Source organism: Scyliorhinus torazame, chromosome 15, assembly GCF_047496885.1.
Source record: "Scyliorhinus torazame isolate Kashiwa2021f chromosome 15, sScyTor2.1, whole genome shotgun sequence".
NCBI classification, from domain to species: Eukaryota; Metazoa; Chordata; class Chondrichthyes; order Carcharhiniformes; family Scyliorhinidae; genus Scyliorhinus; species Scyliorhinus torazame.
In genome coordinates, this window is record NC_092721.1 from 3,073,818 (window position 1) to 3,209,227 (window position 135,410).

The window sequence follows — 135,410 nt, forward strand, 5'->3', positions numbered from 1 at the left end:
CTCGTTTCGCTCTCTTTCACCCTCCTTCGTCTCGTTTCGGTCTCTTTCACCCTCCTTCGTCTCGTTTCGGTCTCTTTCACCCTCCTTCATCTCGTTTCGGTCTCTTTCACCCTCCTTCGCCTCGTTCCGCTCTCTTTCACCCTCCTTCGACTCCTTTCGCTCGCTTTCACCCTCCTTCGTCTCGTTTCGCTGTCTTTCACCCTCCTTCGTCTCGTTTCGCTCTCTTTCACCCTCCTTCGTCTCGTTTCGCTCTCTTTCACCCTCCTTCGTCTCGTTTCGCACTCTTTCACCCTCCTTCGTCTCGTTTCGCTCTCTTTCACCCACCTTCGTCTCGTTTCGCTCTCTTTCGCCCTCCTTCGCCTCGTTTCGCTCTCTTTCACCCTCCTTCATCTCGTTTCGCTCTCTTTGACCCTCCTTCGTCTGCTTTCACTCTCTTTCACCCTCCTTCCTCTCGTTTCGATCTCTTTCACCCACCTTCATCTCGTTTCGCTCTCTTTCAACCTCCTTCGCCTCGTTTCGCTCTCTTTCATCCTCGTTTGTCTCGTCCAGCTCTCTTTCACCCTCCTTCGATTCGTTTCACTCTCTTTCAACCTCCTTCGTCTCGTTCGCTCTCTTTCACCCTCCTTCGTCTCGTTTCGCTCTCTTTCACCCTCCTTCGTCTCGTTTCGGTCTCTTTCACCCTCCTTCGTCTCGTTTCGGTCTCTTTCACCCTCCTTCGCCTCGTTCCGCTCTCTTTCACCCTCCTTCGACTCCTTTCGCTCTCTTTCACCATCCTTCGTCTCGTTTCGCTCTCTTTCACCCTCCTTCGTCTCGTTTCGCTCTCTTTCACCCTCCATCGTCTCGTTTCGCTCTCTTTCACCCTCCTTCGTCTCGTTTCGCTCTCTTTCACCCTCCTTCGTCTCGTTTCGCTCTCTTTCACCCTCCTTCGTCTCGTTCCGTTCTCTTTCACCCTCCTTCGACTCGTTTCGCTCTCTTTCACCCTCCTTCGTCTCGTTTCGCTCTCTTTCACCCTCCTTCGTCTTGTTTCGCTCTCTTTCACCCTCCTTCGTCTCGTTTCGCTCTTTTTCACCCACCTTCATCTCGTTTCGCTCTCTTTCACCCTCCTTCATCTCGTTTCGCTCTCTTTCACCCTCCTTCATCTCGTTTCGCTCTCTTTCACCCTCCTTCGTCTCGTTTCGCTCTCTTTCACCCTCCTTCGTCTCGTTCCGTTCTCTTTCACCCTCCTTCGACTCGTTTCGCTCTCTTTCACCCTCCTTCGTCTCGTTTCGCTGTCTTTCACCCTCCTTCGTCTCGTTTCGCTCTCTTTCACCCTCCTTCGTCTCGTTTCGCTCTCTTTCACCCTCCTTCGTCTCGTTTCGCTCTTTTTCACCCACCTTCATCTCGTTTCGCTCTCTTTCACCCTCCTTCATCTCGTTTCGCTCTCTTTCACCCTCCTTCGTCTCGTTTCGCTCTTTTTCACCCACCTTCATCTCGTTTCGCTCTCTTTCACCCTCCTTCATCTCGTTTCGCTCTCTTTCACCCTCCTTCGTCTCGTTTCGCTCTCTTTCAGCCTCCTTCATCTCGTTTCGCTCTCTTTGACCCTCCTTCGTCTCGTTTCACTCTCTTTCACCCTCCTTCCTCTCGTTTCGATCTCTTTCACCCACCTTCATCTCGTTTCGTTCTCTTTCAACCTCCTTTGCCTCGTTTCGCACTCTTTCATCCTCGTTTGTCTCGTCCAGCTCTCTTTCACCCTCCTTCGACTCGTTTCACTCTCTTACACCCTCCTTCGTCTCGTTTCGCTCTCTTTCACCCTCCTTCGTCTCGTTTCGGTCTCTTTCACCCTCCTTCGTCTCGTTTCGGTCTCTTTCACCCTCCTTCATCTCGTTTCGGTCTCTTTCACCCTCCTTCGCCTCGTTCCGCTCTCTTTCACCCTCCTTCGACTCCTTTCGCTCGCTTTCACCCTCCTTCGTCTCGTTTCGCTGTCTTTCACCCTCCTTCGTCTCGTTTCGCTCTCTTTCACCCTCCTTCGTCTCGTTTCGCTCTCTTTCACCCTCCTTCGTCTCGTTTCGCACTCTTTCACCCTCCTTCGTCTCGTTTCGCTCTCTTTCACCCACCTTCGTCTCGTTTCGCTCTCTTTCGCCCTCCTTCGCCTCGTTTCGCTCTCTTTCACCCTCCTTCATCTCGTTTCGCTCTCTTTGACCCTCCTTCGTCTGCTTTCACTCTCTTTCACCCTCCTTCCTCTCGTTTCGATCTCTTTCACCCACCTTCATCTCGTTTCGCTCTCTTTCAACCTCCTTCGCCTCGTTTCGCTCTCTTTCATCCTCGTTTGTCTCGTCCAGCTCTCTTTCACCCTCCTTCGATTCGTTTCACTCTCTTTCAACCTCCTTCGTCTCGTTTCGCTCTCTTTCACCCTCCTTCGTCTCGTTTCGCTCTCTTTCACCCTCCTTCGTCTCGTTTCGGTCTCTTTCACCCTCCTTCGTCTCGTTTCGGTCTCTTTCACCCTCCTTCGCCTCGTTCCGCTCTCTTTCACCCTCCTTCGACTCCTTTTGCTCTCTTTCACCCTCCTTCGTCTTGTTTCGCTCTCTTTCACCCTCCTTCGTCTCGTTTCGCTCTCTTCCACCCTCCTTCCTCTCGTTTCGATCTCTTTCACCCACCTTCATCTCGTTTCGCTCTCTTTCAACCTCCTTCGCCTCGTTTCGCTCTCTTTCATCCTCGTTTGTCTCGTCCAGCTCTCTTTCACCCTCCTTCGACTCGTTTCACTCTCTTTCAACCTCCTTCGTCTCGTTTCGCTCTCTTTCACCCTCCTTCGTCTCGTTTCGCTCTCTTTCACCCTCCTTCGTCTCGTTTCGGTCTCTTTCACCCTCCTTCGTCTCGTTTCGGTCTCTTTCACCCTCCTTCGTCTCGTTTCGCTCTCTTTCACCCTCCTTCGTCTCGTTTCGCTCTCTTCCACCCTCCTTCGTCTCGTTTCGCTCTCTTTCACCCTCCTTCCTCTCGTTTCGCTCTCTTTCACCCTCCTTCGTCTCGTTTCGCTCTCTTTCACCCTCCTTCGTCTCGTTTCGCTCTCTTCCACCCTCCTTCGTCTCGTTTCGCTCTCTTTCACCCTCCTTCGTCTCGTTTCGCTCTCTTCCACCCTCCTTCGTCTCGTTTCGCTCTCTTTCACCCTCCTTCGTCTCGTTTCGCTCTCTTTCACCCTCCTTCGTCTCGTTTCGCTCTCTTTCACCCTCCTTCGTCTCGTTTCGCTCTCTTTCACCCTCCTTCGTCTCGTTTCGCTCTCTTTCACCATCCTTCGTCTCGTTTCGCTCTCTTTCACCCTCCTTCGTCTCGTTTCGCTCTCTTTCACCCTCCATCGTCTCGTTTCGCTCTCTTTCACCCTCCTTCGTCTCGTTTCGCTCTCTTTCACCCTCCTTCGTCTCGTTTCGCTCTCTTTCACCCTCCTTCGTCTCGTTCCGTTCTCTTTCACCCTCCTTCGACTCGTTTCGCTCTCTTTCACCCTCCTTCGTCTCGTTTCGCTCTCTTTCACCCTCCTTCGTCTCGTTTCGCTCTCTTTCACCCTCCTTCGTCTCGTTTCGCTCTTTTTCACCCACCTTCATCTCGTTTCGCTCTCTTTCACCCTCCTTCATCTCGTTTCGCTCTCTTTCACCCTCCTTCATCTCGTTTCGCTCTCTTTCACCCTCCTTCGTCTCGTTTCGCTCTCTTTCACCCTCCTTCGTCTCGTTCCGTTCTCTTTCACCCTCCTTCGACTCGTTTCGCTCTCTTTCACCCTCCTTCGTCTCGTTTCGCTGTCTTTCACCCTCCTTCGTCTCGTTTCGCTCTCTTTCACCCTCCTTCGTCTCGTTTCGCTCTCTTTCACCCTCCTTCGTCTCGTTTCGCTCTTTTTCACCCACCTTCATCTCGTTTCGCTCTCTTTCACCCTCCTTCATCTCGTTTCGCTCTCTTTCACCCTCCTTCGTCTCGTTTCGCTCTTTTTCACCCACCTTCATCTCGTTTCGCTCTCTTTCACCCTCCTTCATCTCGTTTCGCTCTCTTTCACCCTCCTTCGTCTCGTTTCGCTCTCTTTCAGCCTCCTTCATCTCGTTTCGCTCTCTTTGACCCTCCTTCGTCTCGTTTCACTCTCTTTCACCCTCCTTCCTCTCGTTTCGATCTCTTTCACCCACCTTCATCTCGTTTCGTTCTCTTTCAACCTCCTTTGCCTCGTTTCGCACTCTTTCATCCTCGTTTGTCTCGTCCAGCTCTCTTTCACCCTCCTTCGACTCGTTTCACTCTCTTACACCCTCCTTCGTCTCGTTTCGCTCTCTTTCACCCTCCTTCGTCTCGTTTCGGTCTCTTTCACCCTCCTTCGTCTCGTTTCGGTCTCTTTCACCCTCCTTCATCTCGTTTCGGTCTCTTTCACCCTCCTTCGCCTCGTTCCGCTCTCTTTCACCCTCCTTCGACTCCTTTCGCTCGCTTTCACCCTCCTTCGTCTCGTTTCGCTGTCTTTCACCCTCCTTCGTCTCGTTTCGCTCTCTTTCACCCTCCTTCGTCTCGTTTCGCTCTCTTTCACCCTCCTTCGTCTCGTTTCGCACTCTTTCACCCTCCTTCGTCTCGTTTCACTCTCTTTCACCCACCTTCGTCTCGTTTCGCTCTCTTTCGCCCTCCTTCGCCTCGTTTCGCTCTCTTTCACCCTCCTTCATCTCGTTTCGCTCTCTTTGACCCTCCTTCGTCTGCTTTCACTCTCTTTCACCCTCCTTCCTCTCGTTTCGATCTCTTTCACCCACCTTCATCTCGTTTCGCTCTCTTTCAACCTCCTTCGCCTCGTTTCGCTCTCTTTCATCCTCGTTTGTCTCGTCCAGCTCTCTTTCACCCTCCTTCGACTCGTTTCACTCTCTTTCAACCTCCTTTGTCTCGTTTCGCTCTCTTTCACCCTCCTTCGTCTCGTTTCGCTCTTTTTCACCCACCTTCATCTCGTTTCGCTCTCTTTCACCCTCCTTCATCTCGTTTCGCTCTCTTTCACCCTCCTTCGTCTCGTTTCGCTCTTTTTCACCCACCTTCATCTCGTTTCGCTCTCTTTCACCCTCCTTCATCTCGTTTCGCTCTCTTTCACCCTCCTTCGTCTCGTTTCGCTCTCTTTCAGCCTCCTTCATCTCGTTTCGCTCTCTTTGACCCTCCTTCGTCTCGTTTCACTCTCTTTCACCCTCCTTCCTCTCGTTTCGATCTCTTTCACCCACCTTCATCTCGTTTCGTTCTCTTTCAACCTCCTTTGCCTCGTTTCGCACTCTTTCATCCTCGTTTGTCTCGTCCAGCTCTCTTTCACCCTCCTTCGACTCGTTTCACTCTCTTACACCCTCCTTCGTCTCGTTTCGCTCTCTTTCACCCTCCTTCGTCTCGTTTCGGTCTCTTTCACCCTCCTTCGTCTCGTTTCGGTCTCTTTCACCCTCCTTCATCTCGTTTCGGTCTCTTTCACCCTCCTTCGCCTCGTTCCGCTCTCTTTCACCCTCCTTCGACTCCTTTCGCTCGCTTTCACCCTCCTTCGTCTCGTTTCGCTGTCTTTCACCCTCCTTCGTCTCGTTTCGCTCTCTTTCACCCTCCTTCGTCTCGTTTCGCTCTCTTTCACCCTCCTTCGTCTCGTTTCGCACTCTTTCACCCTCCTTCGTCTCGTTTCGCTCTCTTTCACCCACCTTCGTCTCGTTTCGCTCTCTTTCGCCCTCCTTCGCCTCGTTTCGCTCTCTTTCACCCTCCTTCATCTCGTTTCGCTCTCTTTGACCCTCCTTCGTCTGCTTTCACTCTCTTTCACCCTCCTTCCTCTCGTTTCGATCTCTTTCACCCACCTTCATCTCGTTTCGCTCTCTTTCAACCTCCTTCGCCTCGTTTCGCTCTCTTTCATCCTCGTTTGTCTCGTCCAGCTCTCTTTCACCCTCCTTCGACTCGTTTCACTCTCTTTCAACCTCCTTTGTCTCGTTTCGCTCTCTTTCACCCTCCTTCGTCTCGTTTCGCTCTCTTTCACCCTCCTTCGTCTCGTTTCGGTCTCTTTCACCCTCCTTCGTCTCGTTTCGGTCTCTTTCACCCTCCTTCGCCTCGTTCCGCTCTCTTTCACCCTCCTTCGACTCCTTTCGCTCTCTTTCACCCTCCTTCGTCTTGTTTCGCTCTCTTTCACCCTCCTTCGTCTCGTTTCGCTCTCTTCCACCCTCCTTCGTCTCGTTTCGCTCTCTTTCACCCTCCTTCCTCTCGTTTCGCTCTCTTTCACCCTCCATCGTCTCGTTTCGCTCTCTTTCACCCTCCTTCGTCTCGTTTCACTCTCTTCCACCCTCCTTCGTCTCGTTTCGCTCTCTTTCACCCTCCTTCGTCTCGTTTCGCTCTCTTCCACCCTCCTTCGTCTCGTTTCGCTCTCTTTCACCCTCCTTCGTCTCGTTTCGCTCTCTTTCACCCTCCTTCGTCTCGTTTCGCTCTCTTTCACCCTCCTTCGTCTCGTTTCGCTCTCTTTCACCCTCCTTCATCTCGTTTCGCTCTCTTTCACCATCCTTCGTCTCGTTTCGCTCTCTTTCACCCTCCTTCGTCTCGTTTCGCTCTCTTTCACCCTCCTTCGTCTCGTTTCGCTCTCTTTCACCCTCCTTCGTCTCGTTTCGCTCTCTTTCACACTCCTTCGTCTCGTTTCTCTCTCTTTCACCCTCCTTCGTCTCGTTCCGTTCTCTTTCACCATCCTTCGACTCGTTTCGCTCTCTTTCACCCTCCTTCGTCTCGTTTCGCTGTCTTTCACCCTCCTTCGTCTCGTTTCGCTCTCTTTCACCCTCCTTCGTCTCGTTTCGCTCTCTTTCACCCTCCTTCGTCTCGTTTCGCTCTTTTTCACCCACCTTCGTCTCGTTTCGCTCTCTTTCACCCTCCTTCATCTCGTTTCGCTCTCTTTCACCCTTCTTCGTCTCGTTTCGCTCTCTTTCACCCTCCTTCGTCTCGTTTCGCTCTCTTTCACCCTCCTTCGTCTCGTTCCGTTCTCTTTCACCCTCCTTCGACTCCTTTCGCTCTCTTTCACCCTCCTTCGACTCCTTTCGCTCTCTTTCACCCTCCTTCGTCTCGTTTCGCTCTCTTTCACCCTCCTTCGTCTCGTTTCGGTCTCTTTCACCCTCCTTCATCTCGTTTCGGTCTCTTTCACCCTCCTTCGCCTCGTTCCGCTCTCTTTCACCCTCCTTCGACTCCTTTCGCTCGCTTTCACCCTCCTTCGTCTCGTTTCGCTGTCTTTCACCCTCCTTCGTCTCGTTTCGCTCTCTTTCACCCTCCTTCGTCTCGTTTCGCTCTCTTTCACCCTCCTTCGTCTCGTTTCGCACTCTTTCACCCTCCTTCGTCTCGTTTCGCTCTCTTTCACCCACCTTCGTCTCGTTTCGCTCTCTTTCGCCCTCCTTCGCCTCGTTTCGCTCTCTTTCACCCTCCTTCATCTCGTTTCGCTCTCTTTGACCCTCCTTCGTCTGCTTTCACTCTCTTTCACCCTCCTTCCTCTCGTTTCGATCTCTTTCACCCACCTTCATCTCGTTTCGCTCTCTTTCAACCTCCTTCGCCTCGTTTCGCTCTCTTTCATCCTCGTTTGTCTCGTCCAGCTCTCTTTCACCCTCCTTCGACTCGTTTCACTCTCTTTCAACCTCCTTTGTCTCGTTTCGCTCTCTTTCACCCTCCTTCGTCTCGTTTCGCTCTCTTTCACCCTCCTTCGTCTCGTTTCGGTCTCTTTCACCCTCCTTCGTCTCGTTTCGGTCTCTTTCACCCTCCTTCGCCTCGTTCCGCTCTCTTTCACCCTCCTTCGACTCCTTTCGCTCTCTTTCACCCTCCTTCGTCTTGTTTCGCTCTCTTTCACCCTCCTTCGTCTCGTTTCGCTCTCTTCCACCCTCCTTCGTCTCGTTTCGCTCTCTTTCACCCTCCTTCCTCTCGTTTCGCTCTCTTTCACCCTCCATCGTCTCGTTTCGCTCTCTTTCACCCTCCTTCGTCTCGTTTCACTCTCTTCCACCCTCCTTCGTCTCGTTTCGCTCTCTTTCACCCTCCTTCGTCTCGTTTCGCTCTCTTCCACCCTCCTTCGTCTCGTTTCGCTCTCTTTCACCCTCCTTCGTCTCGTTTCGCTCTCTTTCACCCTCCTTCGTCTCGTTTCGCTCTCTTTCACCCTCCTTCGTCTCGTTTCGCTCTCTTTCACCCTCCTTCGTCTCGTTTCGCTCTCTTTCACCATCCTTCGTCTCGTTTCGCTCTCTTTCACCCTCCTTCGTCTCGTTTCGCTCTCTTTCACCCTCCTTCGTCTCGTTTCGCTCTCTTTCACCCTCCTTCGTCTCGTTTCGCTCTCTTTCACACTCCTTCGTCTCGTTTCTCTCTCTTTCACCCTCCTTCGTCTCGTTCCGTTCTCTTTCACCATCCTTCGACTCGTTTCGCTCTCTTTCACCCTCCTTCGTCTCGTTTCGCTGTCTTTCACCCTCCTTCGTCTCGTTTCGCTCTCTTTCACCCTCCTTCGTCTCGTTTCGCTCTCTTTCACCCTCCTTCGTCTCGTTTCGCTCTTTTTCACCCACCTTCATCTCGTTTCGCTCTCTTTCACCCTCCTTCATCTCGTTTCGCTCTCTTTCACCCTTCTTCGTCTCGTTTCGCTCTCTTTCACCCTCCTTCGTCTCGTTTCGCTCTCTTTCACCCTCCTTCGTCTCGTTCCGTTCTCTTTCACCCTCCTTCGACTCCTTTCGCTCTCTTTCACCCTCCTTCGACTCCTTTCGCTCTCTTTCACCCTCCTTCGTCTCGTTTCGCTCTCTTTCACCCTACTTCTTCTCGTTTCGCTCTCTTTCACCCTCCTTCATCTCGTTCCGCTCTCTTTCACCCTCCATGTCTCGCTACGCACTTTTTCACCCTCCTTCGTCTCGTTTCGCTCTCTTTGACCCTCCTTCATTTCGTTTCGCTCTCTTTGACCCTCCTTCGTCTCCTTTCACTCTCTTTCACCCTCCTTCCTCTCGTTTCGATCTCTTTCACCCACCTTCATCTCGTTTCGCTCTCTTTCAACCTCCTTCGCCTCGTTTCGCTCTCTTTCATCCTCGTTTGTCTCGTTCAGCTCTCTTTCACCCTCCTTCGACTCGTTTCACTCTCTTTCAATTTCCTTTGTCTCGTTTCGCTCTCTTTCAACTTCCTTTGTCTCGTTTCGCTCTCTTTCACCCTCCTTCGTCTCGTTTCGGTCTCTTTCACCCTCCTTCGTCTCGTTTCGGTCTCTTTCACCCTCCTTCGTCTCGTTTTGGTCTCTTGCACCCTCCTTCGCCTCGTTCTGCTCTCTTTCACCCTCCTTCGACTCCTTTCGCTCTCTTTCACCCTCCTTCATCTCGTTTCGCTCTCTTTCACCCTCCTTCGTCTCGTTTCGCTCTCTTCCACCCTCCTTCGTCTCGTTTCGCTCTCTTTCACCCTCCTTCGTCTCGTTTCGCTCTCTTTCACCCTCCTTCGTCTCGTTTCGCTCTCTTTCACCATCCTTCGTCTCGTTTCGCTCTCTTTCACCCTCCTTCATCTCGTTTCGCTCTCTTTCACCATCCTTCGTCTCGTTTCGCTCTCTTTCACCCTCCTTCGTCTCGTTTCGCTCTCTTTCACCCTCCTTCGTCTCGTTTCGCTCTCTTTCACCCTCCTTCGTCTCGTTTCGCTCTCTTTCACCCTCCTTCGTCTCGTTTCGCTCTCTTTCACCCTCCTTCGTCTCGTTCCGTTCTCTTTCACCCTCCTTCGACTCGTTTCGCTCTCTTTCACCCTCCTTCGTCTCGTTTCACTCTCTTTCACCCTCCTTCCTCTCGTTTCGATCTCTTTCACCCACCTTCTTCTCGTTTCGTTCTCTTTCAACCTCCTTTGCCTCGTTTCGCACTCTTTCATCCTCGTTTGTCTCGTCCAGCTCTCTTTCACCCTCCTTCGACTCGTTTCATTCTCTTACACCCTCCTTCGTCTCGTTTCACTCTCTTTCACCCTCCTTCGTCTCGTTTCGGTCTCTTTCACCCTCCTTCGTCTCGTTTCGGTCTCTTTCACCCTCCTTCATCTCGTTTCGGTCTCTTTCACCCTCCTTCGCCTCGTTCCTCTCTCTTTCACCCTCCTTCAACTCCTTTCGCTCGCTTTCACCCTCCTTCGTCTCGTTTCGCTCTCTTTCACCCTCCTTCGTCTCGTTTCGCTCTCTTTCACCCTCCTTCGTCTCGTTTCGCTCTCTTTCACCCTCCTTCCTCTCGTTTTGCTCTCTTTCACCGTCCTTCGTCTCGTTTCGCTCTCTTTCACCCTCCTTCGTCTCGTTTCGCTCTCTTTCACCCTCCTTCGTCTCGTTTCGCTCTCTTTCACCCTCCTTCGTCTCGTTTCGCTCTCTTTCACCCTCCTTCGTCTCGTTTCGCTCTCTTTCACCCTCCTTCGTCTCGTTTCGCTCTCTTTCACCCTCCTTCGTCTCATTTCGCTCTCTTTCACCCACCTTCGTCTCGTTTCGCTCTCTTTCGCCCTCCTTCGCCTCGTTTCGCTCTCTTTCACCCTCCTTCATCTCGTTTCGCTCTCTTTGACCCTCCTTCGTCTGCTTTCACTCTCTTTCACCCTCCTTCCTCTCGTTTCGATCTCTTTCACCCACCTTCATCTCGTTTCGCTCTCTTTCAACCTCCTTCGCCTCGTTTCGCTCTCTTTCATCCTCGTTTGTCTCGTCCAGCTCTCTTTCACCCTCCTTCGACTCGTTTCACTCTCTTTCAACCTCCTTCGTCTCGTTTCGCTCTCTTTCACCCTCCTTCGTCTCGTTTCGCTCTCTTTCACCCTCCTTCGTCTCGTTTCGGTCTCTTTCACCCTCCTTCGTCTCGTTTCGGTCTCTTTCACCCTCCTTCGCCTCGTTCCGCTCTCTTTCACCCTCCTTCGACTCCTTTCGCTCTCTTTCACCCTCCTTCGTCTCGTTTCGCTCTCTTTCACCCTCCTTCGTCTCGTTTCGCTCTCTTCCACCCTCCTTCGTCTCGTTTCGCTCTCTTTCACCCTCCTTCCTCTCGTTTCGCTCTCTTTCACCCTCCTTCGTCTCGTTTCGCTCTCTTTCACCCTCCTTCGTCTCGTTTCGTTCTCTTCCACCCTCCTTCGTCTCGTTTCGCTCTCTTTCACCCTCCTTCGTCTCGTTTCACTCTCTTCCACCCTCCTTCGTCTCGTTTCGCTCTCTTTCACCCTCCTTCGTCTCGTTTCGCTCTCTTTCACCCTCCTTCGTCTCGTTTCGCTCTCTTTCACCCTCCTTCGTCTCGTTTCGCTCTCTTTCACCCTCCTTCGTCTCGTTTCGCTCTCTTTCACCATCCTTCGTCTCGTTTCGCTCTCTTTCACCCTCCTTCGTCTCGTTTCGCTCTCTTTCACCCTCCTTCGTCTCGTTTCGCTCTCTTTCACCCTCCTTCGTCTCGTTTCGCTCTCTTTCACCCTCCTTCGTCTCGTTTCGCTCTCTTTCACCCTCCTTCGTCTCGTTCCGTTCTCTTTCACCCTCCTTCGACTCGTTTCGCTCTCTTTCACCCTCCTTCGTCTCGTTTCGCTGTCTTTCACCCTCCTTCGTCTCGTTTCGCTCTCTTTCACCCTCCTTCGTCTCGTTTCGCTCTCTTTCACCCTTCTTCATCTCGTTTCGCTCTTTTTCACCCACCTTCATCTCGTTTCGCTCTCTTTCACCCTCCTTCATCTCGTTTCGCTCTCTTTCACCCTCCTTCGTCTCGTTTCGCTCTCTTTCACCCTCCTTCGTCTCGTTTCGCTCTCTTTCACCCTCCTTCGTCTCGTTCCGTTCTCTTTCACCCTCCTTCGACTCGTTTCGCTCTCTTTCACCCTCCTTCGTCTAGTTTCGCTGTCTTTCACCCTCCTTCGTCTCGTTTCGCTCTCTTTCACCCTCCTTCGTCTCGTTTCGCTCTCTTTCACCCTCCTTCGTCTCGTTTCGCTCTTTTTCACCCACCTTCATCTCGTTTCGCTCTCTTTCACACTCCTTCATCTCGTTTCGCTCTCTTTCACCCTCCTTCGTCTCGTTTCGCTCTTTTTCACCCACCTTCATCTCGTTTCGCTCTATTTCACCCTCCTTCATCTCGTTTCGCTCTCTTTCACCCTCCTTCGTCTCGTTTCGCTCTCTTTCAGCCTCCTTCATCTCGTTTCGCTCTCTTTGACCCTCCTTCGTCTCGTTTCACTCTCTTTCACCCTCCTTCCTCTCGTTTCGTTCTCTTTCAACCTCCTTTGCCTCGTTTCGCACTCTTTCATCCTCGTTTGTCTCGTCCAGCTCTCTTTCACCCTCCTTCGACTCGTTTCACTCTCTTACACCCTCCTTTGTCTCGTTTCGCTCTCTTTCACCCTCCTTCGTCTCGTTTCGGTCTCCTTCACCCTCCTTCGTCTCGTTTCAGTCTCTTTCACCCTCCTTCATCTCGTTTCGGTCTCTTTCACCCTCCTTCGCCTCGTTCCGCTCTCTTTCACCCTCCTTCGACTCCTTTCGCTCTCTTTCACCCTCCTTCGTCTCGTTTCGCTCTCTTTCACCCTCCTTCGTCTCGTTTCGGTCTCTTTCACCCTCCTTCGTCTCGTTTCGGTCTCTTTCACCCTCCTTCATCTCGTTTCGGTCTCTTTCACCCTCCTTCGCCTCGCTCCGCTCTCTTTCACCCTCCTTCGACTCCTTTCGCTCGCTTTCACCCTCCTTCGTCTCGTTTCGCTCTCTTTCACCCTCCTTCGTCTCGTTTCGCTCTCTTTCACCCTCCTTCGTCTCGTTTCGCTCTCTTTCACCCTCCTTCCTCTCGTTTTGCTCTCTTTCACCGTCCTTCGTCTCGTTTCGCTCTCTTTCACCCTCCTTCGTCTCGTTTCGCTCTCTTTCACCCTCCTTCGTCTCGTTTCGCTGTCTTTCACCCTCCTTCGTCTCGTTTCGCTCTCTTTCACCCTCCTTCGTCTCGTTTCGCTCTCTTTCACCCTCCTTCGTCTCGTTTCGCTCTCTTTCACCCTCCTTCGTCTCGTTTCGCTCTCTTTCACCCACCTTCGTCTCGTTTCGCTCTCTTTCGCCCTCCTTCGCCTCGTTTCGCTCTCTTTCACCCTCCTTCATCTCGTTTCGCTCTCTTTGACCCTCCTTCGTCTGCTTTCACTCTCTTTCACCCTCCTTCCTCTCGTTTAGATCTCTTTCACCCACCTTCATCTCGTTTCGCTCTCTTTCAACCTCCTTCGCCTCGTTTCGCTCTCTTTCATCCTCGTTTGTCTCGTCCAGCTCTCTTTCACCCTCCTTCGACTCGTTTCACTCTCTTTCAACCTCCTTCGTCTCGTTTCGCTCTCTTTCACCCTGCTTCGTCTCGTTTCGCTCTCTTTCACCCTCCTTCGTCTCGTTTCGGTCTCTTTCACCCTCCTTCGTCTCGTTTCGGTCTCTTTCACCCTCCTTCGCCTCGTTCCGCTCTCTTTCACCCTCCTTCGACTCCTTTCGCTCTCTTTCACCCTCCTTCGTCTCGTTTCGCTCTCTTTCACCCTCCTTCGTCTCGTTTCGCTCTCTTCCACCCTCCTTCGTCTCGTTTCGCTCTCTTTCACCCTCCTTCCTCTCGTTTCGCTCACTTTCACCCTCCTTCGTCTCGTTTCGCTCTCTTTCACCCTCCTTCGTCTCGTTTCACTCTCTTCCACCCTCCTTCGTCTCGTTTCGCTCTCTTTCACCCTCCTTCGTCTCGTTTCGCTCTCTTCCACCCTCCTTCGTCTCGTTTCGCTCTCTTTCACCCTCCTTCGTCTCGTTTCGCTCTCTTTCACCCTCCTTCGTCTCGTTTCGCTCTCTTTCACCCTCCTTCGTCTCGTTTCGCTCTCTTTCACCCTCCTTCGTCTCGTTTCGCTCTCTTTCCCCATCCTTCGTCTCGTTTCGCTCTCTTTCACCCTCCTTCGTCTCGTTTCGCTCTCTTTCACCCTCCTTCGTCTCGTTTCGCTCTCTTTCACCCTCCTTCGACTCGTTTCGCTCTCTTTCACCCTCCTTCGTCTCGTTTCGCTCTCTTTCACCCTCCTTCGTCTCGTTCCGTTCTCTTTCACCATCCTTCGACTCGTTTCGCTCTCTTTCACCCTCCTTCGTCTCGTTTCGCTGTCTTTCACCCTCCTTCGTCTCGTTTCGCTCTCTTTCACCCTCCTTCGTCTCGTTTCGCTCTCTTTCACCCTCCTTCGTCTCGTTTCGCTCTTTTTCACCCACCTTCATCTCGTTTCGCTCTCTTTCACCCTCCTTCATCTCGTTTCGCTCTCTTTCACCCTCCTTCGTCTCGTTTCGCTCTCTTTCACCCTCCTTCGTCTCGTTCCGTTCTCTTTCACCCTCCTTCGACTCCTTTCGGTCTCTTTCACCCTCCTTCGACTCCTTTCGCTCTCTTTCACCCTCCTTCGTCTCGTTTCGCTCTCTTTCACCCTACTTCTTCTCGTTTCGCTCACTTTCACCCTCCTTCATCTCGTTCCGCTCTCTTTCACCCTCCATGTCTCGCTACACACTTTTTCACCCTCCTTCGTCTCGTTTCGCTCTCTTTGACCCTCCTTCATTTCGTTTCGCTCTCTTTGACCCTCCTTCGTCTCCTTTCACTCTCTTTCACCCTCCTTCCTGTCGTTTCGATCTCTTTCACCCACCTTCATCTCGTTTCGCTCTCTTTCAACCTCCTTCGCCTCGTTTCGCTCTCTTTCATCCTCGTTTGTCTCGTTCAGCTCTCTTTCACCCTCCTTCGACTCGTTTCACTCTCTTTCAATTTCCTTTGTCTCGTTTCGCTCTCTTTCAACTTCCTTTGTCTCGTTTCGCTCTCTTTCACCCTCCTTCGTCTCGTTTCGGTCTCTTTCACCCTCCTTCGTCTCGTTTCGGTCTCTTTCACCCTCCTTCGTCTCGTTTTGGTCTCTTTCACCCTCCTTCGCCTCGTTCTGCTCTCTTTCACCCTCCTTCGACTCCTTTCGCTCTCTTTCACCCTCCTTCATCTCGTTTCGCTCTCTTTCACCCTCCTTCGTCTCGTTTCGCTCTCTTCCACCCTCCTTCGTCTCGTTTCGCTCTCTTTCACCCTCCTTCCTCTCGTTTCGCTCCCTTTCACCCTCCTTCGTCTCGCTTCGCTCTCTTTCACCCTCCTTCGTCTCGTTTCGCTCTCTTCCACCCTCCTTCGTCTCGCTTCGCTCTCTTTCACCCTCCTTCGTCTCGTTTCGCTCTCTTTCACCCTCCTTCGTCTCGTTTCGCTCTCTTTCACCCTCCTTCGTCTCGTTTCGCTCTCTTTCACCCTCCTTCGTCTCGTTTCGCTCTCTTTCACCCTCCTTCGTCTCGTTTCGCTCTCTTTCACCCTCCTTCGTCTCGTTTCGCTCTCTTTCACCCTCCTTCGTCTCGTTTCGCTCCCTTTCACCCTCCTTCGTCTCGTTCCGCTCTCTTTCACCCTCCTTCGTCTCGTTTCGCTCTCTTTCACCATCCTTCGTCTCGTTTCGCTCTTTTTCACCCACCTTCATCTCGTTTCGCTCTCTTTCACCCTCCTTCATCTCGTTTCGCTCTCTTTCACCCTCCTTCGTCTCGTTTCGCTCTCTTTCACCCTCCTTCGTCTCGTTTCGCTCTCTTTCAACTTCCTTTGTCTCGTTTCGCTCTCTTTCAACTTCCTTTGTCTCGTTTCGCTCTCTTTCACCCTCCTTCGTCTCGTTTCGGTCTCTTTCACCCTCCTTCGTCTCGTTTCGGTCTCTTTCACCCTCCTTCGTCTCGTTTTGGTCTCTTTCACCCTCCTTCGCCTCGTTCTGCTCTCTTTCACCCTCCTTCGACTCCTTTCGCTCTCTTTCACCCTCCTTCATCTCGTTTCGCTCTCTTTCACCCTCCTTCGTCTCGTTTCCCTCTCTTCCACCCTCCTTCGTCTCGTTTCGCTCTCTTTCACCCTCCTTCCTCTCGTTTCGCTCTCTTTCACCCTCCTTCGTCTCGTTTCGCTCTCTTTCACCCTCCTTCGTCTCGTTTCGCTCTCTTCCACCCTCCTTCGTCTCGTTTCGCTCTCTTTCACCCTCCTTCGTCTCGTTTCGCTCTCTTTCACCCTCCTTCGTCTCGTTTCGCTCTCTTTCACCCTCCTTCGTCTCGTTTCGCTCTCTTTCACCCTCCTTCGTCTCGTTTCGCTCTCTTTCACCCTCCTTCGTCTCGTTTCGCTCTCTTTCACCCTCCTTCGTCTCGTTTCGCTCTCTTTCACCCTCCTTCGTCTCGTTTCGCTCCCTTTCACCCTCCTTCGTCTCGTTCCGCTCTCTTTCACCCTCCTTCGTCTCGTTTCGCTCTCTTTCACCCTCCTTCGTCTCGTTTCGCTCCCTTTCACCCACCTTCATCTCGTTTCGCTCTCTTTCACCCTCCTTCATCTCGTTTCGCTCTCTTTCACCCTCCTTCGTCTCGTTTCGCTCTCTTTCACCCTCCTTCGTCTCGTTTCGCTCTCTTTCACCCTCCTTCGTCTCGTTCCGTTCTCTTTCACCCTCCTTCGACTCGTTTCGCTCTCTTTCACCCTCCTTCGTCTCGTTTCGCTGTCTTTCACCCTCCTTCGTCTCGTTTCGCTCTCTTTCACCCTCCTTCGTCTCGTTTCGCTCTCTTTCACCCTCCTTCGTCTCGTTTTGCTCTTTTTCACCCACCTTCATCTCGTTTCGCTCTCTTTCACCCTCCTTCATCTCGTTTCGCTCTCTTTCACCCTCCTTCGTCTCGTTTCGCTCTTTTTCACCCACCTTCATCTCGTTTCGCTCTCTTTCACCCTCCTTCATCTCGTTTCGCTCTCTTTCACCCTCCTTCGTCTCGTTTCGCTCTCTTTCAGCCTCCTTCATCTCCTTTCGCTCTCTTTGACCCTCCTTCGTCTCGTTTCGCTCTCTTTCACCCTCCTTCCTCTCGTTTCGATCTCTTTCACCCACCTTCATCTCGTTTCGTTCTCTTTCAACCTCCTTTGCCTCGTTTCGCACTCTTTCATCCTCGTTTGTCTCGTCCAGCTCTCTTTCACCCTCCTTCGACTCGTTTCACTCTCTTACACCCTCCTTCGTCTCGTTTCGCTCTCTTTCACCCTCCTTCATCTCGTTTCGGTCTCTTTCACCCTCCTTCATCTCGTTTCGTTCTCTTTCACCCTCCTTCATCTCGTTTCGGTCTCTTTCACCCTCCTTCGCCTCGTTCCGCTCTCTTTCACCCTCCTTCGACTCCTTTCGCTCACTTTCACCCTCCTTCGTCTCGTTTCGCTCTCTTTCACCCTCCTTCGTCTCGTTTCGCTCTCTTTCACCCTCCTTCGTCTCGTTTCGCTCTCCTTCACCCTCCTTCCTCTCGTTTTGCTCTCTTTCACCGTCCTTCGTCTCGTTTCGCTCTCTTTCACCCTCCTTCGTCTCGTTTCGCTCTCTTTCACCCTCCTTCGTCTCGTTTCGCTGTCTTTCACCCTCCTTCGTCTCGTTTCGCTCTCTTTCACCCTCCTTCGTCTCGTTTCGCTCTCTTTCACCCTCCTTCGTCTCGATTCGCTCTCTTTCACCCACCTTCGTCTCGTTTCGCTCTCTTTCGCCCTCCTTCGCCTCGTTTCGCTCTCTTTCACCCTCCTTCATCTCGTTTCGCTCTCTTTGACCCTCCTTCGTCTGCTTTCACTCTCTTTCACCCTCCTTCCTCTCGTTTCGATCTCTTTCACCCACCTTCATCTCGTTTCGCTCTCTTTCAACCTCCTTCGCCTCGTTTCGCTCTCTTTCATCCTCGTTTGTCTCGTCCAGCTCTCTTTCACCCTCCTTCGACTCGTTTCACTCTCTTTCAACCTCCTTCGTCTCGTTTCGCTCTCTTTCACCCTCCTTCGTCTCGTTTCGCTCTCTTTCAACTTCCTTTGTCTCGTTTCGCTCTCTTTCAACTTCCTTTGTCTCGTTTCGCTCTCTTTCACCCTCCTTCGTCTCGTTTCGGTCTCTTTCACCCTCCTTCGTCTCGTTTCGGTCTCTTTCACCCTCCTTCGCCTCGTTCCGCTCTCTTTCACCCTCCTTCGACTCCTTTCGCTCTCTTTCACCCTCCTTCGTCTCGTTTCGCTCTCTTTCACCCTCCTTCGTCTCGTTTCGCTCTCTTCCACTCTCCTTCGTCTCGTTTCGCTCTCTTTCACCCTCCTTCCTCTCGTTTCGCTCACTTTCACCCTCCTTCGTCTCGTTTCGCTCTCTTTCACCCTCCTTCGTCTCGTTTCACTCTCTTCCACCCTCCTTCGTCTCGTTTCGCTCTCTTTCACCCTCCTTCGTCTCGTTTCGCTCTCTTCCACCCTCCTTCGTCTCGTTTCGCTCTCTTTCACCCTCCTTCGTCTCGTTTCGCTCTCTTTCACCCTCCTTCGTCTCGTTTCGCTCTCTTTCACCCTCCTTCGTCTCGTTTCGCTCTCTTTCACCCTCCTTCGTCTCGTTTCGCTCTCTTTCACCATCCTTCGTCTCGTTTCGCTCTCTTTCACCCTCCTTCGTCTCGTTTCGCTCTCTTTCACCCTCCTTCGTCTCGTTTCGCTCTCTTTCACCCTCCTTCGACTCGTTTCGCTCTCTTTCACCCTCCTTCGTCTCGTTTCGCTCTCTTTCACCCTCCTTCGTCTCGTTCCGTTCTCTTTCACCATCCTTCGACTCGTTTCGCTCTCTTTCACCCTCCTTCGTCTCGTTTCGCTGTCTTTCACCCTCCTTCGTCTCGTTTCGCTCTCTTTCACCCTCCTTCGTCTCGTTTCGCTCTCTTTCACCCTCCTTCGTCTCGTTTCGCTCTTTTTCACCCACCTTCATCTCGTTTCGCTCTCTTTCACCCTCCTTCATCTCGTTTCGCTCTCTTTCACCCTCCTTCGTCTCGTTTCGCTCTCTTTCACCCTCCTTCGTCTCGTTTCGCTCTCTTTCACCCTCCTTCGTCTCGTTCCGTTCTCTTTCACCCTCCTTCGACTCCTTTCGCTCTCTTTCACCCTCCTTCGACTCCTTTCGCTCTCTTTCACCCTCCTTCGTCTCGTTTCGCTCTCTTTCACCCTACTTCTTCTCGTTTCGCTCTCTTTCACCCTCCTTCATCTCGTTCCGCTCTCTTTCACCCTCCATGTCTCGCTACACACTTTTTCACCCTCCTTCGTCTCGTTTCGCTCTCTTTGACCCTCCTTCATTTCGTTTCGCTCTCTTTGACCCTCCTTCGTCTCCTTTCACTCTCTTTCACCCTCCTTCCTCTCGTTTCGATCTCTTTCACCCACCTTCATCTCGTTTCGCTCTCTTTCAACCTCCTTCGCCTCGTTTCGCTCTCTTTCATCCTCGTTTGTCTCGTTCAGCTCTCTTTCACCCTCCTTCGACTCGTTTCACTCTCTTTCAATTTCCTTTGTCTCGTTTCGCTCTCTTTCAACTTCCTTTGTCTCGTTTCGCTCTCTTTCACCCTCCTTCGTCTCGTTTCGGTCTCTTTCACCCTCCTTCGTCTCGTTTCGGTCTCTTTCACCCTCCTTCGTCTCGTTTTGGTCTCTTTCACCCTCCTTCGCCTCGTTCTGCTCTCTTTCACCCTCCTTCGACCCCTTTCGCTCTCTTTCACCCTCCTTCATCTCGTTTCGCTCTCTTTCACCCTCCTTCGTCTCGTTTCGCTCTCTTCCACCCTCCTTCGTCTCGTTTCGCTCTCTTTCACCCTCCTTCCTCTCGTTTCGCTCTCTTTCACCCTCCTTCGTCTCGTTTCGCTCTCTTTCACCCTCCTTCGTCTCGTTTCGCTCTCTTCCACCCTCCTTCGTCTCGTTTCGCTCTCTTTCACCCTCCTTCGTCTCGTTTCGCTCTCTTTCACCCTCCTTCGTCTCGTTTCGCTCTCTTTCACCCTCCTTCGTCTCGTTTCGCTCTCTTTCACCCTCCTTCGTCTCGTTTCGCTCTCTTTCACCATCCTTCGTCTCGTTTCGCTCTCTTTCACCCTCCTTCGTCTCGTTTCGCTCTCTTTCACCCTCCTTCGTCTCGTTTCGCTCTCTTTCACCCTCCTTCGTCTCGTTTCGCTCTCTTTCACCCTCCTTCGTCTCGTTTCGCTCCCTTTCACCCTCCTTCGTCTCGTTCCGCTCTCTTTCACCCTCCTTCGTCTCGTTTCGCTCTCTTTCACCATCCTTCGTCTCGTTTCGCTCTTTTTCACCCACCTTCATCTCGTTTCGCTCTCTTTCACCCTCCTTCATCTCGTTTCGCTCTCTTTCACCCTCCTTCGTCTCGTTTCGCTCTCTTTCACCCTCCTTCGTCTCGTTTCGCTCTCTTTCAACTTCCTTTGTCTCGTTTCGCTCTCTTTCAACTTCCTTTGTCTCGTTTCGCTCTCTTTCACCCTCCTTCGTCTCGTTTCGGTCTCTTTCACCCTCCTTCGTCTCGTTTCGGTCTCTTTCACCCTCCTTCGTCTCGTTTTGGTCTCTTTCACCCTCCTTCGCCTCGTTCTGCTCTCTTTCACCCTCCTTCGACTCCTTTCGCTCTCTTTCACCCTCCTTCATCTCGTTTCGCTCTCTTTCACCCTCCTTCGTCTCGTTTCCCTCTCTTCCACCCTCCTTCGTCTCGTTTCGCTCTCTTTCACCCTCCTTCCTCTCGTTTCGCTCTCTTTCACCCTCCTTCGTCTCGTTTCGCTCTCTTTCACCCTCCTTCGTCTCGTTTCGCTCTCTTCCACCCTCCTTCGTCTTGTTTCGCTCTCTTTCACCCTCCTTCGTCTCGTTTCGCTCTCTTTCACCCTCCTTCGTCTCGTTTCGCTCTCTTTCACCCTCCTTCGTCTCGTTTCGCTCTCTTTCACCCTCCTTCGTCTCGTTTCGCTCTCTTTCACCCTCCTTCGTCTCGTTTCGCTCTCTTTCACCCTCCTTCGTCTCGTTTCGCTCTCTTTCACCCTCCTTCGTCTCGTTTCGCTCTCTTTCACCCTCCTTCGTCTCGTTTCGCTCCCTTTCACCCTCCTTCGTCTCGTTCCGCTCTCTTTCACCCTCCTTCGTCTCGTTTCGCTCTCTTTCACCCTCCTTCGTCTCGTTTCGCTCCCTTTCACCCACCTTCATCTCGTTTCGCTCTCTTTCACCCTCCTTCATCTCGTTTCGCTCTCTTTCACCCTCCTTCGTCTCGTTTCGCTCTCTTTCACCCTCCTTCGTCTCGTTTCGCTCTCTTTCACCCTCCTTCGTCTCGTTCCGTTCTCTTTCACCCTCCTTCGACTCGTTTCGCTCTCTTTCACCCTCCTTCGTCTCGTTTCGCTGTCTTTCACCCTCCTTCGTCTCGTTTCGCTCTCTTTCACCCTCCTTCGTCTCGTTTCGCTCTCTTTCACCCTCCTTCGTCTCGTTTTGCTCTTTTTCACCCACCTTCATCTCGTTTCGCTCTCTTTCACCCTCCTTCATCTCGTTTCGCTCTCTTTCACCCTCCTTCGTCTCGTTTCGCTCTTTTTCACCCACCTTCATCTCGTTTCGCTCTCTTTCACCCTCCTTCATCTCGTTTCGCTCTCTTTCACCCTCCTTCGTCTCGTTTCGCTCTCTTTCAGCCTCCTTCATCTCCTTTCGCTCTCTTTGACCCTCCTTCGTCTCGTTTCGCTCTCTTTCACCCTCCTTCCTCTCGTTTCGATCTCTTTCACCCACCTTCATCTCGTTTCGTTCTCTTTCAACCTCCTTTGCCTCGTTTCGCACTCTTTCATCCTCGTTTGTCTCGTCCAGCTCTCTTTCACCCTCCTTCGACTCGTTTCACTCTCTTACACCCTCCTTCGTCTCGTTTCGCTCTCTTTCACCCTCCTTCATCTCGTTTCGGTCTCTTTCACCCTCCTTCGTCTCGTTTCGTTCTCTTTCACCCTCCTTCATCTCGTTTCGGTCTCTTTCACCCTCCTTCGCCTCGTTCCGCTCTCTTTCACCCTCCTTCGACTCCTTTCGCTCACTTTCACCCTCCTTCGTCTCGTTTCGCTCTCTTTCACCCTCCTTCGTCTCGTTTCACTCTCTTTCACCCTCCTTCGTCTCGTTTCGCTCTCCTTCACCCTCCTTCCTCTCGTTTTGCTCTCTTTCACCGTCCTTCGTCTCGTTTCGCTCTCTTTCACCCTCCTTCGTCTCGTTTCGCTCTCTTTCACCCTCCTTCGTCTCGTTTCGCTGTCTTTCACCCTCCTTCGTCTCGTTTCGCTCTCTTTCACCCTCCTTCGTCTCGTTTCGCTCTCTTTCACCCTCCTTCGTCTCGTTTCGCTCTCTTTCACCCACCTTCGTCTCGTTTCGCTCTCTTTCGCCCTCCTTCGCCTCGTTTCGCTCTCTTTCACCCTCCTTCATCTCGTTTCGCTCTCTTTGACCCTCCTTCGTCTGCTTTCACTCTCTTTCACCCTCCTTCCTCTCGTTTCGATCTCTTTCACCCACCTTCATCTCGTTTCGCTCTCTTTCAACCTCCTTCGCCTCGTTTCGCTCTCTTTCATCCTCGTTTGTCTCGTCCAGCTCTCTTTCACCCTCCTTCGACTCGTTTCACTCTCTTTCAACCTCCTTCGTCTCGTTTCGCTCTCTTTCACCCTCCTTCGTCTCGTTTCGCTCTCTTTCAACTTCCTTTGTCTCGTTTCGCTCTCTTTCAACTTCCTTTGTCTCGTTTCGCTCTCTTTCACCCTCCTTCGTCTCGTTTCGGTCTCTTTCACCCTCCTTCGTCTCGTTTCGGTCTCTTTCACCCTCCTTCGCCTCGTTCCGCTCTCTTTCACCCTCCTTCGACTCCTTTCGCTCTCTTTCACCCTCCTTCGTCTCGTTTCGCTCTCTTTCACCCTCCTTCGTCTCGTTTCGCTCTCTTCCACCCTCCTTCGTCTCGTTTCGCTCTCTTTCACCCTCCTTCCTCTCGTTTCGCTCACTTTCACCCTCCTTCGTCTCGTTTCGCTCTCTTTCACCCTCCTTCGTCTCGTTTCACTCTCTTCCACCCTCCTTCGTCTCGTTTCGCTCTCTTTCACCCTCCTTCGTCTCGTTTCGCTCTCTTCCACCCTCCTTCGTCTCGTTTCGCTCTCTTTCACCCTCCTTCGTCTCGTTTCGCTCTCTTTCACCCTCCTTCGTCTCGTTTCGCTCTCTTTCACCCTCCTTCGTCTCGTTTCGCTCTCTTTCACCCTCCTTCGTCTCGTTTCGCTCTCTTTCACCATCCTTCGTCTCGTTTCGCTCTCTTTCACCCTCCTTCGTCTCGTTTCGCTCTCTTTCACCCTCCTTCGTCTCGTTTCGCTCTCTTTCACCCTCCTTCGACTCGTTTCGCTCTCTTTCACCCTCCTTCGTCTCGTTTCGCTCTCTTTCACCCTCCTTCGTCTCGTTCCGTTCTCTTTCACCATCCTTCGACTCGTTTCGCTCTCTTTCACCCTCCTTCGTCTCGTTTCGCTGTCTTTCACCCTCCTTCGTCTCGTTTCGCTCTCTTTCACCCTCCTTCGTCTCGTTTCGCTCTCTTTCACCCTCCTTCGTCTCGTTTCGCTCTTTTTCACCCACCTTCATCTCGTTTCGCTCTCTTTCACCCTCCTTCATCTCGTTTCGCTCTCTTTCACCCTCCTTCGTCTCGTTTCGCTCTCTTTCACCCTCCTTCGTCTCGTTTCGCTCTCTTTCACCCTCCTTCGTCTCGTTCCGTTCTCTTTCACCCTCCTTCGACTCCTTTCGCTCTCTTTCACCCTCCTTCGACTCCTTTCGCTCTCTTTCACCCTCCTTCGTCTCGTTTCGCTCTCTTTCACCCTACTTCTTCTCGTTTCGCTCTCTTTCACCCTCCTTCATCTCGTTCCGCTCTCTTTCACCCTCCATGTCTCGCTACACACTTTTTCACCCTCCTTCGTCTCGTTTCGCTCTCTTTGACCCTCCTTCATTTCGTTTCGCTCTCTTTGACCCTCCTTCGTCTCCTTTCACTCTCTTTCACCCTCCTTCCTCTCGTTTCGATCTCTTTCACCCACCTTCATCTCGTTTCGCTCTCTTTCAACCTCCTTCGCCTCGTTTCGCTCTCTTTCATCCTCGTTTGTCTCGTTCAGCTCTCTTTCACCCTCCTTCGACTCGTTTCACTCTCTTTCAATTTCCTTTGTCTCGTTTCGCTCTCTTCCAACTTCCTTTGTCTCGTTTCGCTCTCTTTCACCCTCCTTCGTCTCGTTTCGGTCTCTTTCACCCTCCTTCGTCTCGTTTCGGTCTCTTTCACCCTCCTTCGTCTCGTTTTGGTCTCTTTCACCCTCCTTCGCCTCGTTCTGCTCTCTTTCACCCTCCTTCGACCCCTTTCGCTCTCTTTCACCCTCCTTCATCTCGTTTCGCTCTCTTTCACCCTCCTTCGTCTCGTTTCGCTCTCTTCCACCCTCCTTCGTCTCGTTTCGCTCTCTTTCACCCTCCTTCCTCTCGTTTCGCTCTCTTTCACCCTCCTTCGTCTCGTTTCGCTCTCTTTCACCCTCCTTCGTCTCGTTTCGCTCTCTTCCACCCTCCTTCGTCTCGTTTCGCTCTCTTTCACCCTCCTTCGTCTCGTTTCGCTCTCTTTCACCCTCCTTCGTCTCGTTTCGCTCTCTTTCACCCTCCTTCGTCTCGTTTCGCTCTCTTTCACCCTCCTTCGTCTCGTTTCGCTCTCTTTCACCATCCTTCGTCTCGTTTCGCTCTCTTTCACCCTCCTTCGTCTCGTTTCGCTCTCTTTCACCCTCCTTCGTCTCGTTTCGCTCTCTTTCACCCTCCTTCGTCTCGTTTCGCTCTCTTTCACCCTCCTTCGTCTCGTTTCGCTCCCTTTCACCCTCCTTCGTCTCGTTCCGCTCTCTTTCACCCTCCTTCGTCTCGTTTCGCTCTCTTTCACCATCCTTCGTCTCGTTTCGCTCTTTTTCACCCACCTTCATCTCGTTTCGCTCTCTTTCACCCTCCTTCGTCTCGTTTCGCTCTCTTTCACCCTCCTTCGTCTCGTTTCGCTCTCTTTCACCCTCCTTCGTCTCGTTTCGCTCTCTTTCAACTTCCTTTGTCTCGTTTCGCTCTCTTTCAACTTCCTTTGTCTCGTTTCGCTCTCTTTCACCCTCCTTCGTCTCGTTTCGGTCTCTTTCACCCTCCTTCGTCTCGTTTCGGTCTCTTTCACCCTCCTTCGTCTCGTTTTGGTCTCTTTCACCCTCCTTCGCCTCGTTCTGCTCTCTTTCACCCTCCTTCGACTCCTTTCGCTCTCTTTCACCCTCCTTCATCTCGTTTCGCTCTCTTTCACCCTCCTTCGTCTCGTTTCCCTCTCTTCCACCCTCCTTCGTCTCGTTTCGCTCTCTTTCACCCTCCTTCCTCTCGTTTCGCTCTCTTTCACCCTCCTTCGTCTCGTTTCGCTCTCTTTCACCCTCCTTCGTCTCGTTTCGCTCTCTTCCACCCTCCTTCGTCTTGTTTCGCTCTCTTTCACCCTCCTTCGTCTCGTTTCGCTCTCTTTCACCCTCCTTCGTCTCGTTTCGCTCTCTTTCACCCTCCTTCGTCTCGTTTCGCTCTCTTTCACCCTCCTTCGTCTCGTTTCGCTCTCTTTCACCCTCCTTCGTCTCGTTTCGCTCTCTTTCACCCTCCTTCGTCTCGTTTCGCTCTCTTTCACCCTCCTTCGTCTCGTTTCGCTCCCTTTCACCCTCCTTCGTCTCGTTCCGCTCTCTTTCACCCTCCTTCGTCTCGTTTCGCTCTCTTTCACCCTCCTTCGTCTCGTTTCGCTCCCTTTCACCCACCTTCATCTCGTTTCGCTCTCTTTCACCCTCCTTCATCTCGTTTCGCTCTCTTTCACCCTCCTTCGTCTCGTTTCGCTCTCTTTCACCCTCCTTCGTCTCGTTTCGCTCTCTTTCACCCTCCTTCGTCTCGTTCCGTTCTCTTTCACCCTCCTTTGACTCGTTTCGCTCTCTTTCACCCTCATTCGTCTCGTTTCGCTGTCTTTCACCCTCCTTCGTCTCGTTTCGCTCTCTTTCACCCTCCTTCGTCTCGTTTCGCTCTCTTTCACCCTCCTTCGTCTCGTTTCGCTCTTTTTCACCCACCTTCATCTCGTTTCGCTCTCTTTCACCCTCCTTCATCTCGTTTCGCTCTCTTTCACCCTCCTTCGTCTCGTTTCGCTCTTTTTCACCCACCTTCATCTCGTTTCGCTCTCTTTCACCCTCCTTCATCTCGTTTCGCTCTCTTTCACCCTCCTTCGTCTCGTTTCGCTCTCTTTCAGCCTCCTTCATCTCCTTTCGCTCTCTTTGACCCTCCTTCGTCTCGTTTCGCTCTCTTTCACCCTCCTTCCTCTCGTTTCGATCTCTTTCACCCACCTTCATCTCGTTTCGTTCTCTTTCAACCTCCTTTGCCTCGTTTCGCACTCTTTCATCCTCGTTTGTCTCGTCCAGCTCTCTTTCACCCTCCTTCGACTCGTTTCACTCTCTTACACCCTCCTTCGTCTCGTTTCGCTCTCTTTCACCCTCCTTCATCTCGTTTCGGTCTCTTTCACCCTCCTTCGTCTCGTTTCGGTCTCTTTCACCCTCCTTCATCTCGTTTCGGTCTCTTTCACCCTCCTTCGCCTCGTTCCGCTCTCTTTCACCCTCCTTCGACTCCTTTCGCTCACTTTCACCCTCCTTCGTCTCGTTTCGCTCTCTTTCACCCTCCTTCGTCTCGTTTCGCTCTCTTTCACCCTCCTTCGTCTCGTTTCGCTCTCCTTCACCCTCCTTCCTCTCGTTTTGCTCTCTTTCACCGTCCTTCGTCTCGTTTCGCTCTCTTTCACCCTCCTTCGTCTCGTTTCGCTCTCTTTCACCCTCCTTCGTCTCGTTTCGCTGTCTTTCACCCTCCTTCGTCTCGTTTCGCTCTCTTTCACCCTCCTTCGTCTCCTTTCACTCTCTTTCACCCTCCTTCCTCTCGTTTCGATCTCTTTCACCCACCTTCATCTCGTTTCGCTCTCTTTCAACCTCCTTCGCCTCGTTTCGCTCTCTTTCATCCTCGTTTGTCTCGTTCAGCTCTCTTTCACCCTCCTTCGACTCGTTTCACTCTCTTTCAATTTCCTTTGTCTCGTTTCGCTCTCTTTCAACTTCCTTTGTCTCGTTTCGCTCTCTTTCACCCTCCTTCGTCTCGTTTCGGTCTCTTTCACCCTCCTTCGTCTCGTTTCGGTCTCTTTCACCCTCCTTCGTCTCGTTTTGGTCTCTTTCACCCTCCTTCGCCTCGTTCTGCTCTCTTTCACCCTCCTTCGACTCCTTTCGCTCTCTTTCACCCTCCTTCATCTCGTTTCGCTCTCTTTCACCCTCCTTCGTCTCGTTTCGCTCTCTTCCACCCTCCTTCGTCTCGTTTCGCTCTCTTTCAGCCTCCTTCCTCTCGTTTCGCTCTCTTTCACCCTCCTTCGTCTCGTTTCGCTCTCTTTCACCCTCCTTCGTCTCGTTTCGCTCTCTTCCACCCTCCTTCGTCTCGTTTCGCTCTCTTTCACCCTCCTTCGTCTCGTTTCGCTCTCTTTCACCCTCCTTCGTCTCGTTTCGCTCTCTTTCACCCTCCTTCGTCTCGTTTCGCTCTCTTTCACCCTCCTTCGTCTCGTTTCGCTCTCTTTCACCCTCCTTCGTCTCGTTTCGCTCTCTTTCACCCTCCTTCGTCTCGTTTCGCTCTCTTTCACCCTCCTTCGTCTCGTTTCGCTCTCTTTCACCCTCCTTCGTCTCGTTTCGCTCTCTTTCACCCTCCTTCGTCTCGTTTCGCTCCCTTTCACCCTCCTTCGTCTCGTTCCGCTCTCTTTCACTCTCCTTCGTCTCGTTTCGCTCTCTTTCACCATCCTTCGTCTCGTTTCGCTCTTTTTCACCCACCTTCATCTCGTTTCGCTCTCTTTCACCCTCCTTCATCTCGTTTCGCTCTCTTTCACCCTCCTTCGTCTCGTTTCGCTCTCTTTCACCCTCCTTCGTCTCGTTTCGCTCTCTTTCAACTTCCTTTGTCTCGTTTCGCTCTCTTTCAACTTCCTTTGTCTCGTTTCGCTCTCTTTCACCCTCCTTCGTCTCGTTTCGGTCTCTTTCACCCTCCTTCGTCTCGTTTCGCTCTCTTTCACCCTCCTTCGTCTCGTTTCGCTCTCTTTCACCCTCCTTCGTCTCGTTTCGCTCTCTTTCACCCTCCTTCGTCTCGTTTCGCTCCCTTTCACCCTCCTTCGTCTCGTTCCGCTCTCTTTCACCCTCCTTCGTCTCGTTTCGCTCTCTTTCACCCTCCTTCGTCTCGTTTCGCTCCCTTTCACCCACCTTCATCTCGTTTCGCTCTCTTTCACCCTCCTTCATCTCGTTTCGCTCTCTTTCACCCTCCTTCGTCTCGTTTCGCTCTCTTTCACCCTCCTTCGTCTCGTTTCGCTCTCTTTCACCCTCCTTCGTCTCGTTCCGTTCTCTTTCACCCTCCTTCGACTCGTTTCGCTCTCTTTCACCCTCATTCGTCTCGTTTCGCTGTCTTTCACCCTCCTTCGTCTCGTTTCGCTCTCTTTCACCCTCCTTCGTCTCGTTTCGCTCTCTTTCACCCTCCTTCGTCTCGTTTCGCTCTTTTTCACCCACCTTCATCTCGTTTCGCTCTCTTTCACCCTCCTTCATCTCGTTTCGCTCTCTTTCACCCTCCTTCGTCTCGTTTCGCTCTTTTTCACCCACCTTCATCTCGTTTCGCTCTCTTTCACCCTCCTTCATCTCGTTTCGCTCTCTTTCACCCTCCTTCGTCTCGTTTCGCTCTCTTTCAGCCTCCTTCATCTCCTTTCGCTCTCTTTGACCCTCCTTCGTCTCGTTTCGCTCTCTTTCACCCTCCTTCCTCTCGTTTCGATCTCTTTCACCCACCTTCATCTCGTTTCGTTCTCTTTCAACCTCCTTTGCCTCGTTTCGCACTCTTTCATCCTCGTTTGTCTCGTCCAGCTCTCTTTCACCCTCCTTCGACTCGTTTCACTCTCTTACACCCTCCTTCGTCTCGTTTCGCTCTCTTTCACCCTCCTTCATCTCGTTTCGGTCTCTTTCACCCTCCTTCGTCTCGTTTCGGTCTCTTTCACCCTCCTTCATCTCGTTTCGGTCTCTTTCACCCTCCTTCGCCTCGTTCCGCTCTCTTTCACCCTCCTTCGACTCCTTTCGCTCACTTTCACCCTCCTTCGTCTCGTTTCGCTCTCTTTCACCCTCCTTCGTCTCGTTTCGCTCTCTTTCACCCTCCTTCGTCTCGTTTCGCTCTCCTTCACCCTCCTTCCTCTCGTTTTGCTCTCTTTCACCGTCCTTCGTCTCGTTTCGCTCTCTTTCACCCTCCTTCGTCTCGTTTCGCTCTCTTTCACCCTCCTTCGTCTCGTTTCGCTGTCTTTCACCCTCCTTCGTCTCGTTTCGCTCTCTTTCACCCTCCTTCGTCTCGTTTCGCTCTCTTTCACCCTCCTTCGTCTCGTTTCGCTCTCTTTCACCCTCCTTCGTCTCGTTTCGCTCTCTTTCACCCACCTTCGTCTCGTTTCGCTCTCTTTCGCCCTCCTTCGCCTCGTTTCGCTCTCTTTCACCCTCCTTCATCTCGTTTCGCTCTCTTTGACCCTCCTTCGTCTGCTTTCACTCTCTTTCATCCTCCTTCCTCTCGTTTCGATCTCTTTCACCCACCTTCATCTCGTTTCGCTCTCTTTCAACCTCCTTCGCCTCGTTTCGCTCTCTTTCATCCTCGTTTGTCTCGTCCAGCTCTCTTTCACCCTCCTTCGACTCGTTTCACTCTCTTTCAACCTCCTTCGTCTCGTTTCGCTCTCTTTCACCCTCCTTCGTCTCGTTTCGCTCTCTTTCACCCTCCTTCGTCTCGTTTCGGTCTCTTTCACCCTCCTTCGTCTCGTTTCGGTCTCTTTCACCCTCCTTCGCCTCGTTCCGCTCTCTTTCACCCTCCTTCGACTCCTTTCGCTCTCTTTCACCCTCCTTCGTCTCGTTTCGCTCTCTTTCACCCTCCTTCGTCTCGTTTCGCTCTCTTCCACCCTCCTTCGTCTCGTTTCGCTCTCTTTCACCCTCCTTCCTCTCGTTTCGCTCTCTTTCACCCTCATTCGTCTCGTTTCGCTCTCTTTCACCCAATTTCGTCTCGTTTCGCTCTCTTTCACCCTCCTTCATCTCGTTTCGCTCTCTTTCACCCTCCTTCGTTTCGTTTCGCTCTCTTTCACCGTCCTTCGTCTCGTTTCGCTCTCTTTCACCCTCCTTCGTCTCGTTCCGTTCTCTTTCACCCTCCTTCGACTCCTTTCGCTCTCTTTCACCCTCCTTCGACTCGTTTCGCTCTCTTTCACCCTCCTTCGTCTCGTTTCGCTCTCTTTCACCCTCCTTCGTCTCGTTTCGCTCTCTTTCACCCTCCTTCGTCTCGTTCCGCTCTCTTTCACCCTCCTTCGTCTCGTTTCGCTCTCTTTCACCCTCCTTCGTCTCGTTTCGCTGTCTTTCACCCTCCTTCGTCTCGTTTCGCTCTCTTTCACCCTCCTTCGTCTCGTTTCGCTCTCTTTCACCCTCATTCGTCTCGTTTCGCTCTCTTTCACCCAATTTCGTCTCGTTTCGCTCTCTTTCACACTCCTTCATCTCGTTTCGCTCTCTTTCACCCTCCTTCGTCTCGTTTCGCTGTCTTTCACCCTCCTTCGTCTCGTTTCGCTCTCTTTCACCCTCCTTCGTCTCGTTTCGCTCTCTTTCACCCTCATTCGTCTCGTTTCGCTCTCTTTCACCCAATTTCGTCTCGTTTCGCTCTCTTTCACCCTCCTTCATCTCGTTTCGCTCTCTTTCACCCTCCTTCGTTTCGTTTCGCTCTCTTTCACCCTCCTTCGACTCCTTTCGCTCTCTTTCACCCTCCTTCGTCTCGTTTCGCTCTATTTCACCCTACTTCTTCTCGTTTCGCTCTCTTTCACCCTCCTTCATCTCGTTCCGCTCTCTTTCACCCTCCATGTCTCGCTACGCACTTTTTCACCCTCTTTCGTCTCGTTTCGCTCTCTTTGACCCTCCTTCATTTCGTTTCGCTCTCTTTGACCCTCCTTCGTCTCCTTTCACTCTCTTTCACCCTCCTTCCTCTCGTTTCGATCTCTTTCACCCACCTTCATCTCGTTTCGCTCTCTTTCAACCTCCTTCGCCTCGTTTCGCTCTCTTTCATCCTCGTTTGTCTCGTTCAGCTCTCTTTCACCCTCCTTCGACTCGTTTCACTCTCTTTCAACTTCCTTTGTCTCGTTTCGCTCTCTTTCAACTTCCTTTGTCTCGTTTCGCTCTCTTTCACCCTCCTTCGTCTCGTTTCGGTCTCTTTCACCCTCCTTCGTCTCGTTTCGGTCTCTTTCACCCTCCTTCGTCTCGTTTTGGTCTCTTTCACCCTCCTTCGCCTCGTTCTGCTCTCTTTCACCCTCCTTCGACTCCTTTCGCTCTCTTTCACCCTCCTTCATCTCGTTTCGCTCTCTTTCACCCTCCTTCATCTCGTTTCGCTCTCTTCCACCCTCCTTCGTCTCGTTTCGCTCTCTTTCACCCTCCTTCCTCTCGTTTCGCTCTCTTTCACCCTCCTTCGTCTCGTTTCGCTCTCTTTCACCCTCCTTCGTCTCGTTTCGCTCTCTTCCACCCTCCTTCGTCTCGTTTCGCTCTCTTTCACCCTCCTTCGTCTCGTTTCGCTCTCTTTCACCCTCCTTCGTCTCGTTTCGCTCTCTTTCACCCTCCTTCGTCTCGTTTCGCTCTCTTTCACCCTCCTTCGTCTTGTTTCGCTCTCTTTCACCCTCCTTCGTCTCGTTTCGCTCTCTTTCAACCTCCTTCGTCTCGTTTCGCTCTCTTTCACCCTCCTTCGTCTCGTTTCGCTCTCTTTCACCCTCCTTCGTCTCGTTTCGCTCTCTTTCACCCTCCTTCGTCTCGTTTCGCTCTCTTTCACCCTCCTTCGTCTCGTTCCGCTCTCTTTCACCCTCCTTCGTCTCGTTTCGCTCTCTTTCACCCTCCTTCGTCTCGTTTCGCTGTCTTTCACCCTCCTTCGTCTCGTTTCGCTCTCTTTCACCCTCCTTCGTCTCGTTTCGCTCTCTTTCACCCTCATTCGTCTCGTTTCGCTCTCTTTCACCCAATTTCGTCTCGTTTCGCTCTCTTTCACCCTCCTTCATCTCGTTTCGCTCTCTTTCACCCTCCTTCGTTTCGTTTCGCTCTCTTTCACCCTCCTTCGTCTCGTTTCGCTCTCTTTCACCCTCCTTCGTCTCGTTCCGTTCTCTTTCACCCTCCTTCGACTCCTTTCGCTCTCTTTCACCCTCCTTCGACTCCTTTCGCTCTCTTTCACCCTCCTTCGTCTCGTTTCGCTCTCTTTCACCCTACTTCTTCTCGTTTCGCTCTCTTTCACCCTCCTTCATCTCATTCCGCTCTCTTTCACTCTCCATGTCTCGCTATGCTCTTTTTCGCCCTCCTTCGTCTCGTTTCGCTCTCTTTGACCCTCCTTCATCTCGTTTCGCTCTCTTTGACACTCCTTCGTCTCGTTTATCTCTCTTTCACCCTCGTCCCTCTCGTTTCGCTCTCTTTCACCCTCCTTCGTCTCGTTTCGCCCTATTTCAGCCTCCTTCATCTCGTTTCGCTCTCTTTGACCCTCCTTCGTCTCGTTTCACTCTCTTTCACCCTCCTTCCTCTCGTTTCGATCTCTTTCACCCACCTTCATCTCGTTTCGTTCTCTTTCAACCTCCTTTGCCTCGTTTCGCACTCTTTCATCCTCGTTTGTCTCGTCTAGCTCTCTTTCACCCTCCTTCGACTCGTTTCACTCTCTTACACCCTCCTTCGTCTCGTTTCGCTCTCTTTCACCCTCCTTCGTCTCGTTTCGCTCTCTTTCACCCTCCTTCGTCTCGTTTCGGTCTCTTTCACCCTCCTTCGTCTCGTTTCGCTCTCTTTCACCCTCCTTCCTCTCGTTTTGCTCTCTTTCACCGTCCTTCGTCTCGTTTCGCTCTCTTTCACCCTCCTTCGTCTCGTTTCGCTCTCTTTCACCCTCCTTCGTCTCGTTTCGCTCTCTTTCACCCTCCTTCGTCTCGTTTCGCTCTCTTTCACCCTCCTTCGTCTCGTTTCGCTCTCTTTCACCCTCCTTCCTCTCGTTTCGCTCTCTTTCACCCTCCTTCGTCTCGTTTCGCTCTCTTTCACCCTCCTTCGTCTCGTTTCGCTCTCTTCCACCCTCCTTCGTCTCGTTTCGCTCTCTTTTTCCCTCCTTCGTCTCGTTTCGCTCTCTTTCACCCTCCTTCGTCACGTTTCGCTCTCTTTCACCCTCCTTCGTCTCGTTTCGCTCTCTTTCACCCTCCTTCGTCTCGTTCCGCTCTCTTTCACCCTCCTTCGTCTCGTTTCGCTCTCTTTCACCCTCCTTCCTCTCGTTTCGCTCTCTTTCACCATCCTTCGTCTCGTTTCGCTCTCTTTCACCCTCCTTCGTCTCGTTTCGCTCTCTTTCACCCTCCTTCGTCTCGTTTCGCTCTCTTTCACCCTCCTTCGTCTCGTTTCGCTCTCTTTCACCCTCCTTCGTCTCGTTTCGCTCTCTTTCACCCTCCTTCGTCTCGTTCCGTTCTCTTTCACCCTCCTTCGTCTCGTTTCCCTCTCTTTCACCCTCCTTCGTCTCGTTTCACTGTCTTTCACCCTCCTTCGTCTCGTTTCGCTCTCTTTCACCCTCCTTCGTCTCGTTTCGCTCTCTTTCACCCTCCTTCGTCTCGTTTCGCTCTTTTTCACCCACCTTCATCTCGTTTCGCTCTCTTTCACCCTCCTTCATCTCGTTTCGCTCTCTTTCACCCTCCTTCGTCTCGTTTCGCTCTCTTTCACCCTCCTTCGTCTCGTTTCGCTCTCTTTCACCCTCCTTCGTCTCGTTCCGTTCTCTTTCACCCTCCTTCGACTCCTTTCGCTCTCTTTCACCCTCCTTCGACTCCTTTCGCTCTCTTTCACCCTCCTTCGTCTCGTTTCGCTCTCTTTCACCCTACTTCTTCTCGTTTCGCTCTCTTTCACCCTCCTTCATCTCGTTCCGCTCTCTTTCACCCTCCATGTCTCGCTACGCACTTTTTCACCCTCCTTCGTCTCGTTTCGCTCTCTTTGACCCTCCTTCATTTCGTTTCGCTCTCTTTCACCCTCCTTCGTCTCGTTTCGCCCTATTTCAGCCTCCTTCATCTCGTTTCGCTCTCTTTGACCATCCTTCGTCTCGTTTCACTCTCTTTCACCCTCCTTCCTCTCGTTTCGATCTCTTTCACCCACCTTCATCTCGTTTCGCTCTCTTTCACGCTCCTTCGTCTCGTTTCGCTCTCTTTCACCCTCCTTCGTCTCGTTTCGCTCTCTTTCAACCTTCTTCGTCTCGTTTCGCTCTCTTTCACCCTCCTTCATCTCGTTTCGCCCTCTTTCACCCTCCTTCGTCTCGTTTCACCCTCTTTCACCCTCCTTCGTCTCGTTTCGCTCTCTTTCACCCTCCTTCGTCTCTTTTCGCTCTCTTTCACCCTCCTTCATCTCGTTTCGCTCTCTTTCACCCTCCTTCGTCTCGTTTCGCTCTCTTTCACCCTCCTTCGTCTCGTTCCGTTCTCATTCACCCTCCTTCGACTCCTTTCGCTCTCTTTCACCCTCCTTCGACTCCTTTCGCTCTCTTTCACCCTCCTTCGTCTCGTTTCGCTCTCTTTCACCCTCCTTCATCTCGTTTCGCTCTCTTTCACCCTGCTTCGTCTCGTTTCGCTCTCTTCCACCCTCCTTCGTCTCGTTTCGCTCTCTTTCACCCTCCTTCCTCTCGTTTCGCTCTCTTTCACCCTCCTTCGTCTCGTTTCGCTCTCTTTCACCCTCCTTCGCCTCGTTCCGTTCTCTTTCACCCTCCTTCGTCTCGTTTCGCTCTCTTTCACCCTCCTTCGTCTCGTTTCGCTGTCTTTCACCCTCCTTCATCTCGTTTCGCTCTCTTCCACCCTCCTTCGTCTCGTTTCGCTCTCTTTCACCCTCCTTCGTCTCGTTTCGCTCTCTTTCACCCACCTTCGTCTCGTTTCGCTCTCTTTCACCCTCCTTCGTCTCGTTTCGCTCTCTTTCACCCTCCTTCGTCTCGTTTCGCTCTCTTTCACCCTCCTTCGTCTCGTTCCGTTCTCTTTCACCCTCCTTCGACTCCTTTCGCTCTCTTTCACCCTCCTTCGACTCCTTTCGCTCTCTTTCACCCTCCTTCATCTCGTTTCGCTCTCTTTCACCCTCCTTCGTCTCGTTTCGCTCTCTTTCGCCCTCCTTCGTCTCGTTTCGCTCTCTTTCACCCTCCTTCGTCTCGTTTCACTCTCTTTCACCCTCCTTCGCCTCGTTTCGGTCTCTTTCACCCTCCTTCATCTCGTTTCGCTCTCTTTCACCCTCCTTCGTCTCGTTCCGTTCTCTTTCACCCTCCTTCGACTCCTTTCGCTCTCTTTCACCCTCCTTCATCTCGTTTCGCTCTCTTTCACCCTCCTTCGTCTCGTTTCGCTCTCTTTCGCCCTCCTTCGTCTCGTTTCGCTCTCTTTCACCCTCCTTCGTCTCGTTTCGCTCTTTTTCACCCACCTTCATCTCGTTTCGCTCTCTTTCACCCTCCTTCATCTCGTTTCGCTCTCTTTCACCCTCCTTCGTCTCGTTTCGCTCTCTTTCACCCTCCTTCGTCTCGTTTCGCTCTCTTTCACCCTCCTTCGTCTCGTTCCGTTCTCTTTCACCCTCCTTCGACTCCTTTCGCTCTCTTTCACCCTCCTTCGACTCCTTTCGCTCTCTTTCACCCTCCTTCGTCTCGTTTCGCTCTCTTTCACCCTACTTCTTCTCGTTTCGCTCTCTTTCACCCTCCTTCATCTCGTTCCGCTCTCTTTGACCCTCCATGTCTCGCTACGCACTTTTTCACCCTCCTTCGTCTCGTTTCGCTCTCTTTGACCCTCCTTCATTTCGTTTCGCTCTCTTTCACCCTCCTTCGTCTCGTTTCGCCCTATTTCAGCCTCCTTCATCTCGTTTCGCTCTCTTTGACCATCCTTCGTCTCGTTTCACTCTCTTTCAACCTCCTTCCTCTCGTTTCGATCTCTTTCACCCACCTTCATCTCGTTTCGCTCTCTTTCAATCTCCTTCGCCTCGTTTCGCTCTCTTTCATCCTCGTTTGTCTCGTCCAGCTCTCTTTCACCCTCCTTCGACTCGTTTCACCCTCTTACACCCTCCTTCATCTCGTTTCGCTCTCTTTCACCCTCCTTCGTCTCGTTTCGCTCTCTTTCACCCTCCTTCGTCTCGTTTCGGTCTCTTTCACCCTCCTTCATCTCGTTTCGGTCTCTTTCACCCTCCTTCGCCTCGTTCCGCTCTCTTTCACCCTCCTTCGACTCCTTTCGCTCTCTTTCACCCTCCTTCATCTCGTTTCGCTCTCTTTCACCCTCCTTCGTCTCGTTTCGCTCTCTTTCACCCTCCTTCCTCTCGTTTTGCACTCTTTCACCGTCCTTCGTCTCGTTTCGCTCTCTTTCACCCTCCTTCGTCTCGTTTCGCTCTCTTTCACGCTCCTTCGTCTCGTTTCGCTGTCTTTCACCCTCCTTCGTCTCGTTTCGCTCTCTTTCACCCTCCTTCGTCTCGTTTCGCTCTCTTTCACCCTCCTTCGTCTCGTTTCGCTCTCTTTCAACCTTCTTCGTCTCGTTTCGCTCTCTTTCACCCTCCTTCATTTCGTTTCGCCCTCTTTCACCCTCCTTCGTCTCGTTTCACCCTCTTTCACCCTCCTTCGTCTCGCTTCGCTCTCTTTCACCCTCCTTCGTCTCTTTTCGCTCTCTTTCACCCTCCTTCGTCTCGTTTCGCTCTCTTTCACCCTCCTTCGTCTCGTTTCGCTCTCTTTCACCCTCCTTCGTCTCGTTCCGTTCTCATTCACCCTCCTTCGACTCCTTTCGCTCTCTTTCACCCTCCTTCGACTCCTTTCGCTCTCTTTCACCCTCCTTCGTCTCGTTTCGCTCTCTTTCACCCTCCTTCGTCTTGTTTCGCTCTCTTTCACCCTCCTTCGTCTCGTTTCGCTCTCTTCCACCCTCCTTCGTCTCGTTTCGCTCTCTTTCACCCTCCTTCCTCTTGTTTCGCTCTCTTTCAGCCTCCTTCGTCTCGTTTCGCTCTCTTTCACCCTCCTTCGCCTCGTTCCGTTCTCTTTCACCCTCCTTCGCCTCGTTCCGTTCTCTTTCACCCTCCTTCGTCTCGTTTCGCTGTCTTTCACCCTCCTTCGTCTCGTTTCGCTCTCTTTCACCCTCCTTCGTCTCGTTTCGCTCTCTTTCACCCTCCTTCGTCTCGTTTCGCTCTCTTTCACCCACCTTCGTCTCGTTTCGCTCTCTTTCACCCTCCTTCGTCTCGTTTCGCTCTCTTTCACCCTCCTTCGTCTCGTTTCGCTCTCTTTCACCCTCCTTCGTCTCGTTCCGTTCTCTTTCACCCTCCTTCGACTCCTTTCGCTCTCTTTCACCCTCCTTCATCTCGTTTCGCTCTCTTTCACCCTCCTTCGTCTCGTTTCGCTCTCTTTCGCCCTCCTTCGCCTCGTTTCGCTCTCTTTCTACCTCCTTCGTCTCGTTTCACTCTCTTTCACCCTCCTTCGCCTCGTTTCGGTCTCTTTCACGCTCCTTCGTCTCGTTTCGCTCTCTTTCACCCTCCTTCGTCTCGTTTCACTCTCTTTCACCCTCCTTCGTCTCGTTCCGTTCTCTTTCACCCTCCTTCGACTCCTATCGCTCTCTTTCACCCTCCTTCATCTCGTTTCGCTCTCTTTCACCCTCCTTCGTCTCGTTTCGCTCTCTTTCGCACTCCTTCGTCTCGTTTCGCTCTCTTTCACTCTCCTTCGTCTCGTTTCTCTGTCTTTCACCCTCCTTCGTCTCGTTTCGCTCTCTTTCACCCTCCTTCGTCTCGTTTCGCTCTCTTTCACCCTCCTTCGTCTCGTTTCGCTCTCTTTCACCCTCCTTCATCTCGTTTCGCTCTCTTTCACCCTCCTTCCTCTCGTTCCGTTCTCTTTCACCCTCCTTCGTCTCATTCCGCTCTCTTTCCCCCTCCTTCGTCTCGTTTCGCTCTCTTTCACCCTCCTTCGTCTCGTTTCGCTCTCTTTCACCCTCCTTCATCTCGTTTCGCCCTCTATCACCCTCCTTCGTCTCGTTTCACCCTCTTTCACCCTCCTTCGTCTCGTTTCGCTCTCTTTCACCCTCCTTCGTCTCGTTTCGCTCTCTTTCACCCTCCTTCGTCTCGTTTCGCTCTCTTTCACCCTCCTTCGTCTCGTTTCGCTCTCTTTCACCCTCCTTCGTCCCGTTCCGTTCTCTTTCACCCTCCTTCGACTCCTTTCGCTCTCTTTCACCCTCCTTCGACTCCTTTCGCTCTCTTTCACGCTCCTTCGTCTCGTTTCGCTCTCTTTCACCCTCCTTCGTCTCGTTTCGCTCTCTTTCGCCCTCCTTCGTCTCGTTTCGCTCTCTTTCACCCTCCATCGCCTTGTTTCGCTCTCTTTCACCCTCCTTCGTCTCGTTTCGCTCTCTTTCACCCTCATTCGTCTCGTTTCGCTCTCTTTCACCCTCCTTCGTCTCGTTCCATTCTCTTTCACCCTCCTTCGTCTCGTTTCGCTCTCTTTCACCCTCCTTCGTCTCGTTTCGCTCACTTTCACCCTCCTTCGTCTCGTTTCGCTCTCTTTCACCCTCCTTCGTCTCGTTCCGTTCTCTTTCACCCTCCTTCGACTCCTTTCACTCTCCTTCACCCTCCTTCGACTCCTTTCGCTCTCTTTCACCCTCCTTCATCTCGTTTCGCTCTCTTTCACGCTCCTTCGTCTCGTTTCGCTCTCTTTCACCCTCCTTCGTCTCGTTTCACTCTCTTTCACCCTCCTTCGTCTCGTTCCGTTCTCTTTCACCCTCCTTCGACTCCTTTCGCTCTCTTTCACCCTCCTTCGACTCCTTTCGCTCTCTTTCACCCTCCTTCATCTCGTTTCGCTCTCTTTCACCCTCCTTCGTCTCGTTTCGCTCTCTTTCGCCCTCCTTCGTCTCGTTTCGCTCTCTTTCTCTCTCCTTCGTCTCGTTTCTCTGTCTTTCACCCTCCTTCGTCTCGTTTCGCTCTCTTTCACCCTCCTTCGTCTTGTTTCGCTCTCTTTCACCCTCCTTCGTCTCATTCCGCTCTGTTTCCCCCTCCTTCGTCTCGTTTCGCTCTCTTTCACCCTCCTTCGTCTCGTTTCGCTCTCTTTCACCCTCCTTCATCTCGTTTCGCCCTCTTTCACCCTCCTTCGTCTCGTTTCACCCTCTTTCACCCTCCTTCATCTCGTTTCGCCCTCTTTCACCCTCCTTCGTCTCGTTTCGCTCTCTTTCACCCTCCTTGGTCTCGTTTCGCTCTCTTTCACCCTCCTTCGTCCCGTTCCGTTCTCTTTCACCCTCCTTCGACTCCTTTCGCTCTCTTTCACCCTCCTTCGACTCCTTTCGCTCTCTTTCACGCTCCTTCGTCTCGTTTCGCTCTCTTTCACCCTCCTTCGTCTCGTTTCGCTCTCTTTCGCCCTCCTTCGTCTCGTTTTGCTCTCTTTCACCCTCCATCGCCTCGTTTCGCTCTCTTTCACCCTCCTTCGTCTCGTTTCGCTCTCTTTCACCCTCCTTCGTCTCGTTTCGCTCTCTTTCACCCTCCTTCCTCTCGTTTCGCTCTCTTTCACCCTCCTTCGTCTCGTTCCGTTCTCTTTCACCCTCCTTCGTCTCGTTTCGCTCTCTTTCACCCTCCTTCGTCTCGTTTCGCTGTCTTTCACCCTCCTTCATCTCGTTTCGCTCTCTTTCACCCACCTTCGTCTCGTTTCGCTCTCTTTCACCCTCCTTCGTCTCGTTTCGCTGTCTTTCACCCTCCTTCGTCTCGTTTCGCTCTCTTTCACCCTCCTTCGTCTCGTTTCGCTCTCTTTCACCCTCCTTCGTCTCATTCCGTTCTCTTTCACCCTCCTTCGTCTCGTTTCGCTCTCTTTCACCCTCCTTCGTCTCGTTTCGCTGTCTTTCACCCTCCTTCATCTCGTTTCACTCTCTTTCACCCACCTTCGTCTCGTTTCGCTCTCTTTCACCCTCCTTCGTCTCGTTTCGCTCTCTTTCACCCTCCTTCGTCTCGTTTCGCTCTCTTTCACCCTCCATCGTCTCGTTTCGCTCTCTTTCACCCTCCTTCGTCTTGTTTCGCTCTCTTTCACCCTCCTACGTCTCGTTTCGCTCTCTTTCACCCTCCTTCGTCTCGTTTCGCTCTCTTCCACCCTCCTTCGTCTCGTTTCGCTCTCTTTCACCCTCCTTCCTCTCATTTCGCTCTCTTTCACCCTCCTTCGTCTCGTTTCGCTCTCTTTCACCCTCCTTCGTCTCGTTTCGCTCTCTTTCACCCTCCATCGTCTCGTTTCGCTGTCTTTCACCCTCCTTCGTCTCGTTTCGCTCTCTTTCACCCTCCTTCATCTCGTTTCGCTCTCTTTCACCCTCCTTCGTCTCGTTTCGCTCTCTTTCACCCTCCTTCGTCTCGTTTCGCTCTCTTTCACCCTCCTGCGTCTCGTTTCGCTCTCTTTCGCCCTCCTTCGTCTCGTTTCGCTCTCTTTCACCCTCCATCGCCTTGTTTCGCTCTCTTTCACCCTCCTTCGTCTCGTTTCGCTCTCTTTCACCCTCATTCGTCTCGTTTCGCTCTCTTTCACCCTCCTTCGTCTCGTTCCGTTCTCTTTCACCCTCCTTCGTCTCGTTTCGCTCTCTTTCACCCTCCTTCGTCTCGTTTCGCTCACTTTCACCCTCCTTCGTCTCGTTTCGCTCTCTTTCACCCTCCTTCGTCTCGTTCCGTTCTCTTTCACCCTCCTTCGACTCCTTTCACTCTCCTTCACCCTCCTTCGACTCCTTTCGCTCTCTTTCACCCTCCTTCATCTCGTTTCGCTCTCTTTCACGCTCCTTCGTCTCGTTTCGCTCTCTTTCACCCTCCTTCGTCTCGTTTCACTCTCTTTCACCCTCCTTCGTCTCGTTCCGTTCTCTTTCACCCTCCTTCGACTCCTTTCGCTCTCTTTCACCCTCCTTCGACTCCTTTCGCTCTCTTTCACCCTCCTTCATCTCGTTTCGCTCTCTTTCACCCTCCTTCGTCTCGTTTCGCTCTCTTTCGCCCTCCTTCGTCTCGTTTCGCTCTCTTTCTCTCTCCTTCGTCTCGTTTCTCTGTCTTTCACCCTCCTTCGTCTCGTTTCGCTCTCTTTCACCCTCCTTCGTCTTGTTTCGCTCTCTTTCACCCTCCTTCGTCTCATTCCGCTCTCTTTCCCCCTCCTTCGTCTCGTTTCGCTCTCTTTCACCCTCCTTCGTCTCGTTTCGCTCTCTTTCACCCTCCTTCATCTCGTTTCGCCCTCTTTCACCCTCCTTCGTCTCGTTTCACCCTCTTTCACCCTCCTTCATCTCGTTTCGCCCTCTTTCACCCTCCTTCGTCTCGTTTCGCTCTCTTTCACCCTCCTTGGTCTCGTTTCGCTCTCTTTCACCCTCCTTCGTCCCGTTCCGTTCTCTTTCACCCTCCTTCGACTCCTTTCGCTCTCTTTCACCCTCCTTCGACTCCTTTCGCTCTCTTTCACGCTCCTTCGTCTCGTTTCGCTCTCTTTCACCCTCCTTCGTCTCGTTTCGCTCTCTTTCGCCCTCCTTCGTCTCGTTTTGCTCTCTTTCACCCTCCATCGCCTCGTTTCGCTCTCTTTCACCCTCCTTCGTCTCGTTTCGCTCTCTTTCACCCTCCTTCGTCTCGTTTCGCTCTCTTTCACCCTCCTTCCTCTCGTTTCGCTCTCTTTCACCCTCCTTCGTCTCGTTCCGTTCTCTTTCACCCTCCTTCGTCTCGTTTCGCTCTCTTTCACCCTCCTTCGTCTCGTTTCGCTGTCTTTCACCCTCCTTCATCTCGTTTCGCTCTCTTTCACCCACCTTCGTCTCGTTTCGCTCTCTTTCACCCTCCTTCGTCTCGTTTCGCTGTCTTTCACCCTCCTTCGTCTCGTTTCGCTCTCTTTCACCCTCCTTCGTCTCGTTTCGCTCTCTTTCACCCTCCTTCGTCTCATTCCGTTCTCTTTCACCCTCCTTCGTCTCGTTTCGCTCTCTTTCACCCTCCTTCGTCTCGTTTCGCTGTCTTTCACCCTCCTTCATCTCGTTTCACTCTCTTTCACCCACCTTCGTCTCGTTTCGCTCTCTTTCACCCTCCTTCGTCTCGTTTCGCTCTCTTTCACCCTCCTTCGTCTCGTTTCGCTCTCTTTCACCCTCCATCGTCTCGTTTCGCTCTCTTTCACCCTCCTTCGTCTTGTTTCGCTCTCTTTCACCCTCCTACGTCTCGTTTCACTCTCTTTCACCCTCCTTCGTCTCGTTTCGCTCTCTTCCACCCTCCTTCGTCTCGTTTCGCTCTCTTTCACCCTCCTTCCTCTCATTTCGCTCTCTTTCACCCTCCTTCGTCTCGTTTCGCTCTCTTTCACCCTCCTTCGTCTCGTTTCGCTCTCTTTCACCCTCCATCGTCTCGTTTCGCTGTCTTTCACCCTCCTTCGTCTCGTTTCGCTCTCTTTCACCCTCCTTCATCTCGTTTCGCTCTCTTTCACCCTCCTTCGTCTCGTTTCGCTCTCTTTCACCCTCCTTCGTCTCGTTTCGCTCTCTTTCACCCTCCTGCGTCTCGTTTCGCTATCTTTCCCCCTCCTTCGTCTCGTTTCGCTCTCTTTCACCCTCCTTCGTCTCGTTCCGTTCTCTTTCACCCTCCTTCGTCTCGTTTCGCTCTCTTTCACCCTCCTTCGTCTTGTTTCGCTGTCTTTCACCCTCCTTCGTCTCATTTCGCTCTCTTTCACCCTCCTTCGTCTCGTTTCGCTCTCTTTCACCCACCTTCGGCTCGTTTCGCTCTCTTTCACCCTCCTTCGTCTCGTTTCGCTCTCTTTCACCCTCCTTCGTCTCGTTTCGCTCTCTTTCACCCTCCTTCGTCTCGTTTCGCTCTCTTTCACCCTCCTTCGTCTCGTTCCGTTGTCTTTCACCCTCCTTCGACTCCTTTCGCTCTCTTTCACCCTCCTTCGACTCCTTTCCCTCTCTTTCACCCTCCTTCATCTCGTTTCGCTCTCTTTCACCCTCCTTAGTCTCGTTTCGCTCTCTTTCACCCTCCTTCGTCTCGTTTCGCTCTCTTTCACCCTCCTTCGTCTCGTTTCGCTCTCTTTCACCCTCCTTCGTCTCGTTCCGTTCTCTTTCACCCTCCTTCGACTCCTTTCTCTCTCTTTCACCCTCCTTCGACTCCTTTCGCTCTCTTTCACCCTCCTTCGTCTCGTTTCGCTCTCTTTCACCCTCCTTCATCTCGTTTCGCTCTCTTTCGCCCTCCTTCGTCTCGTTTCGCTCTCTTTCACTCTCCTTCGTCTCGTTTCTCTGTCTTTCACCCTCCTTCGTCTCGTTTCGCTCTCTTTCACCCTCCTTCGTCTCGTTTCGCTCTCTTTCACCCTCCTTCGTCTCATTTCACTCTCATTCACCCTCCTTCGTCTCGTTTCGCTCTCTTTCACCCTCCTTCCTCTCGTTCCGTTCTCTTTCACCCTCCTTCGTCTCATTCCGCTCTCTTTCCCCCTCCTTCGTCTCGTTTCGCTCTCTTTCACCCTCCTTCGTCTCGTTTCGCTCTCTTTCACCCTCCTTCATCTCGTTTCGCCCTCTTTCACCCTCCTTCGTCTTGTTTCACCCTCTTTCACCCTCCTTCGTCTCGTTTCGCTCTCTTTTACCCACCTTCGTCGCGTTTCGCTCTCTTTCACCCTCCTTCGTCTCGTTTCGCTCTCTTTCACCCTCCTTCATCTCGTTTCGATCTCTTTCACCCTCCTTCGTCCCGTTCCGTTCTCTTTCACCCTCCTTCGACTCCTTTCGCTCTCTTTCACCCTCCTTCGACTCCTTTCGCTCTCTTTCACCCTCCTTCGTCTCGTTTCGCTCTCTTTCACCCTCCTTTGTCTCTTTTCGCTCTCTTTCGCCCTCCTTCGTCTCGTTTCGCTCTCTTTCACCCTCCATCGGCTCGTTTCGCTCTCTTTCACCCTCCATCGGCTCGTTTCGCTCTCTTTCACCCTCCTTCATCTCGTTTCGCCCTCTTTCACCCTCCTTCGTCTCGTTTCACCCTCTTTCACCCTCCTTCGTCTCGTTTCGCTCTCTTTCACCCACCTTCGTCTCGTTTCGCTCTCTTTCACCCTCCTTCGTCTCGTTTCGCTCTCTTTCACCCTCCTTGGTCTCGTTTCGCTCTCTTTCACCCTCCTTCGTCCCGTTCCGTTCTCTTTCACCCTCCTTCGACTCCTTTCGCTCTCTTTCACCCTCCTTCGACTCCTTTCGCTCTCTTTCACGCTCCTTCGTCTCGTTTCGCTCTCTTTCACCCTCCTTCGTCTCGTTTCGCTCTCTTTCGCCCTCCTTCGTCTCGTTTTGCTCTCTTTCACCCTCCATCGCCTCGTTTCGCTCTCTTTCACCCTCCTTCGTCTCGTTTCGCTCTCTTTCACCCTCCTTCGTCTCGTTTCGCTCTCTTTCACCCTCCTTCGTCTCATTCCGTTCTCTTTCACCCTCCTTCGTCTCGTTTCGCTCTCTTTCACCCTCCTTCGTCTCGTTTCGCTCTCTTTCACCCTCCTTCGTCTCGTTTCGCTCTCTTTCACCCTCCATCGTCTCGTTTCGCTCTCTTTCACCCTCCTTCGTCTTGTTTCGCTCTCTTTCACCCTCCTACGTCTCGTTTCGCTCTCTTTCACCCTCCTTCGTCTCGTTTCGCTCTCTTCCACCCTCCTTCGTCTCGTTTCGCTCTCTTTCACCCTCCTTCCTCTCATTTCGCTCTCTTTCACCCTCCTTCGTCTCGTTTCGCTCTCTTTCACCCTCCTTCGTCTCGTTTCGCTCTCTTTCACCCTCCATCGTCTCGTTTCGCTGTCTTTCACCCTCCTTCGTCTCGTTTCGCTCTCTTTCACCCTCCTTCGTCTCGTTTCGCTCTCTTTCACCCTCCTTCGTCTCGTTTCGCTGTCTTTCACCCTCCTTCGTCTCGTTTCGCTCTCTTTCACCCTCCTGCGTCTCGTTTCGCTCTCTTTCCCCCTCCTTCGTCTCGTTTCGCTCTCTTTCACCCTCCTTCGTCTCGTTCCGTTCTCTTTCACCCTCCTTCGTCTCGTTTCGCTCTCTTTCACCCTCCTTCGTCTTGTTTCGCTGTCTTTCACCCTCCTTCGTCTCATTTCGCTCTCTTTCACCCTCCTTCGTTTCGTTTCGCTCTCTTTCACCCACCTTCGGCTCGTTTCGCTCTCTTTCACCCTCCTTCGTCTCGTTTCGCTCTCTTTCACCCTCCTTCGTCTCGTTTCGCTCTCTTTCACCCTCCTTCGTCTCGTTTCGCTCTCTTTCACCCTCCTTCGTCTCGTTCCGTTGTCTTTCACCCTCCTTCGACTCCTTTCGCTCTCTTTCACCCTCCTTCGACTCCTTTCCCTCTCTTTCACCCTCCTTCATCTCGTTTCGCTCTCTTTCACCCTCCTTAGTCTCGTTTCGCTCTCTTTCACCCTCCTTCGTCTCGTTTCGCTCTCTTTCACCCTCCTTCGTCTCGTTTCGCTCTCTTTCACCCTCCTTCGTCTCGTTCCGTTCTCTTTCACCCTCCTTCGACTCCTTTCTCTCTCTTTCACCCTCCTTCGACTCCTTTCGCTCTCTTTCACCCTCCTTCGTCTCGTTTCGCTCTCTTTCACCCTCCTTCATCTCGTTTCGCTCTCTTTCGCCCTCCTTCGTCTCGTTTCGCTCTCTTTCACTCTCCTTCGTCTCGTTTCTCTGTCTTTCACCCTCCTTCGTCTCGTTTCGCTCTCTTTCACCCTCCTTCGTCTCGTTTCGCTCTCTTTCACCCTCCTTCGTCTCGTTTCACTCTCATTCACCCTCCTTCGTCTCGTTTCGCTCTCTTTCACCCTCCTTCCTCTCGTTCCGTTCTCTTTCACCCTCCTTCGTCTCATTCCGCTCTCTTTCCCCCTACTTCGTCTCGTTTCGCTCTCTTTCACCCTCCTTCGTCTCGTTTCGCTCTCTTTCACCCTCCTTCATCTCGTTTCGCCCTCTTTCACCCTCCTTCGTCTTGTTTCACCCTCTTTCACCCTCCTTCGTCTCGTTTCGCTCTCTTTCACCGTCCTTCGTCTCGTTTCGCTCTCTTTCACCCTCCTTCGTCTCGTTTCGATCTCTTTCACCCTCCTTCGTCCCGTTCCGTTCTCTTTCACCCTCCTTCGACTCCTTTCGCTCTCTTTCACCCTCCTTCGACTCCTTTCGCTCTCTTTCACCCTCCTTCGTCTCGTTTCGCTCTCTTTCACCCTCCTTTGTCTCTTTTCGCTCTCTTTCGCCCTCCTTCGTCTCGTTTCGCTCTCTTTCACCCTCCATCGGCTCGTTTCGCTCTCTTTCACCCTCCATCGGCTCGTTTTGCTCTCTTTCACCCTCCTTCGTCTCGTTTCGCTCTCTTTCACCCTCCTTCGTCTCGTTTCGCTCTCATTCACCCTCCTTCGTCTCGTTCCGTTCTCTTTCACCCTCCTTCGTCTCGTTTCGCTCTCTTTCACCCTCCTTCGTCTCGTTTCACTCTCTTTCACCCTCCTTCATCTCGTTTCGCCCTCTTTCACCCTCCTTCGTCTCGTTTCACCCTCTTTCACCCTCCTTCGTCTCGTTTCGCTCTCTTTCACCCTCCTTCATCTCGTTCCGTTCTCTTTCACCCTCCTTCGTCACGTTTCGCTCTCTTTCACCCTCCTTCGTCTCGTTTCGCTGTCTTTCACCCTCCTTCATCTCGTTTCGCTCTCTTTCACCCACCTTCGTCTCGTTTCGCTCTCTTTCACCCTCCTTCGTCTCGTTTCGCTCTCTTTTACCCTCCTTCGTCTCGTTTCGCTCTCTTTCACCCTCCTTCGTCTCGTTTCGCTCTCTTTCACCCTCCTTCGTCTCATTCCGTTCTCTTTCACCCTCCTTCATCTCGTTTCGCTCTCTTTCACCCTCCTTCGTCTCGTTTCGCTGTCTTTCACCCTCCTTCATCTCGTTTCGCTCTCTTTCACCCACCTTCGTCTCGTTTCGCTCTCTATCACCCTCTTTCGTCTCGTTTCGCTCTCTTTCACCCTCCTTCGTCTCGTTTCGCTCTCTTTCACCCTCCTTCGTCTCGTTTCGCTCTCCTTCACCCTCCTTCGTCTTGTTTCGCTCTCTTTCACCCTCCTTCGTCTCGTTTCACTCTCTTTCACCCTCCTTCGTCTCGTTTCGCTCTCTTCCACCCTCCTTCGTCTCGTTTCGCTCTCTTTCACCCTCCTTCCTCTCGTTTCGCTCTCTTTCACACTCCTTCGTCTCGTTTCGCTCTCTTTCACCCTCCTTCGTCTCGTTTCGCTCTCTTTCACCCTCCTTCGTCTCGTTTCGCTGTCTTTCACCCTCCTTCGTCTCGTTTCGCTCTCTTTCACCCTCCTTCGTCTCGTTTCGCTCTCTTTCACCCTCCTTCGTCTCGTTTCGCTCTCTTTCACCCTCCTTCGTCTTGTTTTGCTCTCTTTCACCCTCCTGCGTCTCGTTTCGCTCTCTTTCCCCCTCCTTCGTCTCGTTTCGCTCTCTTTCACCCTCCTTCGTCTCGTTCCGTACTCTTTCACCCTCCTTCGTCTCGTTTCGCTCTCTTTCACCCTCCTTCGTCTCGTTTCGCTGTCTTTCACCCTCCTTCGTCTCGTTTCGCTCTCTTTCTCCCTCCTTCGTCTCGTTTCGCTCTCTTTCACCCACCTTCGTCTCGTTTCGCTCTCTTTCACCCTCCTTCGTCTCGTTTCGCTCTCTTTCACCCTCCTTCGTCTCGTTTCGCTCTCTTTCACCCTCCTTCGTCTCGTTTCGCTCTCTTTCACCCTCCTTCGTCTCGTTCCGTTCTCTTTCACCCTCCTTCGACTCCTTTCGCTCTCTTTCACCCTCCTTCATCTCGTTTCGCTCTCTTTCACCCTCCTTAGTCTCGTTTCGCTATCTTTCACCCTCCTTCGTCTCGTTTCGCTCTCTTTCACCCTGCTTCGTCTCGTTTCGCTCTCTTTCACCCTCCTTCGTCTCGTTCCGTTCTCTTTCACCCTCCTTCGACTCCTTTCGCTCTCTTTCACCCTCCTTCGACTCCTTTCGCACTCTTTCACCCTCCTTCGTATCGTTTCGCTCTCTTTCACCCTCCTTCGTCTCGTTTCGCTCTCTTTCGCCCTCCTTCGTCTCGTTTCGCTCTCTTTCACTCTCCTTCGTCTCGTTTCTCTGTCTTTCACCCTCCTTCGTCTCGTTTCGCTCTCTTTCACCCTCCTTCGTCTCGTTTCGCTCTCTTTCACCCTCCTTCGTCTCGTTTCGCTCTCTTTCACCCTCCTTCGTCTCGTTTCGCTCTCTTTCACCCTCCTTCCTCTCGTTCCGTTCTCTTTCACCCTCCTTCGTCTCATTTCGCTCTCTTTCCCCCTCCTTCGTCTCGTTTCGCTCTCTTTCACCCTCCTTCGTCTCGTTTCGCTCTCTTTCACCCTCCTTCATCTCGTTTCGCCTTCTTTCTCCCTCCTTCGTCTCGTTTCACCCTCTTTCACCCTCCTTCGTCTCGTTTCGCTCTCTTTCACCCACCTTCGTCTCGTTTCGCTGTCTTTCACCCTCCTTCGTCTCGTTTCGCTCTCTTTCACCCTCCTTCGTCTCGTTTCGCTCTCTTTCACCCACCTTCGTCTCGTTTCGCTCTCTTTCAATCTACTTCGTCTCGTTTCGCTCTCTTTCACCCTCCTTCGTCTCGTTTCGCTCTCTTTCACGCTCCTTCGTCTCGTTTCGCTCTCTTTCACCCTCCTTCGTCTCGTTCCGTTCTCTTTCACCCGCCTTCGACTCCTTTCGCTCTCTTTCACCCTCCTTCATCTCGTTTCGCTCTCTTTCACCCTCCTTAGTCTCGTTTCGCTCTCTTTCACCCTCCTTCGTCTCGTTTCGCTCTCTTTCACCCTCCTTCGTCTCGTTTCGCTCTCTTTCACCCTCCTTCGTCTCGTTCCGTTCTCTTTCACCCTCCTTCGACTCCTTTCGCTCTCTTTCACCCTCCTTCGACTCCTTTCGAACTCTTTCACCCTCCTTCGTCTCGTTTCGCTCTCTTTCACCCTCCTTCGTCTCGTTTCGCTCTCTTTCGCCCTCCTTCGTCTCGTTTCGCTCTCTTTCACTCTCCTTCGTCTCGTTTCTTGGTCTTTCACCCTCCTTCGTCTCGTTTCGCTCTCTTTCACCCTCCTTCGTCTCGTTTAGCTCTCTTTCACCCTCCTTCGTCTCGTTTCGCTCTCTTTCACCCTCCTTCATCTCGTTTCGCTCTCTTTCACCCTCCTTCCTCTCGTTCCGTTCTCTTTCACCCTCCTTCGTCTCATTTCGCTCTCTTTCCCCCTCCTTCGTCTCGTTTCGCTCTCTTTCACCCTCCTTCGTCTCGTTTCGCTCTCTTTCACCCTCCTTCATCTCGTTTCACCCTCTTTCACCCTCCTTCGTCTCGTTTCGCTCTCTTTCACCCACCTTCGTCTCGTTTCGCTCTCTTTCACCCTCCTTCGTCTCGTTTCGCTCTCTTTCACCCTCCTTCGTCTCGTTTCGCTCTCTTTCACCCTCCTTCGTCCCGTTCCGTTCTCTTTCACCCTCCTTCGACTCCTTTCGCTCTCTTTCACCCTCCTTTGTCTCCTTTCGCTCTCTTTCACCCTCCTTCGTCTCGTTTCGCTCTCTTTCACCCTCCTTCGTCTCGTTTCGCTCTCTTTCGCCCTCCTTCGTCTCGTTTCGCTCTCTTTCACCCTCCATCGCCTCGTTTCGCTCTCTTTCACCCTCCTTCGTCTCGTTTCGCTCTCTTTCACCCTCCTTCGTCTCGTTTCGCTCTCTTTCACCCTCCTTCGTCTCGTTCCGTTCTCTTTCATCCTCCTTCGTCTCGTTCCGCTCTCTTTCACCCTCCTTCGTCTCGTTTCGCTCTTTCACCCTCCTTCGTCTCGTTTCACTCTCTTTCACCCTCCTTCATCTCGTTTCGCCCTCTTTCACCCTCCTTCGTCTCGTTTCACCCTCTTTCACCCTCCTTCGTCTCGTTTCGCTCTCTTTCACCCACCTTCGTCTCGTTTAGCTCTCTTTCACCCTCCTTCGTCTCGTTTCGCTCTCTTTCACCCTCCTTCGTCTCGTTTCGCTCTCTTTCACCCTCCTTCGTCTCGTTCCGTTCTCTTTCACCCTCCTTCGACTCCTTTCGCTCTCTTTCACCCTCCTTCGACTCCTTTCGCTCTCTTTCACCCTCCTTCGACTCCTTTCGCTCTCTTTCACCCTCCTTCGTCTCGTTTCGCTCTCTTTCACCCTACTTATTCTCGTTTCGCTCTCTTTCACCCTCCTTCGTCTCGTTTCGCTCTCTTTCACCCACCTTCGTCTCGTTTCGCTCTCTTTCACCCTCCTTCGTCTCGTTTCGCTCTCTTTCACCCTCCTTCGTCTCGTTTCGCTCTCTTTCACCCTCCTTCGTCTCGTTTCGCTCTCTTTCACCCTCCTTCGTCTCGTTCCGTTGTCTTTCACCCTCCTTCGACTCCTTTCGCTCTCTTTCACCCTCCTTCGACTCCTTTCGCCCTCTTTCACCCTCCTTCGTCTCGTTTCACCCTCTTTCACCCTCCTTCGTCTCGTTTCGCTCTCTTTCACCCACCTTCGTCTCGTTTCGCTCTCTTTCACCCTCCTTCGTCTCGTTTCGCTCTCTTTCACCCTCCTTGGTCTCGTTTCGCTCTCTTTCACCCTCCTTCGTCCCGTTCCGTTCTCTTTCACCCTCCTTCGACTCCTTTCGCTCTCTTTCACCCTCCTTCGACTCCTTTCGCTCTCTTTCACGCTCCTTCGTCTCGTTTCGCTCTCTTTCACCCTCCTTCGTCTCGTTTCGCTCTCTTTCGCCTTCCTTCGTCTCGTTTTGCTCTCTTTCACCCTCCATCGCCTCGTTTCGCTCTCTTTCACCCTCCTTCGTCTCGTTTCGCTCTCTTTCACCCTCCTTCATCTCGTTTCGCTCTCTTTCACCCTCCTTCCTCTCGTTTCGCTCTCTTTCACCCTCCTTCGTCTCGTTCCGTTCTCTTTCACCCTCCTTCGTCTCGTTTCGCTCTCTTTCACCCTCCTTCGTCTCGTTTCGCTGTCTTTCACCCTCCTTCATCTCGTTTCGCTCTCTTTCACCCACCTTCGTCTCGTTTCGCTCTCTTTCACCCTCCTTCGTCTCGTTTCGCTCTCTTTCACCCTCCTTCGTCTCGTTTCGCTCTCTTTCACCCTCCTTCGTCTCGTTTCGCTCTCTTTTACCCTCCTTCGTCTCATTCCGTTCTCTTTCACCCTCCTTCGTCTCGTTTCGCTCTCTTTCACCCTCCTTCGTCTCGTTTCGCTGTCTTTCACCCTCCTTCATCTCGTTTCACTCTCTTTCACCCACCTTCGTCTCGTTTCGCTCTCTTTCACCCTCCTTCGTCTCGTTTCGCTCTCTTTCACCCTCCTTCGTCTCGTTTCGCTCTCTTTCACCCTCCATCGTCTCGTTTCGCTCTCTTTCACCCTCCTTCGTCTTGTTTCGCTCTCTTTCACCCTCCTTCGTCTCGTTTCGCTCTCTTTCACCCTCCTTCGTCTCGTTTCGCTCTCTTCCACCCTCCTTCGTCTCGTTTCGCTCTCTTTCACCCTCCTTCCTCTCGTTTCGCTCTCTTTCACCCTCCTTCGTCTCGTTTCGCTCTCTTTCACCCTCCTTCGTCTCGTTTCGCTCTCTTTCACCCTCCATCGTCTCGTTTCGCTGTCTTTCACCCTCCTTCGTCTCGTTTCGCTCTCTTTCACCCTCCTTCGTCTCGTTTCGCTCTCTTTCACCCTCCTTCGTCTCGTTTCGCTCTCTTTCACCCTCCTTCGTCTCGTTTCGCTCTCTTTCACCCTCCTGCGTCTCGTTTCGCTCTCTTTCCCCCTCCTTCGTCTCGTTTCGCTCTCTTTCACCCTCCTTCGTCTCGTTCCGTTCTCTTTCACCCTCCTTCGTCTCGTTTCGCTCTCTTTCACCCTCCTTCGTCTTGTTTCGCTGTCTTTCACCCTCCTTCGTCTCATTTCGCTCTCTTTCACCCTCCTTCGTCTCGTTTCGCTCTCTTTCACCCACCTTCGGCTCGTTTCGCTCTCTTTCACCCTCCTTCGTCTCGTTTCGCTCTCTTTCACCCTCCTTCGTCTCGTTTCGCTCTCTTTCACCCTCTTTCGTCTCGTTTCGCTCTCTTTCACCCTCCTTCGTCTCGTTCCGTTGTCTTTCACCCTCCTTCGACTCCTTTCGCTCTCTTTCACCCTCCTTCGACTCCTTTCCCTCTCTTTCACCCTCCTTCATCTCGTTTCGCTCTCTTTCACCCTCCTTAGTCTCGTTTCGCTCTCTTTCACCCTCCTTCGTCTCGTTTCGCTCTCTTTCACCCTCCTTCGTCTCGTTTCGCTCTCTTTCACCCTCCTTCGTCTCGTTCCGTTCTCTTTCACCCTCCTTCGACTCCTTTCTCTCTCTTTCACCCTCCTTCGACTCCTTTCGCTCTCTTTCACCCTCCTTCGTCTCGTTTCGCTCTCTTTCAACCTCCTTCATCTCGTTTCGCTCTCTTTCGCCCTCCTTCGTCTCGTTTCGCTCTCTTTCACTCTCCTTCGTCTCGTTTCTCTGTCTTTCACCCTCCTTCGTCTCGATTCGCTCTCTTTTACCCTCCTTCGTCTCGTTTCGCTCTCTTTCACCCTCCTTCGTCTCGTTTCACTCTCATTCACCCTCCTTCGTCTCGTTTCGCTCTCTTTCACCCTCCTTCCTCTCATTCCGTTCTCTTTCACCCTCCTTCGTCTCATTCCGCTCTCTTTCCCCCTCCTTCGTCTCGTTTCGCTCTCTTTCACCCTCCTTCGTCTCGTTTCGCTCTCTTTCACCCTCCTTCATCTCGTTTCGCCCTCTTTCACCCTCCTTCGTCTCGTTTCACCCTCTTTCACCCTCCTTCGTCTCGTTTCGCTCTCTTTCACCCACCTTCGTCGCGTTTCGCTCTCTTTCACCCTCCTTCGTCTCGTTTCGCTCTCTTTCACCCTCCTTCGTCTCGTTTCGATCTCTTTCACCCTCCTTCGTCCCGTTCCGTTCTCTTTCACCCTCCTTCGACTCCTTTCGCTCTCTTTCACCCTCCTTCGACTCCTTTCGCTCTCTTTCACCCTCCTTCGTCTCGCTTCGCTCTCTTTCACCCTCCTTTGTCTCTTTTCGCTCTCTTTCGCCCTCCTTCGTCTCGTTTCGCTCTCTTTCACCCTCCATCGGCTCGTTTCGCTCTCTTTCACCCTCCTTCGTCTCGTTTCGCTCTCTTTCACCCTCCTTCGTCTCGTTTCGCTCTCATTCACCCTCCTTCGTCTCGTTCCGTTCTCTTTCACCCTCCTTCGTCTCGTTCCGTTCTCTTTCACCCTCCTTCGTCTCGTTTCGCTCTCTTTCACCTTCCTTCGTCTCGTTTCACTCTCTTTCACCCTCCTTCATCTCGTTTCGCCCTCTTTCACCCTCCTTCGTCTCGTTTCACCCTCTTTCACCCTCCTTCATCTCGTTTCGCTCTCTTTCACCCTCCTTCATCTCGTTCCGTTCTCTTTTACCCTCCTTCGTCACGTTTCGCTCTCTTTCACTCTCCTTCGTCTCGTTTCGCTGTCTTTCACCCTCCTTCATCTCGTTTCGCTCTCTTTCACCCACCTTCGTCTCGTTTCGCTCTCTTTCACCCTCCTTCGTCTCGTTTCGCTCTCTTTTACCCTCCTTCGTCTCGTTTCGCTCTCTTTCACCCTCCTTCGTCTCGTTTCGCTCTCTTTCACCCTCCTTCGTCTCATTCCGTTCTCTTTCACCCTCCTTCATCTCGTTTCGCTCTCTTTCACCCTCCTTCGTCTCGTTTCGCTGTCTTTCACCCTCCTTCATCTCGTTTCGCTCTCTTTCACCCACCTTCGTCTCGTTTCGTTCTCTATCACCCTCCTTCGTCTCGTTTCGCTCTCTTTCACCGTCCTTCGTCTCGTTTCGCTCTCTTTCACCCTCCTTCGTCTCGTTTCGCTCTCCTTCACCCTCCTTCGTCTTGTTTCGCTCTCTTTCACCCTCCTTCGTCTCGTTTGACTCTCTTTCACCCTTCTTCGTCTCGTTTCGCTCTCTTCCACCCTCCTTCGTCTCGTTTCGCTCTCTTTCACCCTCCTTCCTCTCGTTTCGCTCTCTTTCACACTCCTTCGTCTCGTTTCGCTCTCTTTCACCCTCCTTCGTCTCGTTTCGCTCTCTTTCACCCTCCTTCGTCTCGTTTCGCTCTCTTTCACCCTCCTTCGTCTCGTTTCGCTCTCTTTCACCCTCCTTCGTCTCGTTTCGCTCTCTTTCACCCTCCTTCGTCTTGTTTCGCTCTCTTTCACCCTCCTGCGTCTCATTTCTCTCTCTTTCCCCCTCCTTCGTCTCGTTTCGCTCTCTTTCACCCTCCTTCGTCTCGTTCCGTACTCTTTCACCCTCCTTCGTCTCGTTTCGCTCTCTTTCACCCTCCTTCGTCTCGTTTCGCTGTCTTTCACCCTCCTTCGTCTCGTTTCGCTCTCTTTCTCCCTCCTTCGTCTCGTTTCGCTCTCTTTCACCCACCTTCGTCTCGTTTCGCTCTCTTTCACCCTCCTTCGTCTCGTTTCGCTCTCTTTCACCCTCCTTCGTCTCGTTTCGCTCTCTTTCACCCTCCTTCGTCTCGTTTCGCTCTCTTTCACCCTCCTTCGTCTCGTTCCGTTCTCTTTCACCCTCCTTCGACTCCTTTCGCTCTCTTTCACCCTCCTTCATCTCGTTTCGCTCTCTTTCACCCTCCTTCGTCTCGTTTCGCTCTCTTTCACCCTCCTTCGTCTCGTTTCGCTCTCTTTCACCCTCCTTCGTCTCGTTTCGCTCTCTTTCACCCTCCTTCGTCTCGTTCCGTTCTCTTTCACCCTCCTTCGACTCCTTTCGCTCTCTTTCACCCTCCTTCATCTCGTTTCGCTCTCTTTCACCCTCCTTCATCTCGTTTCGCCCTCTTTCACCCTCCTTCGTCTCGTTTCACCCTCTTTCACCCTCCTTCGTCTCGTTTCGCTCTCTTTCACCCACCTTCGTCTCGTTTCGCTCTCTTTCACCCTCCTTCGTCTCGTTTCGCTCTCTTTCACCCTCCTTCGTCTCGTTTCGCTCTCTTTCACCCTCCTTCGTCTCGTTCCGTTCTCTTTCACCCTCCTTCGACTCCTTTGGCTCTCTTTCACCCTCCTTCGACTCCTTTCGCTCTCTTTCACCCTCCTTCGACTCCTTTCGCTCTCTTTCACCCTCCTTCGTCTCGTTTCGCTCTCTTTCACCCTACTTATTCTCGTTTCGCTCTCTTTCACCCTCCTTCGTCTCGTTTCGCTCTCTTTCACCCACCTTCGTCTCGTTTCGCTCTCTTTCACCCTCCTTCGTCTCGTTTCGCTCTCTTTCACCCTCCTTCGTCTCGTTTCGCTCTCTTTCACCCTCCTTCGTCTCGTTTCGCTCTCTTTCACCCTCCTTCGTCTCGTTCCGTTGTCTTTCACCCTCCTTCGACTCCTTTCGCTCTCTTTCACCCTCCTTCGACTCCTTTCGCCCTCTTTCACCCTCCTTCGTCTCGTTTCACCCTCTTTCACCCTCCTTCGTCTCGTTTCGCTCTCTTTCACCCACCTTCGTCTCGTTTCGCTCTCTTTCACCCTCCTTCGTCTCGTTTCGCTCTCTTTCACCCTCCTTGGTCTCGTTTCGCTCTCTTTCACCCTCCTTCGTCCCGTTCCGTTCTCTTTCACCCTCCTTCGACTCCTTTCGCTCTCTTTCACCCTCCTTCGACTCCTTTCGCTCTCTTTCACGCTCCTTCGTCTCGTTTCGCTCTCTTTCACCCTCCTTCGTCTCGTTTCGCTCTCTTTCGCCTTCCTTCGTCTCGTTTTGCTCTCTTTCACCCTCCATCGCCTCGTTTCGCTCTCTTTCACCCTCCTTCGTCTCGTTTCGCTCTCTTTCACCCTCCTCCGTCTCGTTTCGCTCTCTTTCACCCTCCTTCCTCTCGTTTCGCTCTCTTTCACCCTCCTTCGTCTCGTTCCGTTCTCTTTCACCCTCCTTCGTCTCGTTTCGCTCTCTTTCACCCTCCTTCGTCTCGTTTCGCTGTCTTTCACCCTCCTTCATCTGGTTTCGCTCTCTTTCACCCACCTTCGTCTCGTTTCGCTCTCTTTCACCCTCCTTCGTCTCGTTTCGCTCTCTTTCACCCTCCTTCGTCTCGTTTCGCTCTCTTTCACCCTCCTTCGTCTCGTTTCGCTCTCTTTTACCCTCCTTCGTCTCATTCCGTTCTCTTTCACCCTCCTTCGTCTCGTTTCGCTCTCTTTCACCCTCCTTCGTCTCGTTTCGCTGTCTTTCACCCTCCTTCATCTCGTTTCACTCTCTTTCACCCACCTTCGTCTCGTTTCGCTCTCTTTCACCCTCCTTCGTCTCGTTTCGCTCTCTTTCACCCTCCTTCGTCTCGTTTCGCTCTCTTTCACCCTCCATCGTCTCGTTTCGCTCTCTTTCACCCTCCTTCGTCTTGTTTCGCTCTCTTTCACCCTCCTTCGTCTCGTTTCGCTCTCTTTCACCCTCCTTCGTCTCGTTTCGCTCTCTTCCACCCTCCTTCGTCTCGTTTCGCTCTCTTTCACCCTCCTTCCTCTCGTTTCGCTCTCTTTCACCCTCCTTCGTCTCGTTTCGCTCTCTTTCACCCTCCTTCGTCTCGTTTCGCTCTCTTTCACCCTCCATCGTCTCGTTTCGCTGTCTTTCACCCTCCTTCGTCTCGTTTCGCTCTCTTTCACCCTCCTTCGTCTCGTTTCGCTCTCTTTCACCCTCCTTCGTCTCGTTTCGCTCTCTTTCACCCTCCTTCGTCTCGTTTCGCTCTCTTTCACCCTCCTGCATCTCGTTTCGCTCTCTTTCCCCCTCCTTCGTCTCGTTTCGCTCTCTTTCACCCTCCTTCGTCTCGTTCCGTTCTCTTTCACCCTCCTTCGTCTCGTTTTGCTCTCTTTCACCCTCCTTCGTCTTGTTTCGCTGTCTTTCACCCTCCTTCGTCTCATTTCGCTCTCTTTCACCCTCCTTCGTCTCGTTTCGCTCTCTTTCACCCACCTTCGGCTCGTTTCGCCTTCTTTCACCCTCCTTCGTCTCGTTTCGCTCTCTTTCACCCTCCTTCGTCTCGTTTCGCTCTCTTTCACCCTCCTTCGTCTCGTTTCGCTCTCTTTCACCCTCCTTCGTCTCGTTCCGTTGTCTTTCACCCTCCTTCGACTCCTTTCGCTCTCTTTCACCCTCCTTCGACTCCTTTCCCTCTCTTTCACCCTCCTTCATCTCGTTTCGCTCTCTTTCACCCTCCTTAGTCTCGTTTCGCTCTCTTTCACCCTCCTTCGTCTCGTTTCGCTCTCTTTCACCCTCCTTCGTCTCGTTTCGCTCTCTTTCACCCTCCTTCGTCTCGTTCCGTTCTCTTTCACCCTCCTTCGACTCCTTTCTCTCTCTTTCACCCTCCTTCGACTCCTTTCGCTCTCTTTCACCCTCCTTCGTCTCGTTTCGCTCTCTTTCACCCTCCTTCATCTCGTTTCGCTCTCTTTCGCCCTCCTTCGTCTCGTTTCGCTCTCTTTCACTCTCCTTCGTCTCGTTTCTCTGTCTTTCACCCTCCTTCGTCTCGTTTCGCTCTCTTTTACCCTCCTTCGTCTCGTTTCGCTCTCTTTCACCCTCCTTCGTCTCGTTTCACTCTCATTCACCCTCCTTCGTCTCGTTTCGCTCTCTTTCACCCTCCTTCCTCTCGTTCCGTTCTCTTTCACCCTCCTTCGTCTCATTCCGCTCTCTTTCCCCCTCCTTCGTCTCGTTTCGCTCTCTTTCACCCTCCTTCGTCTCGTTTCGCTCTCTTTCACCCTCCTTCATCTCGTTTCGCCCTCTTTCACCCTCCTTCGTCTCGTTTCACCCTCTTTCACCCTCCTTCGTCTCGTTTCGCTCTCTTTCACCCACCTTCGTCGCGTTTCGCTCTCTTTCACCCTCCTTCGTCTCGTTTCGCTCTCTTTCACCCTCCTTCGTCTCGTTTCGATCTCTTTCACCCTCCTTCGTCCCGTTCCGTTCTCTTTCACCCTCCTTCGACTCCTTTCGCTCTCTTTCACCCTCCTTCGACTCCTTTCGCTCTCTTTCACCCTCCTTCGTCTCGTTTCGCTCTCTTTCACCCTCCTTTGTCTCTTTTCGCTCTCTTTCGCCCTCCTTCGTCTCGTTTCGCTCTCTTTCACCCTCCATCGGCTCGTTTCGCTCTCTTTCACCCTCCTTCGTCTCGTTTCGCTCTCTTTCACCCTCCTTCGTCTCGTTTCGCTCTCATTCACCCTCCTTCGTCTCGTTCCGTTCTCTTTCACCCTCCTTCGTCTCGTTCCGTTCTCTTTCACCCACCTTCGTCTCGTTTCGCTCTCTTTCACCCTCCTTCGTCTCGTTTCGCTCTCTTTCACCCTCCTTGGTCTCGTTTCGCTCTCTTTCACCCTCCTTCGTCCCGTTCCATTCTCTTTCACCCTCCTTCGACTCCTTTCGCTCTCTTTCACCCTCCTTCGACTCCTTTCGCTCTCTTTCACGCTCCTTCGTCTCGTTTCGCTCTCTTTCACCCTCCTTCGTCTCGTTTCGCTCTCTTTCGCCTTCCTTCGTCTCGTTTTGCTCTCTTTCACCCTCCATCGCCTCGTTTCGCTCTCTTTCACCCTCCTTCGTCTCGTTTCGCTCTCTTTCACCCTCCTTCGTCTCGTTTCGCTCTCTTTCACCCTCCTTCCTCTCGTTTCGCTCTCTTTCACCCTCCTTCGTCTCGTTCCGTTCTCTTTCACCCTCCTTCGTCTCGTTTCGCTCTCTTTCACCCTCCTTCGTCCCGTTCCGTTCTCTTTCACCCTCCTTCGACTCCTTTCGCTCTCTTTCACCCTCCTTCGACTCCTTTCGCTCTCTTTCACGCTCCTTCGTCTCGTTTCGCTCTCTTTCACCCTCCTTCGTCTCGTTTCGCTCTCTTTCGCCTTCCTTCGTCTCGTTTTGCTCTCTTTCACCCTCCATCGCCTCGTTTCGCTCTCTTTCACCCTCCTTCGTCTCGTTTCGCTCTCTTTCACCCTCCTTCGTCTCGTTTCGCTCTCTTTCACCCTCCTTCCTCTCGTTTCGCTCTCTTTCACCCTCCTTCGTCTCGTTCCGTTCTCTTTCACCCTCCTTCGTCTCGTTTCGCTCTCTTTCACCCTCCTTCGTCTCGTTTCGCTGTCTTTCACCCTCCTTCATCTCGTTTCGCTCTCTTTCACCCACCTTCGTCTCGTTTCGCTCTCTTTCACCCTCCTTCGTCTCGTTTCGCTCTCTTTCACCCTCCTTCGTCTCGTTTCGCTCTCTTTCACCCTCCTTCGTCTCGTTTCGCTCTCTTTTACCCTCCTTCGTCTCATTCCGTTCTCTTTCACCCTCCTTCGTCTCGTTTCGCTCTCTTTCACCCTCCTTCGTCTCGTTTCGCTGTCTTTCACCCTCCTTCATCTCGTTTCACTCTCTTTCACCCACCTTCGTCTCGTTTCGCTCTCTTTCACCCTCCTTCGTCTCGTTTCGCTCTCTTTCACCCTCCTTCGTCTCGTTTCGCTCTCTTTCACCCTCCATCGTCTCGTTTCGCTCTCTTTCACCCTCCTTCGTCTTGTTTCGCTCTCTTTCACCCTCCTTCGTCTCGTTTCGCTCTCTTTCACCCTCCTTCGTCTCGTTTCGCTCTCTTCCACCCTCCTTCGTCTCGTTTCGCTCTCTTTCACCCTCCTTCCTCTCGTTTCGCTCTCTTTCACCCTCCTTCGTCTCGTTTCGCTCTCTTTCACCCTCCTTCGTCTCGTTTCGCTGTCTTTCACCCTCCATCGTCTCGTTTCGCTGTCTTTCACCCTCCTTCGTCTCGTTTCGCTCTCTTTCACCCTCCTTCGTCTCGTTTCGCTCTCTTTCACCCTCCTTCGTCTCGTTTCGCTCTCTTTCACCCTCCTTCGTCTCGTTTCGCTCTCTTTCACCCTCCTGCGTCTCGTTTCGCTCTCTTTCCCCCTCCTTCGTCTCGTTTCGCTCTCTTTCACCCTCCTTCGTCTCGTTCCGTTCTCTTTCACCCTCCTTCGTCTCGTTTCGCTCTCTTTCACCCTCCTTCGTCTTGTTTCGCTGTCTTTCACCCTCCTTCGTCTCATTTCGCTCTCTTTCACCCTCCTTCGTCTCGTTTCGCTCTCTTTCACCCTCCTTCGTCTCGTTTCGCTCTCTTTCACCCTCCTTCGTCTCGTTCCATTGTCTTTCACCCTCCTTCGACTCCTTTCGCTCTCTTTCACCCTCCTTCGACTCCTTTCCCTCTCTTTCACCCTCCTTCATCTCGTTTCGCTCTCTTTCACCCTCCTTAGTCTCGTTTCGCTCTCTTTCACCCTCCTTCGTCTCGTTTCGCTCTCTTTCACCCTCCTTCGTCTCGTTTCGCTCTCTTTCACCCTCCTTCGTCTCGTTCCGTTCTCTTTCACCCTCCTTCGACTCCTTTCTCTCTCTTTCACCCTCCTTCGACTCCTTTCGCTCTCTTTCACCCTCCTTCGTCTCGTTTCGCTCTCTTTCACCCTCCTTCATCTCGTTTCGCTCTCTTTCGCCCTCCTTCGTCTCGTTTCGCTCTCTTTCACTCTCCTTCGTCTCGTTTCTCTGTCTTTCACCCTCCTTCGTCTCGTTTCGCTCTCTTTTACCGTCCTTCGTCTCGTTTCGCTCTCTTTCACCCTCCTTCGTCTCGTTTCACTCTCATTCACCCTCCTTCGTCTCGTTTCGCTCTCTTTCACCCTCCTTCCTCTCGTTCCGTTCTCTTTCACCCTCCTTCGTCTCATTCCGCTCTCTTTCCCCCTCCTTCGTCTCGTTTCGCTCTCTTTCACCCTCCTTCGTCTCGTTTCGCTCTCTTTCACCCTCCTTCATCTCGTTTCGCCCTCTTTCACCCTCCTTCGTCTCGTTTCACCCTCTTTCACCCTCCTTCGTCTCGTTTCGCTCTCTTTCACCCACCTTCGTCGCGTTTCGCTCTCTTTCACCCTCCTTCGTCTCGTTTCGCTCTCTTTCACCCTCCTTCGTCTCGTTTCGATCTCTTTCACCCTCCTTCGTCCCGTTCCGTTCTCTTTCACCCTCCTTCGACTCCTTTCGCTCTCTTTCACCCTCCTTCGACTCCTTTCGCTCTCTTTCACCCTCCTTCGTCTCGTTTCGCTCTCTTTCACCCTCCTTTGTCTCTTTTCGCTCTCTTTCGCCCTCCTTCGTCTCGTTTCGCTCTCTTTCACCCTCCATCGGCTCGTTTCGCTCTCTTTCACCCTCCTTCGTCTCGTTTCGCTCTCTTTCACCCTCCTTCGTCTCGTTTCGCTCTCATTCACCCTCCTTCGTCTCGTTCCGTTCTCTTTCACCCTCCTTCGTCTCGTTCCGTTCTCTTTCACCCTCCTTCGTCTCGTTTCGCTCTCTTTCACCTTCCTTCGTCTCGTTTCACTCTCTTTCACCCTCCTTCATCTCGTTTCGCCCTCTTTCACCCTCCTTCGTCTCGTTTCACCCTCTTTCACCCTCCTTCGTCTCGTTTCGCTCTCTTTCACCCTCCTTCATCTCGTTCCGTTCTCTTTCACCCTCCTTCGTCACGTTTCGCTCTCTTTCACTCTCCTTCATCTCGTTTCGCTGTCTTTCACCCTCCTTCATCTCGTTTCGCTCTCTTTCACCCACCTTCGTCTCGTTTCGCTCTCTTTCACCCTCCTTCGTCTCGTTTCGCTCTCTTTTACCCTCCTTCGTCTCGTTTCGCTCTCTTTCACCCTCCTTCGTCTCGTTTCGCTCTCTTTCACCCTCCTTCGTCTCATTCCGTTCTCTTTCACCCTCCTTCATCTCGTTTCGCTCTCTTTCACCCTCCTTCGTCTCGTTTCGCTGTCTTTCACCCTCCTTCATCTCGTTTCGCTCTCTTTCACCCACCTTCGTCTCGTTTCGCTCTCTATCACCCTCCTTTGTCTCGTTTCGCTCTCTTTCACCGTCCTTCGTCTCGTTTCGCTCTCTTTCACCCTCCTTCGTCTCGTTTCGCTCTCCTTCACCCTCCTTCGTCTTGTTTCGCTCTCTTTCACCCTCCTTCGTCTCGTTTGACTCTCTTTCACCCTCCTTCATCTCGTTTCGCTCTCTTCCACCCTCCTTCGTCTCGTTTCGCTCTCTTTCATCCTCCTTCCTCTCGTTTCGCTCTCTTTCACACTCCTTCGTCTCGTTTCGCTCTCTTTCACCCTCCTTCGTCTCGTTTCGCTCTCTTTCACCCTCCTTCGTCTCGTTTCGCTGTCTTTCACCCTCCTTCGTCTCGTTTCGCTCTCTTTCACCCTCCTTCGTCTCGTTTCGCTCTCTTTCACCCTCCTTCGTCTCGTTTCGCTCTCTTTCACCCTCCTTCGTCTTGTTTCGCTCTCTTTCACCCTCCTGCGTCTCATTTCTCTCTCTTTCCCCCTCCTTCGTCTCGTTTCGCTCTCTTTCACCCTCCTTCGTCTCGTTCCGTACTCTTTCACCCTCCTTCGTCTCGTTTCGCTCTCTTTCACCCTCCTTCGTCTCGTTTCGCTGTCTTTCACCCTCCTTCGTCTCGTTTCGCTCTCTTTCTCCCTCCTTCGTCTCGTTTCGCTCTCTTTCACCCACCTTCGTCTCGTTTCGCTCTCTTTCACCCTCCTTCGTCTCGTTTCGCTCTCTTTCACCCTCCTTCGTCTCGTTTCGCTCTCTTTCACCCTCCTTCGTCTCGTTTCGCTCTCTTTCACCCTCCTTCGTCTCGTTCCGTTCTCTTTCACCCTCCTTCGACTCCTTTCGCTCTCTTTCACCCTCCTTCATCTCGTTTCGCTCTCTTTCACCCTCCTTAGTCTCGTTTCGCTCTCTTTCACCCTCCTTCGTCTCGTTTCGCTCTCTTTCACCCTGCTTCGTCTCGTTTCGCTCTCTTTCACCCTCCTTCGTCTCGTTCCGTTCTCTTTCAACCTCCTTCGACTCCTTTCGCTCTCTTTCACCCTCCTTCGACTCCTTTCGCACTCTTTCACCCTCCTTCGTCTCGTTTCGCTCTCTTTCACCCTCCTTCGTCTCGTTTCGCTCTCTTTCGCCCTCCTTCGTCTCGTTTCGCTCTCTTTCACTCTCCTTCGTCTCGTTTCTCTGTCTTTCACCCTCCTTCATCTCGTTTCGCTCTCTTTCACCCTCCTTCGTCTCGTTTCGCTCTCTTTCACCCTCCTTCGTCTCGTTTCGCTGTCTTTCACCCTCCTTCGTCTCGTTTCGCTCTCTTTCACCCTCCTTCGTCTCGTTCCGTTCTCTTTCACCCTCCTTCGTCTCGTTTCGCTCTCTTTCACCCTCCTTCGTCTTGTTTCGCTGTCTTTCACCCTCCTTCGTCTCATTTCGCTCTCTTTCACCCTCCTTCGTCTCGTTTCGCTCTCTTTCACCCACCTTCGGCTCGTTTCGCTCTCTTTCACCCTCCTTCGTCTCGTTTCGCTCTCTTTCACCCTCCTTCGTCTCGTTTCGCTCTCTTTCACCCTCCTTCGTCTCGTTTCGCTCTCTTTCACCCTCCTTCGTCTCGTTCCATTGTCTTTCACCCTCCTTCGACTCCTTTCGCTCTCTTTCACCCTCCTTCGACTCCTTTCCCTCTCTTTCACCCTCCTTCATCTCGTTTCGCTCTCTTTCACCCTCCTTAGTCTCGTTTCGCTCTCTTTCACCCTCCTTCATCTCGTTTCGCTCTCTTTCACCCTCCTTCGTCTCGTTTCGCTCTCTTTCACCCTCCTTCGTCTCGTTCCGTTCTCTTTCACCCTCCTTCGACTCCTTTCTCTCTCTTTCACCCTCCTTCGACTCCTTTCGCTCTCTTTCACCCTCCTTCGTCTCGTTTCGCTCTCTTTCACCCTCCTTCATCTCGTTTCGCTCTCTTTCGCCCTCCTTCGTCTCGTTTCGCTCTCTTTCACTCTCCTTCGTCTCGTTTCTCTGTCTTTCACCCTCCTTCGTCTCGTTTCGCTCTCTTTTACCGTCCTTCGTCTCGTTTCGCTCTCTTTCACCCTCCTTCGTCTCGTTTCACTCTCATTCACCCTCCTTCGTCTCGTTTCGCTCTCTTTCACCCTCCTTCCTCTCGTTCCGTTCTCTTTCACCCTCCTTCGTCTCATTCCGCTCTCTTTCCCCCTCCTTCGTCTCGTTTCGCTCTCTTTCACCCTCCTTCGTCTCGTTTCGCTCTCTTTCACCCTCCTTCATCTCGTTTCGCCCTCTTTCACCCTCCTTCGTCTCGTTTCACCCTCTTTCACCCTCCTTCGTCTCGTTTCGCTCTCTTTCACCCACCTTCGTCGCGTTTCGCTCTCTTTCACCCTCCTTCGTCTCGTTTCGCTCTCTTTCACCCTCCTTCGTCTCGTTTCGATCTCTTTCACCCTCCTTCGTCCCGTTCCGTTCTCTTTCACCCTCCTTCGACTCCTTTCGCTCTCTTTCACCCTCCTTCGACTCCTTTCGCTCTCTTTCACCCTCCTTCGTCTCGTTTCGCTCTCTTTCACCCTCCTTTGTCTCTTTTCGCTCTCTTTCGCCCTCCTTCGTCTCGTTTCGCTCTCTTTCACCCTCCATCGGCTCGTTTCGCTCTCTTTCACCCTCCTTCGTCTCGTTTCGCTCTCTTTCACCCTCCTTCGTCTCGTTTCGCTCTCATTCACCCTCCTTCGTCTCGTTCCGTTCTCTTTCACCCTCCTTCGTCTCGTTCCGTTCTCTTTCACCCTCCTTCGTCTCGTTTCGCTCTCTTTCACCTTCCTTCGTCTCGTTTCACTCTCTTTCACCCTCCTTCATCTCGTTTCGCCCTCTTTCACCCTCCTTCGTCTCGTTTCACCCTCTTTCACCCTCCTTCGTCTCGTTTCGCTCTCTTTCACCCTCCTTCATCTCGTTCCGTTCTCTTTCACCCTCCTTCGTCACGTTTCGCTCTCTTTCACTCTCCTTCATCTCGTTTCGCTGTCTTTCACCCTCCTTCATCTCGTTTCGCTCTCTTTCACCCACCTTCGTCTCGTTTCGCTCTCTTTCACCCTCCTTCGTCTCGTTTCGCTCTCTTTTACCCTCCTTCGTCTCGTTTCGCTCTCTTTCACCCTCCTTCGTCTCGTTTCGCTCTCTTTCACCCTCCTTCGTCTCATTCCGTTCTCTTTCACCCTCCTTCATCTCGTTTCGCTCTCTTTCACCCTCCTTCGTCTCGTTTCGCTGTCTTTCACCCTCCTTCATCTCGTTTCGCTCTCTTTCACCCACCTTCGTCTCGTTTCGCTCTCTATCACCCTCCTTTGTCTCGTTTCGCTCTCTTTCACCGTCCTTCGTCTCGTTTCGCTCTCTTTCACCCTCCTTCGTCTCGTTTCGCTCTCCTTCACCCTCCTTCGTCTTGTTTCGCTCTCTTTCACCCTCCTTCGTCTCGTTTGACTCTCTTTCACCCTCCTTCATCTCGTTTCGCTCTCTTCCACCCTCCTTCGTCTCGTTTCGCTCTCTTTCATCCTCCTTCCTCTCGTTTCGCTCTCTTTCACACTCCTTCGTCTCGTTTCGCTCTCTTTCACCCTCCTTCGTCTCGTTTCGCTCTCTTTCACCCTCCTTCGTCTCGTTTCGCTGTCTTTCACCCTCCTTCGTCTCGTTTCGCTCTCTTTCACCCTCCTTCGTCTCGTTTCGCTCTCTTTCACCCTCCTTCGTCTCGTTTCGCTCTCTTTCACCCTCCTTCGTCTTGTTTCGCTCTCTTTCACCCTCCTGCGTCTCATTTCTCTCTCTTTCCCCCTCCTTCGTCTCGTTTCGCTCTCTTTCACCCTCCTTCGTCTCGTTCCGTACTCTTTCACCCTCCTTCGTCTCGTTTCGCTCTCTTTCACCCTCCTTCGTCTCGTTTCGCTGTCTTTCACCCTCCTTCGTCTCGTTTCGCTCTCTTTCTCCCTCCTTCGTCTCGTTTCGCTCTCTTTCACCCACCTTCGTCTCGTTTCGCTCTCTTTCACCCTCCTTCGTCTCGTTTCGCTCTCTTTCACCCTCCTTCGTCTCGTTTCGCTCTCTTTCACCCTCCTTCGTCTCGTTTCGCTCTCTTTCACCCTCCTTCGTCTCGTTCCGTTCTCTTTCACCCTCCTTCGACTCCTTTCGCTCTCTTTCACCCTCCTTCATCTCGTTTCGCTCTCTTTCACCCTCCTTAGTCTCGTTTCGCTCTCTTTCACCCTCCTTCGTCTCGTTTCGCTCTCTTTCACCCTGCTTCGTCTCGTTTCGCTCTCTTTCACCCTCCTTCGTCTCGTTCCGTTCTCTTTCAACCTCCTTCGACTCCTTTCGCTCTCTTTCACCCTCCTTCGACTCCTTTCGCACTCTTTCACCCTCCTTCGTCTCGTTTCGCTCTCTTTCACCCTCCTTCGTCTCGTTTCGCTCTCTTTCGCCCTCCTTCGTCTCGTTTCGCTCTCTTTCACTCTCCTTCGTCTCGTTTCTCTGTCTTTCACCCTCCTTCATCTCGTTTCGCTCTCTTTCACCCTCCTTCGTCTCGTTTCGCTCTCTTTCACCCTCCTTCGTCTCGTTTCGCTGTCTTTCACCCTCCTTCGTCTCGTTTCGCTCTCTTTCACCCTCCTTCCTCTCGTTCCGTTCTCTTTCACCCTCCTTCGTCTCATTTCGCTCTCTTTCCCCCTCCTTCGTCTCGTTTCGCTCTCTTTCACCCTCCTTCGTCTCGTTTCGCTCTCTTTCACCCTCCTTCATCTCGTTTCGCCCTCTTTCTCCCTCCTTCGTCTCGTTTCACCCTCTTTCACCCTCCTTCGTCTCGTTTCGCTCTCTTTCACCCACCTTCGTCTCGTTTCGCTGTCTTTCACCCTCCTTCGTCTCGTTTCGCTCTCTTTCACCCTCCTTCGTCTCGTTTCGCTCTCTTTCACCCACCTTCGTCTCGTTTCGCTCTCTTTCACGCTCCTTCGTCTCGTTTCGCTCTCTTTCACCCTCCTTCGTCTCGTTCCGTTCTCTTTCACCCTCCTTCGACTCCTTTCGCTCTCTTTCACCCTCCTTCATCTCGTTTCGCTCTCTTTCACCCTCCTTAGTCTAGTTTCGCTCTCTTTCACCCTCCTTCGTCTCGTTTCGCTCTCTTTCACCCTCCTTCGTCTCGTTTCGCTCTCTTTCACCCTCCTTCGTCTCGTTCCGTTCTCTTTCACCCTCCTTCGACTCCTTTCGCTCTCTTTCACCCTCCTTCGACTCCTTTCGCACTCTTTCACCCTCCTTCGTCTCGTTTCGCTCTCTTTCACCCTCCTTCGTCTCGTTTCGCTCTCTTTCGCCCTCCTTCGTCTCGTTTCGCTCTCTTTCACTCTCCTTCGTCTCGTTTCTCGGTCTTTCACCCTCCTTCGTCTCGTTTCGCTCTCTTTCACCCTCCTTCGTCTCGTTTCGATCTCTTTCACCCTCCTTCGTCTCGTTTCGCTCTCTTTCACCCTCCTTCATCTCGTTTCGCTCTCTTTCACCCTCCTTCCTCTCGTTCCGTTCTCTTTCACCCTCCTTCGTCTCATTTCGCTCTCTTTCCCCCTCCTTCGTCTCGTTTCGCTCTCTTTCACCCTCCTTCGTCTCGTTTCGCTCTCTTTCACCCTCCTTCATCTCGTTTCGCCCTCTTTCTCCCTCCTTCGTCTCATTTCACCCTCTTTCACCCTCCTTCGTCTCGTTTCGCTCTCTTTCACCCACCTTCGTCTCGTTTCGCTCTCTTTCACCCTCCTTCGTCTCGTTTCGCTCTCTTTCACCCTCCTTCGTCTCGTTTCGCTCTCTTTCACCCTCCTTCGTCCCGTTCCGTTCTCTTTCACCCTCCTTCGACTCCTTTCGCTCTCTTTCACCCTCCTTTGTCTCCTTTCGCTCTCTTTCACCCTCCTTCGTCTCGTTTCGCTCTCTTTCACCCTCCTTCGTCTCGTTTCGCTCTCTTTCGCCCTCCTTCGTCTCGTTTCGCTCTCTTTCGCCCTCCATCGCCTCGTTTCGCTCTCTTTCACCCTCCTTCGTCTCGTTTCGCTCTCTTTCACCCTCCTTCGTCTCGTTTCGCTCTCTTTCACCCTCCTTCGTCTCGTTCCGTTCTCTTTCATCCTCCTTCATCTCGTTCCGCTCTCTTTCACCCTCCTTCGTCTCGTTTCGCTCTCTTTCACCCTCCTTCGTCTCGTTTCACTCTCTTTCACCCTCCTTCATCTCGTTTCGCCCTCTTTCACCCTCCTTCGTCTCGTTTCACCCTCTTTCACCCTCCTTCGTCTCGTTTCGCTCTCTTTCACCCACCTTCGTCTCGTTTCGCTCTCTTTCACCCTCCTTCGTCTCGTTTCGCTCTCTTTCACCCTCCTTCGTCTCGTTTCGCTCTCTTTCACCCTCCTTCGTCTCGTTCCGTTCTCTTTCACCCTCCTTCGACTCCTTTCGCTCTCTTTCACCCTCCTTCGACTCCTTTCGCTCTCTTTCACCCTCCTTTGACTCCTTTCGCTCTCTTTCACCCTCCTTCGTCTCGTTTCGCTCTCTTTCACCCTACTTATTCTCGTTTCGCTCTCTTTCACCCTCCTTCGTCTCGTTTCGCTCTCTTTCACCCACCTTCGTCTCGTTTCTCTCTCTTTCACCCTCCTTCGTCTCGTTTCGCTCTCTTTCACCCTCCTTCGTCTCGTTTCGCTCTCTTTCACCCTCCTTTGTCTTGTTTCGCTCTCATTCACCCTCCTTCGTCTCGTTCCGTTGTCTTTCACCCTCCTTCGACTCCTTTCGCTCTCTTTCACCCTCCTTCGACTCCTTTCGCTCTCTTTCACCCTCCTTCATCTCGTTTCGCTCTCTTTCACCCTCCTTAGTCTCGTTTCGCTCTCTTTCACCCTCCTTCGTCTCGTTTCGCTCTCTTTCACCCTCCTTCGTCTCGTTTCGCTCTCTTTCACCCTCCTTCGTCTCGTTCCGTTCTCTTTCACCCTCCTTCGACTCCTTTCTCTCTCTTTCACCCTCCTTCGACTCCTTTCGCTCTCTTTCACCCTCCTTCGTCTCGTTTCGCTCTCTTTCACCCTCCTTCGTCTCGTTTCGCTCTCTTTCGCCCTCCTTCGTCTCGTTTCGCTCTCTTTCACTCTCCTTCGTCTCGTTTCTCTGTCTTTCACCCTCCTTCGTCTCGTTTCGCTCTCTTTCACCCTCCTTCGTCTCGTTTCGCTCTCTTTCACCCTCCTTCGTCTCGTTTCGCTCTCATTCACCCTCCTTCGTCTCGTTTCGCTCTCTTTCACCCTCCTTCCTCTCGTTCCGTTCTCTTTCACCCTCCTTCGTCTCATTCCGCTCTCTTTCCCCCTCCTTCGTCTCGTTTCGCTCTCTTTCACCCTCCTTCGTCTCGTTTCGCTCTCTTTCACCCTCCTTCATCTCGTTTCGCCCTCTTTCACCCTCCTTCGTCTCGTTTCACCCTCTTTCACCCTCCTTCGTCTCGTTTCGCTCTCTTTCACCCACCTTCGTCTCGTTTCGCTCTCTTTCACACTCCTTCGTCTCGTTTCGCTCTCTTTCACCCTCCTTCGTCCCGTTTCGCTCTCTTTCACCCTCCTTCATCCCGTTCCGTTCTCTTTCACCCTCCTTCGACTCGTTTCGCTCTCTTTCACCCTCCTTCGTCTCGTTTCGCTCTCATTCACCCTCCTTCGTCTCGTTTCGCTCTCTTTCACCCTCCTTCCTCTCGTTCCGTTCTCTTTCACCCTCCTTCGTCTCATTCCGCTCTCTTTCCCCCTCCTTCGTCTCGTTTCGCTCTCTTTCACCCTCCTTCGTCTCGTTTCGCTCTCTTTCACCCTCCTTCATCTCGTTTCGCCCTCTTTCACCCTCCTTCGTCTCGTTTCACCCTCTTTCACCCTCCTTCGTCTCGTTTCGCTCTCTTTCACCCACCTTCGTCTCGTTTCGCCCTCTTTCACACTCCTTCGTCTCGTTTCGCTCTCTTTCACCCTCCTTCGTCTCGTTTCGCTCTCTTTCACCCTCCTTCGTCCCGTTCCGTTCTCTTTCACCCTCCTTCGACTCCTTTCGCTCTCTTTCACCCTCCTTCGACTCCTTTCGCTCTCTTTCACCCTCCTTCGTCTCGTTTCGCTCTCTTTCACCCTCCTTCGTCTCGTTTCGCTCTCTTTCGCCCTCCTTCATCTCGTTTCGCTCTCTTTCACCCTCCTTCGTCTCGTTTCGCTCTCTTTCACCCTCCTTCGTCTCGTTCCGCTCTCTTTCACCCTCCTTCGTCTCGTTCCGTTCTCTTTCACCCTACTTCGTCTCGTTCCGCTCTCTTTCACCCTCCTTCGTCTCGTTTCGCTCTCTTTCACCCTCCTTCGTCTCGTTTCACTCTCTTTCACCCTCCTTCATCTCGTTTCGCCCTCTTTCACCCTCCTTCGTCTCGTTTCACCCTCTTTCACCCTCCTTCGTCTCGTTTCGCTCTCTTTCACCCTCCTTCATCTCGTTCCGTTCTCTTTCACCCTCCTTCGTCACGTTTCGCTCTCTTTCACCCTCCTTCGTCTCGTTTCGCTGTCTTTCACCCTCCTTCATCTCGTTTCGCTCTCTTTCACCCACCTTCGTCTCGTTTCGCTCTCTTTCACCCTCCTTCGTCTCGTTTCGCTCTCTTTCACCCTCCTTCGTCTCGTTTCGCTCTCTTTCACCCTCCTTCGTCTCGTTTCGCTCTCTTTCACCCTCCTTCGTCTCATTCCGTTCTCTATCACCCTCCTTCGTCTCGTTTCGCTCTCTTTCACCCTCCTTCGTCCCGTTCCGTTCTCTTTCACCCTCCTTCGACTCCTTTCGCTCTCTTTCACCCTCCTTCGACTCCTTTCGCTCTCTTTCACCCTCCTTCGTCTCGTTTCGCTCTCTTTCACCCTCCTTCGTCTCGTTTCGCTCTCTTTCGCCCTCCTTCGTCTCGTTTCGCTCTCTTTCACCCTCCATCGCCTCGTTTCGCTCTCTTTCACCCTCCTTCGTCTCGTTTCGCTCTCTTTCACCCTCCTTCGTCTCGTTTCACTCTCTTTCACCCTCCTTCGTCTCGTTCCGTTCTCTTTCATCCTCCTTCGTCTCGTTCCGCTCTCTTTCACCCTCCTTCGTCTCGTTTCGCTCTCTTTCACCCTCCTTCGTCTCGTTTCACTCTCTTTCACCCTCCTTCATCTCGTTTCGCCCTCTTTCACCCTCCTTCATCTCGTTTCACCCTCTTTCACCCTCCTTCGTCTCGTTTCGCTCTCTTTCACCCACCTTCGTCTCGTTTCGCTCTCTTTCACCCTCCTTCGTCTCGTTTCGCTCTCTTTCACCCTCCTTCGTCTCGTTTCGCTCTCTTTCACCCTCCTTCGTCTCGTTCCGTTCTCTTTCACCCTCCTTCGACTCCTTTCGCTCTCTTTCACCCTCCTTCGACTCCTTTCGCTCTCTTTCACCCTCCTTTGACTCCTTTCGCTCTCTTTCACCCTCCTTCGTCTCGTTTCGCTCTCTTTCACCCTACTTCTTCTCGTTTCGCTCTCTTTCACCCTCCTTCGTCTCGTTTCGCTCTCTTTCACCCACCTTCATCTCGTTTCGCTCTCTTTCACCCTCCTTCGTCTCGTTTCGCTCTCTTTCACCCTCCTTCGTCTCGTTTCGCTCTCTTTCACCCTCCTTCGTCTCGTTTCGCTCTCTTTCACCCTCCTTCGTCTCGTTCCGTTGTCTTTCACCCTCCTTCGACTCCTTTCGCTCTCTTTCACCCTCCTTCGACTCCTTTCGCTCTCTTTCACCCTCCTTCATCTCGTTTCGCTCTCTTTCACCCTCCTTCGTCTCGTTTCGCTCTATTTCACCCTCCTTCGTCTCGTTTCGCTCTCTTTCACCCTCCTTCGTCTCGTTTCGCTCTCTTTCACCCTCCTTCGTCTCGCTCCGTTCTCTTTCACCCTCCTTCGACTCCTTTCTCTCTCTTTCACCCTCCTTCGACTCCTTTCGCTCTCTTTCACCCTCCTTCGTCTCGTTTCGCTCTCTTTCACCCTCCTTCGTCTCGTTTCGCTCTCTTTCGCCCTCCTTCGTCTCGTTTCGCTCTCTTTCACTCTCTTTCGTCTCGTTTCTCTGTCTTTCACCCTCCTTCGTCTCGTTTCGCTCTCTTTCACCCTCCTTCGTCTCGTTTCGCTCTCTTTCACCCTCCTTCGTCTCGTTTCGCTCTCATTCACCCTCCTTCGTCTCGTTTCGCTGTCTTTCACCCTCCTTCCTCTCGTTCCGTTCTCTTTCACCCTCCTTCGTCTCATTCCGCTCTCTTTCCCCCTCCTTCGTCTCGTTTCGCTCTCTTTCACCCTCCTTCGTCTCGTTTCGCTCTCTTTCACCGTCCTTCATCTCGTTTCGCCCTCTTTCACCCTCCTTCGTCTCGTTTCACCCTCTTTCACCCTCCTTCGTCTCGTTTCGCTCTCTTTCACCCACCTTCGTCTCGTTTCGCTCTCTTTCACACTCCTTCATCTCGTTTCGCTCTCTTTCACCCTCCTTCGTCTCGTTTCGCTCTCTTTCACCCTCCTTCGTCCCGTTCCGTTCTCTTTCACCCTCCTTCGACTCCTTTCGCTCTCTTTCACCCTCCTTCGACTCCTTTCGCTCTCTTTCACCCTCCTTCGTCACGTTTCGCTCCCTTTCACCCTCCTTCATCTCGTTTCGCTCTCTTTCGCCCTCCTTCGTCTCGTTTCGCTCTCTTTCACCCTCCATCGCCTCGTTTCGCTCTCTTTTACCCTCCTTCGTCTCGTTTCGCTCTCTTTCACCCTCCTTCGTCTCGTTTCGCTCTCTTTCACCCTCCTTCGTCTCGTTTCGCTCTCTTTCACCCACCTTCGTCTCGTTTCGCTCTCTTTCACACTCCTTCATCTCGTTTCGCTCTCTTTCACCCTCCTTCGTCTCGTTTCGCTCTCTTTCACCCTCCTTCGTCCCGTTCCGTTCTCTTTCACCCTCCTTCGACTCCTTTCGCTCTCTTTCACCCTCCTTCGACTCCTTTCGCTCTCTTTCACCCTCCTTCGACTCCTTTCGCTCTCTTTCACCCTCCTTCGACTCCTTTCGCTCTCTTTCACCCTCCTTTGACTCCTTTCGCTCTCTTTCACCCTCCTTCGTCTCGTTTCGCTCTCTTTCACCCTACTTCTTCTCGTTTCGCTCTCTTTCACCCTCCTTCGTCTCGTTTCGCTCTCTTTCACCCACCTTCATCTCGTTTCGCTCTCTTTCACCCTCCTTCGTCTCGTTTCGCTCTCTTTCACCCTCCTTCGTCTCGTTTCGCTCTCTTTCACCCTCCTTCGTCTCGTTTCGCTCTCTTTCACCCTCCTTCGTCTCGTTCCGTTGTCTTTCACCCTCCTTCGACTCCTTTCGCTCTCTTTCACCCTCCTTCGACTCCTTTCGCTCTCTTTCACCCTCCTTCATCTCGTTTCGCTCTCTTTCACCCTCCTTCGTCTCGTTTCGCTCTATTTCACCCTCCTTCGTCTCGTTTCGCTCTCTTTCACCCTCCTTCGTCTCGTTTCGCTCTCTTTCACCCTCCTTCGTCTCGCTCCGTTCTCTTTCACCCTCCTTCGACTCCTTTCTCTCTCTTTCACCCTCCTTCGACTCCTTTCGCTCTCTTTCACCCTCCTTCGTCTCGTTTCGCTCTCTTTCACCCTCCTTCGTCTCGTTTCGCTCTCTTTCGCCCTCCTTCGTCTCGTTTCGCTCTCTTTCACTCTCTTTCGTCTCGTTTCTCTGTCTTTCACCCTCCTTCGTCTCGTTTCGCTCTCTTTCACCCTCCTTCGTCTCGTTTCGCTCTCTTTCACCCTCCTTCGTCTCGTTTCGCTCTCATTCACCCTCCTTCGTCTCGTTTCGCTGTCTTTCACCCTCCTTCCTCTCGTTCCGTTCTCTTTCACCCTCCTTCGTCTCATTCCGCTCTCTTTCCCCCTCCTTCGTCTCGTTTCGCTCTCTTTCACCCTCCTTCGTCTCGTTTCGCTCTCTTTCACCGTCCTTCATCTCGTTTCGCCCTCTTTCACCCTCCTTCGTCTCGTTTCACCCTCTTTCACCCTCCTTCGTCTCGTTTCGCTCTCTTTCACCCACCTTCGTCTCGTTTCGCTCTCTTTCACACTCCTTCATCTCGTTTCGCTCTCTTTCACCCTCCTTCGTCTCGTTTCGCTCTCTTTCACCCTCCTTCGTCCCGTTCCGTTCTCTTTCACCCTCCTTCGACTCCTTTCGCTCTCTTTCACCCTCCTTCGACTCCTTTCGCTCTCTTTCACCCTCCTTCGTCACGTTTCGCTCCCTTTCACCCTCCTTCATCTCGTTTCGCTCTCTTTCGCCCTCCTTCGTCTCGTTTCGCTCTCTTTCACCCTCCATCGCCTCGTTTCGCTCTCTTTTACCCTCCTTCGTCTCGTTTCGCTCTCTTTCACCCTCCTTCGTCTCGTTTCGCTCTCTTTCACCCTCCTTCGTCTCGTTCCGTTCTCTTTCACCCTCCTTCGTCTCGTTCCGCTCTCGTTCACGCTCCTTCGTCTCGTTTCGCTCTCTTTCACCCTCCTTCGTCTCGTCTCACTCTCTTTCACCCTCCGTCATCTCGTTTCGCCCTCTTTCACCCTCCTTCATCACGTTTCGCTCTCTTTCACCCTCCTTCGTCTCGTTTCGCTGTCTTTCTCCCTCCTTCATCTCGTTTCGCTCTCTTTCACCCACATTCGTCTCGTTTCGCTCTCTTTCACCCTCCTTCGTCTCGTTTCGCTCTCTTTCACCCTCCTTCGTCTCGTTTCGCTCTCTTTCACCCTCCTTCGTCTCGTTTCGCTCTCTTTCACCCTCCTTCGTCTCATTCCGTTCTCTTTCACCCTCCTTCATCTCGTTTCGCTCTCTTTCACCCTCCTTCGTCTCGTTTCGCTGTCTTTCACCCTCCTTCATCTCGTTTCGCTCTCTTTCACCCACCTTCGTCTCGTTTCGCTCTCTATCACCCTCCTTCGTCTCGTTTCGCTCTCTTTCACCCTCCTTCGTCTCGTTTCGCTCTCTTTCACCCTCCTTCGTCTCGTTTCGCTCTCTTTCACCCTCCTTCGTCTTGTTTCGCTCTCTTTCACCCTCCTTCGTCTCGTTTCGCTCTCTTTCACCCTCCTTCGTCTCGTTTCGCTCTCTTCCACCCTCCTTCGTCTCGTTTCGCTCTCTTTCACCCTCCTTCGTCTCGTTTCGCTCTCTTTCACCCTCCTTCGTCTCGTTTCGCTCTCTTTCACCCTCCTTCATCTCGTTCCGTTCTCTTTCACCCTCCTTCGTCACGTTTCGCTCTCTTTCACCCTCCTTCGTCTCGTTTCGCTGTCTTTCACCCTCCTTCATCTCGTTTCGCTCTCTTTCACCCACCTTCGTCTCGTTTCGCTCTCTTTCACCCTCCTTCGTCTCGTTTCGCTCTCTTTCACCCTCCTTCGTCTCGTTTCGCTCTCTTTCACCCTCCTTCATCTCGTTTCGCTCTCTTTCACCCTCCTTCATCTCATTCCGTTCTCTTTCACCCTCCTTCATCTCGTTTCGCTCTCTTTCACCCTCCTTCGTCTCGTTTCGCTGTCTTTCACCCTCCTTCATCTCGTTTCGCTCTCTTTCACCCACCTTCGTCTCGTTTCGCTCTCTATCACCCTCCTTCGTCTCGTTTCGCTCTCTTTCACCCTCCTTCGTCTCGTTTCGCTCTCTTTCACCCTCCTTCGTCTCGTTTCGCTCTCTTTCACCCTCCTTCATCTTGTTTCGCTCTCTTTCACCCTCCTTCGTCTCGTTTCGCTCTCTTTCACCCTCCTTCGTCTCGTTTCGCTCTCTTCCACCCTCCTTCGTCTCGTTTCGCTCTCTTTCACCCTCCTTCGTCTCGTTTCGCTCTCTTTCACCCTCCTTCGTCTCGTTTCGCTCTCTTTCACCCTCCTTCGTCTCGTTTCGCTGTCTTTCACCCTCCTTCATCTCGTTTCGCTCTCTTTCACCCTCCTTCGTCTCGTTTCGCTCTCTTTCACCCTCCTTCATCTCGTTTCGCTCTCTTTCACCCTCCTTCGTCTCGTTTCGCTCTCTTTCACCCTCCTGCGTCTCGTTTCGCTCTCTTTCCCCCTCCTTCGTCTCGTTTCGCTCTCTTTCACCCTCCTTCGTCTCGTTCCGTTCTCTTTCACCCTCCTTCGTCTCGTTTCGCTCTCTTTCACCCTCCTTCGTCTCGTTTCGCTGTCTTTCACCCTCCTTCGTCTCGTTTCGGTCTCTTTTACCCTCCTTCGTCTCGTTTCGCTCTCTTTCACCCACCTTCGTCTCGTTTCGCTCGCTTTCACCCTCCTTCGTCTCGTTTCGCTCTCTTTCACCCTCCTTCGTCTCGTTTCGCTCTCTTTCACCCTCCTTCGTCTCGTTTCGCTCTCTTTCACCCTCCTTCGTCTCGTTCCGTTCTCTTTCACCCTCCTTCGACTCCTTTCGCTCTCTTTCACCCTCCTTCATCTCGTTTCGCTCTCTTTCACCCTCCTGAGTCTCGTTTCACTCTCTTTCACCCTCCTGAGTCTCGTTTCGCTCTCTTTCACCCTCCTTCGTCTCGTTTCGCTCTCTTTCACCCTCCTTCGTCTCGTTCCGTTCTCTTTCACCCTCCTTCGACTCCTTTCGCTCTCTTTCACCCTCCTTCGACTCCTTTCGCACTCTTTCACCCTCCTTCGTCTCGTTTCGCTCTCTTTCACCCTCCTTCGTCTCGTTTCGCTCTCTTTCACCCTCCTTCGTCTCGTTTCGCTCTCTTTCACCCTCCTTCGTCTCGTTTCGCTGTCTTTCACCCTCCTTCGTCTCGTTTCGCTCTCTTTCACCCTCCTGCGTCTCGTTTCGCTCTCTTTCCCCCTCCTTCGTCTCGTTTCGCTCTCTTTCACCCTCCTTCGTCTCGTTCCGTTCTCTTTCACCCTCCTTCGTCTCGTTTCGCTCTCTTTCACCCTCCTTCGTCTCGTTTCGCTGTCTTTCACCCTCCTTCGTCTCGTTTCGGTCTCTTTTACCCTCCTTCGTCTCGTTTCGCTCTCTTTCACCCACCTTCGTCTCGTTTCGCTCTCTTTCACCCTCCTTCGTCTCGTTTCGCTCTCTTTCACCCTCCTTCGTCTCGTTTCGCTCTCTTTCACCCTCCTTCGTCTCGTTTCGCTCTCTTTCACCCTCCTTCGTCTCGTTTCGCTCTCTTTCACCCTCCTTCGTCTCGTTCCGTTCTCTTTCACCCTCCTTCGACTCCTTTCGCTCTCTTTCACCCTCCTTCATCTCGTTTCGCTCTCTTTCACCCTCCTGAGTCTCGTTTCGCTCTCTTTCACCCTCCTTCGTCTCGTTTCGCTCTCTTTCACCCTCCTTCGTCTCGTTTCGCTCTCTTTCACCCTCCTTCGTCTCGTTCCGTTCTCTTTCACCCTCCTTCGACTCCTTTCGCTCTCTTTCACCCTCCTTCGACTCCTTTCGCACTCTTTCACCCTTCTTCGTCTCGTTTCGCTCTCTTTCACCCTCCTTCATCTCGTTTCGCTCTCTTTCACCCTCCTTCGTCTCGTTTCGCTCTCTTTCACCCTCCTTCGTCTCGTTTCGCTCTCTTTCACCCTCCTTCGTCTCGTTTCGCTCTCTTCCACCCTCCTTCGTCTCGTTTCGCTCTCTTTCACCCTCCTTCGTCTCGTTTCGCTCTCTTTCACCCTCCTTCGTCTCGTTTCGCTCTCTTTCACCCTCCTTCGTCTCGTTTCGCTGTCTTTCACCCTCCTTCATCTCGTTTCGCTCTCTTTCACCCTCCTTCGTCTCGTTTCGCTCTCTTTCACCCTCCTTCATCTCGTTTCGCTCTCTTTCACCCTCCTTCGTCTCGTTTCGCTCTCTTTCACCCTCCTGCGTCTCGTTTCGCTCTCTTTCCCCCTCCTTCGTCTCGTTTCGCTCTCTTTCACCCTCCTTCGTCTCGTTCCGTTCTCTTTCACCCTCCTTCGTCTCGTTTCGCTCTCTTTCACCCTCCTTCGTCTCGTTTCGCTGTCTTTCACCCTCCTTCGTCTCGTTTCGGTCTCTTTTACCCTCCTTCGTCTCGTTTCGCTCTCTTTCACCCACCTTCGTCTCGTTTCGCTCGCTTTCACCCTCCTTCGTCTCGTTTCGCTCTCTTTCACCCTCCTTCGTCTCGTTTCGCTCTCTTTCACCCTCCTTCGTCTCGTTTCGCTCTCTTTCACCCTCCTTCGTCTCGTTCCGTTCTCTTTCACCCTCCTTCGACTCCTTTCGCTCTCTTTCACCCTCCTTCATCTCGTTTCGCTCTCTTTCACCCTCCTGAGTCTCGTTTCGCTCTCTTTCACCCTCCTGAGTCTCGTTTCGCTCTCTTTCACCCTCCTTCGTCTCGTTTCGCTCTCTTTCACCCTCCTTTGTCTCGTTCCGTTCTCTTTCACCCTCCTTCGACTCCTTTCGCTCTCTTTCACCCTCCTTCGACTCCTTTCGCACTCTTTCACCCTCCTTCGTCTCGTTTCGCTCTCTTTCACCCTCCTTCGTCTCGTTTCGCTCTCTTTCACCCTCCTTCGTCTCGTTTCGCTCTCTTTCACCCTCCTTCGTCTCGTTTCGCTCTCTTTCACCCTCCTTCGTCTCGTTTCGCTGTCTTTCACCCTCCTTCGTCTCGTTTCGCTCTCTTTCACCCTCCTTCATCTCGTTTCGCTCTCTTTCACCCTCCTTCGTCTCGTTTCGCTCTCTTTCACCCTCCTGCGTCTCGTTTCGCTCTCTTTCCCCCTCCTTCGTCTCGTTTCGCTCTCTTTCACCCTCCTTCGTCTCGTTCCGTTCTCTTTCACCCTCCTTCGTCTCGTTTCGCTCTCTTTCACCCTCCTTCGTCTCGTTTCGCTGTCTTTCACCCTCCTTCGTCTCGTTTCGCTCTCTTTCACCCTCCTTCGTCTCGTTCCGTTCTCTTTCACCCTCCTTCGACTCCTTTCGCTCTCTTTCACCCTCCTTCATCTCGTTTCGCTCTCTTTCACCCTCCTTAGTCTCGTTTCGCTCTCTTTCACCCTCCTTCGTCTCGTTTCGCTCTCTTTCACCCTGCTTCGTCTCGTTTCGCTCTCTTTCACCCTCCTTCGTCTCGTTCCGTTCTCTTTCAACCTCCTTCGACTCCTTTCGCTCTCTTTCACCCTCCTTCGACTCCTTTCGCACTCTTTCACCCTCCTTCGTCTCGTTTCGCTCTCTTTCACCCTCCTTCGTCTCGTTTCGCTCTCTTTCGCCCTCCTTCGTCTCGTTTCGCTCTCTTTCACTCTCCTTCGTCTCGTTTCTCTGTCTTTCACCCTCCTTCATCTCGTTTCGCTCTCTTTCACCCTCCTTCGTCTCGTTTCGCTCTCTTTCACCCTCCTTCGTCTCGTTTCGCTCTCTTTCACCCTCCTTCGTCTCGTTTCGCTCTCTTTCACCCTCCTTCCTCTCGTTCCGTTCTCTTTCACCCTCCTTCGTCTCATTTCGCTCTCTTTCCCCCTCCTTCGTCTCGTTTCGCTCTCTTTCACCCTCCTTCGTCTCGTTTCGCTCTCTTTCACCCTCCTTCATCTCGTTTCGCCCTCTTTCTCCCTCCTTCGTCTCGTTTCACCCTCTTTCACCCTCCTTCGTCTCGTTTCGCTCTCTTTCACCCACCTTCGTCTCGTTTCGCTGTCTTTCACCCTCCTTCGTCTCGTTTCGCTCTCTTTCACCCTCCTTCGTCTCGTTTCGCTCTCTTTCACCCACCTTCGTCTCGTTTCGCTCTCTTTCACGCTCCTTCGTCTCGTTTCGCTCTCTTTCACCCTCCTTCGTCTCGTTCCGTTCTCTTTCACCCTCCTTCGACTCCTTTCGCTCTCTTTCACCCTCCTTCATCTCGTTTCGCTCTCTTTCACCCTCCTTAGTCTAGTTTCGCTCTCTTTCACCCTCCTTCGTCTCGTTTCGCTCTCTTTCACCCTCCTTCGTCTCGTTTCGCTCTCTTTCACCCTCCTTCGTCTCGTTCCGTTCTCTTTCACCCTCCTTCGACTCCTTTCGCTCTCTTTCACCCTCCTTCGACTCCTTTCGCACTCTTTCACCCTCCTTCGTCTCGTTTCGCTCTCTTTCACCCTCCTTCGTCTCGTTTCGCTCTCTTTCGCCCTCCTTCGTCTCGTTTCGCTCTCTTTCACTCTCCTTCGTCTCGTTTCTCGGTCTTTCACCCTCCTTCGTCTCGTTTCGCTCTCTTTCACCCTCCTTCGTCTCGTTTCGATCTCTTTCACCCTCCTTCGTCTCGTTTCGCTCTCTTTCACCCTCCTTCATCTCGTTTCGCTCTCTTTCACCCTCCTTCCTCTCGTTCCGTTCTCTTTCACCCTCCTTCGTCTCATTTCGCTCTCTTTCCCCCTCCTTCGTCTCGTTTCGCTCTCTTTCACCCTCCTTCGTCTCGTTTCGCTCTCTTTCACCCTCCTTCATCTCGTTTCGCCCTCTTTCTCCCTCCTTCGTCTCATTTCACCCTCTTTCACCCTCCTTCGTCTCGTTTCGCTCTCTTTCACCCACCTTCGTCTCGTTTCGCTCTCTTTCACCCTCCTTCGTCTCGTTTCGCTCTCTTTCACCCTCCTTCGTCTCGTTTCGCTCTCTTTCACCCTCCTTCGTCCCGTTCCGTTCTCTTTCACCCTCCTTCGACTCCTTTCGCTCTCTTTCACCCTCCTTTGTCTCCTTTCGCTCTCTTTCACCCTCCTTCGTCTCGTTTCGCTCTCTTTCACCCTCCTTCGTCTCGTTTCGCTCTCTTTCGCCCTCCTTCGTCTCGTTTCGCTCTCTTTCGCCCTCCATCGCCTCGTTTCGCTCTCTTTCACCCTCCTTCGTCTCGTTTCGCTCTCTTTCACCCTCCTTCGTCTCGTTTCGCTCTCTTTCACCCTCCTTCGTCTCGTTCCGTTCTCTTTCATCCTCCTTCATCTCGTTCCGCTCTCTTTCACCCGCCTTCGTCTCGTTTCGCTCTCTTTCACCCTCCTTCGTCTCGTTTCACTCTCTTTCACCCTCCTTCATCTCGTTTCGCCCTCTTTCACCCTCCTTCGTCTCGTTTCACCCTCTTTCACCCTCCTTCGTCTCGTTTCGCTCTCTTTCACCCACCTTCGTCTCGTTTCGCTCTCTTTCACCCTCCTTCGTCTCGTTTCGCTCTCTTTCACCCTCCTTCGTCTCGTTTCGCTCTCTTTCACCCTCCTTCGTCTCGTTCCGTTCTCTTTCACCCTCCTTCGACTCCTTTCGCTCTCTTTCACCCTCCTTCGACTCCTTTCGCTCTCTTTCACCCTCCTTTGACTCCTTTCGCTCTCTTTCACCCTCCTTCGTCTCGTTTCGCTCTCTTTCACCCTACTTATTCTCGTTTCGCTCTCTTTCACCCTCCTTCGTCTCGTTTCGCTCTCTTTCACCCACCTTCGTCTCGTTTCTCTCTCTTTCACCCTCCTTCGTCTCGTTTCGCTCTCTTTCACCCTCCTTCGTCTCGTTTCGCTCTCTTTCACCCTCCTTCGTCTTGTTTCGCTCTCATTCACCCTCCTTCGTCTCGTTCCGTTGTCTTTCACCCTCCTTCGACTCCTTTCGCTCTCTTTCACCCTCCTTCGACTCCTTTCGCTCTCTTTCACCCTCCTTCATCTCGTTTCGCTCTCTTTCACCCTCCTTAGTCTCGTTTCGCTCTCTTTCACCCTCCTTCGTCTCGTTTCGCTCTCTTTCACCCTCCTTCGTCTCGTTTCGCTCTCTTTCACCCTCCTTCGTCTCGTTCCGTTCTCTTTCACCCTCCTTCGACTCCTTTCTCTCTCTTTCACCCTCCTTCGACTCCTTTCGCTCTCTTTCACCCTCCTTCGTCTCGTTTCGCTCTCTTTCACCCTCCTTCGTCTCGTTTCGCTCTCTTTCGCCCTCCTTCGTCTCGTTTCGCTCTCTTTCACTCTCCTTCGTCTCGTTTCTCTGTCTTTCACCCTCCTTCGTCTCGTTTCGCTCTCTTTCACCCTCCTTCGTCTCGTTTCGCTCTCTTTCACCCTCCTTCGTCTCGTTTCGCTCTCATTCACCCTCCTTCGTCTCGTTTCGCTCTCTTTCACCCTCCTTCCTCTCGTTCCGTTCTCTTTCACCCTCCTTCGTCTCATTCCGCTCTCTTTCCCCCTCCTTCGTCTCGTTTCGCTCTCTTTCACCCTCCTTCGTCTCGTTTCGCTCTCTTTCACCCTCCTTCATCTCGTTTCGCCCTCTTTCACCCTCCTTCGTCTCGTTTCACCCTCTTTCACCCTCCTTCGTCTCGTTTCGCTCTCTTACACCCACCTTCGTCTCGTTTCGCTCTCTTTCACACTCCTTCGTCTCGTTTCGCTCTCTTTCACCCTCCTTCATCCCGTTCCGTTCTCTTTCACCCTCCTTCGACTCGTTTCGCTCTCTTTCACCCTCCTTCGTCTCGTTTCGCTCTCATTCACCCTCCTTCGTCTCGTTTCGCTCTCTTTCACCCTCCTTCCTCTCGTTCCGTTCTCTTTCACCCTCCTTCGTCTCATTCCGCTCTCTTTCCCCCTCCTTCGTCTCGTTTCGCTCTCTTTCACCCTCCTTCGTCTCGTTTCGCTCTCTTTCACCCTCCTTCATCTCGTTTCGCCCTCTTTCACCCTCCTTCGTCTCGTTTCACCCTCTTTCACCCTCCTTCGTCTCGTTTCGCTCTCTTTCACCCACCTTCGTCTCGTTTCGCCCTCTTTCACACTCCTTCGTCTCGTTTCGCTCTCTTTCACCCTCCTTCGTCTCGTTTCGCTCTCTTTCACCCTCCTTCGTCCCGTTCCGTTCTCTTTCACCCTCCTTCGACTCCTTTCGCTCTCTTTCACCCTCCTTCGACTCCTTTCGCTCTCTTTCACCCTCCTTCGTCTCGTTTCGCTCTCTTTCACCCTCCTTCGTCTCGTTTCGCTCTCTTTCGCCCTCCTTCATCTCGTTTCGCTCTCTTTCACCCTCCTTCGTCTCGTTTCGCTCTCTTTCACCCTCCTTCGTCTCGTTCCGCTCTCTTTCACCCTCCTTCGTCTCGTTCCGTTCTCTTTCACCCTCCTTCGTCTCGTTCCGCTCTCTTTCACCCTCCTTCGTCTCGTTTCGCTCTGTTTCACCCTCCTTCGTCTCGTTTCACTCTCTTTCACCCTCCTTCATCTCGTTTCGCCCTCTTTCACCCTCCTTCGTCTCGTTTCACCCTCTTTCACCCTCCTTCGTCTCGTTTCGCTCTCTTTCACCCTCCTTCATCTCGTTCCGTTCTCTTTCACCCTCCTTCGTCACGTTTCGCTCTCTTTCACCCTCCTTCGTCTCGTTTCGCTGTCTTTCACCCTCCTTCATCTCGTTTCGCTCTCTTTCACCCACCTTCGTCTCGTTTCGCTCTCTTTCACCCTCCTTCGTCTCGTTTCGCTCTCTTTCACCCTCCTTCGTCTCGTTTCGCTCTCTTTCACCCTCCTTCGTCTCGTTTCGCTCTCTTTCACCCTCCTTCGTCTCATTCCGTTCTCTATCACCCTCCTTCGTCTCGTTTCGCTCTCTTTCACCCTCCTTCGTCCCGTTCCGTTCTCTTTCACCCTCCTTCGACTCCTTTCGCTCTCTTTCACCCTCCTTCGACTCCTTTCGCTCTCTTTCACCCTCCTTCGTCTCGTTTCGCTCTCTTTCACCCTCCTTCGTCTCGGTTCGCTCTCTTTCGCCCTCCTTCGTCTCGTTTCGCTCTCTTTCACCCTCCATCGCCTCGTTTCGCTCTCTTTCACCCTCCTTCGTCTCGTTTCGCTCTCTTTCACCCTCCTTCGTCTCGTTTCACTCTCTTTCACCCTCCTTCGTCTCGTTCCGTTCTCTTTCATCCTCCTTCGTCTCGTTCCGCTCTCTTTCACCCTCCTTCGTCTCGTTTCGCTCTCTTTCACCCTCCTTCGTCTCGTTTCACTCTCTTTCACCCTCCTTCATCTCGTTTCGCCCTCTTTCACCCTCCTTCATCTCGTTTCACCCTCTTTCACCCTCCTTCGTCTCGTTTCGCTCTCTTTCACCCACCTTCGTCTCGTTTCGCTCTCTTTCACCCTCCTTCGTCTCGTTTCGCTCTCTTTCACCCTCCTTCGTCTCGTTTCGCTCTCTTTCACCCTCCTTCGTCTCGTTCCGTTCTCTTTCACCCTCCTTCGACTCCTTTCGCTCTCTTTCACCCTCCTTCGACTCCTTTCGCTCTCTTTCACCCTCCTTTGACTCCTTTCGCTCTCTTTCACCCTCCTTCGTCTCGTTTCGCTCTCTTTCACCCTACTTCTTCTCGTTTCGCTCTCTTTCACCCTCCTTCGTCTCGTTTCGCTCTCTTTCACCCACCTTCATCTCGTTTCGCTCTCTTTCACCCTCCTTCGTCTCGTTTCGCTCTCTTTCACCCTCCTTCGTCTCGTTTCGCTCTCTTTCACCCTCCTTCGTCTCGTTTCGCTCTCTTTCACCCTCCTTCGTCTCGTTCCGTTGTCTTTCACCCTCCTTCGACTCCTTTCGCTCTCTTTCACCCTCCTTCGACTCCTTTCGCTCTCTTTCACCCTCCTTCATCTCGTTTCGCTCTCTTTCACCCTCCTTCGTCTCGTTTCGCTCTATTTCACCCTCCTTCGTCTCGTTTCGCTCTCTTTCACCCTCCTTCGTCTCGTTTCGCTCTCTTTCACCCTCCTTCGTCTCGCTCCGTTCTCTTTCACCCTCCTTCGACTCCTTTCTCTCTCTTTCACCCTCCTTCGACTCCTTTCGCTCTCTTTCACCCTCCTTCGTCTCGTTTCGCTCTCTTTCACCCTCCTTCGTCTCGTTTGGCTCTCTTTCGCCCTCCTTCGTCTCGTTTCGCTCTCTTTCACTCTCTTTCGTCTCGTTTCTCTGTCTTTCACCCTCCTTCGTCTCGTTTCGCTCTCTTTCACCCTCCTTCGTCTCGTTTCGCTCTCTTTCACCCTCCTTCGTCTCGTTTCGCTCTCATTCACCCTCCTTCGTCTCGTTTCGCTGTCTTTCACCCTCCTTCCTCTCGTTCCGTTCTCTTTCACCCTCCTTCGTCTCATTCCGCTCTCTTTCCCCCTCCTTCGTCTCGTTTCGCTCTCTTTCACCCTCCTTCGTCTCGTTTCGCTCTCTTTCACCGTCCTTCATCTCGTTTCGCCCTCTTTCACCCTCCTTCGTCTCGTTTCACCCTCTTTCACCCTCCTTCGTCTCGTTTCGCTCTCTTTCACCCACCTTCGTCTCGTTTCGCTCTCTTTCACACTCCTTCATCTCGTTTCGCTCTCTTTCACCCTCCTTCGTCTCGTTTCGCTCTCTTTCACCCTCCTTCGTCCCGTTCCGTTCTCTTTCACCCTCCTTCGACTCCTTTCGCTCTCTTTCACCCTCCTTCGACTCCTTTCGCTCTCTTTCACCCTCCTTCGTCACGTTTCGCTCCCTTTCACCCTCCTTCATCTCGTTTCGCTCTCTTTCGCCCTCCTTCGTCTCGTTTCGCTCTCTTTCACCCTCCATCGCCTCGTTTCGCTCTCTTTTACCCTCCTTCGTCTCGTTTCGCTCTCTTTCACCCTCCTTCGTCTCGTTTCGCTCTCTTTCACCCTCCTTCGTCTCGTTCCGTTCTCTTTCACCCTCCTTCGTCTCGTTCCGCTCTCGTTCACGCTCCTTCGTCTCGTTTCGCTCTCTTTCACCCTCCTTCGTCTCGTCTCACTCTCTTTCACCCTCCGTCATCTCGTTTCGCCCTCTTTCACCCTCCTTCGTCACGTTTCGCTCTCTTTCACCCTCCTTCGTCTCGTTTCGCTGTCTTTCTCCCTCCTTCATCTCGTTTCGCTCTCTTTCACCCACATTCGTCTCGTTTCGCTCTCTTTCACCCTCCTTCGTCTCGTTTCGCTCTCTTTCACCCTCCTTCGTCTCGTTTCGCTCTCTTTCACCCTCCTTCGTCTCGTTTCGCTCTCTTTCACCCTCCTTCGTCTCATTCCGTTCTCTTTCACCCTCCTTCATCTCGTTTCGCTCTCTTTCACCCTCCTTCGTCTCGTTTCGCTGTCTTTCACCCTCCTTCATCTCGTTTCGCTCTCTTTCACCCACCTTCGTCTCGTTTCGCTCTCTATCACCCTCCTTCGTCTCGTTTCGCTCTCTTTCACCCTCCTTCGTCTCGTTTCGCTCTCTTTCACCCTCCTTCGTCTCGTTTCGCTCTCTTTCACCCTCCTTCGTCTTGTTTCGCTCTCTTTCACCCTCCTTCGTCTCGTTTCGCTCTCTTTCACCCTCCTTCGTCTCGTTTCGCTCTCTTCCACCCTCCTTCGTCTCGTTTCGCTCTCTTTCACCCTCCTTCGTCTCGTTTCGCTCTCTTTCACCCTCCTTCGTCTCGTTTCGCTCTCTTTCACCCTCCTTCATCTCGTTCCGTTCTCTTTCACCCTCCTTCGTCACGTTTCGCTCTCTTTCACCCTCCTTCGTCTCGTTTCGCTGTCTTTCACCCTCCTTCATCTCGTTTCGCTCTCTTTCACCCACCTTCGTCTCGTTTCGCTCTCTTTCACCCTCCTTCGTCTCGTTTCGCTCTCTTTCACCCTCCTTCGTCTCGTTTCGCTCTCTTTCACCCTCCTTCATCTCGTTTCGCTCTCTTTCACCCTCCTTCGTCTCATTCCGTTCTCTTTCACCCTCCTTCATCTCGTTTCGCTCTCTTTCACCCTCCTTCGTCTCGTTTCGCTGTCTTTCACCCTCCTTCATCTCGTTTCGCTCTCTTTCACCCACCTTCGTCTCGTTTCGCTCTCTATCACCCTCCTTCGTCTCGTTTCGCTCTCTTTCACCCTCCTTCGTCTCGTTTCGCTCTCTTTCACCCTCCTTCGTCTCGTTTCGCTCTCTTTCACCCTCCTTCATCTTGTTTCGCTCTCTTTCACCCTCCTTCGTCTCGTTTCGCTCTCTTTCACCCTCCTTCGTCTCGTTTCGCTCTCTTCCACCCTCCTTCGTCTCGTTTCGCTCTCTTTCACCCTCCTTCGTCTCGTTTCGCTCTCTTTCACCCTCCTTCGTCTCGTTTCGCTCTCTTTCACCCTCCTTCGTCTCGTTTCGCTGTCTTTCACCCTCCTTCATCTCGTTTCGCTCTCTTTCACCCTCCTTCGTCTCGTTTCGCTCTCTTTCACCCTCCTTCATCTCGTTTCGCTCTCTTTCACCCTCCTTCGTCTCGTTTCTCTCTCTTTCACCCTCCTGCGTCTCGTTTCGCTCTCTTTCCCCCTCCTTCGTCTCGTTTCGCTCTCTTTCACCCTCCTTCGTCTCGTTCCGTTCTCTTTCACCCTCCTTCGTCTCGTTTCGCTCTCTTTCACCCTCCTTCGTCTCGTTTCGCTGTCTTTCACCCTCCTTCGTCTCGTTTCGGTCTCTTTTACCCTCCTTCGTCTCGTTTCGCTCTCTTTCACCCACCTTCGTCTCGTTTCGCTCGCTTTCACCCTCCTTCGTCTCGTTTCGCTCTCTTTCACCCTCCTTCGTCTCGTTTCGCTCTCTTTCACCCTCCTTCGTCTCGTTTCGCTCTCTTTCACCCTCCTTCGTCTCGTTCCGTTCTCTTTCACCCTCCTTCGACTCCTTTCGCTCTCTTTCACCCTCCTTCATCTCGTTTCGCTCTCTTTCACCCTCCTGAGTCTCGTTTCGCTCTCTTTCACCCTCCTGAGTCTCGTTTCGCTCTCTTTCACCCTCCTTCGTCTCGTTTCGCTCTCTTTCACCCTCCTTCGTCTCGTTCCGTTCTCTTTCACCCTCCTTCGACTCCTTTCGCTCTCTTTCACCCTCCTTCGACTCCTTTCGCACTCTTTCACCCTCCTTCGTCTCGTTTCGCTCTCTTTCACCCTCCTTCGTCTCGTTTCGCTCTCTTTCACCCTCCTTCGTCTCGTTTCGCTCTCTTTCACCCTCCTTCGTCTCGTTTCGCTGTCTTTCACCCTCCTTCGTCTCGTTTCGCTCTCTTTCACCCTCCTGCGTCTCGTTTCGCTCTCTTTCCCCCTCCTTCGTCTCGTTTCGCTCTCTTTCACCCTCCTTCGTCTCGTTCCGTTCTCTTTCACCCTCCTTCGTCTCGTTTCGCTCTCTTTCACCCTCCTTCGTCTCGTTTCGCTGTCTTTCACCCTCCTTCGTCTCGTTTCGGTCTCTTTTACCCTCCTTCGTCTCGTTTCGCTCTCTTTCACCCACCTTCGTCTCGTTTCGCTCTCTTTCACCCTCCTTCGTCTCGTTTCGCTCTCTTTCACCCTCCTTCGTCTCGTTTCGCTCTCTTTCACCCTCCTTCGTCTCGTTTCGCTCTCTTTCACCCTCCTTCGTCTCGTTTCGCTCTCTTTCACCCTCCTTCGTCTCGTTCCGTTCTCTTTCACCCTCCTTCGACTCCTTTCGCTCTCTTTCACCCTCCTTCATCTCGTTTCGCTCTCTTTCACCCTCCTGAGTCTCGTTTCGCTCTCTTTCACCCTCCTTCGTCTCGTTTCGCTCTCTTTCACCCTCCTTCGTCTCGTTTCGCTCTCTTTCACCCTCCTTCGTCTCGTTCCGTTCTCTTTCACCCTCCTTCGACTCCTTTCGCTCTCTTTCACCCTCCTTCGACTCCTTTCGCACTCTTTCACCCTTCTTCGTCTCGTTTCGCTCTCTTTCACCCTCCTTCATCTCGTTTCGCTCTCTTTCACCCTCCTTCGTCTCGTTTCGCTCTCTTTCACCCTCCTTCGTCTCGTTTCGCTCTCTTTCACCCTCCTTCGTCTCGTTTCGCTCTCTTCCACCCTCCTTCGTCTCGTTTCGCTCTCTTTCACCCTCCTTCGTCTCGTTTCGCTCTCTTTCACCCTCCTTCGTCTCGTTTCGCTCTCTTTCACCCTCCTTCGTCTCGTTTCGCTGTCTTTCACCCTCCTTCATCTCGTTTCGCTCTCTTTCACCCTCCTTCGTCTCGTTTCGCTCTCTTTCACCCTCCTTCATCTCGTTTCGCTCTCTTTCACCCTCCTTCGTCTCGTTTCGCTCTCTTTCACCCTCCTGCGTCTCGTTTCGCTCTCTTTCCCCCTCCTTCGTCTCGTTTCGCTCTCTTTCACCCTCCTTCGTCTCGTTCCGTTCTCTTTCACCCTCCTTCGTCTCGTTTCGCTCTCTTTCACCCTCCTTCGTCTCGTTTCGCTGTCTTTCACCCTCCTTCGTCTCGTTTCGGTCTCTTTTACCCTCCTTCGTCTCGTTTCGCTCTCTTTCACCCACCTTCGTCTCGTTTCGCTCGCTTTCACCCTCCTTCGTCTCGTTTCGCTCTCTTTCACCCTCCTTCGTCTCGTTTCGCTCTCTTTCACCCTCCTTCGTCTCGTTTCGCTCTCTTTCACCCTCCTTCGTCTCGTTCCGTTCTCTTTCACCCTCCTTCGACTCCTTTCGCTCTCTTTCACCCTCCTTCATCTCGTTTCGCTCTCTTTCACCCTCCTGAGTCTCGTTTCGCTCTCTTTCACCCTCCTGAGTCTCGTTTCGCTCTCTTTCACCCTCCTTCGTCTCGTTTCGCTCTCTTTCACCCTCCTTTGTCTCGTTCCGTTCTCTTTCACCCTCCTTCGACTCCTTTCGCTCTCTTTCACCCTCCTTCGACTCCTTTCGCACTCTTTCACCCTCCTTCGTCTCGTTTCGCTCTCTTTCACCCTCCTTCGTCTCGTTTCGCTCTCTTTCACCCTCCTTCGTCTCGTTTCGCTCTCTTTCACCCTCCTTCGTCTCGTTTCGCTGTCTTTCACCCTCCTTCGTCTCGTTTCGCTCTCTTTCACCCTCCTTCGTCTCGTTTCGCTCTCTTTCACCCTCCTTCATCTCGTTTCGCTCTCTTTCACCCTCCTTCGTCTCGTTTCGCTCTCTTTCACCCTCCTGCGTCTCGTTTCGCTCTCTTTCCCCCTCCTTCGTCTCGTTTCGCTCTCTTTCACCCTCCTTCGTCTCGTTCCGTTCTCTTTCACCCTCCTTCGTCTCGTTTCGCTCTCTTTCACCCTCCTTCGTCTCGTTTCGCTGTCTTTCACCCTCCTTCGTCTCGTTTCGGTCTCTTTTACCCTCCTTCGTCTCGTTTCGCTCTCTTTCACCCACCTTCGTCTCGTTTCGCTCTCTTTCACCCTCCTTCGTCTCGTTTCGCTCTCTTTCACCCTCCTTCGTCTCGTTTCGCTCTCTTTCACCCTCCTTCGTCTCGTTTCGCTCTCTTTCACCCTCCTTCGTCTCGTTCCGTTCTCTTTCACCCTCCTTCGACTCCTTTCGCTCTCTTTCACCCTCCTTCATCTCGTTTCGCTCTCTTTCACCCTCCTGAGTCTCGTTTCGCTCTCTTTCACCCTCCTTCGTCTCGTTTCGCTCTCTTTCACCCTCCTTCGTCTCGTTTCGCTCTCTTTCACCCTCCTTCGTCTCGTTCCGTTCTCTTTCACCCTCCTTTGACTCCTTTCGCTCTCTTTCACCCTCCTTCGACTCCTTTCGCACTCTTTCACCCTTCTTCGTCTCGTTTCGCTCTCTTTCACCCTCCTTCATCTCGTTTCGCTCTCTTTCGCCCTCCTTCGTCTCGTTTCGCTCTCTTTCACTCTCCTTCGTCTCGTTTCTCTGTCTTTCACCCTCCTTCGTCTCGTTTCGCTCTCTTTCACCCTCCTTCGTCTCGTTTCGCTCTCTTTCACCCTCCTTCGTCTCGTTTCGCTTTCTTTCACCCTCCTTCGTCTCGTTTCGCTCTCTTTCACCCTCCTTCCTCTCATTCCGTTCTCTTTCACCCTCCTTCGTCTCATTCCGCTCTCTTTCCCCCTCCTTCGTCTCGTTTCGCTCTCTTTCACCCTCCTTCGTCTCGTTTCGCTCTCTTTCACCCTCCTTCATCTCGTTTCGCCCTCTTTCTCCCTCCTTCGTCTCGTTTCACCCTCTCTCACCCTCCTTCGTCTCATTTCGCTCGCTTTCACCCACCTTCGTCTCGTTTCGCTCTCTTTCACCCTCCTTCGTCTCGTTTCGCTCTCTTTCACCCTCCTTCGTCTCGTTTCGCTCTCTTTCACCCTCCTTCGTCCCGTTCCGTTCTCTTTCACCCTCCTTCGACTCCTTTCTCTCTCTTTCACCCTCCTTCGACTCCTTTCGCTCTCTTTCACCCTCCTTCGTCTCGTTTCGCTCTCTTTCACCCTCCTTCGTCTCGTTTCGCTCTCTTTCGCCCTCCTTCGTCTCGTTTCGCTCTCTTTCACCCTCCATCGCCTCGTTTCGCTCTCTTTCACCCTCCTTCGTCTCGTTTCGCTCTCTTTCACCCTCCTTCGTCTCGTTTCGCTCTATTTCACCCTCCTTCGTCTCGTTCCATTCTCTTTCATCCTCCTTCGTCTCGTTCCGCTCTCTTTCACCCTCCTTCATCTCGTTTCGCTCTCTTTCACCCTCCTTCGTCTCGTTTCACTCTCTTTCACCTCTCCTTCATCTCGTTTCGCCCTCTTTCACCCTCCTTCGTCTCGTTTCACCCTCTTTCACCCTCCTTCGTCTCGTTTCGCTCTCTTTCTCCCACCTTCGTCTCGTTTCGCTCTCTTTCACCCTCCTTCGTCTCGTTTCGCTCTCTTTCACCCTCCTTCGTTTCGTTCCGCTCTCTTTCACCCTCCTTCGTCTCGTTCCGTTCTCTTTCACCCTCCTTCGACTCCTTTCGCTCTCTTTCACCCTCCTTCGACTCCTTTCGCTCTCTTTCACCCTCCTTCGACTCCTTTCGCTCTCTTTCACCCTCCTTCGTCTCGTTTCTCTCTCTTTCACCCTACTTCTTCTCGTTTCGCTCTCTTTCACCCTCCTTCATCTCGTTCCGCTCTCTCTCACCCTCTATGTCTCGCTATGCACTTTTTCACCCTCCTTCGTCTCGTTTCGCTCTCTTTGACCCTCCTTCATCTCGTTTCGCTCTCTTTGACACTCCTTCGTCTCGTTTATCTCTCTTTCACCCTCGTCCCTCTCGTTTCGCTCTCTTTCACACTCCTACGTCTCGTTTCGCCCTATTTCAGCCTCCTTCATCTCGTTTCGCTCTCTTTGACCCTCCTTCGTCTCGTTTCACTCTCTTTCACCCTCCTTCCTCTCGTTTCGATCTCTTTCACCCACCTTCATCTCGTTTCGCTCTCTTTCAACCTCCTTCGCCTCGTTTCGCTGTCTTTCATCCTCGTTTGTCTCGTCCAGCTCTCTTTCACCCTCCTTCGACTCGTTTCACTCACTTACACCCTCCTTCGTCTTGTTTCGCTCTCTTTCACCCTCCTTCGTCTCGTTTCGCTCTCTTTCACCGTCCTTCGTCTCGTTTCGCTCTCTTTCACCCTCCTTCATCTCGTTTCGCTCTCTTTCACCCTCCTTCGTCTCGTTTCGCTGTCTTTCACCCTCCTTCGTCTCGTTTCGCTCTCTTTCACCCTCCTTCGTCTCGTTTCGCTCTCTTTCACCCTCCTTCGTCTCGTTTCGCTCTCTTTCACCCTTCTTCGTCTCGTTTTGCTCTCTTTCACCCTCCTTCGTCTCGTTTCGCTCTCTTTCACCCACCTTCGTCTCGTTTCGCTCTCTTTCACCCTGCTTCGTCTCGTTTCGCTCACTTTCACCCTCCTTCGTCTCGTTCCGTTCTCTTTCACCCTCCTTCGTCTCGTTCCGCTCTCTTTCCCCCTCCTTCATCTCGTTTCGCTCTCTTTAACCCTCCTTCATTTCGTTTCACTCTCTTTCACCCTCCTTCATCTCGTTTCGCCCTCTATCACCCTCCTTCGTCTCGTTTCACCCTCTTTCACCCTCCTTCGTCTCGTTTCGCTCTCTTTCACCCACCTTCGTCTCTTTTCGCTCTCTTTCACCCTCCTTCGTCTCGTTTCGCTCTCTTTCACCCTCCTTCGTCTCGTTTCACTCTCTTTCACCCTCCTTCGTCTCGTTCCGTTCTCTTTCACCCTCCTTCGACTCCTTTCGCTCTCTTTCACCCTCCTTCGACTCCTTTCGCTCTCTTTCACCCTCCTTCGTCTCGTTTCGCTCTCTTTCACCCACCTTCATCTTGTTTTGCTCTCTTTCGCCCTCCTTCGTCTCGTTTCGCTCTCTTTCACCCTTCTTCATCTCGTTTCGCTCTCTTTGACCCTCCTTCATCTCGTTTCACTCTCTTTCACCCTCCTTCCTCTCGTTTCGATCTCTTTCACCCACCTTCATCTCGTTTCGCTCTCTTTCAACCTCCTTCGCCTCGTTTCGCTCTCTTTCATCCTCGTTTGTCTCGTTCAGCTCTCTTTCACCCTCCATGTCTCGCTACGCACTTTTTCACCCTCCTTCGTCTCGTTTCGCTCTTTTTGACCCTCCTTCATCTCGTTTCGCTCTCTTTGACACTCCTTTGTCTCGTTTATCTCTCTTTCACCCTCGTCCCTCTCGTTTCGCTCTCTTTCACCCTCCTTCGTCTCGTTTCGCCCTATTTCAGCCTCCTTCATCTCGTTTCGCTCTCTTTGACCCTCCTTCGTCTCGTTTCACTCTCTTTCACCCTCCTTCCTCTCGTTTCGATCTCTTTCACCCACCTTCATCTCGTTTCGCTCTCTTTCAACCTCCTTCGCCTCGTTTCGCTCTCTTTCATCCTCGTTTGTCTCGTCCAGCTCTTTTTCACCCTCCTTCGACTCGTTTCACTCTCTTACACCCTCCTTCGTCTCGTTTCGCTCTCTTTCACCCTCCTTCGTCTCGTTTCGCTCTCTTTCAGCCTCCTTCGTCTCGTTTCGGTCTCTTTCACCCTCCTTCATCTCGTTTCGGTCTCTTTCACCCTCCTTCGCCTCGTTCCGCTCTCTTTCACCCTCCTTCGACTCCTTTCGCTCTCTTTCACCCTCCTTCGTCTCGTTTCGCTCTCTTTCACCCTCCTTTGTCTCGTTTCGCTGTCTTTCACCGTCCTTCGTCTCGTTTCGCTCTCTTTCACCCTCCTTCGTCTCGTTTCGCTCTCTTTCACCCTCCTTCGTCTTGTTTCGCTCTCTTTCACCCTCCTTCGTCTCGTTTCGCTCGCTTTCACCCTATTTCGTCTCGTTTCGCTCACTTTCACCCTCCTTGGTCTCGTTCCGTACTCTTTCACCCTCCTTCGTCTCGATCCGCTCTCTTTCCCCCTCCTTCGTCTCGTTTCGCTCTCTTTCACCCTCCTTCGTCTCGTTTCACTCTCTTTCACCCTCCTTCATCTCGTTTCGCCCTCTTTCACCCTCCTTCGTCTCGTTTCACCCTCTTTCACCCTCCTTCATCTCGTTTCGCTCTCTTTCACCCACCTTCGTCTCTTTTCGCTCTCTCTCACCCTCCTTCGTCTCGTTTCGCTCTCTTTCACCCTCCTTCGTCTCGTTTCGCTCTCTTTGACCCTCCTTCGTCTCTTTCACTCTCTTTCACCCTCCTTCCTCTCGTTTCGATCTCTTTCACCCACCTTCATCTCGTGTCGCTCTCTTTCAACCTCCTTCGCCTCGTTTCGCTCTCTTTCATCCTCGTTTGTCTCGTTCAGCTCTCTTTCACCCTCCTTCGACTCGTTTCACTCTCTTTCACCCTCCTTCGTCTCGTTTCGCTCTCTTTCACCCTCCTTCGTCTCGTTTCGCTCTCTTTCACACTCCTTCGTCTCGTATCGGTCTCTTTCACCCTCCTTCGTCTCGTTTCGGTCTCTTTCACCCTCCTTCGCCTCGTTCCGCTCTCTTTCACCCTCCTTCGACTCCTTTCGCTCTCTTTCACCCTCCTTCGTCTCGTTTCGCTCTCTTTCACCCTCCTTCGTCTCGTTTCGCTCTCTTTCACCCTCCTTCGTCTCGTTTCGCTCTCTTCCACCCTCCGTCTCGTTTCGCTCTCTTTCACCCTCCTTCCTCTCGTTTCGCTCTCTTTCACCCTCCTTCGTCTTTTTTCGCTCTCTTTCACCCTCCTTTGTCTCGTTTCGCTCTCTTTCACCCTCCTTCGTCTCGTTTCGCTCTCTTTCACCCTCCTTCGTCTCGTTTCGCTCTCTTTCACCCTCCTTCGTCTCGTTTCGCTCTCTTTCACCCTCCTTCGTCTCGTTTCGCTCTCTTTCACCCTCCTTCGTCTCGTTCCGTTCTCTTTCACCCTCCTTCGTCTCGTTTCGCTCTCTTTCAACCTCCTTCGTCTCGTTTCGCTGTCTTTCACCCTCCTTCGTCTCGTTTCGCTCTCTTTCACCCTCCTTCCTCTCGTTTCGCTCTCTTTCACCCTCCTTCGTCTCGTTTCGCTCTCTTTCACCCACCTTCGTCTCGTTTCGCTCTCTTTCACCCTCCTTCGTCTCGTGTCGCTCTCTTTCACCCTCCTTCATCTCGTTTCGCTCTCTTTCACCCTCCTTCGTCTCGTTTCGCTCTCTTTCACCCTCCTTCGTCTTGTTTCGCTCTCTTTCAAACTCCTTCGTCTCGTTTCGCTCTCTGCCACCCTCCTTCGTCTCGTTTCGCTCTCTTTCACCCTCCTTTCTCTCGTTTCGCTCTCTTTCACCCTCCTTCGTCTCGTTTCGCTCTCTTTCACCCTCCTTCGTCTCGTTTCGCTCTCTTTCACCCTCCTTCGTCTCGTTTCGCTGTCTTTCACCCTCCTTCGTCTCGTTTCGCTCTCTTTCACCCTCCTTCGTCTCGTTTCGCTCTCTTTCACCCTCCTTCGTCTCGTTTCGCTCTCTTTCACCCTCCTTCGTCTCGTTTCGCTCTCTTTCACCCTCCTTCGTCTCGTTTCGCTCTCTTTCACCCTCCTTTGTCTCGTTTCGCTCTCTTTCAACCTCCTTCGTCTCGTTTCGCTCTCTTTCACACTCCTTCGTCTCGTTCCGTTCTCTTTCACCCTCCTTCGTCTCGTTTCGCTCTCTTTCACCCTCCTTCGTCTCGTTTCGCTCTCTTTCACACTCCTTCGTCTCGTTCCGTTCTCTTTCCCCCTCCTTCGTCTCGTTTCGCTCTCTTTCACCCTCCTTCGTCTCGTTTCGCTGTCTTTCACCCTCCTTCGTCTCATTTCGCTCTCTTTGACCCTCCTTCGTCTCGTTTCACTCTCTTTCACCCTCCTTCCTCTCGTTTCGATCTCTTTCACCCACCTTCATCTCGTTTCGCACTCTTTCAACCTCCTTCGCCTCGTTTCGCTCTCTTTCATCCTCGTTTGTCTCGTCTCTTTCACCCTTCTTCGACTCGTTTCACTCTCTTTCACCCTCCTTCGTCTCGTTTCGCTCTCTTTCACCGTCCTTCGTCTCGTTTCGCTCTCTTTCACCCTCCTTCGTCTCGTTTCGGTCTCTTTCACCCTCCTTCGTCTCGTTTCGGTCTATTTCACCCTCCTTCGCCTCGTTCCGCTCTCTTTCACCCTCCTTCGACTCCTTTCGCTCTCTTTCACCCTCTTCCGTCTCGTGTCGCTCTCTTTCACCCTCCTTCGTCTCGTTTCGCTCTCTTCCACCCTCCTTCGTCTCGTTTCGCTCTCTTTCACCCTCCTTCCTCTCGTTTCGCTCTCTTTCACCCTCCTTCGTCTCGTTTCGCCCTCTTTCACCCTCCTTCGTCTCGTTTCGCTCTCTTTCACCCTCCTTCATCTCGTTTCGCTGTCTTTCACCCTCCTTCGTCTCGTTTCGCTCTCTTTCACCCTCCTTCGTCTCGTTTCGCTCTCTTTCACACTCCTTCGTCTCGTTTCGCTCTCTTTCACCCTCCTTCGTCTCGTTTCGCTCTCTTTCACCCTCCTTCCTCTCGTTTCGCTCTCTTTCACCCTCCTTCGTCTCGTTTCGCTCTCTTTCACCCTCCTTCGACTCGATTCGCTTTCTTTCACCCTCCTTCGTCTTGTTCCGTTCTCTTTCACCCTCCTTCGTCTCGTTTCGCTCTCTTTCACCCTCCTTCGTCTCGTTTCGCTCTCTTTCACCCTCCTTCGTCTCGTTTCGCTCTCTTTCACCCTCCTTCGTCTCGTTCCGTTCTCTTTCACCCTCCTTCGACTCCTTTCGCTCTCTTTCACCCTCCTTCATCTCGTTTCGCTCTCTTTCACCCTCCTGAGTCTCGTTTCGCTCTCTTTCACCCTCCTTCGTCTCGTTTCGCTCTCTTTCACCCTCCTTCGTCTCGTTTCGCTCTCTTTCACCCTCCTTCGTCTCGTTCCGTTCTCTTTCACCCTCCTTCGACTCCTTTCGCTCTCTTTCACCCTCCTTCGACTCCTTTCGCACTCTTTCACCCTCCTTCGTCTCGTTTCGCTCTCATTCACCCTCCTTCATCTCGTTTCGCTCTCTTTCGCCCTCCTTCGTCTCGTTTCGCTCTCTTTCACTCTCCTTCGTCTCGTTTCTCTGTCTTTCACCCTCCTTCGTCTCGTTTCGCTCTCTTTCACCCTCCTTCGTCTCGTTTCGCTCTCTTTCACCCTCCTTCGTCTCGTTTCGCTCTCTTTCACCCTCCTTCGTCTCGTTTCGCTCTCTTTCACCCTCCTTCCTCTCATTCCGTTCTCTTTCACCCTCCTTCGTCTCATTCCGCTCTCTTTCCCCCTCCTTCGTCTCGTTTCGCTCTCTTTCACCCTCCTTCGTCTCGTTTCGCTCTCTTTCACCCTCCTTCATCTCGTTTCGCCCTCTTTCTCCCTCCTTCGTCTCGTTTCACCCTCTCTCACCCTCCTTCGTCTCATTTCGCTCGCTTTCACCCACCTTCGTCTCGTTTCGCTCTCTTTCACCCTCCTTCATCTTGTTTCGCTCTCTTTCACCCTCCTTCGTCTCGTTTCGCTCTCTTTCACCCTCCTTCGTCTCGTTTCGCTCTCTTTCGCCCTCCTTCGTCTCGTTTCGCTCTCTTTCACCCTCCATCGCCTCGTTTCGCTCTCTTTCACCCTCCTTCGTCTCGTTTCGCTCTCTTTCACCCTCCTTCGTCTCGTTTCGCTCTATTTCACCCTCCTTCGTCTCGTTCCATTCTCTTTCATCCTCCTTCGTCTCGTTCCGCTCTCTTTCACCCTCCTTCATCTCGTTTCGCTCTCTTTCACCCTCCTTCGTCTCGTTTCACTCTCTTTCACCTCTCCTTCATCTCGTTTCGCCCTCTTTCACCCTCCTTCGTCTCGTTTCACCCTCTTTCACCCTCCTTCGTCTCGTTTCGCTCTCTTTCACCCACCTTCGTCTCGTTTCGCTCTCTTTCACCCTCCTTCGTCTCGTTTCGCTCTCTTTCACCCTCCTTCGTTTCGTTTCGCTCTCTTTCACCCTCCTTCGTCTCGTTCCGTTCTCTTTCACCCTCCTTCGACTCCTTTCGCTCTCTTTCACCCTCCTTCGACTCCTTTCGCTCTCTTTCACCCTCCTTCGACTCCTTTCGCTCTCTTTCACCCTCCTTCGTCTCGTTTCTCTCTCTTTCACCCTACTTCTTCTCGTTTCGCTCTCTTTCACCCTCCTTCATCTCGTTCCGCTCTCTTTCACCCTCCATGTCTCGCTATGCACTTTTTCACCCTCCTTCGTCTCGTTTCGCTCTCTTTGACCCTCCTTCATCTCGTTTCGCTCTCTTTGACACTCCTTCGTCTCGTTTATCTCTCTTTCACCCTCGTCCCTCTCGTTTCGCTCTCTTTCACCCTCCTACGTCTCGTTTCGCCCTATTTCAGCCTCCTTCATCTCGTTTCGCTCTCTTTGACCCTCCTTCGTCTCGTTTCACTCTCTTTCACCCTCCTTCCTCTCGTTTCGATCTCTTTCACCCACCTTCATCTCGTTTCGCTCTCTTTCAACCTCCTTCGCCTCGTTTCGCTGTCTTTCATCCTCGTTTGTCTCGTCCAGCTCTCTTTCACCCTCCTTCGACTCGTTTCACTCACTTACACCCTCCTTCGTCTTGTTTCGCTCTCTTTCACCCTCCTTCGTCTCGTTTCGCTCTCTTTCACCGTCCTTCGTCTCGTTTCGCTCTCTTTCAGCCTCCTTCATCTCGTTTCGCTCTCTTTCACCCTCCTTCGTCTCGTTTCGCTGTCTTTCACCCTCCTTCGTCTCGTTTCGCTCTCTTTCACCCTCCTTCGTCTCGTTTCGCTCTCTTTCACCCTCCTTCGTCTCGTTTCGCTCTCTTTCACCCTTCTTCGTCTCGTTTTGCTCTCTTTCACCCTCCTTCGTCTTGTTTCGCTCTCTTTCACCCACCTTCGTCTCGTTTCGCTCTCTTTCACCCTGCTTCGTCTCGTTTCGCTCACTTTCACCCTCCTTCGTCTCGTTCCGTTCTCTTTCACCCTCCTTCGTCTCGTTCCGCTCTCTTTCCCCCTCCTTCATCTCGTTTCGCTCTCTTTAAACCCTCCTTCATTTCGTTTCACCCTCTTTCACCCTCCTTCGTCTCGTTTCGCTCTCTTTCACCCACCTTCGTCTCTTTTCGCTCTCTTTCACCCTCCTTCGTCTCGTTTCGCTCTCTTTCACCCTCCTTCGTCTCGTTTCACTCTCTTTCACCCTCCTTCGTCTCGTTCCGTTCTCTTTCACCCTCCTTCGACTCCTTTCGCTCTCTTTCACCCTCCTTCGACTCCTTTCGCTCTCTTTCACCCTCCTTCGTCTCGTTTCGCTCTCTTTCACCCACCTTCATCTTGTTTTGCTCTCTTTCGCCCTCCTTCGTCTCGTTTCGCTCTCTTTCACCCTTCTTCATCTCGTTTCGCTCTCTTTGACCCTCCTTCATCTCGTTTCACTCTCTTTCACCCTCCTTCCTCTCTTTTCGATCTCTTTCACCCACCTTCATCTCGTTTCGCTCTCTTTCAACCTCCTTCGCCTCGTTTCGCTCTCTTTCATCCTCGTTTGTCTCGTTCAGCTCTCTTTCACCCTCCATGTCTCGCTACGCACTTTTTCACCCTCCTTCGTCTCGTTTCGCTCTTTTTGACCCTCCTTCATCTCGTTTCGCTCTCTTTGACACTCCTTTGTCTCGTTTATCTCTCTTTCACCCTCGTCCCTCTCGTTTCGCTCTCTTTCACCCTCCTTCGTCTCGTTTCGCCCTATTTCAACCTCCTTCGCCTCGTTTCGCTCTCTTTCATCCTCGTTTGTCTCGTCTCTTTCACCCTTCTTCGACTCGTTTCACTCTCTTTCACCCTCCTTCGTCTCGTTTCGCTCTCTTTCACCGTCCTTCGTCTCGTTTCGCTCTCTTTCACCCTCCTTCGTCTCGTTTCGGTCTCTTTCACCCTCCTTCGTCTCGTTTCGGTCTATTTCACCCTCCTTCGCCTCGTTCCGCTCTCTTTCACCCTCCTTCGACTCCTTTCGCTCTCTTTCACCCTCTTCCGTCTCGTGTCGCTCTCTTTCACCCTCCTTCGTCTCGTTTCGCTCTCTTCCACCCTCCTTCGTCTCGTTTCGCTCTCTTTCACCCTCCTTCCTCTCGTTTCGCTCTCTTTCACCCTCCTTCGTCTCGTTTCGCCCTCTTTCACCCTCCTTCGTCTCGTTTCGCTCTCTTTCACCCTCCTTCATCTCGTTTCGCTGTCTTTCACCCTCCTTCGTCTCGTTTCGCTCTCTTTCACCCTCCTTCGTCTCGTTTCGCTCTCTTTCACACTCCTTCGTCTCGTTTCGCTCTCTTTCACCCTCCTTCGTCTCGTTTCGCTCTCTTTCACCCTCCTTCCTCTCGTTTCGCTCTCTTTCACCCTCCTTCGTCTCGTTTCGCTCTCTTTCACCCTCCTTCGACTCGATTCGCTTTCTTTCACCCTCCTTCGTCTTGTTCCGTTCTCTTTCACCCTCCTTCGTCTCGTTTCGCTCTCTTTCACCCTCCTTCGTCTCGTTTCGCTCTCTTTCACCCTCCTTCGTCTCGTTTCGCTCTCTTTCACCCTCCTTCGTCTCGTTCCGTTCTCTTTCACCCTCCTTCGACTCCTTTCGCTCTCTTTCACCCTCCTTCATCTCGTTTCGCTCTCTTTCACCCTCCTGAGTCTCGTTTCGCTCTCTTTCACCCTCCTTCGTCTCGTTTCGCTCTCTTTCACCCTCCTTCGTCTCGTTTCGCTCTCTTTCACCCTCCTTCGTCTCGTTCCGTTCTCTTTCACCCTCCTTCGACTCCTTTCGCTCTCTTTCACCCTCCTTCGACTCCTTTCGCACTCTTTCACCCTCCTTCGTCTCGTTTCGCTCTCATTCACCCTCCTTCATCTCGTTTCGCTCTCTTTCGCCCTCCTTCGTCTCGTTTCGCTCTCTTTCACTCTCCTTCGTCTCGTTTCTCTGTCTTTCACCCTCCTTCGTCTCGTTTCGCTCTCTTTCACCCTCCTTCGTCTCGTTTCGCTCTCTTTCACCCTCCTTCGTCTCGTTTCGCTCTCTTTCACCCTCCTTCGTCTCGTTTCGCTCTCTTTCACCCTCCTTCCTCTCATTCCGTTCTCTTTCACCCTCCTTCGTCTCATTCCGCTCTCTTTCCCCCTCCTTCGTCTCGTTTCGCTCTCTTTCACCCTCCTTCGTCTCGTTTCGCTCTCTTTCACCCTCCTTCATCTCGTTTCGCCCTCTTTCTCCCTCCTTCGTCTCGTTTCACCCTCTCTCACCCTCCTTCGTCTCATTTCGCTCGCTTTCACCCACCTTCGTCTCGTTTCGCTCTCTTTCACCCTCCTTCATCTTGTTTCGCTCTCTTTCACCCTCCTTCGTCTCGTTTCGCTCTCTTTCACCCTCCTTCGTCTCGTTTCGCTCTCTTTCGCCCTCCTTCGTCTCGTTTCGCTCTCTTTCACCCTCCATCGCCTCGTTTCGCTCTCTTTCACCCTCCTTCGTCTCGTTTCGCTCTCTTTCACCCTCCTTCGTCTCGTTTCGCTCTATTTCACCCTCCTTCGTCTCGTTCCATTCTCTTTCATCCTCCTTCGTCTCGTTCCGCTCTCTTTCACCCTCCTTCATCTCGTTTCGCTCTCTTTCACCCTCCTTCGTCTCGTTTCACTCTCTTTCACCTCTCCTTCATCTCGTTTCGCCCTCTTTCACCCTCCTTCGTCTCGTTTCACCCTCTTTCACCCTCCTTCGTCTCGTTTCGCTCTCTTTCACCCACCTTCGTCTCGTTTCGCTCTCTTTCACCCTCCTTCGTCTCGTTTCGCTCTCTTTCACCCTCCTTCGTTTCGTTTCGCTCTCTTTCACCCTCCTTCGTCTCGTTCCGTTCTCTTTCACCCTCCTTCGACTCCTTTCGCTCTCTTTCACCCTCCTTCGACTCCTTTCGCTCTCTTTCACCCTCCTTCGACTCCTTTCGCTCTCTTTCACCCTCCTTCGTCTCGTTTCTCTCTCTTTCACCCTACTTCTTCTCGTTTCGCTCTCTTTCACCCTCCTTCATCTCGTTCCGCTCTCTTTCACCCTCCATGTCTCGCTATGCACTTTTTCACCCTCCTTCGTCTCGTTTCGCTCTCTTTGACCCTCCTTCATCTCGTTTCGCTCTCTTTGACACTCCTTCGTCTCGTTTATCTCTCTTTCACCCTCGTCCCTCTCGTTTCGCTCTCTTTCACCCTCCTACGTCTCGTTTCGCCCTATTTCAGCCTCCTTCATCTCGTTTCGCTCTCTTTGACCCTCCTTCGTCTCGTTTCACTCTCTTTCACCCTCCTTCCTCTCGTTTCGATCTCTTTCACCCACCTTCATCTCGTTTCGCTCTCTTTCAACCTCCTTCGCCTCGTTTCGCTGTCTTTCATCCTCGTTTGTCTCGTCCAGCTCTCTTTCACCCTCCTTCGACTCGTTTCACTCACTTACACCCTCCTTCGTCTTGTTTCGCTCTCTTTCACCCTCCTTCGTCTCGTTTCGCTCTCTTTCACCGTCCTTCGTCTCGTTTCGCTCTCTTTCAGCCTCCTTCATCTCGTTTCGCTCTCTTTCACCCTCCTTCGTCTCGTTTCGCTGTCTTTCACCCTCCTTCGTCTCGTTTCGCTCTCTTTCACCCTCCTTCGTCTCGTTTCGCTCTCTTTCACCCTCCTTCGTCTCGTTTCGCTCTCTTTCACCCTTCTTCGTCTCGTTTTGCTCTCTTTCACCCTCCTTCGTCTTGTTTCGCTCTCTTTCACCCACCTTCGTCTCGTTTCGCTCTCTTTCACCCTGCTTCGTCTCGTTTCGCTCACTTTCACCCTCCTTCGTCTCGTTCCGTTCTTTTTCACCCTCCTTCGTCTCGTTCCGCTCTCTTTCCCCCTCCTTCATCTCGTTTCGCTCTCTTTAAACCCTCCTTCATTTCGTTTCACTCTCTTTCACCCTCCTTCATCTCGTTTCGCCCTCTTTCACCCTCCTTCGTCTCGTTTCACCCTCTTTCACCCTCCTTCGTCTCGTTTCGCTCTCTTTCACCCACCTTCGTCTCTTTTCGCTCTCTTTCACCCTCCTTCGTCTCGTTTCGCTCTCTTTCACCCTCCTTCGTCTCGTTTCACTCTCTTTCACCCTCCTTCGTCTCGTTCCGTTCTCTTTCACCCTCCTTCGACTCCTTTCGCTCTCTTTCACCCTCCTTCGACTCCTTTCGCTCTCTTTCACCCTCCTTCGTCTCGTTTCGCTCTCTTTCACCCACCTTCATCTTGTTTTGCTCTCTTTCGCCCTCCTTCGTCTCGTTTCGCTCTCTTTCACCCTTCTTCATCTCGTTTCGCTCTCTTTGACCCTCCTTCATCTCGTTTCACTCTCTTTCACCCTCCTTCCTCTCTTTTCGATCTCTTTCACCCACCTTCATCTCGTTTCGCTCTCTTTCAACCTCCTTCGCCTCATTTCGCTCTCTTTCATCCTCGTTTGTCTCGTTCAGCTCTCTTTCACCCTCCATGTCTCGCTACGCACTTTTTCACCCTCCTTCGTCTCGTTTCGCTCTTTTTGACCCTCCTTCATCTCGTTTCGCTCTCTTTGACACTCCTTTGTCTCGTTTATCTCTCTTTCACCCTCGTCCCTCTCGTTTCGCTCTCTTTCACCCTCCTTCGTCTCGTTTCGCCCTATTTCAGCCTCCTTCATCTCGTTTCGCTCTCTTTGACCCTCCTTCGTCTCGTTTCACTCTCTTTCACCCTCCTTCCTCTCGTTTCGATCTCTTTCACCCACCTTCATCTCGTTACGCTCTCTTTCACCCTCCTTCCTCTCGTTTCGCTCTCTTTCACCCTCCTTCGTCTCGTTTCGCTCTCTTTCACCCACCTTCGTCTCGTTTCGCTCTCTTTCACCCTCCTTCGTCTCGTGTCGCTCTCTTTCACCCTCCTTCATCTCGTTTCGCTCTCTTTCACCCTCCTTCGTCTCGTTTCGCTCTCTTTCACCCTCCTTCGTCTTGTTTCGCTCTCTTTCAAACTCCTTCGTCTCGTTTCGCTCTCTGCCACCCTCCTTCGTCTCGTTTCGCTCTCTTTCACCCTCCTTTCTCTCGTTTCGCTCTCTTTCACCCTCCTTCGTCTCGTTTCGCTCTCTTTCACCCTCCTTCGTCTCGTTTCGCTCTCTTTCACCCTCCTTCGTCTCGTTTCGCTGTCTTTCACCCTCCTTCGTCTCGTTTCGCTCTCTTTCACCCTCCTTCGTCTCGTTTCGCTCTCTTTCACCCTCCTTCGTCTCGTTTCGCTCTCTTTCACCCTCCTTCGTCTCGTTTCGCTCTCTTCCACCCTCCTTCGTCTCGTTTCGCTCTCTTTCACCCTCCTTCGTCTCGTTTCGCTCTCTTTCAACCTCCTTCGTCTCGTTTCGCTCTCTTTCACACTCCTTCGTCTCGTTCCGTTCTCTTTCACCCTCCTTCGTCTCGTTTCGCTCTCTTTCACCCTCCTTCGTCTCGTTTCGCTCTCTTTCACACTCCTTCGTCTCGTTCCGTTCTCTTTCCCCCTCCTTCGTCTCGTTTCGCTCTCTTTCACCCTCCTTCGTCTCGTTTCGCTGTCTTTCACCCTCCTTCGTCTCGTTTCGATCTCTTTGACCCTCCTTCGTCTCGTTTCACTCTCTTTCACCCTCCTTCCTCTCGTTTCGATCTCTTTCACCCACCTTCATCTCGTTTCGCACTCTTTCAACCTCCTTCGCCTCGTTTCGCTCTCTTTCATCCTCGTTTGTCTCGTCTCTTTCACCCTTCTTCGACTCGTTTCACTCTCTTTCACCCTCCTTCGTCTCGTTTCGCTCTCTTTCACCGTCCTTCGTCTCGTTTCGCTCTCTTTCACCCTCCTTCGTCTCGTTTCGGTCTCTTTCACCCTCCTTCGTCTCGTTTCGGTCTATTTCACCCTCCTTCGCCTCGCTCCGCTCTCTTTCACCCTCCTTCGACTCCTTTCGCTCTCTTTCACCCTCTTCCGTCTCGTGTCGCTCTCTTTCACCCTCCTTCGTCTCGTTTCGCTCTCTTCCACCCTCCTTCGTCTCGTTTCGCTCTCTTTCACCCTCCTTCCTCTCGTTTCGCTCTCTTTCACCCTCCTTCGTCTCGTTTCGCCCTCTTTCACCCTCCTTCGTCTCGTTTCGCTCTCTTTCACCCTCCTTCATCTCGTTTCGCTGTCTTTCACCCTCCTTCGTCTCGTTTCGCTCTCTTTCACCCTCCTTCGTCTCGTTTCGCTCTCTTTCACCCTCCTTCGTCTCGTTTCGCTCTCTTTCACCCTCCTTCGTCTCGTTTCGCTCTCTTTCACCCTCCTTCCTCTCGTTTCGCTCTCTTTCACCCTCCTTCGTCTCGTTTCGCTCTCTTTCACCCTCCTTCGACTCGTTTCGCTTTCTTTCACCCTCCTTCGTCTTGTTCCGTTCTCTTTCACCCTCCTTCGTCTCGTTTCGCTCTCTTTCACCCTCCTTCGTCTCGTTTCGCTCTCTTTCACCCTCCTTCGTCTCGTTTCGCTCTCTTTCACCCTCCTTCGTCTCGTTCCGTTCTCTTTCACCCTCCTTCGACTCCTTTCGCTCTCTTTCACCCTCCTTCATCTCGTTTCGCTCTCTTTCACCCTCCTGAGTCTCGTTTCGCTCTCTTTCACCCTCCTTCGTCTCGTTTCGCTCTCTTTCACCCTCCTTCGTCTCGTTTCGCTCTCATTCACCCTCCTTCGTCTCGTTCCGTTCTCTTTCACCCTCCTTCGACTCCTTTCGCTCTCTTTCACCCTCCTTCGACTCCTTTCGCACTCTTTCACCCTCCTTCGTCTCGTTTCGCTCTCTTTCACCCTCCTTCATCTCGTTTCGCTCTCTTTCGCCCTCCTTCGTCTCGTTTCGCTCTCTTTCACTCTCCTTCGTCTCGTTTCTCTGTCTTTCACCCTCCTTCGTCTCGTTTCGCTCTCTTTCACCCTCCTTCGTCTCGTTTCGCTCTCTTTCACCCTCCTTCGTCTCGTTTCGCTCTCTTTCACCCTCCTTCGTCTCGTTTCGCTCTCTTTCACCCTCCTTCCTCTCATTCCGTTCTCTTTCACCCTCCTTCGTCTCATTCCGCTCTCTTTCCCCCTCCTTCGTCTCGTTTCGCTCTCTTTCACCCTCCTTCGTCTCGTTTCGCTCTCTTTCACCCTCCTTCATCTCGTTTCGCCCTCTTTCTCCCTCCTTCGTCTCGTTTCACCCTCTCTCACCCTCCTTCGTCTCATTTCGCTCGCTTTCACCCACCTTCGTCTCGTTTCGCTCTCTTTCACCCTCCTTCGTCTCGTTTCGCTCTCTTTCACCCTCCTTCGTCTCGTTTCGCTCTCTTTCACCCTCCTTCGTCCCGTTCCGTTCTCTTTCACCCTCCTTCGACTCCTTTCTCTCTCTTTCACCCTCCTTCGACTCCTTTCGCTCTCTTTCACCCTCCTTCGTCTCGTTTCGCTCTCTTTCACCCTCCTTCGTCTCGTTTCGCTCTCTTTCGCCCTCCTTCGTCTCGTTTCGCTCTCTTTCACCCTCCATCGCCTCGTTTCGCTCTCTTTCACCCTCCTTCGTCTCGTTTCGCTCTCTTTCACCCTCCTTCGTCTCGTTTCGCTCTATTTCACCCTCCTTCGTCTCGTTCCATTCTCTTTCATCCTCCTTCGTCTCGTTCCGCTCTCTTTCACCCTCCTTCATCTCGTTTCGCTCTCTTTCACCCTCCTTCGTCTCGTTTCACTCTCTTTCACCTCTCCTTCATCTCGTTTCGCCCTCTTTCACCCTCCTTCGTCTCGTTTCACCCTCTTTCACCCTCCTTCGTCTCGTTTCGCTCTCTTTCACCCACCTTCGTCTCGTTTCGCTCTCTTTCACCCTCCTTCGTCTCGTTTCGCTCTCTTTCACCCTCCTTCGTTTCGTTTCGCTCTCTTTCACCCTCCTTCGTCTCGTTCCGTTCTCTTTCACCCTCCTTCGACTCCTTTCGCTCTCTTTCACCCTCCTTCGACTCCTTTCGCTCTCTTTCACCCTCCTTCGACTCCTTTCGCTCTCTTTCACCCTCCTTCGTCTCGTTTCTCTCTCTTTCACCCTACTTCTTCTCGTTTCGCTCTCTTTCACCCTCCTTCATCTCGTTCCGCTCTCTTTCACCCTCCATGTCTCGCTATGCACTTTTTCACCCTCCTTCGTCTCGTTTCGCTCTCTTTGACCCTCCTTCATCTCGTTTCGCTCTCTTTGACACTCCTTCGTCTCGTTTATCTCTCTTTCACCCTCGTCCCTCTCGTTTCGCTCTCTTTCACCCTCCTACGTCTCGTTTCGCCCTATTTCAGCCTCCTTCATCTCGTTTCGCTCTCTTTGACCCTCCTTCGTCTCGTTTCACTCTCTTTCACCCTCCTTCCTCTCGTTTCGATCTCTTTCACCCACCTTCATCTCGTTTCGCTCTCTTTCAACCTCCTTCGCCTCGTTTCGCTGTCTTTCATCCTCGTTTGTCTCGTCCAGCTCTCTTTCACCCTCCTTCGACTCGTTTCACTCACTTACACCCTCCTTCGTCTTCTTTCGCTCTCTTTCACCCTCCTTCGTCTCGTTTCGCTCTCTTTCACCGTCCTTCGTCTCGTTTCGCTCTCTTTCACCCTCCTTCATCTCGTTTCGCTCTCTTTCACCCTCCTTCGTCTCGTTTCGCTGTCTTTCACCCTCCTTCGTCTCGTTTTGCTCTCTTTCACCCTCCTTCGTCTCGTTTCGCTCTCTTTCACCCTCCTTCGTCTCGTTTCGCTCTCTTTCACCCTTCTTCGTCTCGTTTTGCTCTCTTTCACCCTCCTTCGTCTCGTTTCGCTCTCTTTCACCCACCTTCGTCTCGTTTCGCTCTCTTTCACCCTGCTTCGTCTCGTTTCGCTCACTTTCACCCTCCTTCGTCTCGTTCCGTTCTCTTTCACCCTCCTTCGTCTCGTTCCGCTCTCTTTCCCCCTCCTTCATCTCGTTTCGCTCTCTTTAACCCTCCTTCATTTCGTTTCACTCTCTTTCACCCTCCTTCATCTCGTTTCGCCCTCTTTCACCCTCCTTCGTCTCATTTCACCCTCTTTCACCCTCCTTCGTCTCGTTTCGCTCTCTTTCACCCACCTTCGTCTCTTTTCGCTCTCTTTCACCCTCCTTCGTCTCGTTTCGCTCTCTTTCACCCTCCTTCGTCTCGTTTCACTCTCTTTCACCCTCCTTCGTCTCGTTCCGTTCTCTTTCACCCTCCTTCGACTCCTTTCGTTCTCTTTCACCCTCCTTCGACTCCTTTCGCTCTCTTTCACCCTCCTTCGTCTCGTTTCGCTCTCTTTCACCCACCTTCATCTTGTTTTGCTCTCTTTCGCCCTCCTTCGTCTCGTTTCGCTCTCTTTCACCCTTCTTCATCTCGTTTCGCTCTCTTTGACCCTCCTTCATCTCGTTTCACTCTCTTTCACCCTCCTTCCTCTCGTTTCGATCTCTTTCACCCACCTTCATCTCGTTTCGCTCTCTTTCAACCTCCTTCGCCTCGTTTCGCTCTCTTTCATCCTCGTTTGTCTCGTTCAGCTCTCTTTCACCCTCCATGTCTCGCTACGCACTTTTTCACCCTCCTTCGTCTCGTTTCGCTCTTTTTGACCCTCCTTCATCTCGTTTCGCTCTCTTTGACACTCCTTTGTCTCGTTTATCTCTCTTTCACCCTCGTCCCTCTCGTTTCGCTCTCTTTCACCCTCCTTCGTCTCGTTTCGCCCTATTTCAGCCTCCTTCATCTCGTTTCGCTCTCATTGACCCTCCTTCGTCTCGTTTCACTCTCTTTCACCCTCCTTCCGCTCGTTTCGATCTCTTTCACCCACCTTCATCTCGTTTCGCTCTCTTTCAACCTCCTTCGCCTCGTTTCGCTCTCTTTCATCCTCGTTTGTCTCGTCCAGCTCTCTTTCACCCTCCTTCGACTCGTTTCACTCTCTTACACACTCCTTCGTCTCGTTCCGCTCTCTTTCACCCTCCTTCGTCTCGTTTCGCTCTCTTTCAGCCTCCTTCGTCTCGTTTCGGTCTCTTTCACCCTCCTTCATCTCGTTTCGGTCTCTTTCACCCTCCTTCGCCTCGTTCCGCTCTCTTTCACCCTCCTTCGACTCCTTTCGCTCTCTTTCACCCTCCTTCGTCTCGTTTCGCTCTCTTTCACCCTCCTTCGTCTCGTTTCGCTGTCTTTCACCGTCCTTCGTCTCGTTTCGCTCTCTTTCACCCTCCTTCGTCTCGTTTCGCTCTCTTTCACCCTCCTTCGTCTCGTTTCGCTCTCTTTCACCCTCCTTCGTCTCGTTTCGCTCGCTTTCACCCTATTTCGTCTCGTTTCGCTCACTTTCACCCTCCTTGGTCTCGTTCCGTACTCTTTCACCCTCCTTCGTCTCGATCCGCTCTCTTTCCCCCTCCTTCGTCTCGTTTCGCTCTCTTTCACCCTCCTTCGTCTCGTTTCACTCTCTTTCACCCTCCTTCATCTCGTTTCGCCCTCTTTCACCCTCCTTCGTCTCGTTTCACCCTCTTTCACCCTCCTTCGTCTCGTTTCGCTCTCTTTCACCCACCTTCGTCTCTTTTCGCTCTCTTTCACCCTCCTTCGTCTCGTTTCGCTCTCTTTCACCCTCTTTCGTCTCGTTTCGCTCTCTTTGACCCTCCTTCGTCTCTTTCACTCTCTTTCACCCTCCTTCCTCTCGTTTCGATCTCTTTCACCCACCTTCATCTCGTGTCGCTCTCTTTCAACCTCCTTCGCCTCGTTTCGCTCTCTTTCATCCTCGTTTGTCTCGTTCAGCTCTCTTTCACCCTCCTTCGACTCGTTTCACTCTCTTTCACCCTCCTTCGTCTCGTTTCGCTCTCTTTCACCCTCCTTCGTCTCGTTTCGCTCTCTTTCACCCTCCTTCGTCTCGTTTCGCTCTCTTTCACCCTCCTTCGTCTCGTTTCGCTCTCTTTCACCCTCCTTCGTCTCGTTCCGTTCTCTTTCACCCTCCTTCGTCTCGTTTCGCTCTCTTTCAACCTCCTTCGTCTCGTTTCGCTGTCTTTCACCCTCCTTCGTCTCGTTTCGCTCTCTTTCACCCTCCTTCCTCTCGTTTCGCTCTCTTTCACCCTCCTTCGTCTCGTTTCGCTCTCTTTCACCCACCTTCGTCTCGTTTCGCTCTCTTTCACCCTCCTTCGTCTCGTGTCGCTCTCTTTCACCCTCCTTCATCTCGTTTCGCTCTCTTTCACCCTCCTTCGTCTCGTTTCGCTCTCTTTCACCCTCCTTCGTCTTGTTTCGCTCTCTTTCAAACTCCTTCGTCTCGTTTCGCTCTCTGCCACCCTCCTTCGTCTCGTTTCGCTCTCTTTCACCCTCCTTTCTCTCGTTTCGCTCTCTTTCACCCTCCTTCGTCTCGTTTCGCTCTCTTTCACCCTCCTTCGTCTCGTTTCGCTCTCTTTCACCCTCCTTCGTCTCGTTTCGCTGTCTTTCACCCTCCTTCGTCTCGTTTCGCTCTCTTTCACCCTCCTTCGTCTCGTTTCGCTCTCTTTCACCCTCCTTCGTCTCGTTTCGCTCTCTTTCACCCTCCTTCGTCTCGTTTCGCTCTCTTTCACCCTCCTTCGTCTCGTTTCGCTCTCTTTCACCCTCCTTCGTCTCGTTTCGCTCTCTTTCAACCTCCTTCGTCTCGTTTCGCTCTCTTTCACACTCCTTCGTCTCGTTCCGTTCTCTTTCACCCTCCTTCGTCTCGTTTCGCTCTCTTTCACCCTCCTTCGTCTCGTTTCGCTCTCTTTCACACTCCTTCGTCTCGTTCCGTTCTCTTTCCCCCTCCTTCGTCTCGTTTCGCTCTCTTTCACCCTCCTTCGTCTCGTTTCGCTGTCTTTCACCCTCCTTCGTCTCGTTTCGCTCTCTTTGACCCTCCTTCGTCTCGTTTCACTCTCTTTCACCCTCCTTCCTCTCGTTTCGATCTCTCTCACCCACCTTCATCTCGTTTCGCACTCTTTCAACCTCCTTCGCCTCGTTTCGCTCTCTTTCATCCTCGTTTGTCTCGTCTCTTTCACCCTTCTTCGACTCGTTTCACTCTCTTTCACCCTCCTTCGTCTCGTTTCGCTCTCTTTCACCGTCCTTCGTCTCGTTTCGCTCTCTTTCACCCTCCTTCGTCTCGTTTCGGTCTCTTTCACCCTCCTTCGTCTCGTTTCGGTCTATTTCACCCTCCTTCGTCTCGTTCCGCTCTCTTTCACCCTCCTTCGACTCCTTTCGCTCTCTTTCACCCTCTTCCGTCTCGTGTCGCTCTCTTTCACCCTCCTTCGTCTCGTTTCGCTCTCTTCCACCCTCCTTCGTCTCGTTTCGCTCTCTTTCACCCTCCTTCCTCTCGTTTCGCTCTCTTTCACCCTCCTTCGTCTCGTTTCGCCCTCTTTCACCCTCCTTCGTCTCGTTTCGCTCTCTTTCACCCTCCTTCATCTCGTTTCGCTGTCTTTCACCCTCCTTCGTCTCGTTTCGCTCTCTTTCACCCTCCTTCGTCTCGTTTCGCTCTCTTTCACCCTCCTTCGTCTCGTTTCGCTCTCTTTCACCCTCCTTCGTCTCGTTTTGCTCTCTTTCACCCTCCTTCCTCTCGTTTCGCTCTCTTTCACCCTCCTTCGTCTCGTTTCGCTCTCTTTCACCCTCCTTCGACTCGTTTCGCTTTCTTTCACCCTCCTTCGTCTTGTTCCGTTCTCTTTCACCCTCCTTCGTCTCGTACCGCTCTCTTTCACCCTCCTTCGTCTCGTTTTGCTCTCTTTCACCCTCCTTCGTCTCGTTTCACTCTCTTTCACCCTCCTTCATCTCGTTTCGCCCTCTTTCACCCTCCTTCGTCTCGTTTCACCCTCTTTCACCCTCCTTTGTCTCGTTTCGCTCTCTTTCACCCACCTTCGTCTCGTTTCGCTCTCTTTCACCCTCCTTCGTCTCGTTTCGCTCTCTTTCACCCTCCTTCGTCTCGTTTCGCTCTCTTTCACCCTCCTTCGTCTCGTTTCGCTCTCTTTCACCCTCCTTCGTCTCGTTTCGCTCTCTTTCACCCTCCTTCGTCTCGTTCCGTTCTCTTTCACCCTCCTTCGTCTCGTTTCGCTCTCTTTCACCCTCCTTCGTCTCGTTTCGCTGTCTTTCACGCTCCTTCATCTCGTTTCGCTCTCTTTCACCCTCCTTCGTCTCGTTTCGCTCTCTTTCACCCTCCTTCGTCTCGTTTCGCTCTCTTTCACCCACCTTCGTCTCGTTTCGCTCTCTTTCACCCTCCTTCGTCTCGTGTCGCTCTCTTTCACCCTCCTTCATCTCGTTTCGCTCTCTTTCACCCTCCTTCGTCTCGTTTCGCTCTCTTTCACCCTCCTTCGTCTTGTTTCGCTCTCTTTCACCCTCCTTCGTCTCGTTTCGCTCTCTGCCACCCTCCTTCCTCTCGTTTCGCTCTCTTTCACCCTCCTTCGTCTCGTTTCGCTCTCTTTCACCCTCCTTCCTCTCGTTTCGATCTCTTTCACCCACCTTCATCTCGTTTCGCTCTCTTTCAACCTCCTTCGCCTCGTTTCGCTCTCTTTCATGCTCGTTTGTCTCGTCTCTTTCACCCTTCTTCGACTCGTTTCACTCTCTTTCAACCTCCTTCGTCTCGTTTCGCTCTCTTTCACCGTCCTTCGTCTCGTTTCGCTCTCTTTCACCCTCCTTCGTTTCATTTCGGTCTCTTTCACCCTCCTTCGTCTCGTTTCGGTCTCTTTCACCCTCCTTCGCCTCGTTCCGCTCTCTTTCACCCTCCTTCGACTCCTTTCGCTCTCTTTCACCCTCCTTCGTCTCGTTTCGCTTTCTTCCACCCTCCTTCATCTCGTTTCGCTCTCTTTCACCCTCCTTCCTCTCGTTTCGCTCTCTTTCACCCTCCTTCGTCTCGTTTCGCTCTCTTTCACCCTCCTTTGTCTCGTTTCGCTCTCTTTCACCCTCCTTCATCTCGTTTCGCTGTCTTTCACCCTCCTTCGTCTCGTTTCGCTCTCTTTCACCCTCCTTCGTCTCGTTTCGCTCTCTTTCACCCTCCTTCGTCTCGTTTCGCTCTCTTTCACCCTCCTTCGTCTCGTTTCGCTCTCTTTCACCCTCCTTCGTCTCGTTTCGCTCTCTTTCACCCTCCTTCGTCTCGTTTCGCTCTCTTTCACCCTCCTTCGTCTCGTTTCGCTTTCTTTCACCCTCCTTCGTCTTGTTCCGTTCTCTTTCACCCTCCTTCGTCTCGTTCCGCTCTCTTTCACCCTCCTTCGTCTCGTTTCGCTGTCTTTCACCCTCCTTCGTCTCGTTTCACTCTCTTTCACCCTCCTTCATCTCGTTTCACCCTCTTTCACCCTCCTTCTTCTCGTTTCACCCTCTTTCACCCTCGTTCGTCTCGTTTCGCTCTCTTTCACCCACATTCGTCTCGTTTCGCTCTCTTTCACCCTCGTTCGTCTCGTTTCGCTCTCTTTCACCCTCCTTCGTCTCGTTCCGCTCTCTTTCACCCTCCTTCGTCTCGTTCCATTCTCTTTCACCCTCCTTCGACTCCTTTCGCTCTCTTTCACCCTCCTTCGACTCGTTTTGCTCTCTTTCACCCTCCTTCGTCTCGTTTCGCTCTCTTTCACCCTACTTCATCTCGTTTCGCTCTCTTTCACCCTCCTTCATCTCGTTCCGCTCTCTTTCACCCTCCATGTCTCGCTACGCACTTTTTCACCCTCCTTCGTCTCGTTTCGCTCTCTTTGACCCTCCTTCATCTCGTTTTGCTCTCTTTGACACTCCTTCGTCTCGTTTATCTCTCTTTCACCCTCGTCCCTCTCGTTTCTCTCTCTTTCACCCTCCTTCGTCTCGTTTCGCCCTATTTCAGCCTCCTTCATCTCGTTTCGCTCTCTTTCACCCTCCTGCATCTCGTTTCGCTGTCTTTCACCCTCCTTCGTCTCGTTTCGCTCTCTTTCACCCTCCTTCGTCTCGTTTCGCTCTCTTTCACCCTCCTTCGTCTCATTTCGCTCTCTTTCACCCTCCTTCGTCTCGTTTCGCTCTCTTTCACCCTCCTTCGTCTCGTTTCGCTCTCTTTCACCCTCCTTCGTCTCGTTTCGCTCTCTTTCACCCTCCTTCGTCTTGTTCCGTTCTCTTTCACCCTCCTTCATCTCGTTTCGCTCTCTTTCACCCTCCTTCGTCTCGTTTCGCTGTCTTTCGCCCTCCTTCGTCTCGTTTCGCTCTCTTTCACCCTCCTTCGTCTCGTTTCGCTCTCTTTCACCCTCCTTCGTCTCGTTTCGCTCTCTTTCACCCAACTTCGTCTCGTTTCGCTCTCTTTCACCCTCCTTCGTCTCGTTTCGCTCTCTTTCAGCCTCCTTCCTCTCGTGTCGCTCTCTTTGACCCTCCTTCGTCTCGTTTCACTATCTTTCACCATCCTTCCTCTCGTTTCGATCTCTTTCACCCACCTTCATCTCGTTTCGCTCTCTTTCAACCTTCTTCGCCTCGTTACGCTCTCTATCATCCTCGTTTGTCTCGTTCAGCTCTTTTTCACCCTCCTTCGACTCGTTTCACTCTCTTTCACCCTCCTTCGTCTCGTTTCGCTCTCTTTCACCCTCCTTCGTCTCGTTTCGCTCTCTTTCACCCTCCTTCGTCTCGTTTCGGTCTCTTTCACACTCCTTCGTCTCGTTTCAGTCTCTTTCACCCTCCTTCGCCTCGTTCCGCTCTCTTTCACCCTCCTTTACTCCTTTCGCTCACTTTCACCCTCCTTCGTCTCGTTTCGCTCTCTTTCACCCTCCTTCGTCTCGTTTCGCTCTCTTCCACCCTCCTTCGTCTCGTTCCGTTCTCTTTCACCCTCCTTCGACTCCTTTCGCTCTTTTTCACCCTCCTTCGACTCCTTTCGCTCTCTTTCACCCTCCTTCGTCTCGTTTCGCTCTCTTTCACCCTCCTTCGTCTCGTTTCGCTCTCTTTCGCCCTCCTTCGTCTCGTTTCGCTCTCTTTCACCCTCCTTCCTCTCGTTTCGCTCTCTTTGACCCTCCTTCGTCTCGTTTCACTATCTTTCACCATCCTTCCTCTCGTTTCGATCTCTTTCACCCACCTTCATCTCGTTTCGCTCTATTTCAACCTCCTTCGCCTCGTTACGTTCTCTATCATCCTCGTTTGTCTCGTTCAGCTCTTTTTCACCCTCCTTCGACTCGTTTCACTCTCTTTCACCCTCCTTCGTCTCGTTTCGCTCTCTTTCACCCTGCTTCGTCTCGTTTCGGTCTCTTTCACCCTCCTTCGTCTCGTTCCGTTCTCTTTCACCCTCCTTCGTCTCGTTCCGCTCTCTTTCACCCTCCTTCGTCTCGTTTCGCTCTCTTTCACCCTCCTTCGTCTCGTTTCACTCTCTTTCACCCTCCTTCATCTCGTTTCACCCTCCTTCGTCTCGTTTCGCTCTCTTTCACCCTTCTTCGTCTCGTTTCGCTCTCTTTCACCCTCCTTCGTCTCGTTCCGTTCTCTTTCACCCTCCTTCGACTCCTTTCGCTCTCTTTCACCCTCCTTCGACTCGTTACGCTCTCTTTCACCCTACTTCGTCTCGTTTCGCTCTCTTTCACCCTCCTTCATCTCGTTCCGCTCTCTTTCACCCTCCATGTCTCGCTACGCACTTTTTCACCCTCTTTCGTCTCGTTTCGCTCTCTTTGACCCTCCTTCATCTTGTTTCGCTCTCTTTGACACTCCTTCGTCTCGTTTATCTCTCTTTCACCCTCGTCCCTCTCGTTTCGCTCTCTTTCACACTCCTTCATCTCGTTTCGCCCTATTTCACCCTCCTTCGTCTTGTTTCGCTCTCTTTCACCCTCCTTCGTCTCGTTTCACTCTCTTTCACCCTCCTTCGTCTCGTTTCGCTCTCTGCCACCCTCCTTCGTCTCGTTTCGCTCTCTTTCACCCTCCTTCCTCTCGTTTCGCTCTCTTTCACCCTCCTTCGTCTCGTTTCGCTCTCTTTCACCCTCCTTCGTCTCGTTTCGCTCTCTTTCACCCTCCTTCGTCTCGTTTCGCTGTCTTTCACCCTCCTTCGTCTCGTTTCGCTCTCTTTCACCCTCCTTCGTCTCGTTTCGCTCTCTTTCACCCTCCTTCGTCTCGTTTCGCTCTCTTTCACCCTCCTTCGTCTCGTTTCGCTCTCTTTCACCCTTCCTCATCGCGTTTCGCTCTCTTTGACCCTCCTTCGTCTCGTTTCACTATCTTTCACCATCCTTCCTCTCGTTTCGATCTCTTTCACCCACCTTCATCTCGTTTCGCTCTCTTTCAACCTCCTTCGCCTCGTTACGCTCTCTATCATCCTCGTTTGTCTCGTTCAGCTCTTTTTCACCCTCCTTCGACTCGTTTCACTCTCTTTCACCCTCCTTCGTCTCGTTTCGCTCTCTTTCACCCTCCTTCGTCTCGTTTCGCTCTCTTTCACCCTCCTTCGTCTCGTTTCGGTCTCTTTCACCCTCCTTCGTCTCGTTTCAGTCTCTTTCACCCTCCTTCGCCTCGTTCCGCTCTCTTTCACCCTCCTTCGACTCCTTTCGCTCTCTTTCACCCTCCTTCGTCTCGTTTCGCTCTCTTTCACCCTCCTTCGTCTCGTTTCGCTCTCTTCCACCCTCCTTCGTCTCGTTTCGCTCTCTTTCACCCTCCTTCCTCTCGTTTCACTCTCTTTCACCCTCCTTCGTCTCGTTTCGCTCTCTTTCACCCTCCTTCATCTCGTTTCGCTCTCTTTCACCCTCCTTCGTCTCGTTTCGCTGTCTTTCACCCTCCTTCGTCTCGTTTCGCTCTCTTTCACCCTCCTTCGTCTCGTTTCGCTCTCTTTCACCCTCCTTCGTCTCGTTTCGCTCTCTTTCACCCTCCTTCGTCTCGTTTCGCTCTCTTTCACCCTCCTTCGCCTCGTTTCGCTCTCTTTCACCCTCCTTCGTCTCGTTTCGCTCTCTTTCCCCCTCCTTCGTCTCGTTTCGCTCTCTTTCACCCTCGTTCGTCTCGTTGCGCTCTCTTTCACCCTCCTTCGTCTCGTTCCGTTCTCTTTCACCCTCCTTCGTCTCGTTCCGCTCTCTTTCACCCTCCTTCGTCTCGTTTCGCTCTCTTTCACCCTCCTTCGTCTCGTTTCACTCTCTTTCACCCTCCTTCATCTCGTTTCATCCTCTTTCACCCTCCTTCGTCTCGTTTCGCTCTCTTTCACCCTTCTTCGTCTCGTTTCGCTCTCTTTCACCCTCCTTCGTCTCGTTCCGTTCTCTTTCACCCTCCTTCATCTTGTTTCGCCCTCTTTCACCCTCCTTCGTCTCGTTTCACCCTCTTTAACCCTCCTTCGTCTCGTTTCGCTCTCTTTCACCCACCTTCGTCTCGTTTCGCTCTCTTTCACCCTCCTTCGACTCGTTTCGCTCTCTTTCACCCTCCTTCGTCTCGTTCCGCTCTCTTTCACCCTCCTTCGTCTCGTACCGTTCTCTTTCACCCTCCTTTGACTCCTTTCGCTCTCTTTCACCCTCCTTCGACTCGTTTTGCTCTCTTTCACCCTCCTTCGTCTCGTTTCGCTCTCTTTCACCCTACTTCGTCTCGTTTCGCTCTCTTTCACCCTCCTTCATCTCGTTCCGCTCTCTTTCACCCTCCATGTCTCGCTACGCACTTTTTCACCCTCCTTCGTCTCGTTTCGCTCTCTTTGACCCTCCTTCATCTCGTTTTGCTCTCTTTGACACTCCTTCGTCTCGTTTATCTCTCTTTCACCCTCGTCCCTCTCGTTTCTCTCTCTTTCACCCTCCTTCGTCTCGTTTCGCCCTATTTCAGCCTCCTTCATCTCGTTTCGCTCTCTTTCACCCTCCTGCATCTCGTTTCGCTGTCTTTCACCCTCCTTCATCTCGTTTCGCTCTCTTTCACCCTCCTTCGTCTCGTTTCGCTCTCTTTCAGCCTCCTTCGTCTCGTTTCGCTCTCTTTCACCCTCCTTTGTCTCGTTTCGCTCTCTTTCACCCTCCTTCGTCTCGTTTCGCTCTCTTTCACCCTCCTTCGTCTCGTTTCGCTCTCTTTCACCCTCCTTCGTCTCGTTCCGTACTCTTTCACCCTCCTTCGTCTCGTTTCGCTCTCTTTCAACCTCCTTCGCCTCGTTACGGTCTCTATCATCCTCGTTTGTCTCGTTCAGCTCTTTTTCACCCTCCTTCGACTCGTTTCACTCTCTTTCACCCTCCTTCGTCTCGTTTCGCTCTCTTTCACCCTCCTTCGTCTCGTTTCACTCTCTTTCACCCTCCTTCGTCTCGTTTCGGTCTCTTTCACCCTCCTTCGTCTCGTTTCGGTCTCTTTCACCCTCCTTCGCCTCGTTCTGCTCTCTATCATCCTCGTTTGTCTCGTTCAGCTCTTTTTCACCCTCCTTCGACTCGTTTCACTCTCTTTCACCCTCCTTCATCTCGTTTCGCTCTCTTTCACCCTCCTTCGTCTCGTTTCACTCTCTTTCACCCTCCTTCGTCTCGTTTCGGTCTCTTTCACCCTCCTTCGTCTTGTTTCGGTCTCTTTCACCCTCCTTCGCCTCGTTCCGCTCTCTTTCACCCTCCTTCGACTCCTTTCACTCTCTTTCACCCTCCTTCGTCTCGTTTCACTCTCTTTCACCCTCCTTCGTCTCGTTTCGGTCTCTTTCACCCTCCTTCGTCTTGTTTCGGTCTCTTTCACCCTCCTTCGCCTCGTTCCGCTCTCTTTCACCCTCCTTCGACTCCTTTCACTCTCTTTCACCCTCCTTCGTCTCGTTTCGCTCTCTTTCACCCTCCTTCGTCTCGTTTCGCTCTCTTTCACCCTCCTTCGTCTCGTTTCGCTCTCTTTCACCCTCCTTCATCTCGTTTCGCTGTCTTTCACCCTCCTTCGTCTCGTTTCGCTCTCTTTCACCCTCCTTCGACTCGTTTCGCTCTCTTTCACCCTCCTTCGCCTCGTTTCGCTCTCTTTCACCCTCCTTCGTCTCGTTTCGCTCTCTTTCCCCCTCCTTCCTCTCGTTTCGCTCTCTTTCACCCTCCTTTGTCTCGTTGCGCTCTCTTTCACCCTCCTTCGTCTCGTTCCGTTCTCTATCACCCTCCTTCGTCTCGTTCCGCTCTCTTTCACCCTCCTTCGTCTCGTTTCGCTCTCTTTCACCCTCCTTCGTCTTGTTTCACTCTCTTTCACCCTCCTTCATCTCGTTTCACCCTCTTTCACGCTCCTTCGTCTCGTTTCGCTCTCTTTCACCCTTCTTCGTCTCGTTTCGCTCTCTTTCACCCTCCTTCGTCTCGTTCCGTTCTCTTTCACCCTCCTTCGACTCCTTTCGCTCTCTTTCACCCTCCTTCGACTCGTTACGCTCTCTTTCACCCTACTTCGTCTCGTTTCGCTCTCTTTCACCCTCCTTCATCTCGTTCCGCTCTCTTTCACCCTCCATGTCTCGCTACGCACTTTATCACCCTCCTTCGTCTCGTTTCGCTCTCTTTCACCCTTCTTCGTCTCGTTTCACTCTCTTTCACCCTCCTTCGTCTCGTTCCGTTCTCTTTCACCCTCCTTCGACTCCTTTCGCTCTCTTTCACCCTCCTTCGACTCGTTTCGCTGTCTTTCACCCTCCTTCGTCTCGTTTCGCTCTCTTTCACCCTCCTTCGTCTCGTTTCGCTCTCTTTCACCCTCCTTCGTCTCGTTTCGCTCTCTTTCACCCTCCTTCGTTTCGTTTCGCTTTCTTTCACCCTCCTTCGTCTTGTTCCGTTCTCTTTCACCCTCCTTCGTCTCGTTCCGCTCTCTTTCGCCCTCCTTCGTCTCGTTTCGCTCTCTTTCACCCTCCTTCGTCTCGTTTCACTCTCTTTCACCCTCCTTCATCTTGTTTCGCCCTCTTTCACCCTCCTTCGTCTCGTTTCACCCTCTTTAACCCTCCTTCGTCTCGTTTCGCTCTCTTTCACCCACCTTCGTCTCGTATCGCTCTCTTTCACCCTCCTTCGTCTCGTTTCGCTCTCTTTCACCCTCCTTCGTCTCGTTCCGCTCTCTTTCACCCTCCTTCGTCTCGTACCGTTCTCTTTCACCCTCCTTTGACTCCTTTCGCTCTCTTTCACCCTCCTTCGACTCGTTTTGCTCTCTTTCACCCTCCTTCGTCTCGTTTCGCTCTCTTTCACCCTACTTCGTCTCGTTTCGCTCTCTTTCACCCTCCTTCATCTCGTTCCGCTCTCTTTCACCCTCCATGTCTCGCTACGCACTTTTTCACCCTCCTTCGTCTCGTTTCGCTCTCTTTGACCCTCCTTCATCTCGTTTTGCTCTCTTTGACACTCCTTCGTCTCGTTTATCTCTCTTTCACCCTCGTCCCTCTCGTTTCTCTCTCTTTCACCCTCCTTCGTCTCGTTTCGCCCTATTTCAGCCTCCTTCATCTCGTTTCGCTCTCTTTCACCCTCCTGCATCTCGTTTCGCTGTCTTTCACCCTCCTTCATCTCGTTTCGCTCTCTTTCACCCTCCTTCGTCTCGTTTCGCTCTCTTTCAGCCTCCTTCGTCTCGTTTCGCTCTCTTTCACCCTCCTTCGTCTCGTTTCGCTCTCTTTCACCCTCCTTCGTCTCGTTCCGTACTCTTTCACCCTCCTTCGTCTCGTTTCGCTCTCTTTCAACCTCCTTCGCCTCGTTACGCTCTCTATCATCCTCGTTTGTCTCGCTCAGCTCTTTTTCACCCTCCTTCGACTCGTTTCACTCTCTTTCACCCTCCTTCGTCTCGTTTCGCTCTCTTTCACCCTCCTTCGTCTCGTTTCGCTCTCTTTCACCCTCCTTCGTCTCGTTTCGGTCTCTTTCACCCTCCTTCGTCTCGTTTCGGTCTCTTTCACCCTCCTTCGCCTCGTTCCGCTCTCTTTCACCCTCCTTCGACTCCTTTCGCTCTCTTTCACCCTCCTTCGTCTCGTTTCGCTCTCTTTCACCCTCCTTCGTCTCGTTTCGCTCTCTTTCACCCTCCTTCGTCTCGTTTCGCTCTCTTTCACCCTCCTTCGTCTCGTTTCGCTCTCTTTCATCCTCCTTCGTCTCGTTTCACTCTCTTTCAACCTCCTTCATCTCGTTTCGCCCTCTTTCACCCTCCTTCGTCTCGTTTCACCCTCCTTCGTCTCGTTTCGCTCTCTTTCACCCACCTTCGTCTCGTTTCGCTCTCTTTCACCCTCCTTCGTCTCGTTTCGCTCTCTTTCACCCTCCTTCGTCTCGTTCCGCTCTCTTTCACCCTCCTTCGTCTCGTTCCGTTCTCTTTCACCCTCCTTCGACTCCTTTCGCTCTCTTTCACCCTCCTTCGACTCGTTTTGCTCTCTTTCACCCTCCTTCATCTCGTTCCGCTCTCTTTCACCCTCCATGTCTCACTACGCACTTTTTCACCCTCCTTCGTCTCGTTTCCCTCTCTTTGACACTCCTTCGTCTCATTTATCTCTCTTTCACCCTCGTCCCTCTCGTTTCTCTCTCTTTCACCCTCCTTCGTCTCGTTTCGCCCTATTTCAGACTCCTTCATCTCGTTTCGCTCTCTTTCACCCTCCTGCATCTCGTTTCGCTGTCTTTCACCCTCCTTCGTCTCGTTTCGCTCTCTTTCACCCTCCTTCGTCTCGTTCCGTTCTCTTTCACCCTCCTTCGACTCCTTTCGCTCTCTTTCACCCTCCTTCGTCTCGTTTCGCTCTCTTTCATCCTCCTTCGTCTCGTTTCACTCTCTTTCAACCTCCTTCATCTCGTTTCGCCCTCTTTCACCCTCCTTCGTCTCGTTTCACCCTCCTTCGTCTCGTTTCGCTCTCTTTCACCCACCTTCGTCTCGTTTCGCTCTCTTTCACCCTCCTTCGTCTCGTTTCGCTCTCTTTCACCCTCCTTCGTCTCGTTCCGCTCTCTTTCACCCTCCTTCGTCTCGTTCCGTTCTCTTTCACCCTCCTTCGACTCCTTTCGCTCTCTTTCACCCTCCTTCGACTCGTTTTGCTCTCTTTCACCCTCCTTCATCTCGTTCCGCTCTCTTTCACCCTCCATGTCTCACTACGCACTTTTTCACCCTCCTTCGTCTCGTTTCCCTCTCTTTGACACTCCTTCGTCTCATTTATCTCTCTTTCACCCTCGTCCCTCTCGTTTCTCTCTCTTTCACCCTCCTTCGTCTCGTTTCGCCCTATTTCAGACTCCTTCATCTCGTTTCGCTCTCTTTCACCCTCCTGCATCTCGTTTCGCTGTCTTTCACCCTCCTTCGTCTCGTTTCGCTCTCTTTCACCCTCCTTCGTCTCGTTCCGTTCTCTTTCACCCTCCTTCGACTCCTTTCGCTCTCTTTCACCCTCCTTCGACTCGTTACGCTCTCCTTCACCCTTCTTCGTCTCGTTTCGCTCTCTTTCACCATCCTTCGACTCCTTTCGCTCTCTTTCACCCTCCTTCGTCTCGTTTCGCTCTCTTTCACCCTCCTTCGTCTCGTTTCGCTCTCTTTCACCCTCCTTCGTCTCGTTTCGCTCTCTTTCACCCTCCTTCGTCTCGTTTCGCTGTCTTTCACCCGCCTTCGTCTCGTTTCGCTCTCTTTCACCCTCCTTCGTCTCGTTTCGCTCTCTTTCACCCACCTTCGTCTCGTTTCGCTCTCTTTCACCCTCCTTCGTCTCGTTTCGCTCTCTTTCATCCTCCTTCGTCTCGTTCCGTTCTCTTTCACCCTCCTTCGACTCCTTTCGCTCTTTTTCACCCTCCTTCGACTCCTTTCGCTCTCTTTCACCCTCCTTCGTCTCGTTTCGCTCTCTTTCACCCTCCTTCATCTCGTTTCGCTCTCTTTCGCCCTTCTTCGTCTCGTTTCGCTCTCTTTCACCCTCCTTCCTCTCGTTTCGCTCTCTTTGACCCTCCTTCGTCTCGTTTCAATATCTTTCACCATCCTTCCTCTCGTTTCGATCTCTTTCACCCACCTTCATCTCGTTTCGATCTCTTTCACCCTCTTTCGTCTCGTTTCGCTCTCTTTGACCCTCCTTCATCTTGTTTCGCTCTCTTTGACACTCCTTCGTCTCGTTTATCTCTCTTTCACCCTCGTCCCTCTCGTTTCGCTCTCTTTCACACTCCTTCATCTCGTTTCGCCCTATTTCACCCTCCTTCGTCTTGTTTCGCTCTCTTTCACCCTCCTTCGTCTCGTTTCACTCTCTTTCACCCTCCTTCGTCTCGTTTCGCTCTCTGCCACCCTCCTTCGTCTCGTTTCGCTCTCTTTCACCCTCCTTCCTCTCGTTTCGCTCTCTTTCACCCTCCTTCGTCTCGTTTCGCTCTCTTTCACCCTCCTTCGTCTCGTTTCGCTCTCTTTCACCCTCCTTCGTCTCGTTTCGCTGTCTTTCACCCTCCTTCGTCTCGTTTCGCTCTCTTTCACCCTCCTTCGTCTCGTTTCGCTCTCTTTCACCCTCCTTCGTCTCGTTTCGCTCTCTTTCACCCTCCTTCGTCTCGTTTCGCTCTCTTTCACCCTTCCTCATCGCGTTTCGCTCTCTTTGACCCTCCTTCGTCTCGTTTCACTATCTTTCACCATCCTTCCTCTCGTTTCGATCTCTTTCACCCACCTTCATCTCGTTTCGCTCTCTTTCAACCTCCTTCGCCTCGTTACGCTCTCTATCATCCTCGTTTGTCTCGTTCAGCTCTTTTTCACCCTCCTTCGACTCGTTTCACTCTCTTTCACCCTCCTTCGTCTCGTTTCGCTCTCTTTCACCCTCCTTCGTCTCGTTTCGCTCTCTTTCACCCTCCTTCGTCTCGTTTCGGTCTCTTTCACCCTCCTTCGTCTCGTTTCAGTCTCTTTCACCCTCCTTCGCCTCGTTCCGCTCTCTTTCACCCTCCTTCGACTCCTTTCGCTCTCTTTCACCCTCCTTCGTCTCGTTTCGCTCTCTTTCACCCTCCTTCGTCTCGTTTCGCTCTCTTCCACCCTCCTTCGTCTCGTTTCGCTCTCTTTCACCCTCCTTCCTCTCGTTTCACTCTCTTTCACCCTCCTTCGTCTCGTTTCGCTCTCTTTCACCCTCCTTCATCTCGTTTCGCTCTCTTTCACCCTCCTTCGTCTCGTTTCGCTGTCTTTCACCCTCCTTCGTCTCGTTTCGCTCTCTTTCACCCTCCTTCGTCTCGTTTCGCTCTCTTTCACCCTCCTTCGTCTCGTTTCGCTCTCTTTCACCCTCCTTCGTCTCGTTTCGCTCTCTTTCACCCTCCTTCGCCTCGTTTCGCTCTCTTTCACCCTCCTTCGTCTCGTTTCGCTCTCTTTCCCCCTCCTTCGTCTCGTTTCGCTCTCTTTCACCCTCGTTCGTCTCGTTGCGCTCTCTTTCACCCTCCTTCGTCTCGTTCCGTTCTCTTTCACCCTCCTTCGTCTCGTTCCGCTCTCTTTCACCCTCCTTCGTCTCGTTTCGCTCTCTTTCACCCTCCTTCGTCTCGTTTCACTCTCTTTCACCCTCCTTCATCTCGTTTCATCCTCTTTCACCCTCCTTCGTCTCGTTTCGCTCTCTTTCACCCTTCTTCGTCTCGTTTCGCTCTCTTTCACCCTCCTTCGTCTCGTTCCGTTCTCTTTCACCCTCCTTCATCTTGTTTCGCCCTCTTTCACCCTCCTTCGTCTCGTTTCACCCTCTTTAACCCTCCTTCGTCTCGTTTCGCTCTCTTTCACCCACCTTCGTCTCGTTTCGCTCTCTTTCACCCTCCTTCGACTCGTTTCGCTCTCTTTCACCCTCCTTCGTCTCGTTCCGCTCTCTTTCACCCTCCTTCGTCTCGTACCGTTCTCTTTCACCCTCCTTTGACTCCTTTCGCTCTCTTTCACCCTCCTTCGACTCGTTTTGCTCTCTTTCACCCTCCTTCGTCTCGTTTCGCTCTCTTTCACCCTACTTCGTCTCGTTTCGCTCTCTTTCACCCTCCTTCATCTCGTTCCGCTCTCTTTCACCCTCCATGTCTCGCTACGCACTTTTTCACCCTCCTTCGTCTCGTTTCGCTCTCTTTGACCCTCCTTCATCTCGTTTTGCTCTCTTTGACACTCCTTCGTCTCGTTTATCTCTCTTTCACCCTCGTCCCTCTCGTTTCTCTCTCTTTCACCCTCCTTCGTCTCGTTTCGCCCTATTTCAGCCTCCTTCATCTCGTTTCGCTCTCTTTCACCCTCCTGCATCTCGTTTCGCTGTCTTTCACCCTCCTTCATCTCGTTTCGCTCTCTTTCACCCTCCTTCGTCTCGTTTCGCTCTCTTTCAGCCTCCTTCGTCTCGTTTCGCTCTCTTTCACCCTCCTTTGTCTCGTTTCGCTCTCTTTCACCCTCCTTCGTCTCGTTTCGCTCTCTTTCACCCTCCTTCGTCTCGTTTCGCTCTCTTTCACCCTCCTTCGTCTCGTTCCGTACTCTTTCACCCTCCTTCGTCTCGTTTCGCTCTCTTTCAACCTCCTTCGCCTCGTTACGGTCTCTATCATCCTCGTTTGTCTCGTTCAGCTCTTTTTCACCCTCCTTCGACTCGTTTCACTCTCTTTCACCCTCCTTCGTCTCGTTTCGCTCTCTTTCACCCTCCTTCGTCTCGTTTCACTCTCTTTCACCCTCCTTCGTCTCGTTTCGGTCTCTTTCACCCTCCTTCGTCTCGTTTCGGTCTCTTTCACCCTCCTTCGCCTCGTTCTGCTCTCTATCATCCTCGTTTGTCTCGTTCAGCTCTTTTTCACCCTCCTTCGACTCGTTTCACTCTCTTTCACCCTCCTTCATCTCGTTTCGCTCTCTTTCACCCTCCTTCGTCTCGTTTCACTCTCTTTCACCCTCCTTCGTCTCGTTTCGGTCTCTTTCACCCTCCTTCGTCTTGTTTCGGTCTCTTTCACCCTCCTTCGCCTCGTTCCGCTCTCTTTCACCCTCCTTCGACTCCTTTCACTCTCTTTCACCCTCCTTCGTCTCGTTTCACTCTCTTTCACCCTCCTTCGTCTCGTTTCGGTCTCTTTCACCCTCCTTCGTCTTGTTTCGGTCTCTTTCACCCTCCTTCGCCTCGTTCCGCTCTCTTTCACCCTCCTTCGACTCCTTTCACTCTCTTTCACCCTCCTTCGTCTCGTTTCGCTCTCTTTCACCCTCCTTCGTCTCGTTTCGCTCTCTTTCACCCTCCTTCGTCTCGTTTCGCTCTCTTTCACCCTCCTTCATCTCGTTTCGCTGTCTTTCACCCTCCTTCGTCTCGTTTCGCTCTCTTTCACCCTCCTTCGACTCGTTTCGCTCTCTTTCACCCTCCTTCGCCTCGTTTCGCTCTCTTTCACCCTCCTTCGTCTCGTTTCGCTCTCTTTCCCCCTCCTTCCTCTCGTTTCGCTCTCTTTCACCCTCCTTTGTCTCGTTGCGCTCTCTTTCACCCTCCTTCGTCTCGTTCCGTTCTCTATCACCCTCCTTCGTCTCGTTCCGCTCTCTTTCACCCTCCTTCGTCTCGTTTCGCTCTCTTTCACCCTCCTTCGTCTTGTTTCACTCTCTTTCACCCTCCTTCATCTCGTTTCACCCTCTTTCACGCTCCTTCGTCTCGTTTCGCTCTCTTTCACCCTTCTTCGTCTCGTTTCGCTCTCTTTCACCCTCCTTCGTCTCGTTCCGTTCTCTTTCACCCTCCTTCGACTCCTTTCGCTCTCTTTCACCCTCCTTCGACTCGTTACGCTCTCTTTCACCCTACTTCGTCTCGTTTCGCTCTCTTTCACCCTCCTTCATCTCGTTCCGCTCTCTTTCACCCTCCATGTCTCGCTACGCACTTTATCACCCTCCTTCGTCTCGTTTCGCTCTCTTTCACCCTTCTTCGTCTCGTTTCACTCTCTTTCACCCTCCTTCGTCTCGTTCCGTTCTCTTTCACCCTCCTTCGACTCCTTTCGCTCTCTTTCACCCTCCTTCGACTCGTTTCGCTGTCTTTCACCCTCCTTCGTCTCGTTTCGCTCTCTTTCACCCTCCTTCGTCTCGTTTCGCTCTCTTTCACCCTCCTTCGTCTCGTTTCGCTCTCTTTCACCCTCCTTCGTTTCGTTTCGCTTTCTTTCACCCTCCTTCGTCTTGTTCCGTTCTCTTTCACCCTCCTTCGTCTCGTTCCGCTCTCTTTCGCCCTCCTTCGTCTCGTTTCGCTCTCTTTCACCCTCCTTCGTCTCGTTTCACTCTCTTTCACCCTCCTTCATCTTGTTTCGCCCTCTTTCACCCTCCTTCGTCTCGTTTCACCCTCTTTAACCCTCCTTCGTCTCGTTTCGCTCTCTTTCACCCACCTTCGTCTCGTATCGCTCTCTTTCACCCTCCTTCGTCTCGTTTCGCTCTCTTTCACCCTCCTTCGTCTCGTTCCGCTCTCTTTCACCCTCCTTCGTCTCGTACCGTTCTCTTTCACCCTCCTTTGACTCCTTTCGCTCTCTTTCACCCTCCTTCGACTCGTTTTGCTCTCTTTCACCCTCCTTCGTCTCGTTTCGCTCTCTTTCACCCTACTTCGTCTCGTTTCGCTCTCTTTCACCCTCCTTCATCTCGTTCCGCTCTCTTTCACCCTCCATGTCTCGCTACGCACTTTTTCACCCTCCTTCGTCTCGTTTCGCTCTCTTTGACCCTCCTTCATCTCGTTTTGCTCTCTTTGACACTCCTTCGTCTCGTTTATCTCTCTTTCACCCTCGTCCCTCTCGTTTCTCTCTCTTTCACCCTCCTTCGTCTCGTTTCGCCCTATTTCAGCCTCCTTCATCTCGTTTCGCTCTCTTTCACCCTCCTGCATCTCGTTTCGCTGTCTTTCACCCTCCTTCATCTCGTTTCGCTCTCTTTCACCCTCCTTCGTCTCGTTTCGCTCTCTTTCAGCCTCCTTCGTCTCGTTTCGCTCTCTTTCACCCTCCTTCGTCTCGTTTCGCTCTCTTTCACCCTCCTTCGTCTCGTTCCGTACTCTTTCACCCTCCTTCGTCTCGTTTCGCTCTCTTTCAACCTCCTTCGCCTCGTTACGCTCTCTATCATCCTCGTTTGTCTCGCTCAGCTCTTTTTCACCCTCCTTCGACTCGTTTCACTCTCTTTCACCCTCCTTCGTCTCGTTTCGCTCTCTTTCACCCTCCTTCGTCTCGTTTCGCTCTCTTTCACCCTCCTTCGTCTCGTTTCGGTCTCTTTCACCCTCCTTCGTCTCGTTTCGGTCTCTTTCACCCTCCTTCGCCTCGTTCCGCTCTCTTTCACCCTCCTTCGACTCCTTTCGCTCTCTTTCACCCTCCTTCGTCTCGTTTCGCTCTCTTTCACCCTCCTTCGTCTCGTTTCGCTCTCTTTCACCCTCCTTCGTCTCGTTTCGCTCTCTTTCACCCTCCTTCGTCTCGTTTCGCTCTCTTTCATCCTCCTTCGTCTCGTTTCACTCTCTTTCAACCTCCTTCATCTCGTTTCGCCCTCTTTCACCCTCCTTCGTCTCGTTTCACCCTCCTTCGTCTCGTTTCGCTCTCTTTCACCCACCTTCGTCTCGTTTCGCTCTCTTTCACCCTCCTTCGTCTCGTTTCGCTCTCTTTCACCCTCCTTCGTCTCGTTCCGCTCTCTTTCACCCTCCTTCGTCTCGTTCCGTTCTCTTTCACCCTCCTTCGACTCCTTTCGCTCTCTTTCACCCTCCTTCGACTCGTTTTGCTCTCTTTCACCCTCCTTCATCTCGTTCCGCTCTCTTTCACCCTCCATGTCTCACTACGCACTTTTTCACCCTCCTTCGTCTCGTTTCCCTCTCTTTGACACTCCTTCGTCTCATTTATCTCTCTTTCACCCTCGTCCCTCTCGTTTCTCTCTCTTTCACCCTCCTTCGTCTCGTTTCGCCCTATTTCAGACTCCTTCATCTCGTTTCGCTCTCTTTCACCCTCCTGCATCTCGTTTCGCTGTCTTTCACCCTCCTTCGTCTCGTTTCGCTCTCTTTCACCCTCCTTCGTCTCGTTCCGTTCTCTTTCACCCTCCTTCGACTCCTTTCGCTCTCTTTCACCCTCCTTCGTCTCGTTTCGCTCTCTTTCATCCTCCTTCGTCTCGTTTCACTCTCTTTCAACCTCCTTCATCTCGTTTCGCCCTCTTTCACCCTCCTTCGTCTCGTTTCACCCTCCTTCGTCTCGTTTCGCTCTCTTTCACCCACCTTCGTCTCGTTTCGCTCTCTTTCACCCTCCTTCGTCTCGTTTCGCTCTCTTTCACCCTCCTTCGTCTCGTTCCGCTCTCTTTCACCCTCCTTCGTCTCGTTCCGTTCTCTTTCACCCTCCTTCGACTCCTTTCGCTCTCTTTCACCCTCCTTCGACTCGTTTTGCTCTCTTTCACCCTCCTTCATCTCGTTCCGCTCTCTTTCACCCTCCATGTCTCACTACGCACTTTTTCACCCTCCTTCGTCTCGTTTCCCTCTCTTTGACACTCCTTCGTCTCATTTATCTCTCTTTCACCCTCGTCCCTCTCGTTTCTCTCTCTTTCACCCTCCTTCGTCTCGTTTCGCCCTATTTCAGACTCCTTCATCTCGTTTCGCTCTCTTTCACCCTCCTGCATCTCGTTTCGCTGTCTTTCACCCTCCTTCGTCTCGTTTCGCTCTCTTTCACCCTCCTTCGTCTCGTTCCGTTCTCTTTCACCCTCCTTCGACTCCTTTCGCTCTCTTTCACCCTCCTTCGACTCGTTACGCTCTCCTTCACCCTTCTTCGTCTCGTTTCGCTCTCTTTCACCATCCTTCGACTCCTTTCGCTCTCTTTCACCCTCCTTCGTCTCGTTTCGCTCTCTTTCACCCTCCTTCGTCTCGTTTCGCTCTCTTTCACCCTCCTTCGTCTCGTTTCGCTCTCTTTCACCCTCCTTCGTCTCGTTTCGCTGTCTTTCACCCGCCTTCGTCTCGTTTCGCTCTCTTTCACCCTCCTTCGTCTCGTTTCGCTCTCTTTCACCCACCTTCGTCTCGTTTCGCTCTCTTTCACCCTCCTTCGTCTCGTTTCGCTCTCTTTCATCCTCCTTCGTCTCGTTCCGTTCTCTTTCACCCTCCTTCGACTCCTTTCGCTCTTTTTCACCCTCCTTCGACTCCTTTCGCTCTCTTTCACCCTCCTTCGTCTCGTTTCGCTCTCTTTCACCCTCCTTCATCTCGTTTCGCTCTCTTTCGCCCTTCTTCGTCTCGTTTCGCTCTCTTTCACCCTCCTTCCTCTCGTTTCGCTCTCTTTGACCCTCCTTCGTCTCGTTTCAATATCTTTCACCATCCTTCCTCTCGTTTCGATCTCTTTCACCCACCTTCATCTCGTTTCGCTCTCTTTCAACCTCCTTCGCCTCGTTACGCTCTCTATCATCCTCGTTTGTCTCGTTCAGCTCTTTTTCACCCTCCTTCGACTCGTTTCACTCTCTTTCACCCTCCTTCGTCTCGTTTCGCTCTCTTTCACCCTCCTTCGTCTCGTTTCACTCTCTTTCACCCTCCTTCGTCTCGTTTCGGTCTCTTTCACCCTCCTTCGTCTCGTTTCGGTCTCTTTCACCCTCCTTCGCCTCGTTCCGCTCTCTTTCAACCTCCTTCGACTCCTTTCGCTCTCTTTCACCCTCCTTCGTCTCGTTTCGCTCTCTTTCACCCTCCTTCGTCTCGTTTCGCTCTCTTTCACCCTCCTTCGTCTCGTTTTGCTCTCTTTCACCCTCCTTCGTCTCTTTTCGCTGTCTTTCACCCTCCTTCGTCTCGTTTCGCTCTCTTTCACCCTCCTTCGTCTCGTTTCGCTCTCTTTCACCCTCCTTCGTCTCGTTTCGCTCTCTTTCACCCTCCTTCGACTCGTTTCGCTCTCTTTCACCCTCCTTCGCCTCGTTTCGCTCTCTTTCACCCTCCTTCGTCTCGTTTCGCTCTCTTCCCCCCTCCTTCGTCTCGTTTCGCTCTCTTTCACCCTCCTTTGTCTCGTTGCGCTCTCTTTCACCCTCCTTCGTCTCGTTCCGTTCTCTTTCACCCTCTTTCGTCTCGTTCCGCTCTCTTTCACCCTCTTTCGTCTCGTTTCGCTCTCTTTCACCCTCCTTCGTCTTGTTTCACTCTCTTTCACCCTCCTTCATCTCGTTTCACCCTCTTTCACCCTCCTTCGTCTCGTTTCGCTCTCTTTCACCCTTCTTCGTCTCGTTTCGCTCTCTTTCACCCTCCTTCGTCTCGTTCCGTTCTCTTTCACCCTCCTTCGACTCCTTTCGCTCTCTTTCACCCTCCTTCGACTCGTTATGCTCTCTTTCACCCTACTTCGTCTCGTTTCGCTCTCTTTCACCCTCCTTCATCTCGTTCCGCTCTCTTTCACCCTCCATGTCTCATACGCACTTTTTCACCCTCCTTCGTCTCGTTTCGCTCTCTTTCACCCTTCTTCGTCTCGTTTCGCTCTCTTTCACCCTCCTTCGTCTCGTTCCGTTCTCTTTCACCCTCCTTCGACTCCTTTCGCTCTCTTTCACCCTCCTTCGTCTCGTTTCGCTGTCTTTCACCCTCCTTCGTCTCGTTTCGCTCTCTTTCACCCTCCTTCGTCTCGTTTCGCTCTCTTTCACCCACCTTCGTCTCGTTTCGCTCTCTTTCACCCTCCTTCGTCTCGTTTCACTCTCTTTCACCCTCCTTCGTCTTGTTCCGTTCTCTTTCACCCTCCTTCGACTCCTTTCGCTCTTTTTCACCCTCCTTCGACTCCTTTCGCTCTCTTTCACCCTCCTTCGTCTCGTTTCGCTCTCTTTCACCCTCCTTCATCTCGTTTCGCTCTCTTTCGCCCTCCTTCGTCTCGTTTCGCTCTCTTTCACCCTCCTTCCTCTCGTTTCGCTCTCTTTGACCCTCCTTCGTCTCGTTTCACTATCTTTCACCATCCTTCCTCTCGTTTCGATCTCTTTCACCCACCTTCATCTCGTTTCGCTCTCTTTCAACCTCCTTCGCCTCGTTACGCTCTCTATCATCCTCGTTTGTCTCGTTCAGCTCTTTTTCACCCTCCTTCGACTCGTTTCACTCTCTTTCACCCTCCTTCGTCTCGTTTCGCTCTCTTTCACCCTCCTTCGTCTCGTTTCACTCTCTTTCACCCTCCTTCGTCTCGTTTCGGTCTCTTTCACCCTCCTTCGTCTCGTTTCGGTCTCTTTCACCCTCCTTCGCCTCGTTCTGCTCTCTATCATCCTCGTTTGTCTCGTTCAGCTCTTTTTCACCCTCCTTCGACTCGTTTCACTCTCTTTCACCCTCCTTCGTCTCGTTTCGCTCTCTTTCACCCTCCTTCGTCTCGTTTCACTCTCTTTCACCCTCCTTCGTCTCGTTTCGGTCTCTTTCACCCTCCTTCGTCTTGTTTCGGTCTCTTTCACCCTCCTTCGCCTCGTTCCGCTCTCTTTCACCCTCCTTCGACTCCTTTCGCTCTCTTTCACCCTCCTTCGTCTCGTTTCGCTCTCTTTCACCCTCCGTCGTCTCGTTTCGCTCTCTTTCACCCTCCTTCGTCTCGTTTCGCTCTCTTTCACCCTCCTTCGTCTCGTTTCGCTGTCTTTCACCCTCCTTCGTCTCGTTTCGCTCTCTTTCACCCTCCTTCGTCTCGTTTCGCTCTCTTTCACCCTCCTTCGTCTCGTTTCGCTCTCTTTCACCCTCCTTCGACTCGTTTCGCTCTCTTTCACCCTCCTTCGCCTCGTTTCGCTCTCTTTCACCCTCCTTCGTCTCGTTTCGCTCTCTTTCCCCCTCCTTCCTCTCGTTTCGCTCTCTTTCACCCTCCTTTGTCTCGTTGCGCTCTCTTTCACCCTCCTTCGTCTCGTTCCGTTCTCTATCACCCTCCTTCGTCTCGTTCCGCTCTCTTTCACCCTCCTTCGTCTCGTTTCGCTCTCTTTCACCCTCCTTCGTCTTGTTTCACTCTCTTTCACCCTCCTTCATCTCGTTTCACCCTCTTTCACCCTCCTTCGTCTCGTTTCGCTCTCTTTCACCCTTCTTCGTCTCGTTTCGCTCTCTTTCACCCTCCTTTGTCTCGTTTCACTCTCTTTCACCCTCCTTCGTCTCGTTTCGGTCTCTTTCACCCTCCTTCGTCTCGTTTCGGTCTCTTTCACCCTCCTTCGCCTCGTTCTGCTCTCTATCATCCTCGTTTGTCTCGTTCAGCTCTTTTTCACCCTCCTTCGACTCGTTTCACTCTCTTTCACCCTCCTTCGTCTCGTTTCGCTCTCTTTCACCCTCCTTCGTCTCGTTTCACTCTCTTTCACCCTCCTTCGTCTCGTTTCGGTCTCTTTCACCCTCCTTCGTCTTGTTTCGGTCTCTTTCACCCTCCTTCGCCTCGTTCCGCTCTCTTTCACCCTCCTTCGACTCCTTTCGCTCTCTTTCACCCTCCTTCGTCTCGTTTCGCTCTCTTTCACCCTCCTTCGTCTCGTTTCGCTCTCTTTGACCCTCCTTCGTCTCGTTTCGCTCTCTTTCACCCTCCTTCGTCTCGTTTCGCTGTCTTTCACCCTCCTTCGTCTCGTTTCGCTCTCTTTCACCCTCCTTCGTCTCGTTTCGCTCTCTTTCACCCTCCTTCGTCTCGTTTCGCTCTCTTTCACCCTCCTTCGACTCGTTTCGCTCTCTTTCACCCTCCTTCGCCTCGTTTCGCTCTCTTTCACCCTCCTTCGTCTCGTTTCGCTCTCTTTCCCCCTCCTTCCTCTCGTTTCGCTCTCTTTCACCCTCCTTTGTCTCGTTGCGCTCTCTTTCACCCTCCTTCGTCTCGTTTCGTTCTCTATCACCCTCCTTCGTCTCGTTCCGCTCTCTTTCACCCTCCTTCGTCTCGTTTCGCTCTCTTTCACCCTCCTTCGTCTTGTTTCACTCTCTTTCACCCTCCTTCATCTCGTTTCACCCTCTTTCACCCTCCTTCGTCTCGTTTCGCTCTCTTTCACCCTTCTTCGTCTCGTTTCGCTCTCTTTCACCCTCCTTCGTCTCGTTCCGTTCTCTTTCACCCTCCTTCGACTCCTTTCGCTCTCTTTCACCCTCCTTCGACTCGTTACGCTCTCTTTCACCCTACTTCGTCTCGTTTCGCTCTCTTTCACCCTCCTTCATCTCGTTCCGCTCTCTTTCACCCTCCATGTCTCGCTACGCACTTTTTCACCCTCCTTCGTCTCGTTTCGCTCTCTTTCACCCTTCTTCGTCTCGTTTCACTCTCTTTCACCCTCCTTCATCTCGTTCCGTTCTCTTTCACCCTCCTTCGACTCCTTTCGCTCTCTTTCACCCTCCTTCGACTCGTTACGCTCTCTTTCACCCTTTTTCGTCTCGTTTCGCTCTCTTTCACCCTCCTTCGACTCCTTTCGCTCTCTTTCACCCTCCTTCGTCTCGTTTCGCTCTCTTTCACCCTCCTTCATCTCGTTTCGCTCTCTTTCACCCTCCTTCGTCTCGTTTCGCTCCCTTTCACCCTCCTTCGTCTCGTTTCGCTGTCTTTCACCCTCCTTCGTCTCGTTTCGCTCTCTTTCACCCTCCTTCGTCTCGTTTCGCTCTCTTTCACCCTCCTTCGTCTCGTTTCGCTCTCTTTCACCCTCCTTCGTCTCGTTTCGCTCTCTTTCACCCTCCTTCGCCTCGTTTCGCTCTCTTTCACCCTCCTTTGTCTCGTTGCGCTCTCTTTCACCCTCCTTCGTCTCGTTCCGTTCTCTTTCACCCTCCTTCGTCTCGTTCCGCTCTCTTTCACCCTCCTTCATCTCGTTTCGCTCTCTTTCACCCTCCTTCGTCTCGTTTCACTCTCTTTCACCCTGCTTCATCTCGTTTCACCCTCTTTCACCCTCCTTCGTCTCGTTTCGCTCTCTTTCACCCTTCTTCGTCTCGTTTCGCTCTCTTTCACCCTCCTTCGTCTCGTTCCGTTCTCTTTCACCCTCCTTCGACTCCTTTCGCTCTCTTTCACCCTCCTTCGACTCGTTACGCTGTCTTTCACCCTACTTCGTCTCGTTTCGCTCTCTTTCACCCTCCTTCATCTCGTTCCGCTCTCTTTCACCCTCCATGTCTCGCTACGCACTTTTTCACCCTCCTTCGTCTCGTTTCGCTCTCTTTGACCCTCCTTCATCTCGTTTCGCTCTCTTTGACACTCCTTCGTCTCGTTTATCTCTCTTTCACCCTCGTCCCTCTCGTTTCGCTTTCTTTCACTCTCCTTCGTCTCGTTTCGCCCTATTTCAGCCTCCTTCATCTCGTTTCGCTCTCTTTAACCCTCCTTCGTCTCGTTTCACTCTCTTTCACCCTCCTTCCTCTCGTTTCGATCTCTTTCACCCAGCTTCATCTCGTTTCGCTCTCTTTCACCCTCCTTCGTCTCGTTTCACTCTCTTTCACCCTCCTTCATCTCGTTTCACCCTCTTTCACCCTCCTTCGTCTCGTTTCGCTCTCTTTCACCCTTCTTCGTCTCGTTTCGCTCTCTTTCACCCTCCTTCGTCTCGTTCCGTTCTCTTTCACCCTCCTTCGACTCCTTTCGCTCTCTTTCACCCTCCTTCGACTCGTTACGCTCTCTTTCACCCTACTTCGTCTCGTTTCGCTCTCTTTCACCCTCCTTCATCTCGTTCCGCTCTCTTTCACCCTCCATGTCTCGCTACGCACTTTTTCACCCTCCTTCGTCTCGTTTCGCTCTCTTTGACCCTCCTTCATCTCGTTTCGCTCTCTTTGACACTCCTTCGTCTCGTTTATCTCTCTTTCACCCTCGTCCCTCTCGTTTCGCTCTCTTTCACTCTCCTTCGTCTCGTTTCGCCCTATTTCAGCCTCCTTCATCTCGTTTCGCTCTCTTTGACGCTCCTTCGTCTCGTTTCACTCTCTTTCACCCTCCTTCCTCTCGTTTCGATCTCTTTCACCCACCTTCATCTCGTTTCGCTCTCTTTCAACCTCCTTTGTCTCGTTTCGCTCTCTTTCATCCTCGTTTGTCTCGTTCAGCTCTCTTTCGCCCTCCTTCGACTCGTTTCACTCTCTTTCACCCTCCTTCGCCTCGTTTCGCTCTCTTTCACCCTCCTTCATCTCGTTTCGCTCTCTTTCACCCTCCTTCGTCTCGTTTCGGTCTCTTTCACCCTCCTTCGTCTCGTTTCGGTCTCGTTCACCCTCCTTCGCCTCGTTCCGCTCTCTTTCACCCTCCTTCGACTCCTTTCGCTCTCTTTCACCCTCCTTCGTCTCGTTTCGCTCTCTTTCACCCTCCTTCGTCTCGTTTCGTTCTCTTTCACCCTCCTTCGTCTCGTTTCGCTCTCTTTCACCCTCCTTCCTCTCGTTTCGCTCTCTTTCACCCTCCTTCGTCTCGTTTCGCTCTCTTTCACCCTCCTTCGTCTCGTTTCGCTCTCTTTCACCCTCCTTCGTCTCGTTTCGCTGTCTTTCACCCTCCTTCGTCTCGTTTCGCTCTCTTACACCCTCCTTCGTCTCGTTTCGCTCTCTTTCACCCTCCTTCGTCTCGTTTCGCTCTCTTTCACCCTCCTTCGTCTCGTTTCGGTCTCTTTCACCCTCCTTCGTCTCGTTTCGCTCTCTTTCACCCTCCTTCGTCTCGTTTCGCTCTCTTTCACCCTCCTTCATCTCGTTTCACTCTCTTTCACCCTCCTTCATCTCGTTTCGCCCTCTTTCACCCTCCTTCGTCTCGTTTCACCCTCTTTCACCCTCCTTCGTCTCGTTTCGCTCTCTTTCACCCACCTTCGTCTCGTTTCGCTCTCTTTCACCCTCCTTCGTCTCGTTCCGCTCTCTTTCACCCTCCTTCGTCTCGTTCCGTTCTCTTTCACCCTCCTTCGACTCCTTTCGCTCTCTTTCACCCTCCTTCGACTCGTTTTGCTCTCTTTCACCCTCCTTCGTCTCGTTTCGCTCTCTTTCACCCTACTTCGTCTCGTTTCGCTCTCTTTCACCCTCCTTCATCTCGTTCCGCTCTCTTTCAGCCTCCATGTCTCGCTACGCACTTTTTCACCCTCCTTCGTCTCGTTTCGCTCTCTTTGACCCTCCTTCATCTCGTTTTGCTCTCTTTGACACTCCTTCGTCTCGTTTATCTCTCGTTCACCCTCGTCCCTCTCGTTTCTCTCACTTTCACCCTCCTTCGTCTCGTTTCGCCCTATTTCAGCCTCCTTCATCTCGTTTCGCTCTCTTTCACCCTCCTGCATCTCGTTTCGCTGTCTTTCACCCTCCTTCGTTTCGTTTCGCTCTCTTT